Here is a 144,179-nt window from a genome sequence, read left to right as displayed (position 1 = left end):
ATATTCTCACTGATAAATGGATAGACATACAAACAACATGAAAAGGCAAGGAACCAAAACATTCCATACAAGTCAACATACCTCATTAACATAATCAAATATCACAATAGAAGAAATTTCAGAGAAGGAATTTATAAAGTTTATAGTTGAACTGATCTGCAAGGTAAAAGATGGTGTAAGAAGTGAAATCAGAAAACCCAGGTGTGGTGGTGCATACCTGTAATCCCAGCAGCTTGGGAGGCTAAGGCAGGAAGATTGTGAGTTCAAAGCCAGCCTCAGCAACATGCCAAGGCCATAAGTAACTCAGTGAGATCCAGTCTCTAAATAAAATAAAAAGAAAAAGAAAAGCCAGTGATATGGCTCAGTGGTTAAGTACCTCTGGGTTTAATTCCTGGTGAAAAATAAGGAGAAGAAAAGGAGAAATCAGAGAGAAATTCCAAGTAGTGAAAGATCACTTCAATAAGGCAATAGAAATCCTGAAGAAGGAGAATCCATCGGAAAATCTCTAAATGAAGGAATCAATAAACTGAATTAAAAACTCAATGCAAAGCTTCACCATCAGAATAAACCACTAGGAAGACAGAGTTTCAGGCAACAAAGACAAAGTAGGTAATCTGTCAAATAAAGTTTACCATGGAGAAAAGATGTTAAGAGAACACAAACAGAATTTTTAAGAAATATGGCATAACATGAAAAGACAAAATTTAAGATTTATCAGGATAGATGAAGGCTCAAGGATAAAAACCAAAGCAATGTACAATCTTTTCAATAAAATAGTATCAGAAAATTTCCCAAACCTTAAGAATAAAATGAAAAAAAAATTCAAATACAGGAGGCTTACAAGGCTCCAAATACACGAAACTGAAACAGACCTACACCAAGGTACATCATTATGAAAACATCCAAAATACAGAATAAGGATAAAGTTTTAAAGGCTGATAGAGAGAAATGAAAGATTATATTCAGAGGGAAACCAATCCATATCTCAGCTGACTTTTCAACCTACACCCTGAAAGCTAGGAGGTTTTGGAATAATATATACCAAGCCCTGAAAGAAAATGGATGCCAACCAGGAATACCATACCAGCAAAATAAAGCTTCAGATTTGATGATGAAATAAAAATCTTCCATGATAGACAGAAGTTAAAAGAATTCACAACTAGAAAGCTTGCACTACAAAGCATGTTCAATAAAATATTTCATAAAGAATAAATAAAATTGAAAACCAGCAAAGGGACGAACTATACTAGAATAGTCAATCAAGGGAGAAAATAATTCAAATTAAAAATCAGAAACAAATCAAATTGACAGGAATTAAAAATTATTTCTTAATAGTAACTTTGAATGTAAATGGCCTAAACTCATCAATCAAAGACAAACAAAAAACAAAAAACCAAGACCCAACATTAAGCTGTCTCCAAAAGACTCATCCCATGGACAAACATATCCACAGACTGAAGGTAAAATATGGAAAAAACATATCATTCACATGGATCTCCTAAACAAGCAGGATTTTTAATCCCCATATCAGATAAAATGGACTTAAAGCCAAAGTTAATCAGAAGAGACCAAGAAGGCCATTTCATACTGCTTAAGGGAATTATGCAACAAGAAATAACGATCATAAATGATTATGCCCCTAACAATGGAGCATCTATATACATCACAGAAACCCTTCTCAATTATAAGAATCAAATAGACAACAACTCAATAATATTGACATTAACATGCCTCTCTCATCATTGGATAGATCGTCCAAACAAAGACCTTTACAGTTGAAAGACCTTTACAATGAAAACTACAGAACACTAAAGAAAAATATTGAAGAAGATCTTATAAGATGGGAAGATCTCCAGTGTTCTTGGATAAGCAGAGTTAATATTATCAAAATGGCCACACTAACAAAAGTGCCATGCAGATTTAATTGAATTCCTATTAAAATTCTAATGACGGTCTTCACAGAAATAGAAAAAGCAACCATGAAATTCATTTGGAAAAAATAGAGGCCCAGAATAGCCAGGGCAATTCTTAGTGAGAAAAGTGAAGCAATACCAAACCTTAAATTATACTACAGAGCTACAGTAACAAAAATGGCATGGTATTAGTACCAAAACAGACAGGAAGAACAACAGTACAGAAGACACAGAGTAAACCCACATAAATGCAGTTACCTAACACTAGACCAAGGTGTCATAAACAAACATTGGAGAAAAGATAGCCTCTTCAAGAAATTGTGCTGGGAAAACTAGAAATCCATATGTAACAGAATGAAATTTAACCCTTATCTCTCACTCTGCACAAAACTCAACTCAAACTGGATCTAAGGCGTAGGCCTTAGGCCAGAAACTCTACAACTATTAGAAGAAAAGGTAGGCCCAACACTCCATCATTTTGGCTGTGAACCAACTTCCTCAATAAGACTCCTAAAATGCAAGAAGTAAAATCAAGAATCAATAAATGGGAGGAGATCCAACATGGCGGCCCGCGAGGAAGCAGCGATTCCAATGTCTCCACTTTAATGGGATAAGAAAGACCCATTGGAATAGATGCAGCCTACCTACGGAGGAACTTCTAGCAAAATTCCCTTAGGAGGAGAGCTGCCGTGAACTGGTAGGTTTATTCGAAGTGACAGTTTGTCCCAGACAAGTGGATCTTGGCCGGCCACGCGGGCACAGCCATCAGCCGCTCCTATAAGCGGCTCTCCAAGGAGGCCGCCCCATCCGCCAGGTTCTTAACCATGCGGCCGCAGCTACCCGGCTCTACAGGCAGCCCCGCAGCGGGTGCAGTAGTCATGTCCTGCAGCCAGCAGCCGCTTTTGCAAGTGGCCAGCACCCGGAGCGGCTTGGCCCGCCCCGCCGGAAACGGCAGTCAGCCTCCGCCATCCGGGCTCTCACGGGAGGCCCAGGTCTCGCTCTGTGAGTGGCCGCCCCACCCGCCCGGTTCTTAACCACGCGGCCACAGCTACCTGGCTCTACAGGCGGTCCCGCAGCGGGTGCAGAAGTCCAGTTCTTCAGCCAGCAGCCGCTTTTGCAAGCGGCCGGCACCCGGAGCAGCTTGGCTAGCCCAGCCCGAACTGGCAGACGGCCCCGCCAACCGGGCTCTCACGGGAGGCCCGTGAGCTGCCGCCACACCCACCCTGCGAGCGGCTGCCACACCTGCCTGGCTATGAACCAAGGGGCCACAACTGCCCGGCTCAACAGGTGGCCCCCCCCCTGGAGGGTGCAGAGGTCCAATCCCGCGGCCACCAGCCGCTTCTGTAAGCGGCGGCGGCCCGTAGCGGAGTGGCAGCCCAAACCGGCAGACGCCTCCGCCATCCTGGCTCTCCCGGGAGGTCCTGCTCTCGCTGTGTGAACAGCCACACCACCTGCCCGGATCTTAGCCACGCAGACGCAGCTGCCCTGCTCTTCAGGCGGCCCCCGGCGGCCCGACTCAGCTAGAAGGGTCCCCGAAATCTCAGGGTGGGCAGACCTGCGAACGACTGGCAGAGCAGGCCTAGCGGCCCGCCTGCGCACTACACAGATCACCCCAATTAGAGGAGGAGCACAGGCACTACCGGCCCTGCAAGGGACATTTTTCAACTATACAAGAGCAATATAAATAATTAGGGGAAAATTTCAAAAACACAACAGTTTCACCAAGCAGAAAGAAACACGAGCAGTATGAAAAGACAAGGAAAGAAAGGACCACAAGCAATGCAGGTCAACTCAACTTTAGAAGAGGTAATAGCTGCAACAGAGGGAATGTCAGAGAGAGAGTTCAGGATATACATGCTACAGATGATCTGGTGTCTCAAGGAAGACATGCGACAGCAAAATCAGACAATGAAAGATCACATTGACAAGGAACTACATAAACAAATCCAGGAAGTAAAAGATCAATTTCACAGGGAGATAGAGGTAATAAAAATCAAACAAATAGAAATCCTAGAAATGCAGGAAGCAATAAACCAACTTAAAAACTCAATTGAGAATACTACCAGCAGAGTAGATCACTTAGAAGATAGAACATCAGACAATGAAGACAAAGTATTTCAACTTGAAAAGAACATAGACAGCTCAGCAAGACTGCTAAGAAACCATGAGCAGAACATCCAGGAATTATGGGATAACATCAAAAGACCAAACTTAAGAGTCATTGGGATACAGGAAGGCACAGAGCTCCAAACTAAAGGAATAAACAATCTATTCAGTGAAATAATACGAGAAAACTTCCCAGACTTGAAGAATGAGACAGAACCCCAAATCCTAGAAGCCTACAGGACGCCGAATGTGCAAAATCATAAGAGATCCACACCTAGACACATTATAATGAAGACGTCCAACATACATTATAAGGAGAGAATTTTAAAAGCTACAAGAGAAAGGAAGCAGATTACATTTAGGGGTAAACCAATCAGGATAACAGCTGATCTCTCAACACAGACTCTGAAAGCTAGAAGATCCTGGAATAACATATTTCAAACACTGAAAGAAAATGGGTTCCAACCAAGAATCGTGTATCCGGCGAAATTAAGCTTCAGGATGGAAGATGAAATTAAAACCTTCCACGATAAACAAAAGTTAAAAGAATTCGCAGCTAGAAAACCATCTCTTCAAAAAATCCTTGGCAAAACATTACAGGAAGAGGAAATGGAAAATAACATGGAAAACCAACAGTGGGAAGTAGGACAGTAAAGGGGGGAAAGTAGTCAAAGAGGAAAACAAATCAGGTTTAGTAACATTAATAAACAAATATGGCTGGAAGAACAAACCATATCTCAATAATAACCCTAAATGTTAATGGCTTAAACTCACCAATTAAGAGACACAGGCTAGTAGAATGGATCACAAAACAAGACCCAACAATATACTGCCTACAGGAGACGCATCTGATAGAAAAAGATATACATAGACTGAAAGTGAAAGGTTGGGAAAAATCGTACCATTCATATGGACTGCGGAAACAAGCAGGAGTGTCCATACTCATATTTAATAAAATAGATTTCAAGCCAAAGTTAATCAAAAGGGATAAATAAGGACACGTCATACTGCTCAAGGGAACCATACACCAACAAGACATAACAATCATAAATATATATGCCCCAAATAATGGTGCAGCTATGTTCATCAAGCAAACTCTTCTCAAGTTCAAGAGTCTAATAGACCACCATACAATAATCATGGGAGACTTCAACACACCTCTCTCACCACTGGACAGATCTTCCAAACAAAAGTTAAATAAGGAAACTATAGAACTCAACAACACAATAACCTAGACTTAATTGACGTATATAGACTATTCCACCCAACATCAAGTAGTTACACTATTTTCTCAGCAGCACATGCAACCTTCTCAAAAATAGACCATATATTATGTCACAGGGCAACTCTTAGACAATATAAAGGAGTAGAGATAATACCATGCATCTTATCTGATCATAATGGAATGAAACTGAAAATCAATGATAAAAGAAGGAAGGAAAAATCAAGCATCACTTGGAGAATGAACAATAGGTTACTGAATGATCAATGGGTTTTAGAAGACATCAAGGAGGAAATTAAAAACTTCTTAGAGTTAAATGAAAACATAGACACAACATATCGGAATCTATGGGACACATTGAAAGCAGTTCTAAGAGGAAAATTCATTGCTTGGAGTTCATTCCTCAAAAAAAGAAAAAACCAACAAATAAATGATCTCATACTTCATCTCAAAATCCTAGAAAAAGAAGAGCAAAACAACAGCAAAAGAAGTAGAAGGCAAGAAATAATTAAAATCAGAGCTGAAATTAATGAAATCGAAACAAAAGGAACAATTGAAAAAATTGACAAAACTAAAAGTTGGTTCTTTGAAAAAATAAATAAAATCGACAGACCCTTAGCCATGCTAACGAAGAGAAGAAGAGAGAGAACCCAAATTACTAGCATACGGGATGAAAAAGGTAATATCACAACAGACACTTCAGAAATACAGAAGATAATCAGAAATTATTTTGAATCCTTATACTCCAATAAAATAGAAGATAGTGAAGGCATCGATAAATTTCTTAAGTCTTATGATCTGCCCAGATTGAGTCAGGAGGATATAGACAACCTAAACAGACCAATAACAATAGAGGAAATAGAAGAAACCATCAAAAGACTACCAACTAAGAAAAGCCCAGGACCGGATGGGTATACAGCAGAGTTTTACAAAACCTTTAAAGAGGAACTAACACCAATACTTTTCAAACTATTTCAGGAAATAGAAAAAGAGGGAGAACTTCCAAATTCATTCTATGAGGCCAATATCACCCTGATCCCTAAACCAGACAAAGACACTTCAAAGAAAGAAAACTACAGACCAATATCTCTAATGAACCTAGATGCAAAAATCCTCAATAAAATCCTGGCGAATCGGATTCAAAAACATATCAAAAAAATCATACACCATGATCAAGTAGGATTCATCCCTGGGATGCAAGTCTGGTTCAATATACGGAAATCAATAAATGTTATTCACCACATCAATAGACTTAAAAATAGGAACCATATGATCATCTTGATAGATGCAGAAAAAGCATTCGACAAAGTACAGCATCCCTTTATATTCAAAACTCTAGAAAAATTAGGGATAACAGGATCATACCTCAACATTGTAAAAGCAATCTATGATAAGCCACAGGCCAGCATCATTCTGAATGGAGAAAAATTGAAGGCATTCCCTCTAAGATCTGGTACAAGACAGGGATGCCCTCTCTCACCACTTCTGTTCAACATAGTCCTCAAAACACTGGCCAGAGCAATTAGACAGACGAAAGAAATTAAAGGCATAAAAATAGGAAAAGAAGAACTTAAATTATCACTATTTGCAGATGATATGATTCTATACCTAGCAGACCCAAAAGGGTCTACAAAGAAGCTATTAGAGCTAATAAATGAATTCAGCAAAGTGGCAGGATATAAGATCAACACGCATAAATCAAAGGCATTCCTGTATATCAGCGACAAATCCTCTGAAACGGAAATGAGGACAACTACTCCATTCACAATATCCCCCCAAAAAATAAAATACTTGGGAATCAACCTAACAAAAGAGGTGAAAGATTTATACAATGAAAATTACAGAACCCTAAAGAAAGACATAGAAGAAGACCTTAGAAGATGGAAAAATATACCCTGCTCATTGATAGGCAGAACTAACATCATCAAAATGGCGATATTACCAAAAGTCCTATATAAGTTCAATGCAATGCCAATCAAAATCCCAACAGCATATCTTGTAGAAATAGATAAAAGAATCATGAAATTCATATGGAATAATAAAAGACCCAGAATAGCAAAAACAATACTAAGCAGGAAGTGTGAATCAGGCGGTATAGCGATACCAGACTTCAAACTATACTACAAAGCAATAGTAACAAAAACAGCATGGTACTGGTACCAAAATAGGCGGGTGGACCAATGGTACAGAATAGAGGACACAGAAACCAATCCACAAAACTACAATTATCTTATATTTGATAAAGGGGCTAAAAGCATGCAATGGAGGAAGGATAGCATCTTCAACAAATGGTGCTGGGAAAACTGGAAATCCATTTGCATCAAAATGAAACTGAATCCCTTTCTCTCCCCATGCACAAAAGTTAACTCAAAATGGATCAAGGAGCTTGACATCAAATCAGAGACACGGTGTCTGATAGAAGAAAAAGTTGGCTATGATCTACATACCGTGGGGTCGGGCTCCAAATTCCTCAATAGGACACCCATAGCGCAAGAGTTAACAACTAGAATCAACAAATGGGACTTACTCAAACTAAAAAGTTTTTTCTCAGCAAAAGAAACAATAAGAGAGGTAAATAGGGAGCCTACATCCTGGGAACAAACAAAAACTCCTCACACTTCAGATAGAGCCCTAATATCCAGAGTATACAAAGAACTCAAAAAATTAGACAAAAAGACAACAAATAACCCAATCAACAAATGGGCCAAGGACCTGAACAGACACTTCTCAGAGGAGGACATACAATCAATCAATAAGTACATGAAAAAATGCTCACCATCTCTAGCAGTCAGAGAATTGCAAATCAAAACCACCCTAAGATACCATCTCACTCCAGTAAGATTGGCAGCCATTATGAAGTCCAATAACAACAAGTGCTGGAGAGGATGTGGGGAAAAGGGTACACTTGTTCATTGCTGGTGGGACTGCAAATTGGTGTAGCCAATGTGGAAAGCAGTATGGAGATTTCTCGGAAAGCTGGGAATGGAACCACCATTTGACCCAGCTATTCCCCTTCTTGGTCTATTCCCTAAAGACCTAATAAGAGCATGCTACAGGGACACTGCTACATCGATGTTCATAGCAGCACAATTCACAATTGCAAGATTGTGGAACCAACCTAGATGCTCTTCAATAGACGAATGGATAAAAAAAATGTGGCATTTATACACAATGGAGTATTACTCTGCATTAAGAAATGACAAAATCATAGAATTTGGAGGGAAATGGATGGCATTAGAGCAGATTATGCTAAGTGAAGCTAGCCAATCCTTAAAAAACAAATGCCAAATGACTTCTTTGATATAAGGGGAGTAACTAAGGACAGAGTAGGGAGCAGGAGAAGAAGATTAACATTAATAGGGATGAGAGGTGGGAGGGAAAGGGAGAGAGAAGGGAAATTGCATGGAAAGGGAAGGTGATCCTCAGGGTTATACAAAATTACATATAAGAGGAAGTGAGGGGTAAGGGAAGAATAATACAAGTGGAAGAAATGTTTTACAGTAGAGGGGGTTGAGAGAGAAGAGGGGAGGGGTGGGGAGGGGAGGGGGGATAGTAGAGGTTAGGATAGAGAGCAGAATTCATCAGACACTAGAATGGCAATATGTGAATCAATGGAAATGTAACTGATGTGATTCAGCAATCTGTATACGGGGTAAAAATGGGAGTTCATAACCCTTTTGAATCAAACTGTGAAATATGATATATCAAGTTAGATGTAATGTTTTGAACGACCAACAATAAAAAAAATAAATTAAAAAAAAAGAATCAATAAATGGGATAGTATCAAACTAAAACGCTTCTTCACAGCAAAGGAAATAATCAAGAGAACAAACAGAGTGCTTACAGAATGGGAGAAAATCTGTGCCATCCGTACCTCAGATAGAACATTAATCTCCAGGATATAAAGAACTCAAAAAACTTAATGCAAAATAATAACCCAATCAATAAATGGGAAGAGGTACTAAACAGGCACTTCATAAAAGAACGACAAATGCTCAACAAATATATGAAAAAATATTCATCATATCTAGCAATTAGAGAAATGCAAATTAAACCGCACTGAGATTCCATCTCACTCCAGTCAGAATGGCAATGATTAAGAAATCAAGCAACAATAAATTTTGGTGAGTGTTTGGGGAAAAAAGTACACTCATACATTGCTGGTTGGACTGCAAATTGGTATAACCACTTTGGAAAGCAGTATGGAAATTCCTCAGAAAACTTGGAATGGAACCACCATTTGACCTGGTTTTCCCATTCCTTGGTATATACTCAAAACACTTAAAATCAGCATACTTCAGTGATGTAGCCATGTCAATGTTTATAACAGCTCAATTCACAATAACTAAACTATGGAACCAACCTAGAAATACTTCAAAGATGAATGGATAAAGAAAATGTGATATAAATATACAATGGAATATTACTCAGACATAAAAAAGGATGACTTTATGATTTTTCCAGTAAATGGATGGATCTGGAGAGTGTCATGCTATGTGAAATAAGCCAGTCCCCAAAAAACAAAGGTCAAATGGTTTCTCTGATATGTGGATACTAACATTCACTAAGGGGCAGGGTGGGAAGAATAGAAGTTCAGTGGATTAGACAAAGGGGAATCAAGAGAAGGAGGGGGAACAGGAATAGGAGTTACGGTAGAATGAATCTGACATAACTTTTCTATGTACGTAATATGAATACATCACAGTGAATCGTCACTTCATGTACAACCACAAGACTGGATCCTAATTGGAGCAAAATGTACTCCATGTTTGTATAAGAATACTCTACTGTGATGTATAACTAAAATGAACAAATTGTAAAAAAGAGTAATGGTTACTCACTAACACATTACTTATACAATCAGATATTTTACTTAACTCAATATGAATTTCTTTTAAGACTAATTTGATTAATTATTTTTCTAAAATTATGGGTTTCAAAATAACACAAAAAAGAGAAATAAACTCTAAACAGAGAAATTATTTTAAATAAAATAATTTTTAAAGGCTTCTTTTCAACAAAAGGCCTCAGTCCTGAACAACTCCACAGGGAATTCATAGCATTTCTTAATTTTTTAACCCCCCATATCTCATAGCAAAACAAAACATAAAAGAACAGAACAGGCTGATCTCATTTATCAATGTGGATATAAAAAATTCTAAATAAAAAAAAGAAACCGATGCACAATTTCTTAACATGATTGTGCTGAATGGGAAAAAAAAAAACTAGAAGCATCTTTTTAAAATTAGCAAAACAATGAATCTATCAGTTCTCACTACTATTATTTATAATTCTTTCAGGAAAACTAGCTGAAACAAATCAAAGTAAAACATAAAAAGGAAGTAAAAATTTCAACAGAAAAAGGAAAAATAATTACTTACAGATGAAATCTTACAAAAGCCAAGAGAAACAACTGAAAATAACAAACAATAAATGACTTCAGTAAAATGTCTGGGTACAAAATCAATCTATGAGATTAATGGCTTCAATATACAAATAAAATGTAAAATTGGGAAAAATATGTCATTTATAGAGGAGATTTTGAAAAAATAACCAGGAACAAACTTAGGAAAAGTACAAAACCTGTATGCAAATTTCATACTTAAGGTTACTACATTCTACCTGTGTGGAGTAACATTTAAATGTTTCTGAAAAACTCAAAAAGACTAGAGTAAATGGAAAACAATTCTGGTTCTTCGATGCCAACGCTTCATGAATTAATTTATAAACTTAAAGTGACTCTAATAAATTAAAAACAAGCACTACAGTGGAGAAAGGATAGTCTTTTCAATAAACAGACCTGGGAAAGCTATAAATCTTACCTTATACTTTGTACCATGTGCAAAAATAAATTCTAGATGGATTGCAAAATGTAAATGTGAAAGAGAAAACTGCAAAGTTCTTAAATGAAAAACATAGGTGAGCAATTCATAAGCAGGCAAAATTTTCTGAAATGTCCACAGACTATGCTCTCCAAAAAGTAAAACCATTAAAATTCTGATAAAAGGCAAACTATAGAATGCAAGACATTTATTTGTAACAGATATATACACATAGATTCAGCTGCATTCAAAAAAGTGTTTAGATGCAGAATAGATAAAACAACTACTATCAGTAAGAAAAAAAAGAAGACAAACTACTGGAGGACAGGTAAAATATTTAAGCAAGCAGTTCACAATAGTTATTTCCATGACCAGTAAACATGAAACCATGTTCAGCTTCACCAGCCATCACACACATGCAGATTTAAACAATATTGCATTATCACCAGTTTAAAGTCTGGACATGAGTCGTTCCCTAAAAAAGCTCCTGTGTTCACATAGGAATATTGGCAGGTGAAATGACTGGATTATGAGAGCTCCAACCTAATCAGTCTATCCTAGTTCCAATGCACTGACTGGGTGGTAACCCAGGAAGGTGGGGCACGACTGGAGGAGGTTGGTCTCTGGGACCTGGAATTGTGCATCTTCCCTGCAGCGCTCCTCTCTCTCTCTCTGCTTCCTAACTGTCATGAGCTGTCTCCAAGAGACTCACCCCTGTCTCCAAGAGACTCACCCCTGTCCTTCCACCATGATATTCTGCCTCAGCTAGGGCCTGGAGCAAAGGAGTCAGCCAATCCGAGACCTCTGAAACCTGAGCCAAAATAAACTTTTCCTCCTGTAAGTTGTTCTTCTGGGGTAAATTGGTGATAGCAACAAAAAGTTAACACGCCACACTTCTGCCACCATAGCTAAAATCCCTCCAAAACAGAAAATAGACAATACAAATGTCAGGTGAGAGTGTGGAGTAAATGAAACTCATCTGATGCTAGTGGGAATGCATGCCGGCAAAACAACTCTGGCAGCATCTACTAATCTGGCCACATGTGCACACTCTCTGACTCAGCAACTCTCCTTCCAGATAAACATCCCAAAAGATAACACATATCCCCCAAAGGCCATGTTCAGGGATACTCATGGGCACCCTATTCAGAAGAGCCAAAAACCAGTAACAACCCAATGTCCATCCATAAAAGAATGGATATAGAAAGGATGGGATATTCATACAAAATACTGTGATTCGACAATGAGAGTAAACAACCTACAGGTATCCACAACAGCATAAATGAAATTTATGAATTTTTTTGAGCCAAAAAATAAAAAAACCAAATGCAAGAAAGTATATCATATATAACACTGATCTCTGAAAGAAGTCACAGCTAATCTGGTGCTAGAGCAGGATAACAGTCAATCACACTTCTGAGGAGATGAGAACCACAAGGGGCTTTCCATGGAGCAGGTGACTTTCTGTTTCTTGATCTGGGTGAGGATTTCGTGGTATGTTCACTTTCTGAAAATTCATCAAGTGGTATAGTATCGATACATGTATGCCTCTGTATGTAACTATATTTCAAAAACAAATTTTACTAAAGCAAAATAAGATAAACATTTGATAGAAAAACTAACAGTAAGAATTTACTGGTAGCTAATGAAATTTGAAGAACAATTCCAAGAACCAGTCTTTTTATGAAATCATATTTAGTAGGTAGAATAGTTTAAAATGGTCACTGTTTCTCCATCAAGATCAAATATCTGCCTATGTCTACCCTGCTCTATTTTCCTAGGAGATTGAAAATCTCTGCATTTATCATCAGACAAGACAAGGATTGGGTTTAACAATGCAGGCACCAGCCAGAGCATGGCAGGAAGGAGGAGGAGTAAGAGGTCAGGTATATATTCCCAAGGCTCATACTCCTGCTGTGCGGAGGCTGTGATTTTTACAAGTAGTTGCATTCATCTGTGGAGCTGTGTCCAGCTTCTTTCCTGGCTACAGGCTCCCTGGATTATGGCAACATGAGTCCCTCTCCTATCTCTTCAGAGCTACTAGTATCAAAGTCTTCCCACTGTTATTACTGCCTGGGTGCTTCATGCATGGCCCCCCATTCCCTAATTTTGCTCAGTCCTGTGTGTACTACATTAAGTCCTCTTCAAATAACTCTTTGACATTACTATTTACCACACTGAAGTCTGACTAATACCAGCTATCAATATGAATAGAATTGGAGTTCTCATGAGTAGAGAGAATATTAGAACAGATTCAAAAACTTATAGAAATTTAGGATGTTATAGTGTGGCATGTGCATCAGGGAAGTTACAAAATGCTATTTCAGTTTTTCCATATTTAAGATATTATTCTAAGAAAAATCTCCAAGATACCCCCATCCCTGCTGTAAAATTATACCAATTTCAAAAATTACTAAAGACCAGTATGATGTTTCCTGAAATCAGGTGGCGACCAGGGCTTGAATCCAGGCCGTGGCTGTGTTAAATAATTACATTGTAGTCTCAATAAGATGGCTGGATCTTCGCAACAAATACAGAAGTCAAATCTGAAATATTATCTATTTTCTGTTTGGAACTATACAGTTAATATTTTTTACCCTTTTAGTGAGATTGTCAAGCAGCTTGAGGAAACCACTGTTGAGAACCTTAGAGTGAATAATGATCAAACTCTTAGTCCCAAAGCAAGCCCTCTCTTAAGAAGGTCCAAGAACCCACGTCATCGAAGACTTTTCTCCTTGGCAACTTGATGATGAGAAAAGTCAGTCTTCTCCTTTTCCTCAGGAAGAGACCAAAGGGGAGAGGAGACACATCCTCACACTGATCCTATGTTGTATTGTCATCAACCAAAAGTGGCCTCAGCAGATAATTCTGATCCTGTCACCTAATCACTGTCAGAAAGTATGGCTTAATAACACCTACTCCAAAACTCTAATAATCATTTTGGCAGACCTCCAAAACTTAATTAGCTTATACTTAACAACTCTGTATCATAGGTCAATTCATTTAGTTACCTAGGTGTATCTTTTATAACCAGTCTATCTTGGAGATGTACTAGGAAATGACTTAGACTCATATCAGGCATTCTGTTGTTGCCTTGATATTTTTATGCTACCATGAACAATTGGGAATGCCTGCTTTGACTATTCTTTTTCAATATAAAATTATTATGACCATGTTATATAAATTTTATACCAAACTTGACTCTCTGACATAGAATTTGGGGAACTTGAGTGCCCTTATATTAATTTATTGGAATAAACCTGACAGAAAAAAAATGCATTAGAATCACATGGCTTGTCAAATATGCTACCCAATTTAGATAGGAATTAGAGGTGAAGAACAGTCCTGACCTGAATTGACTTTCTTATTTCCAGGTTTTTGCCAGAGAAGATATTGTCAAATTATTGGATTTTCAATATTTTAGAATTGTTTCATAGGAGATGAAACTAAAAGGATTTCAGACCAAAATTGTGTATCAAGTAACCTGCTTCCTATTGCCCTTAGAACAGCATCAACCTGGTTACTGTATCTACTTCCAGCCTCAGCTTAGCATCTCTTTATTTCATTCACTAGGCTCCAGCCATATCAACTTCTTCACTACTTCTCCAACACACCCCAGTTCTTTCCTCCCCTGAGATCTTATGATATTGCTGTTCTCCACATCTGTAAACCTTACTTCTGAGTCTTGTATTGACATCTCCTTGGTGTCATTTAAATGTGCCTGCAATGCCATCTTTCCAAGAGGCTGCTCCCTCCCCACCGTGGATCCTGCTGCACTGTCTCCTCTTCAAACCAAGGTCAGATATCTATTCATCACCTATTTTCAAAACAGTCTGTCATCTAGGACACATTACCCATCTTGTCCCCAAGTCTGTCTCCAGTATGAAAGAATCCAGCACATAGCAAGTCCTCAATATACATTTTATATATTTCTTAATTGAATAAATAAGTGATGCTGGATTATCAGAGTAGTGAACTATTCTGAAGGATAAGCATCTATTAGATCTAGCTTTTATATTGTATAAACAATTTGGGAGATTGAATACATTTTATCCAACCTTAATCCTAAAAAGGATTTATATGAGATATTTATCTCAAGGATTACACACAAGACCAACTAGCAACTTTTGTGCTTCATCTGGGATCATATGTGTCTTACAACCAATCTTATTTTTGTTTTGGGCTGCCAAGAAACTCAGGGCCAAATCTGAGACCCATCTCCAAAATCCAGACAGAAATTCATGGTGCACATTTGGAGTCCAGAATTCCCCCTTTGAATCATTGCATAGAATTTATATATCCATCTCTTATTTGTGTGTGTGTGTGTGTGTGTGTGTGTGTGTATATATATATATATATATATATATATATCTTTTGTGGTTTGTACTGGGAATTGGACCCAGGACTGTTTTATCACTGAGCTACATCCCAGCCCTCTTTATTTTTATTTTTAATCAGGGTCTCATTAAGTTTCTGGAGGACTCACTAAGTTGCAGAGGCTGGCATCAGACTTTTGGTCCTCCTGCTTTAGCTGCTCAGGCCCCGGGGATTATAGGTGTGCACCATCAAATCCCCCTTTTTATTTGTTCTATTTTTATCATGTTGTGCTGTATGCTTTTCTGTAAATCATCTCAAATCCTATGTGAATTGACCTAAATTGCAAAATTTAACAACTGCATAAAATATACATGTTTGTTTATTACTTACAGGCAGTATTCTGAGGCAGCTCAGGATCTCTTTTCTGTGAATCTTTCAAGTGTTTATCCCCACTCAAGACTAAGGCAACACTTAAAGTCCTTTGGCTACCATTCAGTATTGATAAAAATACTATCATATGGTATGTTCTATTTATTTCATAACATAGATACTGTAAGACTTTTGGCCCTTATGTATTTATATATGTTCTCCACAGCACTCAGAATATATCTGCCATATTATAGATCCTCAATAGACTTTTATTAAATTAATTGATAAACAAATAGCTAAATTCACATGGCTCAATAAAAGGGTGAAACTGTGCTTAAAATGTCTAGATAAAATAAAAAATAGTTCAATCCTTCTAATATTCTGGAGATTCACCTATTAAATGAACTGGAAATTAGGGATTTCTTTCTTTCTTTTTATTTTTTGTACTGTAAGGGGAAATTTTTTGTTTTTCATTTTTTTGCAAGAACAAAGAAAGCATTGATGATGTTCAATTACATAAATATTAGGAGACAGTCTATGCCATGCTTTCAGGATGCAGAATTTCACTAGGCACAGATTCGTCAACTATGTGAGGCTTTTGTATTGATTCTAAAGTGCTTTTTGGATGAACTTTGAAAGCCATTTGCTGAGTGTGGGATTCTGTAGGCTTGAGGTTGTCAATAAATGTGTTTTGCTGCAATTAATAACTATATGCTCTTGCACCTGTGGAGAAGATGAAGTGTCTTTCTAATTTCATGTTCAGCAATAAACATGAGCAACTGTCTGCATGATTCCTCTTTTGATTCCAGCTGCCAACAGCTTGGAATGCTTTGAGTCCGGCTACCTCTTCATTCCCTCATTAGCTGGTGTCCCCATTTATTTTTCTGCCTAAATGGGTACAGAAGTCATTTTGTTTAGCTCATTCGGATCTGTTGAGAAAGATACCAGCAAATCAACACCTGTCACTTTTCAGTAAATCCTAAGAGGAAATGGGCTTTGTAGCAGATTTGCCTTGGCAGGGAACAAAATGCTCAAGGATTGCAATAAATGACTTGATTCTATGAAACTGCCATCTCTTACTTTAAAGTGGGGGAATAAGCATCAGTCTATTATGGATGTAATTAATCCAAATCACTTATAAGACAATAAAATTTAATTATGGGTTCCTAGAATATAAGAACCTACCAATTATTGTTAATAGGCTTTTCCTTGATTGTGGCTACTGAGTCAAAATTGTTGAAGGCTATTTCTCCAACAGTTAATTTTTAAAAATAAAATCACTCTATTTTTAGTTTAGTAGCTCTGGGTTAGCATTGCCTTATAGTGAACCAAATACTTCACTAACCTCAGTTTAGCTACTGTATTTTGGAAAATACATAAAGATCTAAATATATGGATGTTTTTTATATAATTGGCATTTAGATACCTTCTATCTCTATTATCTGTGAAGAGAAGTATTTCCCTCTTATCTCTGAGCACCTGAATATCCGTTTCTACATTGATTTTTATATATCTCTGTGTTTGAAAGTGCAAACGTCGCAAAATATTTCAAAGTTCATTCTGATTTTATCAGATCTGACAGTAGGTCAGTTTTTTTCAATCGCTTGAATGTGTGTTAACAAGAATATTATGGAAGTAAAGACCCTTGTGTCTACAAAGGGTTAAGTTGTGGTCAGAAATGAGTAGTTGATTTTTTTAAAGTACCTTTAAGATTTAAAGTACCTTTAAGATTTAATATTTATTGAGTTTTTGCTATGTGACAGGTACTTTTCTATAGCAGTCTACATGCATTATCTTGTTTATCTGTAACACAATTCTATAAACTAGCTGTTACTTCCCCCAACCTTATCACTGACAAAACTGAAGCAGAAAGGTTTTTGATAGCTTGACAAAAGTTATATGGCAAGTCATTGTTAGAGACCAACTTTAAACTCAAGAACTTGGATTTTAACTATTATATTGCAGTCTTCTCCCTTGACACTAGAGTGAAAGAAAGTGTTCACAGCATACAGGCACTCATTTCTTGAAGGCATGTCATGTTCTCATTGTTGCAAAGAGCTCTGTGATTGATACCAAAAATTCCTATCTGTGCATGCTGTGTATGGATGCCTCTTTAGAAGAATATGTCCAAAGTGATTTTTAGAGCCATGAGTATAGTCTGTTACCTAGATCTAGGTATGCAACTATATCAGAAATGCCCACCTATCTTCTAAACCTCATCCAAATAGATATTTCTAGTAATGATTCTGCTTTGCCTTTGAGTCAGTCAAAATTACTATCATCATAGTCCTTGACCCATGTTGACTTTAAAATATCACCTACCCTCTGATAGCAAAATATTACATTGTACTCTGGAGAAGCTAATGTATCTTCAAATGAAGAAAATGCTGTTCTTACACTGCTGATGAGATTTACACTGTGAATGGTGTTTACAGCAAAGATGGTGAGTATGTAAGGACAACTTCAGGCTCTTGGATCAATTCTTATTTACAAATGGTCCATTTGGAGTTACCCGTGTGTGATTAATTGAATATGGCTATTAATTCTCTGCAACTCCCCCAATTGAGAGATAGAGTCCTCTTTCCTTGGATCTTAACTGTCTTTTGTGATTAATGCAGAGGAGGATGCCATTTCTGGGAGTTCTTAGACCACAGCATAAAAAGATTTCCACTCCCACCTGTGTCCCTTGACATGATCACTTGAAAAGAACCCAATTGCCATGTCTCAGCCTTGAGGCAGACATATTAGAAAGATGAAGGGAAGACACACTGGTTATCATGGTAATCACTATGGCTGGGCCCAGGCTTCCACCCACTCTTTCCCTGATGGTACAATACATTGCAGTGAAGAACCTTGGATTCTCCAGACCAGCCAAACTACCAGCTTAGTACTACAAAATGACCTCAGCCAGTGCCACAAGAGAAGAAGAATCAAACTGACAATTCTGGTCCAAATTTCTAATCTACATAATTATGAGATAGAATGAAATGGTTATTTTAGGCTAATAACTACTGTGGTACTTTGTTATGCAACAGTGGTAACCACAACAGAGTATGGTTTATGGCTTTGTCTCAAGGAAATCAAACCTGACATTGTGATCCTATCATCATCCAAACACAAAGACAAAAGGCCCATGGAGGTCACTTCATATTTATAGCCAGATTTCACTTCCATGTTTGGATCTGCCTAAATAACTCTGGGCCTCTGACTCCTTAACTGGACCCTCAGAATACATCTCCAGCATATTCAGGAATGAGCCCGCGGAAGCTGGCCACTCTCTGGTTTCTCTCTCTATCCTTGAGTCCAGCAAAAGGCCTTCAGATTCCTCTAAGGTCCAGCAAAGGCCTTCAGATTCTGAGTGTCACTTATATTTTCATGAACATCTTCACAAGGACCCAAAACCAGGTCCCATAAGTCAATGTGCAGAGCAGCCGCCTCTTCCTTCGGTTTGTGCGTCTCTCCCACATTCCTCCTTCTGTGTGGCCTCAGGCAGTCACTGCCCCTCTGTGAGCCTCCACCTCCCATCTCAATACTGTAAGCATTGAGAACACATAACTAAAATATCAGCATAGCAGCTTAGTATAAATAGAGTAAGTGCTAAACACATATTCACCTTTATTTTTTGTTATTATCATTTAACCTAAAGCAATAAACTCATACCAATAAGCACCTGTGTGACTAACATTACAACACCCTATCACACATTCCCATTCCAATCCACATTCCCTTTGAGTTCATTCAGGACCACATCTGCCACAACCAAAGCCTTCTAATAAAAGTAACCACAATGCCCAGAAAACCACAGCATATCCTGGACATGGTATAATGGCCATCATGCTCAGAGACTCTTACCAAACTCACTGTGATCCAATTGTGCCAATGAAATTACTCTTTACAACATTATGATTTTGTTCCATAATATATTACATTTGATGGACATATCAAAGTTAGTTTTATTTTATAGAATATTGGAACATTTCATTTTATTCTAAGTAGTATAATACTAAGAAAGCTCTTATATATTCAATGAAGAGTCATAATAATTCATAGTTTTATATCCCTAGGATGCTTTTTTATATAATTGATCCCTAAACATGTCATTATTCCATCAATTTTACTTTTATATTGATAGGAAGTCAATGATAACTATTAGGACTTCCTTTGTTACAGTTCATTTATTTATAGTATCTAATAGATACTTAATAAGACACAAACATACTGATAAACAATCTCCAGTCTTTAAACCTAAACATACAGTTGTCTACTAGATATCTTCATTTGAATATCAATAATAATAATAATAATAATAATAATAATAATAATGGCTAGCACTACTTTTTACACAGCACTGTTCCAAGTTCATGATTCATATTTTCTCTGTCTAAACATCACAATGTCCTTATGGGTAGGAGTTTTTCTTCTCACTGTAGAGGAAACTGAGATAGTGGAAATTTAAATAACCTGCTCAAGATTATACAACTACCAAGTGTCAGAGCCTATATTCAAATCCAAGAAAACTAGCTTTAATATCTGGCATTTAATATCTGTGTACCATTTCCATTCTGCCTATAATGAACACTGAAATGCACAGGCCCAAACATGACGTCATTTTTGTTCTACTCTAACTTCTGGCTCTCCAGGGCCAAAAAAAAAAAAAAAACAATGTGACCCCTCACCTATTTTTTTCTAGTCTATAATGTGAAACTTGGAATTTTAATACCCACTTTCATTCATCCAAGTATATCATAGCAGTTCTTCCCCTGAAAACATCATTCCTCAAATTGGATTTCTCGTCTCTCTCTCTCTCTCTCTCTCTCTCTCTCTCTCTCTCTCTCATTGGAATAGCCTCCTAGTTTCTGTGACTCCAATTCTGGTACATACAATCTATTTTGCAGTCAAAGTGAGTTCTCCCAAAATGGAAACACACCTTCTGACTTAAAACACTTCAACAGCTTCTTATACATTTAGTGAAGTGTCCTAGCTCCTTAATGTGACCTACAAGACCCTTATGATTTAGTCCTGTTTCCCTGGCCTCACCATCAACCATGTATGCTCAACACTCCCATTATGCTCAGTTTCCTAAAACTAAAAAGAGAGGAGAGAAATATAATCCTTCTGATCAAACACTTCTCACCACAATGATATTTTAGTATCAAAGTGTGTGGGCTCAATCATTTTGAACAGCAACTATAATTTAAGTTCTGCAAACACAACAGTCAATAAGACAAACATGTCTCTGCCTTTCATGAACTTGTATAAATACTAGGGACTTATGATTTGCTCTCAGCAATAGGTGTCAATTTGAAGAAAAGGGAAGCTACGATGATTTGGAATAGTGACCACCTTAATAGAGCAAAGAAAACTGTCATTGATTAAAACCAACTCATCACATTGGTATTAATATTATGAAGACAGTAACTAGAATCTTTGTGTATTTCTGAGAATATCAGTTTGAAAACAGCTTTCCAGAGCCAGCATAGTAAAACCCAATAGGGTAAGCCAGGGACCATTCCAGGAGGAAACAGTTCACAATGTACCACATGTTTGCATTCTCAAATTGCTGGGGCCCCCCAGATCCACAGATTTCAACAGAACTAGACATTAGACTTAGGGAGGCACATCTGAAATGAACGGGACTTTGCGCAAGACATAAGGCACGTAATGATTGATATAGCACAAGATGATTGTTTGCTCTGGAGGCCTCCCCAGTGTTGAGAAAGTCAAGTCAGTGTTGTTTATCTCATTTTGATCCAATGAATAAAATTTAAGCCTAATTTACATCAAATACTTACAACCTATGCTTTCAAAAATCTCTACAAATTCCCACTCACATTTTAACTGGAAAACACCATTTCCCCTGCAGCTCCCTGTATATTTTAATGAGGAGTAGAAAAGGAAGTGAACCAAACATTGTACTTTATGTCCCCATAATAGGAAGCTATTTTTTTTAAAAAAGGAATCCATATACCAATACTCTTGAATAAAAAGATTAATATTACAATCCAATTAAATTATTCCATATTGATTTCACTTACAGTATTCTATCAGGAAATGTTTAAAGAGCTATGGAAAGCGCTTAGGATACTTCTGTTACATTAAAGATCCCCAAATCCTGCCATATTTCAACCTTCCAGGGGCTCCATAGGCAGGTAGAAGAAAGATTGCTAAACAAATTACTGAACTCCCTTAACTTTCAGACAGGAAAACATAGTTATCTGGGCACTAGATACTAGAATATATCCTTGATTAACAAAATAAAAATTTCAAGTTACTCCTCTCCTTTGATGACATGTTTCAAACTTGTCCTTTATTCCTTTTCTGCATTTCGAGAATATGTTGTCTCAAGGTTTTCATTATGGCTGCCCAAGGGCACTGAGCTTTGTGTGGGAAATTGTCTACAGAGGACACAAACATCTTTGACTGTTTCCTGAGATGGTTCCTGTTGCTGCTTTGATGAACAAAAGCTCCTCCCTGTGGTTTGTGTTTCTTCTAGGAAATACCTTAAAGAAATAATTTGGTAGGCTGGTAGTTTCAGGAAAAATGGACCTTTACTGATGCTGGGGAAAGCCCTTTTTTGTGAGCAATTAATAATTTCCTTTATGGATTAAGTCCTTTATAAAATAAAAGTTGCTAAGACTCAAAAATCATCTGTAAGCAACAAAAAGCATGCACAACTGGTACTAATTTGGGCTTGCAGAGAATTTCTTTTCCATTGCTGCGTTGATCTCAACAGCTGTAGGTACTTAAATTCTCTTTCAGGAGCCCTTGCACCCTACATTATGCACAAGAGAAGAAGTAGAGACAATTATTACTAATCTTTCACAGAGCCCGGGGAGCCACTCAGAGGGAGCACAGACGACCTTCTCCTGCCACATTCCCTCCATACTCACCAGCCTCAATAGCGTCTTACAAAATAGCACAGTAATAGTCATAGGAAAAAATAGAATTTTTATACATAAGAACAAAGGGGAAAGAAATGGTAAGAGAAAGAAGGGAGAGAAATAAAGTTGAGCTAGTCCTTTTCAAGTTAAGTGTGTCTCAAATGATATGTAATGAAAGGTCTTTGTGGGTTTGATTGGGTGTGTGTGAGCATTTATGGCACCTGTGCCCGCAGGGGGCCGCACCAGCAGCCAAATGGTAAGGCTGGTGTGTAATTACAGAGCACTTAACTGCATTCAGACATGGTTTGTTTCTCTGATAATTTCCACTTTCATTGTTCAAGAGGCTGTGGACACTGTAGAAGCTGAGGTTCAAGTACCTGCAGCTGTTGAGATAAGTGAATGGTGTAGCCCTTTCAAAAGTTTCCAACAGGAATGCTGCTGGCGAGGAAAGTTTGACAGAAGTACACTTAAACTATTCTACTTACCTTTCCAAAGTCACGAAATCCTCAATCTGTAAATGGATTGTTCTTCATTCCTCCTCTTCTTTCAGAACTGGCAGAGCTCCTGCTCCCTACCCAACCGCACCCAATCTTCCTTGCATGCTATTAAATGCTCCGTATGGGAAAAGCTTCTTGGATTTACTACTGGGCTTTACAGACACAGTGGCTGTGTTGTCTGCGCTGGTGATATATTACAGATTCAGACATTTAAAAACACGTGTTAACCTGTTTATAGGAAAGAATAAATGTGTTCCAAAAAGGGTGCCTCACCAGAACTGAGCACAAGTATGTTTCTTTCTACTTTCTTGCATTCATTTTTCACCTCAAACCAAAGTTCTTGAATGCTCTATTACTTTTATTGAAGTCTTTTTAAAGTTTGAAGCATTAGAAGACAGAAAGAAAACAAAAACAATAATTAACATAATTCTATTTTCACCATCATGAAAGGGATCTATCTGGTCTTTGGTTTCCCAAAGATTCTTGATTACACCCTCAAGACAGTGTTCATATAGAAACCAACCAGGTTGCTGATTAATTATTATTAGCTTCTGATGTTACTGAATTTGGCAAATATTCTGTTCAAATTAATATAAAAGGTAAGAAACTTTATTAAATCCCCACAATACAAAAATTAAATATCACTTCAAATATTTGGAAGTTATTTCAAACTGAGTTGCATTTCTAAATTTGTCCCTACCAGCCTGTTTACTTTTGGTCAAAATGCAATCTTTATCTTTCTCTGTGAGTGTGAATATGGTGTGTGAGTATGAATTTGTGTGTGTGTGTGTGTGTGTGTGTATGTGTGTAAAAGAGTTGAGAGAGAGATTCATAATTATGACAGTGCTATGGTTTGGATATTATTTAAGTGTGTCTCCCCAATGGAGCATGTGTTGGAGACTCGGTGTCCAGAATGGTAGGAAAATGGTGTGGGCCTTTAAGGGGTGGGTCTTAGTGGGAGGTCCTTGGGTTAGTGGGGCCCTTCCCTTCGAAAGGAGTAAGGTATTTCTTGTGTGACTCTGGTTGGTTCTCTTGAGTGTGAGTTGTTATATAAGCCTAATCCTGACCCTTGGGTCTCTCTGGCTTCCTATTTGATTATGTGATCTCTTGCTCACATAAGCATTCCAACTGATGCACAGAGGCCCCCAACAGAGTCTAACTGATTCTAACATCATGTCCTTGAACCCAGAACTGTGAGCTAAGAAAATCTCTTTTTTTTTATAAAGTTAGCCTGCCTTTGGTATTTTGTTAGAATAACAAAACCTGTACTAGAGAAAGAAAAAGAGACACAATAAAGCAAATAAGGTAAAGTATATAAAAACTAAACAAAAAAAATTAAATACTTTAGTTCCAAAACTTTTGAGTCCAAAATGTTTTTCCAAAATAAAAAGATTTAAAACTTTGATGTTGTTTAAATATGCACAGCTCTAGAGTCCAGCCTTTCTCTGCACGTGTATCTTGAGTTCCACTCACATCAGATTACTTGTAATTCCCTTAAATGAATGTCCTCACCCTGTAGTTTTCAACACAGTGCAACACATGAGCTCATCTCCCCAAAATGCTTTTGTCTGATATCATCAGGCAAGATTTCTTTTTTTGCTATGAGAAATGGTTTCTTTTTATTTTTATCTGATCAAAGTATAAGTTACCCAAAAAAGGCTGTATTTTGTGTGATATTAAGCATGTTACTTAACTTCTGTATGCTGAAGTTTCCTTGTTCATAATATAGAGATAACAGCACCTACTCATAGGGATATTTTGAGGATCAAGTTCTTATACTATACTTAGAACTGCCTGAGAAATAGCAGGTGCCACATGTTAATTATTACGGTGGTGGTGGTGGTGTTATTGGTGACAAGTAGTATACTAAGAGAAAAGTATTAGAAAAATTGGAGTAGGAGGGACATGGCTATCCTACATAAAGCACATCAGAAACTCGTTAAGAATCTTCAGGCAAATGTATGAATAACCAGGAATTACACTTTTACAGTTACAAGGAAGAAGCCATTAATTTCTCATCCACAGTGGTAACAAGAAAGAAATGGAGAAAACAAGTTTGAAAAATGTCATATAGATCTATGCAAAATGGTCAACAATTGGCTTTGGGATGAGAGACAATGAATAAAATCTATATGGCATCACTATCTTAGGACTGTCACAAAGTCACATAGCCTGGTAAGTCCAGGATACAGCATCACTGTGCCCATTGGCACTGTCTCCATCAGTCAATGTGTGTCAGCCTCTGATTGGGTTCAGTCACTCTTTTCTGTGTTACACAAAACTTCTTATAGAAGTTTATTATACATTGGTGACAATATTTAGTCAGTGTATGGGCGTAGCTACACATTTTAAAGGATCCAGATCAAAGGTGGTGTATAACAACATGCCTACATTATAAATTTTATATTGACACCAGAGGGATAAGAACCAGATATGGTGGCACATGTCTGTAATCCCGGCTACTCAGAGGCTGAAGCAGGAGGATTATAGGTTCAAGGGCAGCCTGGGCAACTTGTTGAGACCCAGCCTCAAAAACGAAACAAACGAACAAAAATTTAAAGGACTGGGCATGGAGTTGAGTGCTTTGTCTAGGATGGGTGAAGTCCTGGGTTCAATCCCCAGTATTGCATTAAAAAGAGAGAGAGATAAGGGGAAAAAAAAAGATGAAAAACTAATAACAAAAGCTCCTCTATTTTCAACACTAATTTGCTCATATCCTCTATGAGTTTGTATAGAAAAAAAATAAGCAATGTGATCCTGGCCCTAAGCTCTGTGTTATCATTGAAATGAATTGATTTGTATATATCGGTGTAATTAAATGAATAAATACAAGACTATACTGGCAATGTCTCTTAAGAGTATTTTATTTAAAAGTTCACAATTAGAGCACTTGTAATAACACAAAACATTTAAAAATGACAAAGGCTGCCCAGAAGAAGGACTTTTCTAGTATGTAAAAGGAATGGTGTCCCTGTGTTTAAAGTGTGTGGAATTCATAGTGCATGTGGGACTCAGTAGATCGACAGAATCCATTATCTGAACGAGTAAGCAAGAATTCCAAGTCATTCCAAAATCGGAGGAGAGGGTGAATGACACAAATCTACAGATTTCATTTTACCTACGTAAAACTCCAAAGTAAAACAAACAAACAAGTACTTAACTATCTCAGTGTTCTCTACCATCAGTGAACGTACTCCAAAGACCAAAACAACAAACCAGTATCCTGAAAAGAAATCCTTAACCTAAAGGCCTCTGTCACATTTCTTGAGTTCAGTCACATGAGAACGGAAAATGGTATTTGTGGATTAGCCAGATAGGTGAGAATTATTATCAAAAAGAAGCAATACACAACATCATGATGAAGTGGCTCATAAATTAAACCTACATTTTATGTTACCAAATTTTTATAGTATTCTGTGTCCTGAGTGTGGCAGATACTATTTAAAAACAATGCCAAGGGTATGTTTAAAGTACTGAGAGTTCAGAAAATAGAACGGCAACTTTTTTCTGCCATGATTGTCATTAATCAGCACCATAAAATGTTAACTGCAAATAAACACATAGGTGAGCCTAGCCCACCCCAAACAGGTGTTATTAAATGGATGAAAATCTCACGAAGAATGAGTTACTTAAAAAGGACTCTAATCAAGTTTTGACAATTAAATTGTGAAAGATATGAAATATTAAGGCATAACAGGGTAAACTGAAATAAAGTTTGGTATCAATATTCATCTCTGGAAAACAAAGTTGGGAATCAGTTCATTTTGATAAAACAGGGCTCAGGTTGATTGAAGAATGGGACTGGGCTTCTGCATCCCTATGCTGCTTTCCCAGCACTGTACTGCCTGTAGTGGAAAAGACTCTTGGAGTCCACATTGCGAGATTTCTGCACAGCTTCAGCAAAAAGTTTGGTCACCTGCAAATAAATGATAAGAATCTTAGCAACCCACGTGCAATGAAAGTGAATGTTCAATGAATAAGAAGTGAAAAGTCACAACTGTGTGCTCTCAATTTCTAAAGGGATATGGGATGAAAGGAATAAAAAATTTTATTTCATGGAGATTTTTCCCTATTTCTCAGATGTCACTATGAATAAGCTTATTTCTCCCCCCACCCCCAGGGATTGATATTGATTTAGTATGTGTGCGCACACACACACACACACGTTATGTATATGGTGGGCAGGAGGTTAATGAGTCTCAAGTCTGTGAGTCTACCTATGATAAATTTGGTGGGTCATGTCTAAGTAAAACTGAATGGACCTTATGCAACCATTTTCTGTGGATTGGACAAGCACTTGTACCTTCAATTATTTAACTTTTGCTTACATGTGGTCACTTTCATTGAGAAACAGTGGAATAAAATTTCAACCTTTATTCCATACCCCACTGTCACTTTTTATTCAAAGGGTACTTGTATAAGGAATGAAGTAATGAAAGAGCCATGGTTATTCAAGAATTTTAATGCTCTCAATTGCTTGATCACCAACTGTCCCATTAAAGCCATGACCTACCATGTTACTACCATTATCTTAGACTCTATTAAAAATTCCAATCTATTCTGAACATTGCAAGGAGAAGGAAAGAGATGTGCATATACTGATTAACATTCTTAGTGTGGGACCAAAAATAAAACCTATGTGTAGCCTATACCCAAAGGAGAGAACATACCTGAAAATTAGTGAGGAGAGCTATTCCACTGTCAACAGCTGTCCTCCGAATCACATAATTATCATGGACAAACTTAGTGTTGTTGTTGGGGAGGTTAATCACTAGGTCAATGCTGCCATCTTTAATCAGTCTGGAAGAATAAACAAAATAAATTAAAACTTGCACTGTATATTGTATAATTTGTTTTTAAAATACTAACATAAATGATTCTCTTGGTCATTTAAGTCAATGTCATACTGAATTGACTGCCTCCTGCCTTCCTCTATTCCTAAGTAAATTTTCAAACTCATTTGGGGATTATAACTCTTTTATTGTGTTCTTAAAAAAGTTCAATTGAAATTTTAATTAATGGGATGTAAAATATGTTTCTATTTAAAAATGCTATCTGACCATAGTAAGAATTGATAATTTGATACATATTTACTTTGTTTGTTTTTTTTATACAAAGTGGTGATATCTGTATCAATGAAAACCTTCCTATCCCACAATCCAAACTCATATTCCATCTACTTCACTGCCTGCTTCCCAGGGCCTCTCAGCAGATGGTGTAAAAACACAGCTAACCTGATTTTTAATTAAACTATTTCACATTTTGTTTCTGGGCTGCTATAGACAATACTAGACAGTTAAATACCAAAAGCATAAAGTAGTACTGATTATTGTATTACAAAGCTCTAAAGAGAGGAATTACATTATCTTGGGAAGCCTATGACGGTCTGTACATGATGCCATTTTTTATTAATTTGATAATAATTTATAGGTTGGCTTTCTAAAAGCTTGGACAAATAGTAGCATGTATAAGATTTGGTATAATGTAGCCAGTGGGTAGGTTGTAACATCCTGAAATGGTTTGCCATGCACTTAGACCACATAGTTTAGTATTGACATGCTGGTATTCCTGAAGGCTCACACAATGTTCTGAAATAATGTCTTACAAAACCTAATGGTGATGTGGTCTAAGGCATGATAACAATGTGATCAGGCAATGAGCACTTTAGAAATCTGATGGATGACCTTACCACAATGCTCACTAAAGTATTTTTCATGAAGCAAGGGCTCAATAAATTGACCCATTGATGCACAACATCAGTGAAATGTAGATGATTAACCTTACACTTAATATACATGAGTTTGACATGAAATAAAGTACTGCAAGACATTCATTCTTGCTTTCATTTTTCTGTCAATAAAATGATCCTACCAAGAAGTATTTGAAAGATGTTTCATAATACCATGCACACAATAGACAAAGTGTGTTCTATAGTATTTGAAAATTTCATAAGTGAAATTTTACTAGCATCCACAAATATATTCATTTTTATATTGGTTGATTAAAAGGATTTTTCAAAGGCTTATAATTGTAAAATAACACATTCATATTATACTCATTCCCACAATTAATCCTCTATGTCACCAACTCAGAAAATAGTTCAGTTCTTACTTTCTGATGGAAGACAGGCTGGGATTCTGTCCTTCCTGAGATGGCCATGCCACTGGGGTGGCAGGGACATTGTTGGCATTGAGCCAGTCTGATGTGGCTTCTGTGGCAAAGAGCTGCATTCAAAATGATAAATCAGTTACTGTGTCATAATCAAAGTTTTTGTAGATCAAGGAACCCTACTAGGATATATGTATCATTTAAAACATAAAGAAGAAATTGATAAGCAGGAGAAGTAATATGGCACCAATAGTAGAGACTAGGACTCAAAATCTAGAGGCATGGGCACTTTAAATACTTTTAAAATATTTGTAGTAAAAAAAAAAGAAGAACCTCAGCTGTAACTGTTTTGTAGAAGAGAAAAATATAGAATTATTCATGGCTTAGGACTTATTTTTATCAGGTCAACAAAGCCCCATGGTCACAGACCCACCCTGAGCCATGAGAATAATTTTGCTTTACTGAACCAGGCTTTGTGTACAGGTATTCACTGCAAAGAAGTTTTGCCTGTAACTGTAACAGCTGGAAACTATGACCTCAGATGGAAACAGGAAAATAAAAAAGAAAACTTTGTGGAAATGCATTGGAACTTTGTTCCAATTAGGCTTCAGCTAAACTTGCTAAGATTTTAGCTGACAACTTCTATTGAGTTTGTGGTAATTTTGTTAAAAACTAGTCTTTCTAATCTTTTCCTTCTATTGAAGTTTGGAAACTACCAAGTGAGTTAAACCTTTCAGGTTTTAAGTGATTTATTTCCCTCTTTCTACCGTATTTAGTTTTGTGGGCAGATATCAACGCAAACCAAAAATACTGAAAAGAATAATAATATAGCATACCTTGAAGCCTTCATTGTGTAACTGCTCAGCCACACCAAGGAATCTTGGACGGAATGATTGCTGAAATGGAATTTAATAAGATTCACTCTCTAGATGAATATGCTCTTTATTTAAATATATTCAATATGGCGGTCCCTCACACTGTCAGAAAAGACAAAACCACATGTTGCTGGGTACTTTATATTAAAGATGACAGTTTTTTTTTCCCTATACTGAGTATAAGTTCTTAGTAGTTTTCCAACAGATAAAATTTCAACCACACTGATTTGTTCTATACTATTACAAAGTCTCCCTATTGAATCTACTTAGTCTTTGACTATAGGTTTAGATCCCCCAATTCTACATGGATCCTTTCCCATGTCAGGGGCATGTAAAAGACACCTGGGTTAGGATATGAACACCAAGTCTTCCTCTTGAGTTGTTCTGCCTGTCCATCCTGCTCTAATTGCTAAGTTCTAATTCCATGCTGCCTTCAACAACTCAGCCACTGTCCTGGTAGCTCAAGTACAGGTCCTGGAAATAGCTCAATCTTTTGGAACTCAATTTTGCATTTACTCTGAGGCAATAAAATTTTGTGATTAAAGAATGAGCTCTATACCACACATACAGAGAGAGAGAAAAAAAATAGAGCTCTGGAGTCTCTAAGCTGCATATCAAATTTTAGCTTTACCATTCACAAGTAACATGTGCTTAGAGAAGTTAATATCTTTGAGCACTCATTTCTAAAACAGTGATGACAATAATATTTCTACTTCTTGTGGACTTACAACTTACTAACAATTTAAGCCCAAGTTTTCAATTCTGCTTATATTATAAGAAAACCAACACAGGTATATTAAAATAGGTTGGAGTCATAATCTAGAGCTTATATATCCTTTATATTTTTTCATATATATGACACATATTTTTTAAATGCTCTAATAATTCACCTTTTTACTTTTCTCAAAAGAACATACCTCTAAAAATATAACAATTATGCAAAGTTACCACAAGTGGTATATTTGTTGCTCAATTTAAGTTTTTGTAAGTGCCTCAAATCTGGGACAATTGGACAAAATGTGCTAAACTGCACGACCTTGAGCAACTTCACCTCTCTATATTCTCCTCATCTTTTAAATGGAAATAGCAGCAGTACCTTGTCACAGGGTTAGTGTTATTTTCAATAAAGTAATTGTAAATGGTACATAAGTGCTAATACTACAACTTAGCACAGTGACAGGCCCAATAATATTTCTCAATAAATATTTATTATTATTATTATTATTATTATTATTATTATTATTATTATTATTGAAATCATTGTTTTTTTCCAGTTTCTTATATGTTAGATTTCTTCATCTACCTCCGCATTTCCAAGCCTGGGATCTTAAAGCAGCTGTTATACTAGTAACAGTTACACTGTTATCCAAACAAGTTTCCTATCACATATACACATTTTACTTCTACACAGGTTTCCCTAATGTTCCAACTCACCGTTCAAATACTTACTAGTAGTCCATTGTCCTTTCCTTCCCAGGATCTGAGATAGTTTCCAGGTCCTACCTTCCCTGGACTTCTGCCCATTACCATCAGGACATTCCCACTTCTAAATATACCACCCGTGTTTAAGAGCTAATCTTTTCAAGATAGTAGTCAGGATGAAAGGAAACAAAGCTAAGTGACATATCTAAAGACCAGTCCTTGATCTTGGCTTCATTAACATGGATGTCTGAGCACCTGTCCTATATTATTGAAAGTCATATTTAAAAACTTATCTTTATTTTTTATTTTATTTTTTAAGAGAGAGAGAGAGAGGAGAGATTTTTTTTTTTTTTTTTTTTTTGTAGATGGACACAACACAATGCCTTTATTTTTATGTGGTGCTGAGAATTGAACCCCGGTCCCATGCACTAGGCCAGCGTTCTACCGCTGAGCCACAATCCCAGCCCAAATATCCATTCTTTAAATGGGACCATTTTGCTGGTTTCCCTTGAAAAAGGTTTTAAACAGATGATGTAACTTGGTTACCTCAGTAAATGTCTTAAACCTATTTAGAAATCATACTATAAATGGTTGAAAATCATGAACATAATCTTATTTCAGAGAAACTAGGAATTGCAATAAAACCTATCAAGATTCTTATACAATATTGATAATGTTCAGTGGATAAAACCTTCTTGTATTTATATGCAGAGGTTCTCTGAGAGTAGATTTAAATCCTAGGGAAAGACTCCAAAGATTATATTCAAATACAAATTTTTTTCAGATTCTGATGCTCTCAATCCCAGAACTGAAGTTTTATGAAAGGAAACTATTGGCAAATAGAAAAGATAAATGCAACAGGACGGATCTCAGCTAAGGTAGGCTAAGGGGTTATTTATGACAGTCTTCTAGAATATGAATTGAAACTATGCCCAGGACAATCATTTTCCATATACAGTTGGGACCAAGCAGGAATAAATGAGCTTGGATACAGAATCTCATGGCTAAACATTTAAAAGAGTAGAATAAAATTAGACAAGTAAAATTAGAGAATAACTCTTAGTGACATTAGGACTGTTTAATGAGTTATATGGCAGACTCATAAAAAAAAGTCAGGCAGAAGAACAGAACAATCATATGCTAAAGTATGATCCTTCTGGTAAAGGAAGGAACTGAACTAGATGACATATTTAGTTTTGTTCATGGTCTAATGTCTCTTGATTTACAGGAAATATACATTAAATATTCAAAATGAACCTCTGAGTTTTGTTAAACTCCTAATATGAAAACTTATATTGTGACCTCTGGCTAAACACAGAACAGATGGAACTTTGCCCAAAATCAGATTAGGAGATAAAACATAAAAGTGTTCAGCAAACTTATTGAATAAATGATACATTAATAATGAACTTAACTATTAATCTCTTAGACTTTCTTAACAAAAAGGCACTGAAAATATAGTGATAATAATAGTAAATAATGACTTTATTTATTTATTTGAAATACTAGGAATTAACTCAGGGATACTCTACAATTAAACTACATTTCCAATCTTTTTTTTTAAGACAGGGTCCATCTTTTTCTTCGATTAGGTGCAGGGTCTCTGGTCTAATTCATATGTCCTTGATCCAATTTGAGTTTTGTGCATGATGAGAGATAGGGGCTTAATTTCATTTTGTTGCATAGGGATTTTCAGTTTTCCCAGCACCATTTGTTGAAGAGACTATCTTTTCTCCAATATATGTTTTTGGCAACTTTGTCTAGGATGAGATAACTGTATATATGTGGGTTTCTCTCTGTATCCTCTATTCTATACCATTGGTCTATAAGACTTCTTTAACAAGACTCATATAGGGCAAGAAATATAATCAAGAATCAATAAATGGGATGCATTCAGACTAAAAATCTCCTTCTCAGCAAAAGAAACAATCAGTGAGGTGAAGAGAGAGCCTACAGAATATCACACACATTAGATAGATCAATAATCTCTAGGATATATAAAGAACTCAAAAAACTTAATACCAACAAACCAAATAACCCAATCAATGGCAGCTCAAGAATGCAAACAACAAGGAGTTAGGGTTATGGCTCAGCGGTGGAGTACTAGCCAAGCACGTGTGAGGCACTGGGTTCAATCCTAGGCACCACGTAAAAATAAATAAATAAAATAAAGGAATTGTGTCCAACTATAAAAACTAAAAAATATTTTTAAAAAGAATACAAATAATAAATGTTGGTGAGGATGTGGGGAAAAGGGCACAATCATACATTGCTGGTGGGACTGCAAATTGGTACAGTCAATATAGAAAGCAGTATGGAGATTCCCTGGAAAACTGGAATGGAACCACCATTTAACCCAGATATCCCACTCCTTGGTTTATACCCAAAGGACTTATAAACAGCATACTACAGGGACATAGCCACATCAATGTTTATAGCAGCACAATCACAATAGCTAAATGTGAAACCAACCTAGATGCCCTTCAGTAGATGAAGTAAAGAAACTGTGGTATATATACACAATGGAATATTACTTAGCATTAAAAGTGAATAAAATCATGGCATTTGCAGGTAAATGGATGGAGTTGGAGAATATGATGCTAAGTGACATAAACCAATCCCCCAAAACCAAAGGCTGAACTTTTCACTGATATGTGAATGCTGATCCATAATGGGGGTGGGGGTGGAACATGGGAGGAATGGAGGAACTTTAGATAGGGCAAAGGAGAGGGAGGGGAAGGGTGGGAAAGATTGTGGAATGAGATGGACATCATTACCCTAAGTACACGTATGAAGACACTAATGGTGTGACTCTAATTTGTGTACAATCAGAGACATGAAAAATTGTGCTCTGTATGTGTAGCATGAATTGAAATGCATTCTACTATCATGTATAACAAATTAGAATAAATAAATTTAAAATTGAAAAAATAAAGACTGAGTCCATCTTAAGACAGAGTCTCACTAAATTGCTAAGGCCAGCCTTAAATTTTCTATTCTTCTACCTCAGCCTTTATAGTTACTCACATTCTAGGTGTGTGCCACTATGGGCAGAAAATAACTTTTAACTGTTTCTAGAAGGCTATTTCACCAGTAAAGTGGTTCTCAAAGCAGACTTTGAGAACAGCAGCAAGCATTACCTGGGAACTTATTAAAAATATGAAAATTTAGGCTCCACCCAGATTTATTGAACCAGGAACTCAAGGAGTATATCCCAACAATCTGTAGTTTCACAAACCTTCCAGGCAAGTCTGGTGCACATTAACGTTTAGAAGTGGAAAAGAAGGGAGGCTGAGTGGACAATCCTTCACTCATTTTGCAATTTAAGGTCAAGATGCATTAACCTCAGCCAAAGTCACAATGAAAAATGTTGAGGGAGGAGTACTAGAATGCAATTTTTTTCTTTGTCATTTTAAAGTAAAATAAGTCAGCAAGGCCTCTAAGATCTGCAGACACCAGGCAGAACCTCATTATGGAGCTGTTTCAGTGCTGTCCCCCAAGTGGAAAAGATAAATATCCAACATGACAGTATTGGCAGTTCCCAGCCAGGGAACCACTCTGCCTTCTGGTCTGGGGTGTTGGCTTCCATAGACACATTATAAACTTCTATCAAACATGTATTGAACACTTGTGACACATAAAACAGCCTCTCTACAAAAAGAAATTACAGCTGTCAGCTTGCATCTGAGTAGCCTCAGATTTAAAAGCTGATTGAAAATACCTGTGTAAGAAACCATTTGTTACTAAAGGTGAAAAGTACAAGCTGATTTATTTTCTTGGAAATGTTTATAAGGAGGAATCCCTTTAAAAGTGAAACACATATATATATTTCCTCCAATGATCATTTTTTCCATTAACCCAACTGCTAGCTGAAGAAAAGAAAGCCAAGTTAATACTAAGTAATGCCTACAGATTCTCCAGGGACATCAGGACTGACAACTCTATGGTTGTTCCTAATGATGCTGTATTGAAGATAAAAGGTTATTCATGTCACTTGGAGTTGTCCTTTCAAATAAAATGCTTGCTTTGTGTTTCTGAGCAATGCTGAAGCGCAGATGTCAGGTTGTGCTTGCCATTTCACAAGCATCAGTGAATAGCCCAATCAGAGGGGGGAAAAGCGAGTGCTCTTGATCTACTCCAGAGTGAATCATTTATTGTTAAAGGGTGTTCCAGAAAACCTCAAAACAAGGCAGATTGCCTACTCATAGAAACTAAAAATAAGTTCTGATGAGATGAACAGTGGCTGGAACTACTGCAGGAAAATCAAGCATGATTTTGTTGCCACATAAACCTATATTAAGCCTTTCTTACTTTTGAAATGCCTTGGAATATGGCAAGTCTTGGTAGAGACTTGAAACAGTTAAGTTGGCCAGGATCCCTTGTCAATATGTGAATCCTGACTTTTTCTCTAAATCCTCCTTAGGCAAGATTGATATGATGATACTACGAATATTTCATACTTCCCAGGCAATTTGGCCCATGGGATTTAACTTTGGAAGGGCAGAAAGAAACAAAGAGTTTGTAAAGGAGTAGGGTAGAAAAGAGGTGAGAATTTAATATTTAGGACTGCCTCAGATAATGTGTGTGTGCACACACATGCGCACACGTACGCGCACACACACACTCACACACAAGCACACCCAATCTACTTATTAAATATTGAGAAGCGGTTTTTGAAACCTGCTAGTAATAAATGCCTATTTAAAACATGTAACAAGTTTAAACACTAAGAAAAAATGTTTCCTGGCTCAGAGATACTTTTTCCTCTGCTTCATGTTTATCTGTTCCTACAACTATCTCTTGAAACCTGCAGTAAAATTAATAGGTCAAGGTACCTTCACTAAATCCTTCTACCCATACCAGGAATTTGTCGGGGGTAGGGGAGAGGAAGACAAAGGAAGCCCTTTACATCAAATGGGATATTGATCATCTTCCCCATTAATAATGAAGAAATAAATTATCAAATTAACTGCAGCAAAGTTGGGTACCAATGTTCTTCTGTAAGTGAAGTTCACAGAGCTTCATATTAAATGAATGATCCCCTTAAGAAATCAAAATGTAATCATGAACTTGTTCTCTCAGAACTTTATTACCTAACTCATCTTCAACCATATACTTTCCAATATATTTACTAGGCCCAAGCTCCATTTACATTTTAGCAGTAGTATTTTATGATCTTTTCAGTTTTGACTTTATATGTTTGAAAAAAGTTTATATATATTCTCTAACCAAGTAAGATCATGGTCAGTAAAGTGTTTTCTAAAAAGAACAGTGTATCCTGAAATATGAAACTTGGATAACTTTATCTGTATCTGCTATGAAAATTGGATAAAAAGAAAAGATTTGATTCCTTTCTAGCTAAGAAGATTTCTGATGGGTTTTATGGCTATTAACTCTCTGGTTAGAATATTCTGTCATGTTTTTCAGTTTAAATTGTCTGATTAAGCACTTTTTAAAATCACTATGAATGAAAACCCCCGATTTAGCAATAAAGAGACTACACATTAACTGTTGGAATGGAAAGTTTTCCTTGCCTATCATATAAAATAAGTTAAAAAATGATTCTTGTCTACCTCTCGAGATTTACAGTCCAGTCCTGTCAAATTTTTCCACAGTTGTAAATATTTCATTAAATATAATTTTAAGAAATATTTTCTTAAAACTTTGTTTTTGACTTTATACTTAAGAACATATTTTTAAATTCCTAACATTTTGTATTTATACACAGAGAGAAGGTCCTTTACCACAATTCATGTACATGCTAGAATACTGATATTCTTTAAAACTGATATCCTTTAAAAAGAATGCTTTCAAAGGTAGAATTCCAATGGACAGAATCGTACTGCTTTAAGAAAACAATTTTTCCCCTTAAAATAAAAAACTCCCTTTTTTCCTACAAAGCAAAATTTTGTTCACTGATGCCAAAATCACACAAATACTTCATAGGGATCAAATTAATTTTGGCTTCACATTTCCCTGCAGCGCTGGAACCAAACAAGGCACAATTTTATACATCACTGCCTTCTTAAAGTGGTATTTTAAAATGTTAGCACTATTATGATTAGTCTGAAGATCAGGGCTAAGGGCATGGTCTCCTTTGAATGCCCCCAGGTCTCACATTAAACTTTAAGCCATCACTGGAAGTTGGGCAAATATTCTCATACTTGAGACTTAATAATACTTAATATGCGTTTATAACGTGATGAGTCGCTCAGATGATGTGATTTGTCTCTAAACTGCCATTAAGCTTCACAATTGCAAGTCATCTTGTTAGCCTCTGCTCTAACTATTCACCATCATCCTTCTGGCACCTTTATTTTATTTTATTTTATTTAGTTCCTTCTGGCACCTTTATGAAGCAAAATCTCAAGTTACTCTTTGCAGAAACTTCTCCAAAACCACTACTTGTCCAGTCTCCAGAGTCTCATTTACTAATATTAAGAAACCCTAATGAGACGGCATTTATAATAATCACCTACTGACTTAAGAATACCTGTTACTGTTCTAATTATATTTTTATTGATTTTTTAATGTAACCACACAGGGTTTGTACTTATTAAAAGCATAGTGGGGATGTTATATAAGGCCATCCATCATTTTTATAGGACCTAAGAATTACTAATCTCAAAAAAAAATGACCATTGAGAAGCATATAGTTTTTTTTTTCCAGGAAATTTGTAAACATAATGATTTGTGCACTTTTCCAATAAACATTCCAAGGGATAATAGATGTTTTCTGTGTGCTATTTTATCCTAAGATTTACATTTGACTTGAAAAAATAAACTGATAACGCCCTTTTCATTGTACATGATATTTATAATAATTTCTCCCTGATTTGACCTTGAAAACTTATCAAATACTAATATTTTAAGAACTTCCACAATATACTATGGAGTATTTCTTAAATTACTGCCCTGCAAGAATGTTCAATCTGGGAAGTTAGACTGAGAACATTTCTCAAATATTTTTCCTTTCTTCAAACTTGAATCTTTGTCATTTAGCAGACATTGAAATATGAAGGACTGGGCATATGCAGGACTGAATGAGAAAGGAAAGAAGGAGGGAGGAGAGGAAGGAAATGGAAGGAGAAAGGAAGAATATTCAAGAAAGAACAAACATGACTTCAATTTGAGAAATGTTGGGTTTGAAACATCCAAAGAGGTAGACAGATTGTTGGAAACATGAGATGATGGAAGAGAAAGATTTAAAGGTGTTACTTACAGCTAGAGAATAGATACTATAGACACAGAGGAGATGGCAAGGGAGATGGTCAAAAGAGGAGAGAATGGAGTGCACTCTATTGAAAGCCTATGTTGAAGGGCTAAGAAGGAGGAGCCATGAGCAAGATATACAAAAAAGGCCATACCAAGGAGTAAGAGAGATTGCTGTTGTTTTAAGGTACCTGAGTGCCTTTTAGAACAAATCCTCCTTCACTACAGACATTTCCTTTCTTTTTATCTTATTATTTTATTTTTGAATTGGCTACTGTAACAGGAAAAGACAAAAATCAGAGAACAAATAGAATAACAAATGTCCATTTTTTCTATAAGTTGGTATTTTCTTTAGTGGAATGTGAAACAAGTCTCCTCTCTTCTGTGCCACAATTAATGTCCCAGGCACTCTGTGCTACCCCGGGAATGTGCACACCCTTACCTGGATTCCAATCAGGATGCCTTTCTGAGGTATCTTAAACCCTGTGGAAAGCATTGCCTTCAGGAAGGCTGTATGAATACCTTCACCAAAGCAAGCCACCTGTTTAGGAACAAAGGAAAAAATAAAACAGAGAGAAAATAAAGGTCAACTGCACTTACCAAAACAAAGCAAAACAAAACAAAATAAAATACAAATGGAAAGCAATTTACTCATAGACTTCTTTCTTAGATTTTATCAATGTTGCCCAAAGACCAGGCAATCTGAATCCAGGGATTAAAAGGCTGGCCAAGGCAGATGTATCTTATGTTTTTAATTAAGCATAATGAATGAATAAGCAATTCTTTCTGTATTCAACAACACTCAGTGGAACAACATACTGGATTCTACTGTGAGTTATTTGGATACAAATCATAGCTTCTGGTCCATAATGTGGTGAGTTACCAAATGTTAATATGACTTAATGTTTAAATAACAGTATATGTCATATATACTACCCAGCAGCACATGAATTCACAGGTCAGTAGTAGAAATGACTAACTGCTGATCAATTGGTTAGGAGTCATTTCATACAGCTTATAGAAAAACCTCCTGGGAAATTCAATAGCAGCATGAAAATCTCAGAGGAGCTTGTTCGTTTTTTTTTATCATTTTCATAGAATGAAACAAAATATCCTGCAACTAGTCCTGAATGCCACAGCCATAGGTTTAAAAAAGGATTCCAAACTAACATGTATTAGGACATACAGAGGTTTCATGGAGGGTAACTGTGCTACAATCTAGCTACAAGTCAAATAGCCACCATAACTAGAGGACAAGCGGTATATTTCAACATGATGGGAGTCATTTCTGCCATGCACATCATCATTTGGCACAGGTACAGAACCACCATTATAGTAAATAACACCAATGTCTGAATTCATTCTTTAAGCAAATGACTCCCTTACTGGGCAAGGATAGTGCTCATAACTATAACCTTCACTGACCACAAGTGCATGCTGCTTTTCACTCCACAGTGACTATTTTAATCAGTCCTGTACTGACCAATTATCTTAAATAATATCACCCTAAGTTAACAGATCAGAAATTTTACTGTAATGAATTGTGGAATCAGTCATAAAGTACAGGTAAAATGACACAGAAGTGGTTTCAGCAATTTTCTGTGAAACCATACAAAGTAGTGAATATTCCAGTAAAGATTGAGACTTGCATCCTCAGTTTACCACCAAGAAAATAAAATGTCCTTTCATTCATCCAGGAGCTGGAGTCTTACATGAACCTGGAACAAGCCATTTAAACACCGAAAAAATCTCTCTGAAGCATAATCGAGATTTCAAAGCTAAAATTATTATTCTGATTTCAATTATAAAACAGACCTTGAAACATGACACTTGATGGCACTTGGAAATATGACTTATTTCTAATAACAGAGGAATTTTCTCCTTTTTATACTTAAATTTTTTTTTTAAAGTACAACCAAGAGCAGAGCTCAATTTCTTGTTCAATATTTCAACAATTCCAAAAATGTATGTAGGGAAGCGGCAAGGACATTAGCACTGAAACCAAATTTGTCACACTGGAGAAAATGCATGAAGGAATATAGACCTCTCCCAGGCTGACCCTGGACCAGCTGAAAACAGCCCCATTACTACTGACCATGGGATCGAGATGAACCTGAAGTCTCCTTTACCTGACCAAAAATAGAATGTAGTACCTTGTCTAAAGTTAGATTTTCTCCCCTATTAAATTAAAAGAGGTAGCAAAGGAGCCAAAAGTCCCCTCTTCTAAGAATCCATGTAAAAACAGGATAGTCATTTATTCCTCATTGCCTGCCTTCTTGTCTCACTTGGCTTCTTCTCACAGATCTTGCTTGTAACCAGGCAACCATATAAAATATCACGTATTTGTTGTAATTAAATATTCTCCTCTTTCAGGCTTTCCTTAATACCAAGAGAAACAATGACGCCTCACAGTCTGATGTTGCCACTCCGATGTGCACTGATGAGGATCTGAAGGTTGTATCTAGTATGTCTGTCAAGGGCTAGGTGACTCATAAAATGTCCTGACACTGACATGTAGAGAACTTTCCAGAATCTGACAGCTCGCTATGAGAAAACACATCTCACATTCTCAAAGAAACCTTCTATTGACACAGTCCCAACACAAGTGAAGAGGGACATCCAGTGGCCAGTCCCATTATAGTTTATAGAAAATCCCCAAGTGGTTCAAGTTGCTTTAAAAGTGGTCCATAGATTTTGCATGTATTTGCAGATTTTCACACTATGTAGGTCTATGATCTCTTTAATGCTGTCATTCTACATGCTGTCTGTAAAAATACTATGATCTGATTTCATGATAATAAAGCAGGGGATGAAGTGCTGTTACAGAGAAAACTGAGAACCTTAAAATAAAAGGAAACACACAGGGTGCGTTTACTGAGAATGCAGTAAACATCTAGAGAAATATTTGAAATTTTTGTAATGTGGAAATAAATGTGCAATGTGGAAATGAATCAAGACTACATATATTATTTTCCCACGTTGAAATACAACTGAGAATTTTGACTGTTACAAAAGAAGTGATTTCTCTTTAATGCAAAATTCTTCAGTACTTTGAGACTCTGAAAGTAGAAGTTTGTGTTTCTCTCACTACTCAGTATCTTCTTTACTATATCCACATCATAAAACCATAGATTTCAAAGTAGATTTGATGAAAGTACTCATGGATCATTAACTAGTTACCTCTCCAGTGGAAGCCATCTCACATCTCAGAATGGGGTCAGCATCCCTCAACCGGGGCCAGGAAAACATTGGCGCCTGTCAGACAAAACAAGGAGGAAAAATATGTGAGGGAAAGTTACAAAAAGATAAGAGAGGCTAAATACATTTAGTGGATCATCTCTCATAGAATTCATTTAGGCTATGGAAGACATAAAAAGAAATATCTTTGGTCCAAGAATCTGACTTGAAAAATAGCTTTAAAATTCTGTTCCAAGAATTTGCTGAGCTCTTGGCCAAAAACTAGGGTTAAATAATCACAAATTATTTCTGTAAATAGGTCCCCTGTGACCAGTCCAGACCAGTGCTTCTAATCTGGACTACACATATTCTTATTGGAGTGATTTCAAACAACGTCTACTGGGCATTGGTTTCCCCAAACACAGAGTTCAAACACATTTTCTTTTCCTTGATAGGCTTTTGGAACATTCTTCTTCTTTTTCTGATTATTTGAACTTGTAACAAGCCACCTTGCCAGCATTGGCTGTCTGTAAGCTGACTTCTGAGACATTAAACTGTTGTTGACACCTCTTAAAAGCTTTGAAAACATTCTACTTGGGAACACTTTTTCCCAGAACTTTCATATGAACTGGAACATAGGAGTGGTTCCTTTTCTTTTATTTTACCAGTGAAATTCACTAAGAACCAAGTTTTTGTATCTTGCATATATGTCCAATTATCTGATCTAGACTATTTCGTCACTTATTCTGTTACCCTTCTAAGTTATCATGGGAATTCTACCTTGGGCTCATTTCAATGGGTCATCTAAATCAAATTAGTATATATTCCTGCACTCCAGCTTTCCTATTCTTCCTTCTGTTGATGTCCATCAACCCACTAGGGCTATTGACTATGTAAAAAAAATTCAAAATTCATATACAATGACAACTAGGAAAAAAGCAAGCTGGAAAATATGGTGCATATTGAAAAATGTTTACCCATAAAAATTATTTTTAGCTGGAAATTATGCATGCATATTCATATATACACATGATATTTATAAGAAAAATAAGTGATATATTTCTATATCTATAAGTAAACATAAATTTTAAAATTTATATACACTGAAATATATTTTAGAGTGCCTACTACCTGTTTGTCTCAAACAAAACCACATCTTACACACACACACACACACACACACACACATACAAATAAAAGCTTTACCAATTAATGTTTGTGTCATAGTCTCTAGGAACAAAATGCCACCTTTCTCCCCACATGAAGTAACATTCCATCTTAATGCACTATAAAATCCAAAGTATCCTAAGTTGTCAACTTAAGCAAGTTTAATAAATACTCTGATTCATAGCTTCAACTTGAAGTTCCCACTATAAAAATCAGAGGTCAGTTTCTTAGAAAGAGAAACTTTTTGAAGACATCCAAAATACGTCAAGAGCACCTAAATAAAGGAGTATAAATTAATTTTATTGTATGCTTCACTTAAGAAATGATGTGGGTGCTAATTCATAATAAGGTGGGGGGAGCACTAGGGAAGAATGTTACCTTTGATTAGGTAGAAGGAAGTTATGGGAGGGAAAGGGAGGGGATGTGGGGATAGGAAAGATAGCAGAATGAAACAGACATTATTACTGTATGTATATATATAACTACATGACCAATGATTCTGCAACATGTACACTCAGAAAAATGAGAAATTATTCCATTTATTCCATTTATGTATGATATATCAAAGTGAATAAATGCATTCTAGTGTTGTGTAATTAATTAAAACAAATTTAAAAATTTTAATAAGAAATTAAAATATACTTATATATTTATATAATATTTATAAATGTTTATGTATCACACTAGTCCTCATGCCTGTCCTTCAAAGAAGTTCAAGACCACAGTTATAAATATTCCATGCATGAACATACTGAGTCAGTTAGAGAAGTACCATGACTTTATTATTAAGGTACTATTAAAATATAATTTTAATCCATTAGTCTCATAGCATCTCTATAAACAGCAAATTCTATCTCAGTCTTTCAAAAGGAAAATTTATGCCACTGAAGAAAATAAAAACTAAGAAAGGTGACCAAGTTGGTAAGCATTTAACCATCTCCTCAGGGTAACCACTTTTATAGAAGTCATGCTTGCATCAAGATTTGACACAATTTAAAAGTGGCACAATTCTACCTTTATCCCAACAAATTATGTCTAGGATTTCTACTTATCAGCTAAACTGGTACCATCATGTGTCAGCTGCATAAACATAGTTTACAATTTACTTGCTAGTTAATTTTGACTTTAGGAATTCTAGATGTTGGGGGAATTCTGTAAAGGTACAATAGTTACATGGAATTTTCTACAGTACAATTGCATCTCATTATTGAAAGGAAGTATAAATCCCCAGTCCGTCACTTTAGTTAGAAGGTTCATAAAGTCACTAGACTTTTTATGTCAAACTTCCTTTTACTTCACTGGAACTCATAAAATGACTACTGGATTTTTAAAAACGTTACCTTGATTGCAACATAGTCAGCAGGAATTATGGGATGCTCCAGCGTTGGAAGATGCTGCTCATCAATGTTCTCTCCAATCATTACCTTTGTGGCCACATCAATGAAGTCCACCCCAAGGGTCTTGGAAACAAAGGGGAAAGATCGAGAAGCTCTCAGGTTGCACTCAATCACCTGAAGAGAAAGGAAAATTCAACAGGAAAGAGATGATGAGAGCCAAAAATAGAGTATTAATATTTTCCTTGCCACTTGATTTCCAACTGTTATTAACTAGAGCCCAACACTTGTTTAGCTGATCCTGTCCCTTTTCTCCCCATTGCTTGGATTTTTTCTAACTGGTTTCCTCTTTGTTGACATCTTTGGATTTTTCCTTTGGACTCTGACTTTTCATCCCATTTCCCCAATTGAATCCCACACACTGCTGGTAAATTCATTTTAATGCAGAGCTCAGATAATGCCAAGCCTCTACTGAAAGGCCTTTGTAAAAATTTGCTGGCATCAAAGACTAATCCATGAGGACCTTCTATCCTCTTGCCTCAATACACCTCTCTGTTTTATCTTATGCCACCTTCCTGGCCCCAAACCCACTTCAAAGTTTACTTCCCATTTTTTACCTAGAAAAATACCCCACTAAGCTGAACTACTTACTATCTCATAAAATATACTATCTTCTCACCTTTGTAGATGATCTATGTATAATATCCTCTCTAACTTCTTTAATTGTCAGAATCCCAACTATTCTGTAAGGTCCAGCTCATAAGACAAAACCTTCCTGGAAGACTTTTATGATCTATGCCAAACCAGGCAAATGATATTCAGGCTCACGCACATGTGTGTAAATACACTATCAATTATAATCTCTCTGTTCTTTAACCCCAAAACTATTTTTATTTGTATAAGCCCCCCACCACAACAACAAGCAGCTACTATACTCTTATATTTATTTACAAATTTCTTTTTTTCACAGTCCTAAGTTACAAAGTTTTGGAGAACAAAGATTATACCTTAAACACTTTTTGTAGCCATTATGTAATGGCATAACTTGTTTAATTGGTTAAATAAATAAGTTACTTAGGAATAACCTGGTTAATTTAAATTTTGTCTTACATGTTTACTTTTTATAAATGGATTCCAAAATAGCTTTCTTCTCTGATTAAGGAGAAAGCAGAACTTTAATGAATACATTTATGAATTAATAAATGTATTACTTTAAGATAGCACTGTGTATTACTGTAGATGGTAGATTATACAGTGATCTTCTTTCCAATGGATCAGAGTGCTTCACAAAGCTGTGACTGACATATCAATGTCACCAAGAGCCTGTGGCTTCAAACAAAATCAGCATTGTAAGCTGTGCAATGTCACTCTCAGACACAAGTAGCTGCAGGGGTCTTGGTGGCTCTCTGGCTGGTGCTCAGAGTCTACCAGAGGGACACAAACCAAACTGATCAGGCTCTATGGAAGTACCCTCTCATGGACGTTGGTATTTCTTACCAAAACATCATTTCCTTTGACAAGAAACTGGACATTGAATGGGCCAGAGATGGCAAAAGCCTTTGCAATCTTTCGGGTAGCATCCTTCACCTAAAACAAAAGACCAATGACATGGTGATGAAGAGCATAGCTTAGATTAAAAACCAACAAACAAAAATGTGTAATACCTTAAATTTATATTGCTTAAATTTCTCATTATGGAGATTTATATCTATATTGATGATGATGATGGTAGTGGTAGTGATGGTGATGAGGATGATAGGGAACATTATTTGGCTTCTATTAACAAAATAATATGTACTATATAATCATAACAGGCAAGCAGTGGAAAAAGACAAATAGTATCACAGGATTATCTGCCTGTCAAAAGCCCTTATCTCCTACAATTATATACCCTGATCTTACATACAGGGTTAAATGAAATCCTTTCTGTCTACTTGCTTCAGCACCAGAAACTGCAGTCCAAACTCTATATCAATCTAATGACCTACCTGCTGAGAGGTGCAGGCCCTCAAATTACATGGTACTGCAAAGAGACCAGGGAGATTTCCTTTATGTTGCTTTTCTGTTGCCCTAAACTCTATAAAGGTAGATATTATGGTCAGAAGGAAATGGTGTTTGCCTGCAGGGAGGCCCTGCATGTCTGCATGTCACATATAGGAATTTCTGAACCCAACCAGAGCCAGAAGGTCCCTATGCTAAGAGGGGGCACTAATTTCAAGAAGCAAGAGCACCTTGCTCATTACCATTACAGGAGTAGGTCAGCAACTTAATTGGGTATGAAAGGAAGTGGAGTCTGTGGCACAGCGACCTCTGAGAGATTTGGAAAAATCTAAGTTTTTTAAGTCATTTATCCTGACATGAGACAGTGAACCATATTAGAATTTCAGGGACTTTTTTCCTTTTATACTGCTGCTATTAAAACTTTTCCTGCTACAACCACATTCTAGAACAAAGTAAAGCCTTCAGGTTACAGCCCAATATACAACAGGCCTATGTGGATTTTGATGGCAGGATTGTTGGAAAAGCCAAGCCTGAATGAATGTACCTGAAGATGTATTGAGAGGCCCCCTAGGTGAACACCAGCCATGCATACTGAGTGCTGAGGCAGAGTTTATTTTCTTGGGAAGTTCTTTAAAGAAGTGGCTCTCAAAGATGGGTCAAAAGAGACATATCGGGAATTGCTGATTGGAGATGAGGGTAATGGTGAAAAATGAAAGCATAGGTTCCAGAAGTTTCCCAAGTCAGACTGCTGAACACCTGCTTTACCACTCCTATCAGCATCACTTCATATGCTGCTAATCTGTAAGTGGCTCTCAACCACTAAAGTCACCTGCGGCAGCCACTCTCTCAATGTGGTCCCCAGACCAGCAACAACAGCATCACTGGGGCATCTGGTGAAATTGCCAATTTAAGGGTCTCACTCAAAACTACATGATTACAAATTTCAGGGCAGAGTCCAGCAATCTGTATTTTATCAAGCTCCCTAGGTAGTCTGAATGCACACTATGGGCAGTGAAAGAAATTATCTTTAAAGTATTCAGCTAAGGACAAGGAAGTTCCCCTCATTATTAAATTCAACCTGAAGCATGTCTGCTACCTAATTTTTTTTAAACTGAGCTTTTTTATTTTTCTTCATCTTTTGCTATTGCCCTTCTCTTTCATTTATAAATGATGACCTTTTCAATGGCTCCTTGGCTGATGGTTTGTGTGGGCAGCATCAGAGTTGCATCTCCCGAGTGGACACCTGCATCTTCAACATGTTCAGAGATGGCATGGGAGATAACCTGGCCAAAAGAAGATTTTAGAAAGTGCTGTCAGACACCTGCTCCAAGGAAGCTGCTCCCTTACCCACCCCTTTGATCCTAACAGATGCCTCCTCGCCTGGAGCATTGAACAGTTCCCTTGCTAAGTTTTTGATGAAAACAGGAGAATGAGGTGCGCACACACACTGTCCAAGGCCCCTGCTCAGTGACAGTTGCCTACAGAGGCAGCTGAGAGTGCCTGAGAGCTGCCTTCCTCTTACACTGATTAACATGGATATAAATAAACATAAAATAAAAACCTAAACCAACCCATCCTGACTTTTGAGAACAGGACAAGAAGCTACGGCATTGGAAAGGCACAGGGGATACCTTTTTCTTTTAGAACTAGCAAAGAAAAGAAGATAGGAGAGGTGAATAATCCAGCTAGAGGAATGGCATAACTTAGGTGGACTAGAGAGCATTTTAGATCTGATCAAGACATATTTAAATTGAAGTCTGAGAGAGAAGGAATGCAAGAGGAAAATATTCTTGTTTTCTTTTAGAAATACAGAAATGAAAGCAATGCAAGAATAAATAACCAAGTTCATCTAAGCAATAAGTGACTGAGTTAGGATTTTGAACCCTATCTGTCATATTCTAAAGTCCATGGCCTCAATCACTTTCCTGGACGTTAATAATATGTGTGGGGGGGTGGGGGGGGGAGTAATGAAGCTGAAAGTGAGGTAGAATAATAGGGTGACTGTAAAAGACTCACATAAATTATATGGAAGATTTGCTTATCAGATTTATAAATGACTTAAATCAGAGTGATATGGAGTCTACATCTTTCTGTTGTCGCTTGTGAGCATTGTGACCTGGGCAAGGTGCCTTATCTACTTAGCTTTGGTTTCTGACAAGAAATAACAATCGTTTTTGTCTCACATAATATTTTTAAAGATAAAACAAATACATATACAATATGTGGCTTGATACTTGACACAGAGGAAGAGTTCATGTTGTGTGTGAGTGTGTGTGTGTGTGTGTGTGTGCACGCGTGTGCGTGCATACACATGATTGTATGGAAAATGGGAGGCAATCATCCCACTTGGGAATAATCATAATGTACCTGAACTTCTATGCTCCATTTTGAGTATGCTAGTTTAAAAACTGTGTGAATAACCTGGAGTATATATAAAACAGAGGGTACAAGAGATACAATAGTCAGCAGCTGAGAGAAGCTAGGTGCTGAATATCCTAGCATCCTGGAGCCAAATCGGATCACCAGAGCAGTACCAGCATAATAACTGAATAAATGCAAATGTCTCTAGGACAGTCTTACAGCCTCCACTTTCACAGATGTACAATCATATTCCTCTTGTTTACATCTGAACCTTCAAATATTTAAAATGTTGAAAGAGAAGAGACTAAATTTATGCTCTGAAATTGAGGAAATCAGGAATGACAGAGAGTTCCAGTAATAAATAAATAAAAAATAAACTTCCACAATATACTCTTGTAGTATTTCAGCATTTTTTGTGTTATATCACCTAAGAGTTTAAAAAAAAAAATCAGATGACTGCCTTCTGAAGACATTGTAATATATATCTCCTGTCCTTAGGGAAGGGAAGCTGGAATAAATTATCTCTAATAGTGCTTCGAATCAAGATTCCATGCTTCTGTGGTAAACAGACATTAGATGTTTAAAAAGAAAAATAAGAAAACTTCTAATCGGGACAAAAAAAAAGAGAGAGAGAAACAAAACATTTGACATCTTCAGTAGTGTTTTGAAATATTTGCAAATCAGAGGATGAAGGCTTTTTATTTTTCCTTGATGACATGGACCTCTGAAACATAGCTTCCTATATTTCAAGATAAATCACAAATGCCTTATTAACACAACTGGCAAGCTTAAGTGAAACATCCTTCATATTTTCATTTCTCCCTGAAGCATGTGTTGCTCTATTAGGGATACCAGATGTGATATAATAAAGTAATTTTATACTATTATCCTTTCCACCTTCCTCTGTTTTGTTTTGCCTTTATTAATTCAATAAAAAGGGAGGAGGGTGGGAAACCAAAAGAAAACCAGGGATTCAATTAGAAACTTCAGAAAGAAAAGTATTGGATGTTTTTATAATATTCATTGAGACATAAAAGGAAAACTGCAGACAAAAGAAAATGAGAGAGGAAATCTATTCAAAAAGAATGATGAGAAGAGGATGATAATTAATTTTGAGTATCATCAAAGAAAAATTCTAACAGTATGAAACAGGAAATACGATACCCATGACACATCAACTGGTTGTCAGTGAATTTCATTTTTTTTTTTTGACTGAGCAACTTCTCCACTGTTGTCAGCTCTGTTTTGTAGAAATTGTGAATTCTTATCTGTGAATGTTTCAAGACTGCTAAGGAAGAAAAAAATTGATGGGAAGGAAAGGGATAGGGGAGATGAGGATACAGCACTCACCCTTCCGTCTTTGCCAACAGCATCCATTTCTACTTCCCGGGCCCCCTCAACAAATTTTGTCAGCACTACTGGGTGTTCCTGTCAACACAGAAAACACAGAAGAAAAGAACCTTAGCTGAAATTATGTTCATCATTGTCAAGTAAAATCCTGTAGTTTGAGTAAGTATGAAGAAACCTTGCAGAAAACATAAGGCTGCAAACACCACATAAACTCATTAGCCAGTCTGTTTTGTAAGAACAAGGTCATTCTCTGCTTACGATGAGACCAAGGGTCTTTCTGCAAACTGAACATGAGTTTCAAAATCTCAAATACTGACTTCTAGGCCAGTTAGAGGAAGCTAAGAAGGATACAAAATGTGGCTTCCTTCTCTATTACCAGAATCATGAAAATGTTTCTACTTTATCTATAATTATATATAACTATTGCTTCCAGTTCTTTGTCTCTTCCTACCCTCATTTTTTTCAACCACTACAACTTTCTAAAAGTTCCTTACATGAGAACTGTGAACAAACTAAGAAGGAGAGTAACATTTACTTTTGTTTTTATTGAGCCAAAGATGAAATCCTTTGCCTGATGTTGATGTGCCTTATCCAGCTTTCAACATTGCCAAAGGTAAAACCAAACATATTCTTCACTAATTTTGGCACATGCTTCCTTTCCTGGCTGTTTCACATTGCCCACTCATTTCCTCCCACACTCATTTCCTCCAGGACAGTGTTGACCATCATTTGCTTTTTCCAGACTAAATGAAGATATTGCCTGATAATCTCCCAAGTTTAGATGCCTCCTACTTCCTCAGTAGGACTCCTAAAGCTCAGGAAATAACATCAAAAACTAATATATGAAATGGCATCAAATTAAAAAGCTTCTGCACAGCAAAGGAAACACAAGCATGAGAGGAAAGCCTACAGAATGGGAGAAAATCAGCGCCAGCCTCTCTGTGTCCCATTCTCCAGCAGCCTGGACCACATGTTGTGTTCTTACTAGACTCTGAATCTACCGGTCTCCAAGTCCGTCTTTCTCTTGTGTCTTCTACCTTTTCTCCTCAGCTTCAGTTTTTCATATCCCAACTTGCTCCTCGGGCCCTGGCTTAGATGTTTGCTCTTTCCTGCAGCCTGCTCTGAACATCTTGTTTTCCTCTTGAACACAAATCCCTTCTGGCCACCATCATGGAACACATCATCTTGTGTGTGCACTAAATTTAACATATCCTGTCTCCTTGAACACTTTAAACAGAAATGAATTTTGTGAAGAAGACATAATAAACAATGTTTCATGCCATCAATAAGCTTCTTCCTTCTTAAAATGTATTGTTCAGTGAGGTAAATTTTAATACTGCCTTCTTTTCTGAAGATTATTGGACAGACAAGTGTTTATTAGCAAAGAGAGAGATTTTTTTTTCCCATGTTTTTTCCCTCTTTTTAAAACCCTGGATGTTTACTATAGAGGGCCTAATTGAGTTTCGTTGAGACAAATGGGGAGTTTTTTTGTTTTTTTATTTTCTATGCCATACGATAACATTAACTCCAAAAGAGAGAGAGAAAGAGACACACAGAGAGAAAAAGCAGAGGGAAGATGGTTTTTCAGCTGTTTCATCAGTCAGATCCTCTAGCTAAGCCTGAGATGGAGATCCATGTTCAAGTGATTTACTGAAGGAGTTCGAAATCAAGGTAGGGAAGCAGGAAAAGCTAGCAAGTTTGTGGTCTCAGTGAACATGAGACTCAGCCTTACTCCACAGGAAGCTCTGCAGCATGAATTACACCACAGGGTTAAATCCCCTCCCGAATCCAAGTGTGTCATTGTCTAGGGTTTTGATGGTGGACATGAGGTGAGGCATCTTGCCTTCTGGTTGATGAGGCTCCCACTTGAGAATAGTTTTCCAGTGAAGAGTGTAACTGGGAAGTATGGTCAGCTGTCACAGCAGTCAGGGGACAAGAGCTCCCACAGATAAAGGGATTAGTGGGAGCAGGCAATGACATCCACCATCCTGGACAACTGAATAGATTTTTGAAAGAGCCCTATGTTGAGAAATAAAATCTCCTAATAAATTTTAATCTAATAATACACATTGTTGCTAGGCACAATGGCAAACACCTGTAATCCCAGCAGCTTGGGAGGCTGAGACAGAAAGACTGTGAGTTCAAAGCCAGCCTCAGCAAAAGCAAGGCTTTAAGCAACTCAGTGAGATCCTGTCTCTAAATAAAATACAAAATAGAAGTGGGGATGTGGCTCAGTGGTCCAGTATGAATAATAATAATAATAACAATAATAATAATAATAATAATAATGCACATTGTTGGTCTTTTTAAAATACTTTCTTCCTTTGGTATCTAGAAACTACATTTTCATGTTTCTTTCTCAGGATCTGTCAGGGTTCTTGATTTTCCACTAAAATGTTGGCTTTCCTCTTAGCTATTCCCGTTTCTACAGTCCCTTCTTTAGTAATTGTTTCCATCCCCAAAGCTTCAATTGAAATGATAAGCTATTTATTTTAAAACCTATATTCATATCTCCATCACTAGCTGTGATCTTGATCATCAATTCTAAATATATATAACCCTCTGCTTTTAAATCATCTCCACTTAGATTCCTCACAGGCAGCGCACATTCAAAAGGTCAAAAATTAAATACATGATTTCCTCCTCTAAAACTTTTTTTTTCTCCAGTGTTCCCTATCTCAGTAAGTGACACTACTGTCCATCACTTGTCCAAGATAGAAATTCAGGAGTCATCCTTTATCCTCATTTACCCTCAACCTCCATCCACTCACTAATTTCCTTCAATGCACATCCTCAATATTTCTCTCTCTACCTTTACTGCCATTCTTCTGAGCTAAGTCATTGTCATGTCTACCCTGAGCTACAGCAACAGCCAACTAAACTCTTTGCATGAATTTGGTTTTGCTATATAATTCACTTTCTCTGCACTACAGCAGACTAATCAATATAATCACCACGTATTTGGCGTCCTGACCATGTAACGAATGCTTTATCAGTTTTGAGAAATTCTATACTCTTTCTCATCTTCAGATCTTTACACATGCTGTTTCTTTCTTCCCAGTCACATGTACAATATAAAACTTGCACCCAATTAACTCTTAACCAACAATCAAACATAATTTTAAAATTCCTTTCCCAGGATCTGGACAGCAAGACTTTTACACTCTGCTTCTGAATCCTGTATTTTATCCATTACAATGCTCATTGATTACCATATTTAATTATAATTACTTGAAATTTTGATGTTCCTAGCAAAGGGAGCAGAGACCATATCTTTCAACGAGTATATCCCCTGATAATGGGAACAGCACCAACAAATAGCTTCTATTATATATTAAATGAATACATAAATAGAAATAATGACTGATAGGGGCTGGTTTTACTCTACACATATTGAATTGAGGAACTCAGATTCTGCTGTGGTTTGATGGGGACACTTGAATCAGAAACTCTTCAATCAGGATATCTGTATTATAAGACTTTTGGTTCTGTGTGAGTTCTAACAATAAAACTGAGAAAAAATATTTTTAAATAATCTAATAAGTAGAAGTCCTATGAGATCCAATGTTTCAGGCAGAAAAGAGGGGAGCCCTGCTGATCACATACATGAAATCAAATGGGTATAGTTACTGGTCTCTCAAAAGGGGAGAGCTGCAGGACCCCTGGCAGGGATTAACATAGAAGGAACAGTTTGTGTCTCACTCCAGACAGCATTGACAAAACGTGGGCATTAAAGAGATTCCCTTCACAGTTATTTTTCACACCAATGTGAATTCTAAACCCACATGGTTCTCCTTCTTTATACTCTTAGCCTCTTCTCATTCTTCATCCTTACCCACCCTCTTCATGACCTAAACATCCATGGGGAGCAACTATCACAGAGAAGAGGAATCTGGCTTCCTGTGTGCAGGAACAATCCATGCCCTTTATTCCTCTTTGAAATGACTCTGATTTCACTTTTCAGCTCCCTCCAAATTCCACTTGCCTAACATGAAACTCTTCTGAGTTGTTCTTTTTTTTTTTTTTTTAACCCCGAGTAGCTTTTGAAAGCTTTTAAAAGGAAAACATTACTTTCATCCTTCACAGTACAAGGTCTGCAGATCAATAACCCCACTGGGTAAATCTTAAATGGATCATGCCAAGGTAACACCAAGGGAGAAAGCAAAAACTGTGGGCAGTGAAGGAAGGTGGTGGAATCACAACAAAATTATAAACATTCTTATTAACCCACAAATAAAATGTGCCAAAATGAAAAAAAAAAATTAAATAGGGGAGTGAGGGAACTTACTGTTAGTGTTGCATGGTTGACTTAGACAAAGTCCCCAGGTATGAGAATGAAAAATCAGAAATCGTTTTATTGGTTAGTGATGAGCTTGTTGAGTAAGTCTTGAGGCTAGGAATCCCAGGAATGACTTTATCTGGGTCTAATTCATGAGAACAGGGTGTTTTCCAGCATCCAGCAAGGATGCTTACTTTTATAGATTCCTGAATTCTAAAACTAAGTCTGTTTTGAGGGAAATCATCCCATCAACATTGTGTGAAAAGATAAACAGCATGCAAAATAAGATGGCCATTAAAGGAAAGGACAAAGTCACTAGGAGGAAATTGGACACTACCTGAGAGACTCTAGTGGCCTCCTCCAGGAATCTTTTCATCTCATCTTCCGAGAATACCACATTCATGGCAGATCCACTGGGAAAAGAGGGAGTGAAAAGCAGTTAAGTTTTTTTGCCACTTTGGAAATAAGGCGTGCTAGACTTGATCAAAACAGCTCCAGACAATCTTCTGGTTCCAGTCTGGACTAAATAAGGCGACTGTCTAAATTAAGACTTTACTACATTGAATTATTAAGCAAAAGTGAAAAGTCACCAGAGTTGAGAATGGGTCCAAAGGGAACCCTGATGGCTCTAAAGGTTGCATTTCCCCAAGGTTCGCTGTATCTGACTTATTAATGTTTGGCTGGTTCCAGGTCATTATTAAACCTTAGAAGGATTCAGCCTAGAGCCTAATTTCACTAATCCTGTTTCTTCAGTCAGATGATCCTAACTCACTAGCAAGCTGTCAAAGCAAACCACTCTACTCTCTCTATCACTAAAGAATCAATTTTTAGTAACATTTTCAAATATAATATACAGTACCTAGTAGAAACATATTCATCTGTGTCCTTCTTTTTAAATACTAAATACTTAAGAAATAATGTTATCTGAGATCAATTTACACTGGACTTTTGACATTTTCAAAATGGGATGGGAGGAAAGAAGGAGCAATAAGGGGCACTAAAGAATAAGGTGGATAAATCATTTCCCACTTCCTTTTTTTTAAAAAAGTGGTATTCATTTACCTTTTCCACCCTGTTATAAATTTTTGCATAAAAAGCTTTAATTGCTTCATCTGCTTAAGACAGGAAGGCTAAGCAAATAATGCTGATAATCCAGAGTATATAAAACTGGAACAAAGGTATAGATTGCAAAATGGGAAAGGAAATGCAATTGTCAACGCTGGTTAATTTTTTTCATTTTTCCCAATCCTTTCTTAAATGCATGTTGTTTAAATTAATTCCCTCAAAGAACTAGTATTCTTAGACTCTGGTTTACACAAAATGACATTTCAATAAAAAGGAAAGTTTTCCACCTCATTTGAAATTTTTCATTATTTTAAAGGATCCCATCTCAAATTCCATTTGCACTTTCAAATTGTGCACAGCAAATTGTGTTTCTCTTATTATCCTCTGTTCAGTGAAGTGGCTCCTTACATGTGGTAACATCTGAAGAGAGGAAGTGATAATTCACAACTTCTCCTTTGATGATAGAATTTAGTTTCAAAGTTTAATATGAAAGATCCTAACTGCCCATGTTCCTCGCTATTCTAATTCATCTATTTTAAAAAAATCTGATCTCAAAAACTCAAAATTGCTAAACAAAACAATATCAAGAAGGTGCTGAAATAGTCAAAGAGAAGCTGTCATTTCTGGGTATCAGAAAATAGAAGCTTGCAAGAGACCTTCTAATTTTTGTTTGAATTGTCCTGTTTTCTTATTTGACACTCCCCTCCCCTCACTCAGTTTGGCGAGGAGATGCCTGAAGCTATGCTTCTAGGTATAGGACTGAGGTCTCTCCCTGAAGGAAAATTGGTAAACTGAAGGAACACATGTTGGTCCTCAAGCTGGCTGTGATGGTTTCGAGATTGTGGATGGATTCACAAATTACAACACATCAAAGTCTAGTGCTATCAGCATACAGCATGCATTTCTGTATCTCCCAATGTTTAAATCTGTTTCTGAAAACAATACATTACCTCAATACATAGGAAGGTCTCAACAAGCAGGGGTAGCCCACAGATTTTGCAAATTCCAGTGCTTCATTCTAATTAATAGGAACAACAACAAAAATGTGTGAGTAGCTAAAATATGCAATCAAAATGCAGACTTGTATCTTAGATCAAGGGATAACCTAACTCTTTTTATTCTTTCTCTCAAAAGACTCCATTAAAATGTAAATTGAGCATTGAAATACATAAAATTCCTAGTTTCTAATTCTAAATATCAAATCTAGTTCAAAAATAGTTTGAACTTCTTTTCATTGTCTGAATCTTAATGAGAATACTGCTATCTATTTATAATCAGCATTTAGAGTGCAATCATGGAAATACAGCAACTTTACAGTAAATTCACTACGCATAATGTGCATCCTGTCTGCCCTCTCCTTAGTATCTTCAGTAGTTAACATTCAGGTTACAACTCTCCACAAAAGAACCTTAAAAGGAGACACTTGCTTCTCTCCTTACCAAAGTATTAACAGCTTTCCATGGTGCCTGGGCCACATTCAGTTCATCCAAGACGGCTGAGAAGATGGAGCGATCCTCAGCCCTGTCGATCTGCAGAGGGCTTGTGCCCATGATCTTCACACCATTCTTGTACAGAGGGACTGCAAGGTTGTTTGGAATCTGGCCTCCAACAGATATGATGCAGCCACTACATGCCTGGAAAAGACATTCACATCATCAGCTGCGGCAGTAGCTTCATCATGAATGGACAGCTGTGCTCATCATAGTGCCACCATTTCCTTACTGACAATCTTCAACCTGAATTTTATGTTTCCATCCCTCTTATGAAGGGATGATATTAAATTATGTCATAAAGAGATAAATGAACTTAGTTTTTACTTTTCAGGCTATCACATCCTAAAATCTATGCAAGATTTCCACAAAGTTCACATGGTATATATCACTGGCAACATTTGCACCTGTGACGTCTGGAAAAGAAAAACAAGTTGATGAATTTGCACTCTATACTACAATTATTTTCTGGACTACTCACATAATTTCCTAAATGGATATCAATTTCTTCTTCCAACGTGCCTCTCCTGCAACCCCTTCATCCAACCCTTTACATTCAAATTAAACCCTCTACAAAACTGCTTTGCCAAGTTAGTCCTATACGCAGAGTTCTCCAGAAGTTCCCATTGCCTAGAGAATAAAGTACAAATTCATTACCTCAGGGCATTTAAACCTTCCACTCTTGGCTATCACCACCCTTCTCAGCCCCAGAGACTCCACTACTCATTCCCCCCAAGAACGTATATTCCCACTAGCAAACTCTCTGTTCCACCAAAACTTCTTTGACTGTTACTCCTTTCTTCTCTCTTATAGTTATCTAGCCTCTAACCACCTCGTGTTCCACCTCCATCTCCTCTCCTTTCCTGCCACCTTAGCATCTATCCCCACTACCCAGTAGCTGCTTTTAGTTCCTATTTCCTTCCTACTTGCTTCATAACCAGTGCCTGAATCATTGCCCTTCATTCAGATGTTAGATTAGTTTAAATTTTCCTTACTTAAAACCAAATCTCCTATTACCAGTCTAAAGTTAAGGATTAAAAGATTGAAGATTAAAAAATATTAGCCCACCAAATCTCAAAGTCTCTTAAGATTGATGTTGGAATAATAAACATGAGCCAGTGTGTGATGGTGGGGATTGGATTTGCAGATACAAGACTCTTCCCATCTTGGTTCCTTCTGTTTACTACCATGTTCAACCTAAGGTTCAGTCCTTGTATATAAAATTAGGGTTAGAATACCTTCAGACTTCTTGTGTATAAAATTGGAATCAGATACCTTCCTGCTTCACAAGACTGCTATGTGGATGAAATAGGATAATAAACATTAAAAATACTTTGTACACTTTACATTTATGAATAAATAAAATATAATTATTAATATTTAAACTATCTGACAGTCCATGGATCTTGGCATAATTTATGTTTGCCATAATGACCTGCTAATAAATATTAGTAGAATTACTGAAGGGATAGATATGTGCCAAATACATCTTATCATTATTTGAAATTGATCTGAAACACTCTTTTAAGGGATAAAGCTGATTTCTCTCTGATGAGAGCAATTACAGTACTGCCTAAACAAACACCCTGCAAGTGAATGCTTTAAGGCATTGTAAACAGTACTGAAAATAATAATACAACGTTCTGCATATTTATAAGTGTACTTAAGATACTTTTATCATCATTTTAAAATATGTTCAATATACATTCTTGCAAAATATTTAAATAGAATTATTCTCTTTACTATAATAATCTTTTTTTCTTATTATCATCCTTGGTTTATTAGCAGTGTTGTTAAGATTTTGAGGCATGAAAACAAATTCTTCAAGTTTTTTATGTGAGACATTTCAAATAACTTTTAAAAAATAAGAAAAAAGTAGCAAAAACTGTAGTTACTTGGTCTAAATGGGAGCTTAAAGTTGAATGAAAAGGCCTTCATTAATAAATACATGGATTTTTTTTTCAAAGTGGCATTATTACACTGATTTATATTTTCTAAACATCAACTTTCAAAATAAGAATAGGCTAATAGCTGATACTTTTTGTATTCTGGTCAGTATGTTTTGACCTTCATGATGACCTTCTAAGATGACTTTTATTATCCTCATTTACATCCAAAAAAAAAAACTGAGACTCAATCAGTTGAAATGATTCATTCATATCTCTTCCCCAGCAGTAGAGAGAGGGTGTGTGAATTCAATTCTGTAGACTGAACAACAGGTATGCTCAAGTAAATGACCAAATATTCCAATCTTAGGCTAACTCTACTTGGCTGGCTATTTTCAGAAATGTTTAATATTAGAGGATAAGAGAAAAGCTATTGCTAAAGCATTGTTTTAGAAAAGTGATACAAAGAAAATCTTCCAGTGCACAACCAAATCCTCATAGTTGACCTCCAGATATATAGAACATCATTGGGACAATAAATCATGTCCACAGAAATGTTATAGAGTAACAGTGTGAAGATGTAGTGCAGGTTTTGCCCACACAGCAAAAGGAGTTCAGTATGAAAACATGCTTATTAGATGAAGTCAAGGTAGGGCCGTTTCATAGATCTAATCTTAAATTGTCCCTAACTCTAAGAACAGGGCTTGTATGGACATTAGGACAAGAACCTGGTATCCCACACAGGTAAATCATCATCATTTTGATAACTTGTGTCTAAATAGTTGTAAATAATTTACTAAAATAAAATATTCTAAAATTTAGATATTATTCCACAAACTTCTAAAATATTTAGATTTAAAATGATACATAAGGCTCCCAAAACTCTTATCTAAATTTGTTCTGTGTTTTTTATTTGTTTGTTTGTTTTCTGTGGGGGTTTGTTTGGTTGGGTGTCGATGGTGGTCCTTGGGATTAAACCCAGAGCATCAAGCATGCTAGGCAAATGCTGTACCACTGAGCTACATCCTCCATCTGTGTATTTTTTTGTTCATCTTTGATTTCTGTTCTATTAAATCTGATACCACCAAGAAAAGTAACAGAAGAGTATTTCTGAAACAATATTCAAGCTGAAATCACACCAGAAATTTATTTTAAGCACTAAAGAATTAAAAGAAAATATCTTAAATTTATTTGACATCATTTTAATTGCTCCTAGCCACTAATCACTTTGGTCAGTCCTAATTAGATGCAGTATTTTAGGCACGATGCAATATGAGAAAATTTATCTTACTAACAGAAATAGCATTTGCCTCATTAAAAATGGCCCTGATTTTTAAAATTTCATGGATGATCTCCAATTTACAAAATTCCATTATTTATACATTTGCCAATGAGGAAGGATTGTGGTTCATATTTTAGTAATTTTAATTTTCTCTTCTTCTTTTGTTTTTCCTTTTACAGTGCTGGGGATTAAAATCAGGGGTTCATGCATGTTAGGCAAGCACTCTGCCACTGAGATACATCTCAATCATTTATATTTTAGTAACATGTTGTTTTACATTGTAGGCAGAACTTTAGGCTTATATTTAACTACAATTAAACCAAAAGCTACAAATGAATCCCAATTCTATTTAGAGTCATACATTCCCTAATGAGTTTTGCCTACCACTAATTAATATCTGCAATTACTTAATTCAGTTAACTCCTGTGCCATTGTCTATAGGTATATATAGAGAGAGAAAATATGGCAAAGAAACCGTTAAACAGGGTACATGTTTATCGTCAAGCAAAGCAAGCATTATACAAGCAAGAAAAAAATTATTTAAACTAGACTCTAAACAAACAGGGACATCAAAAGGTGTCAGATATATTATCTGATGAGGTTTTCTTTGTTGTTACTGTTTGTTGGTTAGATGGGGTCTTGCTATGTTGCCCAGTGCCCAAGCTGGTCTTAAATTGGACTCAAGCAATCCTCCTGCCTCAGCCTCCCAAGTAGTTGAGACTACACACGCACCACCGTACCTGGTTCAAATCTATCTTTTAATGAACAATTGCAAAAGAGACTGAGAAACAAGGCTTGGATATAGACCAATATTATGGTTGTTGGTAAACACAACTTTTTAACTCATGAGTGTTCAAAGGAATAAAGGGGGGAAATATGAATTTAGGATCAGATCTAAATGGTTCCTTTTTTGTGGTCTATAAAGATTATTGAATAATTTATCCCTAGCAAATAGATCTACTAAAAGAAAAGCACCATGTAGCAACTTTATAAACAATGTAACAATTTCAAGCTATTGACCTCAACATACTCTGAGAACACCTTTATCCTTTGTAAGAAATATCCTAACCTAAACTGTAAACCAGGCAAAACTCATCTTGCAAAGCATCACAGATGGTTTACACCAACTTCTTGCTTCCTTGACTCTACTCCACATACCAAACAAGCAAACAAACAAAAAATCAAATTTAAATCTCTTCTCAGAAACCAGAACCTATAAACATAATCACAAGGAATAAATGACTGTACTTAAGGGGTCACTCTATAAAGCAAATGAATGATTCTATGGTCAAAGTGAGTGGCAGTAAGTGGAATTGTAACATTTTACATGAAAAACTAAGAATAAACAGGAGGATACCTCAGCACCTTCTTGCTCTACCTGCGATGAAAGCCTCTTCCACAACAGCCTGCTTCACCTCTGTGGCATGTTATTACTGACTTTCCCTTAATGCCTTATCCATAGTTTTTTCCTTGATACCATGCAAATGGCCTTGGTCCAAAACTAGACTGAGACTCAGACCAGGAGACCCATTGTACCCATGGAGCTATATGCATCCTCGAGAAAGTAGATTGCCCAAGTGACTTAGATGTGTGCTTCTTCCTTGATCAGAGACAGTGGAGCAGCACTACAGAGCCTTTGATGAGGAAGTCCACACCTGCCTCATAAAAGGAATCGCACACACATATTACATGTGTGTATGATAAGGTGTGTACTGTGTGATTTATAACATTTCCTATGAGATAGTCTGAAGAATACATTAGTGGGATAATGTTCTTCCATTCCAACATAACATTGTAAATTACCTCGTAATATATAGGAATATTACTTTAAATGCCAATTAGCTTCAAAGAAAGGGCAGTTTATTTCTTTCTATAGCACTGACTTTGGTTATTCTAGAAGAATCTCATTAATAGTTATATGTAACTGTATCCAAAAGCAATTGTAGAACTTTTTCATCTTTTCTTAGATGATTTCACAAGGAAATCACAAATCTGTTCCTATTGCCTGTGATGCTTTTTCATATTTTTGAAACAAATATTTGGTTTTTCACATATTTATATCATGAAACCCAGTTTTATTGTTAATATCTTAAAGATAGGGGCTTGATTTTATAGCTGTTCATCTTGCTGAACCAGGTCTACATAAGGTACTCAAGACATGTTTGCAGACTGTATTTGTTTTGATGCCCACATATGTTTCTGAAATGAATATTAAGGAGCAACAAGAAAAACATTATCAGAAAGGGGACTAAAAACAGCCTATATTCTGCATAAAGGAAAGTTGGGCCTAAACACAATTATGATTGTATATGTATCATAATTTGGTTTCTCCTTATAATAATAAAATCATCACATTGCTATACCATGTAGTTTACACTTTACAATATGACTTCTATCATAAACTCAATGTTATCTGCACAGTGCCTGAAAGTAGCATGTTTCACATGCATAGGATGCATTAATAAAAAGAGAGAGGGAAAGAAAGAAAGACAGACAGACAGAGACAGAGAACAGAGAATTCAAATTGCACAAGTCAATTAGTTTTCAAATCAAAACTAGAATTTAAGCATTGTGACTCAATTTAGTACTTTTTTTTTCTCTAAATGACCATATTTTATACATAAGGATGATTATCTGTGGTAAGGAATTAACAATAATAACTCAAGACATGACTATTGAACATCATTTTGGAATTTTCCAGTTGCTATTTTTTTTTTAATTGTATGACAACTATTTGTTCTACAGACGCAGAGTAACCTGCAATCATGTGAATCCACAGTGAAAACACACTCAATAAGATTGGCATGGAAATGGAAAAGCAACTCTAAGAAAAGGCCTTAAAGGAAGCAAAATCATTCAGAATGGACTCATTGATCTTAAACTGAAGACTAACAACTTTATCTGATGGAACAGGCATTAACTGGTCCTTGGTAAACAACTTATGTCTCTCCTCCGGGAACTGTTCCTCATCAAAACGCATCCCATGAACTAGAAAGAAACTGTTTATAGTGTGTCTAGATGACCAATTAAAACATTCTGCAAAATATTTATGAAAGGCCACCTTGATAGCTAATATGTGGCTGGTACATGTTACCAAGTAAAGTTTTCAATACAGCCAGAATGCTTAGAAAGAAAGAGAATTTTACATGAAAATAATCACTTAATGCCAAGGCCTCAAGAATATAAGGCTGGACTGATTTTCTTTTAGAGTTTCACTACAAAATTAGGCAACAGAAGACACTGGCAGAAATTTCTCCTAGGGGAAATACAATATAAATCTAGAGACATGAATACAGATATACATAAAATGCATTATATATATATATATATATATATATATATATATATATATATATATATATAAACTTTTTTTTACCTCCTGATGGTAGATGTCTAGGATTCTCTCCAAAGACAACTCTTCAAAGTACAGTTTGTCACACTCATCGAAGTCAGTGCTCACAGTCTCTGGATTGCAATTCACCACCACTGTCTTCTTGCCAAGCTGACGCAGTGTTCGGATACTGGAGACAGCACACCAATCAAATTCCACGCTGCTGCCTGCAGAGGCAACAAGATGGGCAAAAGGGGTGAGAGAAGCATGAAGTTGCAGCACAAAGAGAAGCAGAAAAATAAATCACCAGTCAGTCCAAGCTAAGGTAGCCAATGCCTTTCAATTTTTCAAACTGCAAAATATAAATTTCAGACCTATGAGGTACACTATATTCGCAGTAGGAAAACCAAGCACTAATTAAACAATCATGAAAATTTTGGCTTGTTTTATATCCAGAATTCTACAATTGATGATCTCCATATTTGAGGAGCTCGATGTTAATAGGAGATAGTTTCAATGGTAAAAATAACCCTCATGTTCTGAAAAGAAATGTAAAATGAACACAATCGCCTCAATACACAAAAAGAGTTAAGCCAATGATCAGAATACTTGTACGTTTGCTTCAGTTTTTCCACTTAATCCACTATTTGAGGGCTAAACCAAATAATCCCTGAGTATCTTGCTGATCTGACATATCTTGATTGATTAGAAAGTCCTGTCCTTTCTGAGCATATCCTTTTAAGCCTGGCAAGGCCACCCCATGCAGAGTGAGTGACCTTCTGTGAAGCAATCTGAAATATAATAATGGTCTAACAGCCTCAAATATCACCTCTGCTGGGATGCCATAGAACTGAAAGTCCTGGTACTTGTCCTAATTCTTTGTATTAATACATTGTCTCCTAAAAAGTCTTGTCAAACTACAGTGTTCCAATACAGTAATACATTAATTCTCACTATAGAGCAAGTATGTACTTGATTATCAGCTTAGCTAGTCTTGCTAGACACTAAGGTTAATGCATAATTGTTGGATAAATTAGGTTAAATTTTAAAACAAAAAAAAAAGGTCCAGAGAGGTGAAAAGTTTAGGCCATTTACCTATAAGATAACTGCTATGGGTAGAATGAATCAAAATTCAGATTTGTGTGTCAGAAAGTTAATTCCTAATGCAACAGTGTTGGGAAAGTGAAACCTTTTGAGATGTGTTTAGGTGGAGACCTCATGAATAGATTAATGCTATTATAAAAGGCCTCAAGAGAGAGTTTGTCCTTCATGTTCTTTTTGCTTTTGCCATTGAGGAAAGCATTTTTTTCCAAAGGACACAGGTATTTAGGATGTGATCATGGAAGCAGAGATCTAATTCTCACCAAATAACTGAAGGGGCTGATTCCTTGATCTTGAACTTTCTACCCTCCAGAATTGTGAGAAATAAATTTCTGTTCTTTATAAATTACTCAGTCTCGGGTATTTTGTTGTAGCAGCAGAAATGGAACTAAGACAATAATAGAGTGAGTAAAAAAAAAAAAAAAACAGTTTTGGCCTATGTCAGATTTGGCCAAAGATTGGTAAACTAGAATACCCTGAAGAATTAATTAATTATAAAAACTCAAACTGTACTTAAAGAAATAGTAAGACTACATGTATTTAAATTGTGTATTTTATCATTTCCATATCAGAATGCCTTTCAGGGACTAAATATGAAATGCAGTTGTTGGTTAACATCCTGCCCACATAATATACACCTTGTGTAATAGATTTGGAGTGGTTATTAAACATCTAATTGACTAGAGAGGAAATGTCACCATCTCTGGTGAGTTTGTTTTAATTGGATTTTATAAATCTCCACCTGCCAACGAGACAAACTGTGCATTTGATGTATGCATCAAACGTTAACTCAGAGACTGTATAAGTAATGTAATTTCTAGCTGATGTATAATTCTTTGAGGAAAATGTAGATCTTTATGAAAAACTGTTAGAAGAGAAATAGCCAAGTTTAATTCACTCCCCAAATCCAAAGCGGATGTCAATTCAGTTGAAGAGAATGAAAATGATTCAGTAACATGGTAAAATGAAAGGAGATGGAATTTCTAGTTTAAAATCTGTGTTTGAATTCCACTTCTACCACTAAGTAGCTATATAAGTTTGGGTTTTACTTCTCTGAACCTCAATTTCCTAATTTTCAAAATATTTACCCTAACAGCATTTACTGTACACAGTTCTTAGAACAATGGAATTAACATTAATGAGCACTATATAAGCTGTGAAGTTGTATATACATATGTCATCACTTTACCAATGTGATATGGACCACAGCCCAGCACCATCATTCCATGTTCATCAAAATTGATATCATGCTCCTGAGGATAGAAAACAACAGAAAATATAGAAGTTATTATGTTATTCTTCCATTTAATTCAACTATTTGTCCTGTCTTTTAAATGTGTCTTTCTCATTCTTTATTTTGTTCACATGAATCCTCTATTAGTCTCTGGGAACCCAAAGTATGGTGTTCTCCAAGTTACTTTTTCATCAAAAAAAAAAAAAATAGTTGTAGCTAAATATTTGTAAGTGTAAGTCATGAGAACCCAGCATAATGATATGCTTGTGTGACCATTGTCTTTATCATATTTTCACTGTCTTGATTTCATTATCATAAGAGAGTTCTTAACAGACTCTATATCATTGCATATACCTCTGTGAGGCCCTTTTTATTGCCAAGATAAGTAAATAATCAAAGAAGGAAAAAACTATGTATTCCCAATAGTAGACCAGCTACTAAAATTAGAGCTCTCTGCATATGGCAGTTAGGCAGTTCCTACCTGACCATTGTAGGTAACATACAGGTAGTTTGTTACTGATGGGTATTCTGCAGCCAGTGTATCAATCTGAAAGAGAAAAGTAATTTATTAGTTGATTGATTAACATGAATTTTACTCCCTATCTCCATTATAACCTTTTTCACAACTGTGGTTTTATTTTTTTGTATGCTCCATTCATATTTACTTAATGCCTAATGTTGTCAAATATAAAGGCAGGAAAAGCTATGTATAATGTAATTGCTTTCTAATTCTGAATTAAGAGAGAGAGAAAAAAATGATGTGATCTAGTTATCACTTGAGCAATTAACAGTCATATACACCCAGGGGATTGCTGGGTCACTATAGTAGTTCCCATGAGCACAACAAAATGATCATGTAGTTCACTGGTTACCAGGAAGATTTAACCTGTCAGCTATTTAACTGTCTATGAAATCTAAAATCAGAGAAAATGGTCTATATGTAAGGATGCATTTGGTTGCAAATTAATGTGTAGGATTTATATTACCAATGGCACCAAGACATGGACTGACACAAATACTATAAAGCACACACGAGGGATGAGAGACAAGGATCTCATTGAACATATTTGGAAAAAGTAAATCAATTCCACTCTCAAGGACTCAGCTTAGTGAGCAAGAATTTGAGGCCAACAGGGCAAGCTGGCATAAAGCAGGTGAGAAGGAAGAAAGATAACAATTGCTGAGTGGAAAATATTTAGTATCAAGCTTGAGACCTAAGAGTATACATGTGCCCCCTGAGCACACAGAGAAAAGTCAATGATTTTAAAGGGCAAAAACTCGCTGGTGGTACTTTTTAAGTGAACAAATTCCTTCCATTAAAAGCCAAAAAGGCACAGCTATGACTGTTCATGTATGACTGTCATGAATACTAGAGGAACTCATTACACCCAGCCCTATCATGATGCATACTGAATGAACCATAGCAACGGGGGCACCTGAAGTATCATCTTGTAAAATATTTTTGAGCCCAGCCTGGGCAACTTATCAAGACCTTACCTCCAAATTAAATTTCAAAAGAGCTGGGGTGTAGATTGATGGGAGACTCTTGCCTTGCATGTGCAAGACCCTGGGTTCAACCCCCAGTACCACCAAAAAAAAAAAAAAGGTGCCAAAGAAAATAACTATCTTTTCAAAAGGGTCAGCCAGAATGCTAAGGTATTTCAAATCCTAATATTACACTAAGAATTTTTCTTATGACATATATATTTGAACATAGGTCAAAAAGCAAAGGAAATGTCGCTTCTTTTTTATAAATTTATTTAGGTTATAAAAATTAGGTATTCATTCTTTTCTTTACATCTCACTGTTTTCCCTTTTAAGCATAAAATAAAAGTTGAATAAAATTGATGACATCATGAGCATCAATTGGACAAGTAGGATCATTTTTCAAACCCTTCTTTCTTATTGACAATGACTTTTTGAGTGGTGCCTACATTTCACCATGGAAATCCTGGGAAAAAAGAAACTCCCTTACCTGTTTAACCCAAGGGTGGATATTTTTCTTTAATCTCAGCTCCCTTGTCTGAGCCTCAGTCAGTCCTAGACATTTTGAAATCTGCTTGTCCGAGAAGCCAATCTCCTTTGCCTTTCTCAGGGTTTCTTCTGTAATGGATTCACTGGGGTTGAATGTGAACGATTCAAGGTTAGACCAAACACACACACAAAAAAAAACAGTAAACGGTTTAATTCCAAAAGCAACAAAGACTCCTTATTTTCTACCTTCAAACATAGTTCACTCATCTTGTGTTTAAAAAATATACAAATTACCCACTAAGTCGCTCAGTCTCTGTATTCTTCTGCATTGGCAATGATGACCTCTCTGTGCTCTCCTACTTTCATAGCCTATGTGCCCTCTTTTCTGCTTATTTCCTTAAAAAAATAGGTCCTGCATCTAATTTTCATATGAATTTTCTTGTTCAGTAATAGAGACCTCTCTGTCTAAATCCAGAGCCCTTTCTCAATTTTCATTTTCCTCTACCTGTCACCATAGAAGCCTTTTGAAGCTTCGTTCCTTAAAGAGACACCTTCTCTGGCTTCTGTTAAGTTGCTTCCAGCCTACTTTATTGCTCACAACTATTTGCTGTTTGGGGTTTTGGGGTTTTTGTTTCTTGCTTTTCTGATTTTCCCCAAGCTTCTACCCTCTGTAATCTACTTCTCTTTCCCTATACAGTCAGCCACTGTCGTGGCTTGAGTTCAGAGCTGGGTGATGACTCTCAAATCTGTGGCCTCTTCTCCAGTGACTGACTTGTGCTCTAGGTCATCATACATGTGAACTTGAGGAATCATCTTTACCCATGTCCCCGTCTTGCTTCAGACTGAACTGCCTCTCTATAAACTGCCTCTACTTACTAATATCACACACCTTTCTATTTGAGAAAGTAGTTTGTGGCTTTATAATTATTTTCCTTTCAAGCTAGATTGTCTTCTTGTTTTTCTTATGTTCATTTATATCATGTAGAGTTTGAGTTGCTTTTCTTGGGCCGTAAAGCCTTTGACATACCTTTTATCCACCCAACTTCTTCCCAACCCTCAGCTACTCCACAAAGGTCAAATAAAACCAGGTCTCATCCACAGAGTTTCTCAGCTTCCTCTCACCCAATGAGCTCCTTGAGCTTTTCCTGCCTTTTTTGCTTGGAGCTATGAACACAGTCAGAACTATATGGTTTGGCATATCAGCATTACCTAGTATTTATATTATTTCTTAACATTTATTGATCAATCAAATATTCCCTACTAGATTAAAATTCCAAGAGGGCAAAGTATATATTTGATTCATTTTCCAGGTTATTCCCCAAGTCTGGCACATTATCTAGCCCACAGACAACAATCAATAAATATTTACTAAATGAACAAAAGAAATTAAAACTATTTTTTCATTTTACAGAAAAAAACATAGATGTAAATTTGAAATCAACTTGTAGGCAGATTTCAAAATATGCAGAAAAATAATTTGTAAGGTGCTAAGCTACAGAAGAATAAAATACTACTCTAAAACATCTGTAGTCAAATACCTGTGGTTCAACAATTTCAAGCAATAGTCAATACAATAAAATGTAATTATAATAATTCAATAGTTGATACAATGAAACTAAAATATAATAGTTTGTTATCAGAAGACCTAACTTATACTAAACGAAACATTTTTGTGGAATCTATTAATAGAATATTACTGAACTAAGTCTCTTGCATACTTCTCATTCCAAACTTTCATCTTCTTTATTTAATTAATTCATATTCTGAGTTTGGAGGGCAATCAAGCTGCTGTATGTAATGGCTATTTCCTGCCTTTCTTGCATCAGTATTAGTTTGGATTTTTGCAGCTCCAGCTCTTCCTACTCAATTTGCTTGTTCTATTACATAATTCCCTTCTGTCTCAAATCAATGCATTATTTCTCCAAATGCATTTAATTTGTTCTTTTTATTCCTACTTTGAGTGTTCACCTTCTCAAGTTTTTGATAAGTGTTCCCTGAGAGAAACACATTTTTCTGTCAAATTCTTGAATACAACCTGATATTATAATTATTTGATTATAACATGTACCATACCCTGGGCTATAAGCTCTAAAACTATTGCTGTCCAATAAGGTAGCCACTAGCCTCAAAAGTTAATCAAGTAAATCTTTTTAAAAACTAAAAATTTAAGTTTACATTCACACTTAGTCACACTACAAATGATTAATAGTCACACGTAGCCAAGAGCTGCTGTATTGGTGTGGCTTACAGAAGATTTTATCATAGAAATTTCTACTGGACAATGCTGCATGAGAAGATACACAACCATATTTGGAACAATGACCTGATCAACTGTGAGTCAAAGCAATTTATGGAGGGATAACCTATGTGGTATAATGTAAAGCCAAAGAAAAGAGATAGCAGTGTGAGTGGTCATACTTGAGAAATACTGTGGCAGTAGAGGAATGCGAACAGAGCCATAAAGAAAGTTCAGCTTTGTATAGATGACAGAGTTGATGAATGCACTATAGGCAAGGGCAACTGTATGCACAAGAATCTGAGGGCATCAATGGACATGGCAGGTATAGGAAATACACCAAGGATTGTAGCTGGAAAAGTGCCTGGGAACGGGATGGTGAGAGTGGAATCTCATTCACTGTCACTCTTTCATTAGCGCTTTAATGTTCAGTGACCATCAGGCCTGTGCTACCTGTGTGGATGATGGGGAGATAAAATATTGAATTCTTACATGGTTAGAGTATATTAGGAGACAGACAGATAGCTATTGATGTGTCTACACTGTGAGAGGGCCGTGAGAGAAACGTAGACAAGATGAGGCTCTGGCTAATCTTCCCATAGGTAAGTTTAAAAATGCTTTATCCAAGAAGTGATTTCTGAGTTTCCAAGGGACTCTGAAGCACCCAAGTTTATGATTACCTTTAGTTTTACCAAAAAATAAAAATAAAAAGGAAGAAAACAACATACAGGAAAGACTTGTTTTTGCTATCTGTTTTAGAAATGTATGTCTCTAATTTCCTTGCCAAGAAGACAATCCTAAACCCATTGCTCATTTGTTTATGTGCAAGTATGCATTTACTCTCAAACTGGAAGTACACAACAACAAGTAGACTATTTTTCAATTAGAACTTTGGATGAGGTTCTTTTGAAAAAAAAAAAACCCTAATTTTGAGTTTTCAAATCTCAAATCATATTAATGTTTACATGCACCGGAAAAGGCTACTTATTTTCTCTGTGTTCTATTAATCTTAAAAACAAAGGAATAAAGTTTGGTTTAGATGGAGAAACAGTACACATGTAACACAGAACATTCTTACCCACAGATATTTTTTCTACTGCTTGCTGAAAAATGTTCCCATTGTGCTGGATAGCAATGAAGAAGAGCAAAGAATAAGTAGATCTTTAATATGACACTGCAAAAACCATCTTTGGCAAAACCCATATCATGTTACTGAAGAGACAACCATTTAACTTAAATGACACACTTCTGATGTAACTATGGACCAGCAGCACCATAAATACAAGTTCTAGTCCAAGGACAAGAGAAGTTACATAGTTTTCTTTAGCTTTTGTGGGATCATGTTTTTCTGTTTGTTATTGTGGGGTTTTATTTTTACTTTTTTTTTTGGTCTGGTTTTGTTTTGTTTTGGTCATTAATGATTTATTTTAACTTCTTCTTATATGAAATACCAAGCAGTTCTTTAAAGGTTGTTACGTGGCTTAAATGGACATTGTAATGATACTAAATAAACATAAAGGGAAAGATTAAATCCTTCATATTTCTATTAAGGACACAATAAACAGTCTTTTCAATTACTTGAACATACATAATTCCTCATTCCTTTTTACAAAAAGAATTCAATAGATTATATATATATATATATATATATATATATATATATATATATATATATAAATCTCTAACAGTCTTCCTCCTCTATCCACAAAATAAAACTTTGACTCCTGTCAGTAAAGAAATGAAAGAAAAGGAGAACAAAGGTAGGGAGGACAGGAGAAAGGAAAGAAAGGTTGATGGACTGTATTGGCCTTCTACATTAAAAAGTGAATTAATTTTGTGCTAAGCTCTGGTGCAAAAAAGAAAATAGCCTTCTGTCACTAAGACTCACTCAGTTATTACTTCTCCCCTGAGAATCCCCTACCCCAGAGAGCTTTCATTAGTTAAAGGGGTTGACTGAGAAGAGTGATAATAACACAAAGTAATGATCATGGTACTTTAGAACAAGGGTGAAGTTATTTCTGCCTGCCCCCTCAAGCACACCAAGTGAGAACCAGAAACAGATACATAAAGTTAGACCTTCACAGTGCATATTTTAAGCTCAATAACTGATTCTTAGAACATTTTCCTGATGAGCCAAAAACTACTTTAACCTTGCCCAGATTTCAAATAGCTAGATCAATAGTAAATATCATATTTTTCAGTGTCTTGAAAATCAGAATGCATTAAATCAAAATGGTATATTACCACATTCATGTTCATCTACCTTGACATGGATGCAAACATTGAAAAAGTACATTCTTACAAAATTCAAAGTGGTATATTTTTTGTAGCATTCCCCTCGTGATCTCTTTGGTTATTAATTTCTACTCTTTAGATGTATTTGTGAAATAACATAAAGCATTCTGGAACCCTCCTTACTGGGAAACTGACATTAATCCTGACCTATCATAGCAATTGCAAAGACAAGTAAGCTCCTTTCCCAAATTGAGTGCTATGTAATTCTGCAGGGTACACCTAACTCTAAAAGAGGAACACATAGACTCCCTCTGTATTTCCCTAATTTGTTTTCTCTTCTGTGTAACACAAGGATGGCTGAAATATCATTATACACAGAAGAAAATGGACTTTATTCCTTACATTCTAATACAAAATTTTATTTTGTGTCCCATTATAATAAAATAAGAGAAGAGACAGTTTGAAGACACCATTCATTAGCTTTGGGCCAGTGATTTAGATAAGGTTAAACCTCCTTAGAGTCAAATTCAAGATGAATAATCTTAAGTGAACATAAAGTTCACTTAACAACGTAGAGATTCAATACCTCCACATCTGCCCATATTCTCCATTTTGTCTGATAAAAAGAACTTCCAACATAGTAAGTTTCTTGTTTTTGTTTTTCAATCAAGCTAAGGAGAACCTTATTTTAGGGAACAAGACTATAACACTTTTATTTTTCTAAAGGAAAATGAATACCTCAATTTGGAACAAACTCAAAACAGAATAATTACTAAAAGAAATATAAATGCCAGATTTATAATTCAAAACTGCTTTTTGAAGCATCAATAGGGAATGCACCATTTATATTATATTGTAAATCAAGGGAGCATTATACCAAACTAGTGATCAAATAAATGGAGCATATTGCATTAAAGCACACAGTTTTAAAATACGTATAATAAATTATCCTTCTGTTATGTAATAAATATTTATATGTCTTATTATTTCATTTAGTTTTACTCTTTTAAACATATGCACATTAAATCCATACTTCAGAACTATATCCTCTAAAATATGCTATATACACTTTTCTTTCCCTACCAGCTTTCCTTGCTTTCAGAGTTCAAGGGCAAATTCTTCAAAGGTTAGACATTCATCACTGTATAATAAAACCGAAACAATGAAACAGAGATACACCAAATGGTTATGATGTTGGTCTTTCCATAATCTTTAGTTCTTCTCTAGTTAGCAGCACAAAATGACAGTGTGAAATTTTTAGAGGGGGTAGAAATGTCTTAAAACCAGGCAATCAGACTTTTACACACTCTGCCTGTAATCTTTTAACTTTAGACAGCATGGCTCAGCTTCTTGCGTGTTCTCTGGTTTATAAACAATACAAGCCTTTCTTCTCTCTCTCTCTCTCTCTCTCTCTCTCTCTCTCTCTCTCTCTCTCTCTCTCTCTGACTTCCAATGTAGATTTTGTTGTTGTTGTTTAAAATTCCACCCTGTCACCTCTGAAACTTCCTCCACTCACACTTATTCTTCAATAATAAATGATAAAAGGAAATGGAATAAATTCCCCTTAATGAGGAAATTTTCACCTGGCACAGAGGAGCTGGGGAAATCTATTAGCCGACTGGAGGAACGCCTGCAGCATTGCAATTACCAGGGGAACCAGCGCACTTCACACAGTCCTCTCTTCCACTTGACTGGCTTTTATCTGATCCACCAACTCACAAGTAATACTAAACAAATTTCCCTCCAGATTGCACAAGCTCTAATGTGAAAATGAGCACTCCACTTGGCCTACAATTATGAGGTGGGCTTGCAATTTATTATCTTCTTTTTCAAAAAAAATCTCCCAAAAGGCAGAACCTGAAAATTCACTAGGTCTGATGCTCAGTAATGACACCTTCTTTAATAAGAAAAGAGGCCTGAGTGAGATGTATGTTCTCTGCCTCACATAGCCCTTACCTCCCTCTCCCTTAAACATTGCATGGCTTCGATGATTATATGTGGCATTTCACAGGTTTCAGACCATGCTACAATCACAGTAATTCCATCAGTTCAGCAGCTATTTGTCTACTCATCCTTTCTTGCAAAGAGATAAGGTATAACCCACTTTCTAGTAGAAATGCAAAAGACATTAGTCAAAAAAATAAGTAATGTTTAGAAAAGCAAATGATAAAAATCTGCACAACTGGGTAAATACTACTTATTTCTCTTAATTTTCAAGAGCATCATAGCTTGGTTCTGGGTAGCAATGAGATCTTTGAAGGAATTAAAGGCCTTGATTTTTTAGTCTACATTTTTACTATTGCATTATAATTATGCATAATAGTAGTATTCATTGTTACATATTTATACATGTGCATGATATAACAATGTAATTTTTTCAAAACCATTCCCCAGTATTTCCCCTTTTTCTCCATGCCTCCTTCTCCCTGGTTCATTTCCTCTGCTCCATTCGAAAGGCCTTATCATTTTATCTCATATACAGGATAAACAATACCTACACCCATGTTCAGGTAAAAGTATGGTAACATGAAAATTATGTACTAGGATCTGAGTCCATTTAGCATCATCAAACAATGCTATAATAATATAAGAATCAGTTTTCAAGAAATGGCATACCTAAAACCATATTTAACCTTCAAGGCTATTAACGACAGTAACAAAATCAAAATGAAAAACAAACCTTATGAAAAGTTCATGTGTGATTTTGCTTTATGCATTTTCATTTGCCTGTAGTCAACTTCAGTTTAAAAATATTGAATGGAAAATTTCAGAAATAAACAGCTTACAAGCTGTCGATATTTTTAAATAAGTAATTTTCAATTTCCTGAATCCTATAGTCATATTTTTTTTTCCTGTGGTGCTAGGGATTGAACCCAGGGCCTTGCACATGCGAGGCAATTGCTCTAACACTGAACTACATCCCCAATTCCGTGTTTATCGTTTTATAAACCATTAATAACCCTAGTAGTCCAAAAATATTGTGACATTATTTTCAATCTGGCAAAGCCATTTATATGCTATTGAATATAATATTATAATTATGTTCTATGAACAAAAAAATACTAATAATGAGGCAAATAACATAGCACAAGTTATTTGCAATTTTGAAGCTTAATAAATCACATTTTATTTATCCATGATTCTTAATTGAAAAGTGCAAGGACTCTTTCTCTGTTCAAGATTTAAGATGGAAACCACCTAACCCAAAGAATAAATTCTGTCTGTTAGTATATAATAGAGTTTTGTCACATTAAAAAAAAAAGTATGCTTCACCCCTTTATGTGTGATTTTGCTTTATGCATTTTCATTTGCCTGTAGTCAACTTTAGTTTAAAAATATTGAATGGAAAATTTCAGAAATAAACAGTTTACAGATTAAAAAAAAAGTATGCTTCTAACCAAATAAGTCTTACCTAATTAGACTGAACTAAAAGGCAAAGTCTAGATATGAAATGTTGTTTGTTATTCTTGATTAATATGTTTATTCACAATTCTAAATCCATCCAATGCATACTTTTCCAAAAATAAAGAGAATGTATTCAGTAAATAAAACCCTGGGATTTTCATGAATATAGATCCAGAATTTAAATCTCAAGATAAAAAGGCACACTTTATAAAGCCTCAGCAGAAAATTGAGACTGAGCATTTTCATGTGTTACATAAATTTATTTTAAAAAGTCCTATATTTTAAAGCCTCCCTACGGTCTTTGTTTAAATCAAGTCATAGCTCCACAGAGTACTTTTCCAAACATCACATTTGTTGTCCCAAGCCATGGATGTATAATATCTGATACATAACTTTCTTTGACTTCTAGAAAGTGGACAAATCCTAGAGTCTGGCTCCAACTCAACTGAGAAAAGAACTTGTCAATTAGGTGAAAGAATAAACACATAAAGTGCTTAGTACAAAAGTCAGCAGGTAATGTGTGCTTCCAGACTGCAGATGCCTAAGGATAAAGACCTAGAGGAAGGAAAAGAGGCAGAGGAGGACAAGAACAGGAGCTCAGCAGAACAAAACTGGCAAGTCACCTAAATTTAGCCCTGCACCTCTGTTCTTTCTCCTCCCTCTCCTGTGTAGCACTCCTGTACCCACACCTCAAGGCAGGGAGTGCCCCCATACTTGTCATTCCTTGCAGATCAGAACTGATCTTTTGGAAAGAATGTGCTCTCAAGCATTTTCTCCACCCTCAGGAGACATGGCTGCCTCCTCTGCTCCTGGAGATGAAATCCCACACTCCATCTCCAAGGTCAGACCCGGGGACTTGCCCCACTACAGGCATCCCAGGTATTAATTAACACGTTAAAAAAAAAATCTGGGATCAGTGACTGCTTGTCTAACTTCTCTAGTTCTTGCTCTGGCAGCCTGTTTTGCCTGAATTTAATTTCCATTCTTTGCTCAGTTGTTTTACTCAGAGCCACATAAACACAGAGGGCAGGGCAGATACACTTTATTCAAAAGAAAAATATGTGTCCATATACATGAATATATATACATGATTTATTATAAATCAAGCAAAATTTTAAGAGGATATCCTATCTGAGGTCTCCATAGCCTCGAAAATTCTGTTTACATTTTCTAAAGGTGACCTGCTTCCTTCCTGCCAGGCTCCCTGTATTTCCCCACTAGAGTTCTGGAAAGGGCACATTCCTCACAATGCTTCTTCTCTAAGTGGGGTCAACAATTCAGGCAGGGAAACATGCAGCTCACAACTTGACAGCTAAGGAGCAACTGATCTCCAACTGTCTGATTTAAAAGTCATATCTCTAAAAAGAAGCTTTTGAAAAGGGTTAGTGACTAGAAGTGAAGGCAGAAGCCCTGAGCAAAATTCCCTGCCTTCCTCTGCCTGGCGTGACATAAGTACGAGACACCTGCCTCAGTGTGACTCAGTTCACCATCCATAAAGATAGAGTGGTATTTTTCACCTGTATTATAATAGAAATGTGCTCTAAAGTCATCAGAAAATGCAAATATTTGTACTATAAATACTCTGGTTTCCCCTAGCCCTTTTTTTGGTTCATCAATTCATATTCTTCAATACAATTGAAAATATTTATGAATATTTCTCACAAAAACTTTTCAGAAAATGCAAAAACTTGAAAACACGGGTACTTTTTTCGGAAAAAGCATACAAAATGCGGGCTTGTTCTCAATAGGCAATAAAGATTTTATAATGCACCTTTGAATAATTTAATGCTTACATGTATATAATCCCTATTTGATAAAACAATTAGCTAAATCCTCTTCAATTAGGAAAAAACTTATTCAGAATATTCCTAGCTAAGAGAATATTATCAGAATATTCCTCTTAAAATGTATAACCACTCACAAAATTAAAACAAAGGAATGCTGATTTATAATATCTTTCAACACAGAGTTAGTTTATACCTTGAACTACATACTTTCCAATCAACAATTCTGTTCATCCCTTTGAGAAACTAGGAATATTTATGAACACTTTGCATTTTTATGAACATTATGCATTTCTTCCTTTGCAATTCCCCCACCTTTGCTATGACTGAGAAATCATGATTTTCACTTTCTTAACAATATTTCTTTCTCTCTTAAAATGGTACATTGCCATATAAATATTGTTGTTACTTTACAATAATTCCCAAGAAGATATATGGTAAATAGAGAAATAGAAAATATGTCTGTTTCAGAATTAACATTGTACCTTAGAATTATGAATTTCATTCTGGACTCAATACAAATTAACAAAATTTCTGATGAGGAAAGACCTAAAAACTAGACCTAAGTAAAAGTATATTAAGACATTATGCTATTTGGGATTTGCCCTAATGGAATTTGCAATTTAATTAAGGGATGATACTTCTAACTATGTAATAATTATAGAACAGTGCAAAGAAATTTTGTGGCTTCAACTCTTAGAAACAATGGCAAATAGGTAGATAACATGTAGTTTCATGGCGGTACTTAAATGCCTTAACTATTTTGTAGTAAGAGTCTTACTTTTATAAAACATATCATAAAGAAAAATATAAGAACAATTTGTCATTTCTTAAATAGGATTCATACAGTTACCTACTTCCACATATTTGGTAGTTTGAATCTCCTTTTCCACTCATACCTTCCTATAATCAAATTTGAATTTGATAGACTCATCTAATTCTCTTCTCTAAGCCATACAATACTGTTCTTCCTATTTTATTTATTTTATAGGAAATTCTCTCTTTCCTTTGCTCCCATGACAGGATAACATATTGAAGAAAAGAATGCTTCCCTTGGACTCAGAAAGTCCTAAAACCAAATCCTGGCTCCAACATGTACTACCTGTGAAACACTGGAAAGTTTACTTAACATCATAAGCCATCATTTCTGCCATGAAATATGGGGTAGGGACACACAAATTCCTAGAAACTTTTATGTTGAGATTAATACTTGATACATGTGCAAAAGCCAGTCTTCTTTTTAACCTTGGTTCACCTTTCATTTCTTTGTGTCTCTGTTTCTTACATGTCCATTAATGCATCCTGTCTATGCATAGCTATTAGTATAAGAGTTTAAACCCATTGAAGGCAAATTAATGACCAAGAATTATTTGTGAACAAAGGGTATATACCCGATACAATGCCTTGTACACAATGAGTACCCAACAAATATTAATAATTGACTAGCTAAATATCATATGGTCATGTAGCTCCTAATAAAGAGAAATACCATCATGTAAATGAATCACTCATCATGTTAAGATTAGAGATAATTTAATAATTACTGTCTATTAATAGATACATACACATTATAAACATGTAATTATCTTAAGGCAACTGAAGATTTTTGTAGCTGTCAAACATAAGAATTAATATATAGAAAATTAAAAATACACATTTTGTGAATAATCTAGATATCACACTGAAAATCTCTTAAGTAAAACATTAATCTTGTCTGTATCAGAATCATACTCTTTCACACTATCAACAATTCAAAATTACTTGTCAAAACTATAAAAAACATTTTAAAAATAAATAAAGTATCTCAGAATACTAAATATTTGATTAGATATAACAAAATAAAATTTTATGTTATATCTAATTTAATAAATCATTAGTTTAAAAAATTAACGAAATCTTATCAAATCATTATATCACCTTAAATATCCTATCATATGGAACATAAAACGAAATTAAAAATAAAACATGTTTTGACATTAATTCACAGAGGCATAAAATTTCACATAGTAATACTCCTCTTTTGCGGAGGGAAAAAATAACATGTTTGTGTAAGCCTGAATTTTTAGTTTTCTTTAAGAGCTTTAATAAGTAGATTACAGTATAAGTACAACCAGAGGATGGTAATATATAGTAACTGGTGGGACTGTTTTCCTTTAATGTAAAATACTTTACATGCAGTACATTATATATTCAGCTATTTGTATGTAAGCCCAGCAAAATAAGAAGGGAGTTGTTTGGGGTTGTTTTATCTTGTTTTGTTTTTGCTTTTTAATAAAGTGAAAATGAGACTTAAAAATACAGTGTGAGTTGGTAGTGAAACTAACAGACATAAGACCATTTCTGCACATCAAACCAAGAAGACTCCACTAAAGTGTCACAGGATCTCCATTCCCATTTCTATATCCAAAAAGACAAATGGTATCATAAGCATGACATACTAAAGAGTCATAAAAGTTATCATATGTGACTGTTATAATTGTATATACACACATATTTTTCTAATTTACTTTCATACTTAATAAGGCTAAAGTTGTTAACTTTTTCTATAAGAAATTACAAATAACCACCAGAAAGTAAAGGGCTGACCACTCTCTTTCTTACATCTAACAACTCTTAGGTGACAATTTTCTCCTGGAAACTTCAATCAAATATAAGCACAAAACGTTCTTGTCTGATTTTGCCATGCTTCGTGAGCAAGTTAAATAAAAAGTCAATAGAACTACCGTGTGTAGGAGAGGACGTTCAAAGGGAGTGTTCCAGCTAAGGTGACACCTGCATTATTACATCTGCCAGAAGTTTGTGGCTGCAGGGAAATGGCCAACTTTACTGAGCTCAATTTAGCACTTGAATGCCCAAGTGGAACTCGCCAGGCTTGCCCTAGATTGTTTTCCTAAGCAATAGGCATGCCTATGATTTTCAGCACTCACCAATGGGCATAGTTTATCACACTGAACACAGTGATGTTCAGATGAAAATCAGATCCTTCAAAACCACACTTTATTCTTTCTTACTACATTAACTATAGCAGTAACTGCCAGTGAAGGGGGAAGAAAATATTATCAAAATTTAACAAAAATAAAACCCATGAAATCTATAGAATATTGGATAAAAGAAATTTCTGCATAATTTATACCCAAACCCATTAATTATGTCAATAATTAATAGAGAAATCCAAACCTTAGCTTCCAAACTTATGTGCTATAAACTTCATTTCATTGGTTCTGTGCCCTAGTTTTGAACATCTAAAATGGGTGAAAACAGATTCTTTTTAAACAGTCATCTACAAAAATACCAATATAAATAGCAGCATTGTGAATAAAAAACAGAGAGCAAAATGGACCGTTCCAGGAAAATTGCCCAAATTAAATGGAATGCAAAAGAAGAAACAATCATCACAAATGGCAGAAAATCTTCCATTTGGTAATTTAACATCAGAGGCTGGCTGTCTTTAAGCTAATCACTGGAAGGATTCAAAACTTAATGCAGCTTAGTTTTAGCTAGTAAAAGAGAAAAATTCTACAAGTTAGGCAGGTATAATAACATCCTTGAGCTGAATGTATCAGTCAGAAATAGCTAAAGAACCCAAAAACCAAAATAAAATAATTAATTTTAGAATAGCAGGCAAAGGATTTAACAGATGTTCAAAGCTAGCAATTAGTACTCTCACAATTTTTTCTTGCCTCTGTGTGTGTGTTGTGTATGTGTGTGTGTGTGTTTAACAGAATGGTTATCTTTCAATCTAAACTTTCTACTCCAAATTGATATTATAAATAAAAATGGAGTGTAAGTTTCTGAAGTCCTATTATAGACCACACCCTTCCTTCCTTATAGCACTAGCAATCCAACTGAGAAATCTTACACTTGTGCTTTTCTATTTATTATGAATATAGTTAAAATATTTATTCTGTGTGCTGGGTCCAAAGTGATAGGACTATCAGCCTTTTATTGACTGCTGTTACTATACTGGAAGTGCCTTTTATGTGTCATCTGGTTTCTTCCGGATGTTATCAAATTTGCCTTTCCTTACCAATACCATATATTTTGTGTCTGTATACATATATAGGCACAGTTACATACTTAACATATCAAATATTAGAGGTTAAATATCAAATGTTCCAGGTTCTTGAGTCCTACTCAGATTTGATCTCAATTTTGTCATTTATTAGTATGTGATACAGAAGAAGCTGCTGAATTTATCAGTCATATTAAGAAATTGCAAACTTAACGCTGTGGAAATATTGAACAAAATAGTGTGGTTGACACAGTACCTGATAGATAGTCCAAAAATTCAGTAATTATTATCTTACATTTAGAAGATATTCAGAATTACTGAATTGAATCAAAACTCAAGTTTCTATATTAACAGAGTTCTAAATCCATCCTGTTGTTACTACAGAGAATAAGCTATATCAGGAGAACCTAGTTAATGAAGACATTTGAAACATGTATTTGATAAGTGATACCTGTACTTCCGTTCTCCAAACTGGGGTTTTTTGCAAGACTAAGATTAAGTCTGTGTGGTAGTGGAGAAAAGGACTATAGGAAATATTTTTATAATTGTTAATATCTCAAAATTAGCATAGTTTTCTTTAAGTGAGTATTTTTGGAAATGTTATACAGGAGAAGCATAAGGTATAGAAGTCAGGGCTGGAAGGATGAGTGAGTACAGGAAAGACACACAGACTTGAGTTTGGACAGTTAAGCAGTGAAGACCAATGGATAGAGCTCATGTACATGTTGCAGTTTCACTAAAAATTCTGATAATCTTTCTCAAACTCCTTGCTGGATGATCTGTTAATGTGAAGTTAATACATCTTCAGTAAACATTAATCATCTAAATTCCAGTGTATATGCATGAAAAATTGGAATCCTGCATGACACAATTCACACCAAGTTGAGTAAAGAGAAACTTCCGAACCTTAAAGAAGTCAACTGTAAATGTTATCATCCTGGTTGATTAATGCCACTATACTAGCTTATAAATTTGGGGGACTACCTAGAATGGTCAACTTGTCTAGCTTGCCTTTGGGCAACAATAAACAATTTAAGAGGAAAATTAAAAAGTCAATGAACTCAAGTGGGAAAGAGAATTTTTTTTTCCTGAAGCTGTCTGAATAATGATTATCCCCTAAATTTTAAAAATGGATATTGCTCTGAAGGTCTTATAAGGGCTGCCATTGCTCAGCTCCTGGACTGGAGACTACAAACTGAATTCTGGTGTGGGTTCAGAACCAGGATACTAAGTTAATTATAATATTGCCTACCTATCTTGACCAATCACTCTGAAGAAGATTGGGGTTTCATTATATGTTTATCTCCATCCTTCCAGGAAATGAATCTTTTACTATAATTTCCACTTTTTTTACAAGCATAGAAATTAGTCATTTCCATAATGCCTACCTTGCAATAATCATTGTTTTATTTGTCCTATATCTGTCTATGGACATTCACATATATTCTAAATATGAGACTATATTCATTTGGCAGTCAAATTCTAGACTTCATTTCAGATGATTATATGTAAATACAAGTCACAGATTGACCATCAGTGCAAGTGATATTCTCATCCTCTCCTGAAGAATGTTTATTGGATTTTAGAAGAACTTGACATGACTAACAATTGCAGAGTGAGAATTTTGGTTCATTAGCATAACAGAGTGCTATTAATCTTTTGATAATAGTCTTTGTATCACTAGTTTTCGTTGCTTCCTTATAAAAATAGGTCTGGCATTAAAACTAGTGGCAATACTTCATAAAGAAATGATACATTTCAAAATAAATAAGTAAATGCAAATTATGACTGGTAAAATGAGTCCTCAAATGCATATATTTGAAGTCATGAAATAATCTTCATAATATAAGTGGTATTTTCATTTTCAGGAGAAAAAAGGCAAAGTCTCAGGCACTCATCATGTGCCAGGACTGCTTTACTATTATAACATTTAAGATTTACAACAAAACTATGAAGTAGACATTATCAGAAAGGAAGTGAAGCAAGAGGAAGGAGGTAATGCGTCCGTGACTCCACAGCAGGCAGGGACCTGCACAATGATCTATCTGGCTCCATTTCCCCTTCCCCTTATGGGTACAAGGAAGGAACTGAACCAATGTCTAGCATTCTATGCTCATCCTCTAACTTTCTTCTCTTCTCCCAGTGAGATCCCCATTGCCTATTTCCCCAGGGATCCATGTGAAAAGTGCAAAAGGACATGGGCACCTTAATACAAGAGTGCCCAACTTTGTTTTCCTTTCAACTTCAGACCCCTATGTGCCACGGTAGGATTGAGACAGCTAGCCTCAGTGGCCATCCATTCTTTCCATTTACCTAACACTTCTAAATAGCAGTCATTATCATAATGCTATGTATGCACCAGTAACTCTCCAAAAAAAGAAAAAAAAATGAAGTCAAGTATCTGTTAGATAATGAATTCAGATATTTACTAATGCCATGGATCATCTATTGACTTTCACTCCAAGTTATTGTCAGCTTTTGTTACATAATAGCATTTTAGCCTCCCTGAATCAAAACAAACTTACACAGCATGTAAATAATTTTTATAATCTTTTACATTATTAAAAGCTCCATATATAAAGTGTTTTAAATGTAGATCATTTTGAAGATACAAGAGAAAGGGCCTTTTTTACAAATAAATTTATGTCAGCAAATGGAAACCAAAAACATCAAATTATCAGCTAATAAATGCAACAGAATGTGGAAGTCAGAAAGATATTATAAGTGATCTATGACAGTGAACTATTCTAATCCTCCAAGGACCTTTTTTACTATCAATATATGCTTATTTGTGCTTAGTTAGTATCTCAACCTGCCTTCTAGATGTAACAAAAACTATTTAATTAAAACATTAAATTTGTCCAAAAATAAGAATATACATCAAGTGGAAATTAAATCACGATAACATCTGCTCTTTTCCACCCCAAGTCTCTTGCACTGTTACATCTGGCACTCTGTAAGTTTCTAGCACCCTCATGTGGTTTAATTGGAGTGATTTCATAGGCATTTGAAATCAGGTTCCTTAAATTGAACAGTAGAACAGGCTATAATTCAACATGGAAGTTCTGCTGGCAGCATAAACCAGAAAAGGAAAACTTAAGTCAGCAAAACTCTAAGATGAATGTATAGGCTCAATTCCTAACTTATTTGCTATATACTGCTCATTTTATGTGATCTCTAGAAAGGATGATTTACAGGCAACTATAGCTAGTTTCATCTCTGTCAGATAGGAATCCCCAATGTTCAAAATCAAGCATTTGACATGGGAAATTGTGGAATAAAGAAATACCTAATTTTGCTTAAAAGTAAAAGCAGGTGTTTTTATTTCTCAGATAGTGTACATCTCAATGAAGCCAATACAGCAACCCAACTATTTTTGTAGTTGCTAAATAGATGAGTCACCCAGGCTATCAGAACTTCCACTGTCCTCAACAACATTGTAACTAATTAAACTTTCTACATTTTCATAAATCATTTGAGAAAAATTCAAATGCAAAAAAAAAAATTCCTTCTCTAAACATATCCCTAAGCTGGTTCTTTTCAAAAAGAGATTATCTTAGAGACCTCTTAGAGGGGAGAAACTAAAGAAGACCATACTGTCTGTTCTTAATTTGGAAATGAATGCCCCTCTTATCAAAGATATATGTTTGAAACATATCCAAGATGTCATAAGCTTGAGATGCCCCAGCAAGCAGTCTTCCCATGAAAAAATTTAAAGTAGATTTTAAAGTACTGACATTATTAGAATATTCTCAACATGAAATAAAATTTTAAAATAATTGGTTATGAAGGAGATAAAAATGTAAATGAGGAAGAGGTAAGGAGTCTATCAACAGAAACTTGCATGTGGCTTATTTGTATGCTGAACTAGACATTCCACAGTTAAAAACATCAGTAGGATACGAGATGAAGGCATTTTCTCATCAATATATAGCAAATGCATAAGTTGATATCAAAAAGTAAAAGTAGGGGCTGGGTTTGATATCAAAAAGTAAAAGTAGCTCAGTGTTAGCTCACTTGTCTAGCATGTGTGAGGCACTGGTTCAATTCTCAGCACCACATATGAATAAATGAATAAAATAAAGGTTCATCAACAACTAAAAAACTACTTTAAAAAAGAAAATGTAGCCTTCATATCTTGAAAGAATTTATAAAAAGTAGGACTAATATTCATTTAATTGCTGATTAATAAAATTTAAATCTGCATAAGGTTTGGTAATTAAATAACACATTCAGTACTCACTTTGGCAGCATATATACTAAAATTGGAATGATACAGAGAAGATTAGCATGGCCCCTGCACAAGGATGGCACACAAATTCATGAAATATTCTATATTAATAAATAAATAAATAACACAATCATACATGTAACTGATTTTTGTAAATTTAAAGGACCTAATAAAATCATCACATATGTGCTAACAAGAGTGGAGGTAGAAAATGACTAAAAATATTAACATAAATCTTTCAAAAAATAATATCTGAAAATTTCCTACTTATCTTCTGGCTATGGCTATTATTTTCCAATGTCAGTACTACTTATCTCATTGAAGCAGAATTTTGGCCAAATGCGTAAGAGTAAGAAGACTATTCAGAAACTGTATAGAAGCCCTGTGGAGGGAATCAGAGCAAGACTGGCTTACCTGTTGAGCCCTTTCAGTGTCTTTTGCATGTTTAAAATGTCACGCATCTTGAACAAAAACCACTTATCAATGGATGTGAGCTTCTCTATCTCATCAAGGGACATGTTGTCTTCCAAGGCCTGCCAGAAGGAGAAGAGACACTTTTTTTGGCAAACATTTATAAATGTCTTATTTGGTTGGAAATAGAGAGCAAACCATTCCTGTCTGTGTTGTTTAGAGAGCCGGAGGCTAACCACCTAGATATGAAGCATGAAACTGACCTCATTGACATTCCTTCCAATAAACCTAAAGATGCTGCCAACTACATCTATGGAGAGCAGACAGAGCAGATGCCTGCCTTGAGCTGTTACAGTGGTGTGTGCTAAGGGCAGTCACCCTAACAAATTCTGGCTCCATATCCTCTTAATTTCGAATGGGTTACCAATTATGTATGTTCCAAGTTTGGTACAACTCTTTGGAATTAATAGAATCTCTTGAAACTATAGTTAAATCAAATTGGTAAGAAAATCTGGAATTGATATAATGATTGTTTTGCTTGTGTTTATGATAGTTATATTTCAGCAAATTGCATATTTTTAAGCCCTTGTTCTAGATTCACACAAATATGCAAGAATCAGTGAGAATCCATGGGTTGCATCTGACTTGACATTATTTCTCTAGAACATTGCTTTGCAGAAGACTTCTAACATAAAATTATTCTGAATCAGTTACTATGACTTTTGTGCTAAGACAAGCATTTTACAAAATCCTAACACTTTTTTTAGAACAATGTAGTAATAACTTAGGTTCTATAGGCAGCACAACCTTTTTCTCAAGTTCTCTTTAGCAATTTCTCAAATGAAAACTTACAACTGTGTAATTAAGCAGAGTAGAAAATGCATCTGAAAGAAGAGATAAACTCTTAAAACCAAAACTTTTATATGCAAAAGCTGTCTATTGTTATTTTGTGCATGTAAAGATATACATGTGCCTATGTATACACACCAAATATACCCAATGAAAAATAATAACCTTGTAATACTTCAAAATCACTTATTTTAGAATCATATTCTATATTTTTAAACCTCACTAGGAACTATATGTAACTACTACATATAGTAATGCTGCTATTATATTCAACCAAGGACGTTTAGTTTCCTTAGACCTACTTATTTCTAGTATCAGAGACCATGATTCTAAGTGGTGAAATATATCATGACTCACAATTCTATTGACCAGAGTAAGATGACATCTAAGGGGAACACTCAAAGTCATGTTCATTTCCTAAGTTCATTTATGTCACTTTTACTTAACTTTTCCTGAAACTATAGTCAGAGTTCCCAGGACTACAATCTGTCCTATTTTCCAAGTGATTGAATGAATGATCAACACCATTATCAGGAGGATAGAGCCTTAAGATCCTTATGCTTTTTGACAGATCATGAGATTGTCATCCAATCCTGAACACTGCAGGAGGACCTGGAATCCTGTTCTCACAGTCATTTTACTGTGAGAAAGAACACCTTCCAGTCACATCCACAGTTTCCAACAGAAAGTAAAATCCCATCAGTCTTGGGACTTCACACACAGCAGTTTTGCCATGTTATGCTGCTGCAATGAAGTTCATATTGACCCCAGACACGTTTGAGGTTGCTTTACTGTTCTAAAAGTAAAAAAAAAAAAAAAAAAAAAAAAAAAAAATGATGCCCTGAATTCTCCCAAAATCAAAAGAGGTGATGATCCAGTCATCCTGAAATAAGACTCTGCAAAAATCAGACCTCAGAGCAAGTTGCCCTTTTCTAAAATCATGAAAGCAAGCGAAGATTTACACACTTCCTTCATTCTTTTTCCCCCTTCAGCTCTCCACAAACCTCACACTCTTTGTCAAAATCACCAAGTTCCTGGTTGCTGTGGAAATGAACAGTAATGATGACCTCTCACAAACAGAAACCAGTTCCTTCTCCTGGCACTCTGGCAGACAATAATTTATATCTTAGACACTGCAGTTCTTGCTTGTACATAGGGTACTCTGTACAGGATCGAAACTCCACACATTTGCCCTGAATTCTCATCCTTTATAAGTCTGTTAGAAAAGAATGAGAGATTTGCTTGAGTTTTACAGCCTGGCTGGGAACTTGGAAATGCTTCCCTTTTTCATCTGCCTCAACGTGGCAGAAACATGATTGCTAAACTTAAAGGAAAAATCCATTTACTATCCTTTGCCTGAGTTAAAAAAAAAATACACACACACACACACACACACACACACACACACACACTCATGCATACACCCTCACACACAAGAATGTCACAGATTTATTTTTATATAAAAGATGAAAATAGGAACAATAAATGAAGGTGAAATGGCTTTTTAGAATAATCTCTTCTACCAGCACCCCAGAAAAATGCTAATTTTGAACCCCTAACACTGAAAAGTGTTCATCAAAAGATAATAGTATCTCTCAGAATTTCAATAGTACTTAAATATTCTGTGTGTAAAAACCATAAGATCGAGGAGAACACATATTAAATGCAATGAAGGAAGCAACCCTTCCTCTTCTTCCCTTCCCCTCCAGGACTCTCAACATATGGATATACTCATGAAGTGAGTTCAAAAATCATAAGCAGCACTTTTCTGTTGCTACAAAGGCAAATTATTATAAAGTCGGATTTCCTCTTTAAAGGTAAAATTCATATTTTCATCAACTAATCCCACATGCACACACACACATAAAATGGTCAGCAGAGCTTTGGAGACGGAGTATGGTTTGATACTGTTGAAGGATTAATGCCTGTGCTTCTTTAAATGTCAAAAAGCCATTCAGGGATTTCTGACCAGACAGATTCCAGCTGCCCAAGTCACCTTTTATAAAATCAGATGAGCTGAAACTCCAAAACTCTAAGCACAGTAAATATGAAAGGAGATTAATCTGGCATTTAATTTGCATAAAAAGGAACTAGAGGATGGAAGTGAGAAATGTGGGGCTCTTTTGTTCTAAAAGTAACACCAATAAAATAATTACATGGAAAAGTCTATAATAATGGAGATTTTTTCATAGTCAGTTGTTGTAGTTGTTGTTTAACACAGAAAAAAAGCAAATAATTAGGATTATTCTAGGGTCTCAGGTAGCAAATACTCAATGATAGCCTTGTATACATCTTCCTTTGTAAAATACAGTTTTACACATTTTCAAGGAATAAGTAATGAAGGTGATAGGAAAGGACAAGTCAATTTTGTCAAATCTACTAAAGAGCATAGCTACTATATATACTAAAAGGAAGGGACATTTTATCTATGTGATAATCCTTTAAAACTGCAATGTGCCCTTAAGTCCAAGCTTAAAGTCAAATTAACAAAGCATTATTTTTCATTAATTACAGAGTATTTGATGAAATCCATGTAGGACTCCAGTCTTCCTCAGAAGTCTCTATTGAAGACAAGTAAAATTTTTCCCCAAATCCATGAATTCCTGACCATATTCTAAAATAAAATAGCGCTGGACCCCTCCTAACATATCACCTTGGCGATGGCATAGATGCGAGTGCTGGTTGGTTCTGCCAGCTCTCGTTTGAGATCCAGGTTCGATGGCCACTCTTTGTTCATTGGAAGACGGGAAGTGAAGCCATCTACTGATGGGTGGCACATTCGTAAAGCCTTCTGGAAACTCTCCTCAAAGGTGCGACCAATAGCCATGACCTGTAATGCACATATGAGATATCATAATGAAGAAAAGAACAACTATTTTTTAATTTGTTACAGATCTGGGTGCAGAATATTTTTCCCAAGAGGCTTAAGAATGAAAAATAAGTGAGAACACTGCTCAAATTTGGAGGCAATTTTTTTAATTCCTCTTCCCCTTTCTCCACGGTTTAGGTGTAATAAGTCTTTAACATTAGGTCAGTCTTCTGTTAGAGAATTCAGCTGTGTTCATCTGTACCTGCTTTGAACCAACAGACCTTAAAATAAAGAATAAGTGGCCAGAGTATACAGACCCTTCCTCAATAAGTTCTTGCTTTTATGACAATGTCCTTTCTGATAGAAAGCAAATAAAGAGAAAACAGACATATTAAAGCAAAAACAGAACTATTTTTAAATGAGCGTTAGCATCCATGATGGGTTGGCTTTCTTAAAAGTATTAATATTAACAGAACCTTGAGAATCATAACAAATACTGATAGATTATGATTTTAAATATAGATGGAGCCTAAATTCTCCATGACAAATTCAATGTGTCTTTCCACAATCTTTACAACTAATAGTACACTAATCAATTAGGAAAAACATGTGGTGATTAAGTTTGAACAAGTTACAAGTTACATCTTGCAACCTACCCATTGAATAAACACTGTTTTTGATACTTTCCATGGAATAACAGATTGCTATGCATTTCTGGACTTCAATTTAAAATAATAAAAGTCATAATGCTGCCTTCAGTAAATTTCCATGAGTCCTCAAATAGATTTGAATTCCCATTAATGTCAGCTTATGAATCATCAAATCAATTGTGTGACAAGATACATACTCAAAATACACTAAAGTAAAACAGATAAACTTTTCACACTGTTTCAAAATTTAATTAGAAATAAGGGAAGATTCATGATAGCATGGATTAAAAAAAAAGTGTTGGTTCAATTCAGATATCAAATTAGCAACTCATAATGATACCTTTAAAAATTAGACAATATATTTATACTCTGTATAGCCCAGGCATGGAAGCATAAAACCAAGAAAATATTTTTAAGGTATTTAATAAAATTTGAAGTATTATCCAGTTAAAATTTAGCCCTAAATAAACTAGTCCTACAAATAATTCTCTCTATATATTTACTATTCATATTCTAATTTGTACAAAATGGTGTGTGTACTTCATTCAACAAGAAAGCATACTTATATAATAAAGACATGTATAACTTTAACCTATTGCTCAAATTTTGTGCTTTTTAATACTTTATATTATTGAAATTTATTTTTATTAAGTAAAAATTTCACCATTTTTCAGTAAAATAATTATCATGGCCTTCCTTGACATTGTTCTCCTACGTTCTCACAGCACCTATATGTACATACTATTTTTACTTTTATGACAGATTAATTCATATCATATTTGTTTCTGTTTATAAATTCTGAGCTTTCCAACTGCAGATAATGCATCACAATTATCTATAGTTTATTCACTGTTGTATCCTGTCAGTGTCTTGCTTGTGGTAAGAATTCGGGAAATGTTTGCTAACTGGAATTGAACTAAATGTGAGGTGTTAAATATTCACTGGCAACAAAACTTCCTCAGATAATAAGTCCCAAATGAAAACATTACAAAATTCACTCAAATTCTTTGGCCTGCAAATTTTACTGTGAACATTTATGAAAAAGAACATTTCCCATGAAGTGTAAACTAAATAACAGTTGTTTGTTTGACTGAAACACCACCAATGCAGTGTTTTCATAAAATTGGAATTCTAATTCTATTGGGCTTTGAGAAGCATGATAGGAAAAATAAGATTTAAAATTAATGTGGAGGTATAAAAACCACCACTTGGTGTTTTACAACTAGTAAGATATTTTAATTTAAAAGATCAAGTTGTTTCTTATCTTTCATTATTTCAAAATCTTCCATTAATACCTTGAAAATTAAGGAAACCAAAATAGCAATAATTCTGTTTTTATATATGAATATCATAGACCCATAAAACGCCTTTTTTTCCCTTTCCCTAAATTGGTGATAGCTGTAAACTTTATTTCTTGTGATTAGTGGCATGTATTTCTGAATGGCTTTTCTGAGTTGAGGCTACACTTTGTGTTATGTAACAATGAATTTCTATATGGAAGTATATATCATAAATAATCATTGTTTCACACTCAAACCAGCTTAGATACCTAGACATGGATTGTATTTCCACATTGCACAACAGATGAGATAGACATAAAGTAAGACAGACAGAAAGATAAAAATTTAAGCATATGGTTATTCAAAAACTCTCCTCCTATATAACATTTATAAATATAATTTAATGATGATATTAAAGATGGATTACATTTGGGGGCTTTACTATAACTCTACCTTAAAAGACATCGCTAAACACTTTACACATACTAATCCCAAACCTTAAAAGAACCCTACACCTTAGGTATTGTCATCTCCATTTCATGGATATGATCCTGAGCCTGAGAGTCTCTAGCTACTAAGTGACAGCTTCAAGAGCTCCACCCAGTAGATTTGGTTTTAAGGTTCCTGCTTTATCCACTATGCCAAACCTCCTCCATGCAAAAGAGAGAAGGCCTTAGTTGGGGGAGGCAAGGGAGTAAATCTCAGAAGCAAGCATCTGAATTCCTTTCCTTCCTTTCGCACAGAAGAGCACTGCATCTTTGATGACAGAATAATCACACACTAACTTCAATTTCTAGTAGTCTAACACAGAACATTACGAAAATTTTTCTAAAGATACTAAAAGGTTAGAACTTTTCCATGTAATGAAAGGAACCTTAATATTTCACTATGCTCCTTTCCATTTAGAATGTTTGATCTGGAAGGTCCTTGAGACATCATTTGGTCCAACCCTCTGCTTTATAGATGTGTAAAGTTGAGGTCCAAGGAGATAAAAATACCAATTCATAAGACTGGACTAAAGTCAAATTCTTAACCTCAGCTCAGAGATCTTATCAGTGCTCTTTGTTGTCTTATATGTCATTTAACTTTCTTGATTTGGTTATAAAACATATTGTAACTCTGTTTTATTTATATGAACATGCATGTGTATGTATTATATATCCAAAGGCATGGCATTCCCCTTAATCCAGCAAAATGACCATGTAACAAATGTTTCATACTAAGATCAAAGAGAGAGATGCTCAACACTAAAGACAGAACAAAATTACTGTGTGTTCTCCAATCAAAAACCCAATCTCCAGACAACCTTGGGACTTTCAATGGTGTTAAGGATTTAACAAAATCACTGAGAACAAATACAAAATAGAGAAGAACACCAAGAACTCACCTCTCCTACACTTTTCATAGAGCTACCAATTCGGCTAGATGTTCCATGGAAACGGTCAAGATCCCAGCGAGGAATCTTGGTAACCATGTAATCCAGACTGGGTTCAAAGCAGGCTGAAGTCTTCCCTGATACGACATTCTTGATTTCTGGAAGTGGGATTCCTAGGGCAATCTTTGCTGCAATGAATGCCAATGGATAGCTAAAAAGAGAGAGAGAAATTCTTTGAGGTTTTTTTCTTTTCTTTTTCTTTTGGGCCATAAGTATTGAAAACAGCCCAAAATATTAATTGATCTTTCTTTAAAATTCTGGTATTATTCCACTTTAGTGCATAAGGCTCTCCTGATACTGTGCTCTGCATAAATATTTAATAACCATTATTTAAAATAATGTAAGTCATGATAAAGTACAGAGGCGCTGCAGAATCCACTTTCTATGCCTTGCAGGCACTACTACAACTCCCAGCCTTCACCTCTTCAACCCTAAATCAATAGCTTCCTTGATAAATAAGGTTTGACTTCCACTTGTGTTTAACCTCCACTCAGATGAGAATCTTCAAATGTTATTTTGAAAACAGTATCATACTTATCTGTAGGTAGGAAGACAGTATAGTTAGCTGGTACTAATAAGAACTCTAATGGTAAGGAAAATGGAGGAATTGCAAGTTTGGATCCTAGCTCTGCCTCTGGGAACACAACTATCTTCATCTGTAATGTCAGTTTTTGGTTATTTTTATTTGAGAATATAATTCATGAACTATAGAATTTAATATGAGTTCTTTATTACAAACAACCCATCTAACAGATGAGACAAGTATTGTGCCCAAAGTCAAATAGTCAATGGAAGGACCCAATGGGAACACAGGTCTTGTGACTCCTTGACTTGTATACTTGGCTTGTATAACACCATGTAGCACTGTGTAGCTACATGAAAATTTATAGAAGTAAATATTTTTGTTCATTTAAGTTCTATATAATTAAAATGCCAGATGTTAAAGATATTAATAGAAACAAAAGGTTTTAATTAGCTTCACCTCCCAATTATGCTTGTTAGCAGTTGTTAAACAGAAGCAAATTTATTTTTTGGTTGCAACATTTACCTGTGGAAAAATCCTACATTGTCAAGTCTCGAGAAGATTTTTTTAATTCATTCATTTATCATTAAATAATAGATAGCATTGTAAGCTCATGTTCAACATTGCTAAAATCAAAACAATATGTATCAAAGGCTTGAGTTGAGCAAACTATAATTTTTATATTTTTTTAATACTTGCTATAGGGCTATATACCTAAAGAATCCAGTTGGACGCTAAAATTAAGGATCAGTGTGCACTTTGCAACAACATCTGCAAAGTGCAATTAAGAAGCAGATTTTTCACAGCCTGTTTTGACCACCCAGATTTGATTAGTTTATGATTAGCCAGCAAACAAAGCCAGCTAGCAATACCGTTTGCTTCAATCTGGCAGCAAGCTCATTAATAACCATGTCTTTAGGGTTCCATAAATGACTTGGAGCTAGCACACAGAAAGGAGGGATATTTATAAATGCAGCACCATCTTCCACTAGGAGTCCATTTTTCCATTTCCAAAGAATCTGCAAGAGGCATGGTCAATCATTCTGATCTTACCCAGTGGCCTTTGAGGCCAGGGCAGAGCTCCGGGACAGTCTGGCATTCACTTCGATGATGCAGTATTCCATTGAGGTAGGATGAAGGGCAAACTGAATGTTGCATTCACCCACAATGCCCAAGTGGCGAACAACATTGATTGAAGTACGCCTCAGCATCTGAAACTCTGCATTGGAGAGTGTCTGGGCAGGGGCCACAACAACAGAATCACCTGTAAACCCAAGCAGCACGCATTATCTGGTGTTATATTTTAATAGCCAACTTCAGAGACTTAGCAAGCCACTTAAATGATGAAAGACACAGAACAACCCTGGGATATGTTGGGAAAATAATTATTGTGTGTTTGTGTTTGTGTGTGTGTGTGTGTGTGTGTGTGTGTTAGAGAGAGAGAGATCAGGTATTCCTTCTGATTCTTGTTTTGTCCATATTATTCTGACATATTCCTCTATTTTTTTCTTGTGATACTGGGGATCAAACCCAGGGCTTTGCACATGTTAGGCAAGTGCTATACTCTGAGCTAAACCCCAGCACTCTGATACATTACTTATAGAGACCCTACTAACCTTGCCCAAGCTCATCTAGCTATTAAAGCTTTAATCATCTACTTATTGGATTGACGTTAGCTTTTTCAACTTACCTTCTCTTCATTCATCTCAAACTGTCAAGTTCTTCTTTCTATAGAATATTATCTCTCTTTTCTCCAGCCTGGCTCATCCATCTGTCTTTTGTATGTCATCCCTTTTCATTCTCAGTGCTCTCCAATCATAGCCCTTGTGTCTTCCATCTCACCGTCCTTGGTCTCTATTCCTTCTGCCCACAAATATGCTCAGAGGTCCTCTGCTTCAGCAAGCCCATCTCCCAATATCAACCAGACACACAGACTTGTCTCATTCTTTATATGACCAAAGTTCTTGAAAGTTTGCCAATTCTCCTTATCCCTCATTATGATATAATTCCTTACCATATGGCTCTCAAAACTAACTTTGCATTGAAATTGCCTTCTTGGACATCTAAAAACCCAAATTAAATCTTCATTATTGACCTCGTACATCATTTGACACTGCCAAAAAACAAAGCTCTTTTATAAAACTAAGTTCTTACCTTGGCTTATTAGATAAAATTCTACACTCATTTCTTCCTAACTCTTCATTTCTCTCCTTTGTTTTCAATACTCATCCTTTTTCTCCTCCCTATAAATCTAAGTGTTTCCCACAGTTCAAAGTTGACTCTATCTCTCCTCTTTCTGTAACTATGCCCTTGAATACTGTGTCTCCAACTTACTTCCTTTGTACCAAATGACTTCCAATGACCTTATACCAACTTTTTTCTTTCTGTGCTCTTGAGTTCCATTTCACATTCTCAACTCCCCTCTCAAAAATTCCACCCACATCTCAAATTTAGCATTTCTAAAATCTAAGTCATCATCTTTGCCCTCTTGTCTAACTAGTTTAGCTTGCTAAGAAAGCTATTTTTGTTACTTGAGTCTATTTTCTCAATCACTTGGTGACTAACACCTCAATCTGGTTTAAACCTTCTCAACCTCTCTCTTTACCTGTCAACACTAAACTGTATAGATTTTACCTCAGTTCGTTGCTTATATTTGGTTCTGTTCACAAATGAAGTCAGGATAGTATTTTCTGCCCTACTTCAGAGGGATTTTATGAAGGTCAAATTAAATGTGACAATATTTGCAATACCATAAGATATTGTACATGTGTTAAATGTCATCATTAGTCTGTCAGCTAGGTATAGTAATTTAAAGAAAAGAAAAGAACTTCATGAAGACTGCTAGGGTCATCAAAGTCAGGAGCTAAAAGCATTACTATAATTCTTGAAGATTCTCTGCCTACCTGTATGAACGCCCATGGCATCAACATTTTCCATGTTACAGACAGTAACACAATTGTCATCAGCATCTCGGACCACTTCATACTCTATTTCTTTCCAACCCGTCACTGACCTTTCCACCAGAATCTGGTTGGTCATAGCAAATGCCTGGAAATTGGCGACACAAGTACCAAAGAGTAAGGAAAGGCATCGGCTTAACATGGATTTTTAGCAAAATGCTCTGACCTAAATCCTGGTCAGGCCTGAAGTCTCAAACACAGTCTCCATATTCCACCACACTCCAGACGGCATAGTGTGTCAGAAAATCAGTGAGACCAGGAATAGCATCCTGCAGTGAATGTGCTTGATTTACATTATTGAGGCTTGCCATTCAAAGTGCTGATATGACATTAAATCAAACTAATTTAGGAAAAAGAGAAAATAATTGAGCAATCAGGCAGAGGGAAATGAAATTATTTCAGCAGCTAAGCTTCTGTGAAACCAGAAAATGTGATAAGTACAAATAAATGTGGAAAAATAAGTCTAAAGACTCTGGCTTTCTCTAAAATAGCTGAGGATGCTTTGTACAGTGACACACACAATAAAAGTTAGTTGATGTTGATGAGGGGGAGAAAGGAGATGATGATGGTTGTAGACAGTTAGGCAAGATGGCATAGGAAACTTGGGAATTAGAAGAATCATATGCAGCTATTATTATGGCTAATCACTGCTTAAGTGCTTAAATACTTGGAGTCCTATATCATGCATGCCTGATTAGACAGAAATGAATTAGTATAATTATCACTTCATATTTACTGAGTACCCACAGTTGGTAGAATACTGAACCCAAAATATGCAAGAGGCAATCTCTGACCTTAGGACATATAGTGACTGATAATATAAGAGAGAAATGTCCCTTTTTCTGCTAATATATATGATTTAGAAAGGCATGAAAGGGAAGGTACTTTGAATTTTTTTTCAAAATTATTAGTAGGTTGTATAAAAACATAATAACTCAATTTAAAATTTTCCATAGTGTATATCAAACCTATTCTTTTTTTTAACAACAGTCATTGCTACAGGATGTAGCTCATGCTACTGAAAATGTGAGGTTTGTCCTCAAAGCTGCCCATGATGAGGTTCTGAAAGTGGTCAGGCCACTCTATAGCCATTGTTAACAATTATTAATGATTAATTTGCCATTTGGGTTGCCTTTAAAAAGAAGAAGTATAGAAAACAAAGGGTATGAATTTAGGAAAGCTTTCTGCATTCTAATGAAGTAGAATGGATATTTGGATACAAAGAAAATTGAGATGATTTTCACCTGTTTTCTCTGTTTGTTTTCTTTAAGTCTCAGATTTTATACAAAATGTTAACTTAGGGACCTAAATGTGTTAATGAAGATCCTAGTTGTACTAAGTATAGCCTCAAAAATATAAGGAGGTGACTTAGGATGTAAAGCTATGATTAATTAATTTCACGGGAAAAGTCAGGTTTTCAACAAGGAAGCTCATTCAACAAGCTAGTGATTATTTTAGCAGAATGAAAATCATTGAAAAGTATCTCATTCCAAAATTGTTTTATCTTCTGCATAAAAATTTTTGGAACTTAGAATGGTTTTTCATAAGAGAAAAAAATATTTTGATAGAGAATAAGTACGTATTGCCACTATTGACAGTAATGATGAGATTGCTAATATTAAGAACATTTGGAACATCTGATAGGCTATAGAAAATTAATTTTTATATATCCATATAAATATTTTTGCTTTAAATATACGATTCCAAACAAGAACTATTTATATGATTGTTTTCCTTTTTTTTTTTTTTTTTTTTTGTATCAGTGATTGAACTCAGGCACCTTACCACATCCCCAGCCCTTTTTATCTTTTGTTTCGAGACAGAGTCTTTCTCAGTTGCTGAGAACCTCGAAAAGATGCTAAGGCTAGCATCAAACTTTCCATCCTCCTGTTTCAGCCTCCTGAGCCACTAGGATTATAGGTATGCACCACCACACCCAGCTTTTTTGTTGTGGTGGTGGTAATTTTGGTAACATTAGAAAAACTAAATCCAAGTTGCAGATTTATAAGCCTGTCATAGTGTCATTTAAATATATTTAATTTTATTTATCTGTACTCAACATATACCATCAATAATTCAAGGGTCTCATTTTGCTTTAATACCAAAAGTAAGTAATGATTAAGCTAAAAATTGTTCTAGAGCTATTCTCTAAGCACTTCCTAAAATAGTCCTCAAGATAATCCTGCCAGACTCGCCTCCACACTGTCATGTAAGTCACACAAGCTTCTCGGCTGCCATGTGTTCATTCATTCAAAGTAATTATTGAGCTCCCAGAATTGCCAGACACTGTCCTGTGGAAATAGAATATGGGCAGAATTCTGGAGCAATGTTTTGTGTGTTAATTTCTGGATTTCTTTTGTTGTGGTTTGTTTGTTGAGCATATCTTAGGTTTCTCAAGATATTTTCTTTAATACTCAAAAAGTATTTGTCAGTATATTGAAGTGATTTTGAGAGAAAATAAATTATAAATGATTAAGTCTCAATTTTGATTTTGATTTTATGTGTGTATAGTAATCTGCTCATTTATTAAATTGAGAGATTTACAGTATATAGAGTTTAGTCATCTGAATTTTAGATAAACTGTGCAAAGTACTTTGCTTCACTTACTGGATATGTGAATTCACGTCACATTATTTTAAAAAATCATGGTAAAATGAAGCATTATATTTTGATTTTTTTTCTTAACCACTAAAAATATTTTAGTATTACAAATGCTAATGAGTTGGATTAAGATATAGTTGGATTAATTTCCAATCACTGAAGACTGTAAACAATAAAATAAAGACAGATCTTCAGGCAGAGTGACCATTGGTTTACCTAGAGCTTTAGGGACTCTCAATGTGTCCTGGCATAAATATATGCACTTCTGTTCCCTCTCAGAGTGTGGTCTTTTCAACCACACTTTTAGAGAATATGATAGTGATTTAGAAATTTTTTTAAAAAGGTCATTTCTCATCTGCATAACTTTCTCCAGTGGAAAGGGACTATCAATAACCCGTTCATTTTTTTGTTTTTGTTTTGTTTTGTTTTGTTTGGATTTTTTTCTTTTTCTTCTTTTGGTTAGTAAGAATGCCATCTATGAAAATACCTACCTTTGTACTAAGGTCCAGTAAGGTCTCCCTATTGGGACAGATGCCTGAGCCTAAGCCACCCAGTGCATAAGCAGAACGAATCATCACGGGGTATCCAATGGTGTCTGCTGCCTTCAGCGCATCCTCAATCTATAAACAAGAAAAAGAACACCAAACTTGAAAAGATACCATACTCTCATGAAAAAAAAGAAGAAACACATCAAGAGCCTGGCAATTTAGGTGAATCAATTGATCTGGTGTGCATGAGTATGGAAAGGTTCCATTATTCCCTCATCTCCTTCTGAAAATATATGTTGCAATGCAAATGTTAAGTAAATTTATAGAATTCCAGGAGACTTCATATGTGTATGTGTGCATGTGTGCGAGCGCATATTCCATTCTAAAATGTTTATTCCATTCAAAAAAAATATTTTAAATCCAATCCTATTTTAAGGGCATTTGCACATAAATGATGTATTACTGATGTCAGGAAGAAGGGAAAATCACTTCAGTATTGCCAGTTTGTATGGTTGTTAGTTTCAGTTGAGGAGATTGAGATGCCTTGGCACTCAACCAATGATAAACCACTTCATCTCTAGCCTTGTGTTTCTCTTTACACACACACACACACACACACACACACACACATATATATGTAAAATCTTCACTTTTTCTGATAAATCATATTTTTTTCTCTAAAAATAAAACCATGGCCAAATAATCATCATTTATTTGAAACTGGGAAGACATATTGAATTACTGAAATCTTAAATTTTGTGTTTAAATGAAACAAGGTTTTCTACTGCTGAAGCTAAGTTGGTATTACTCCACAATAAGCCATTAAGAACACTGTATAGAAAGAGATTTTTCATTTTTCAAGTTCAGTCTGAGAGTAGTCCCAGAAGCTTGGATTTTTTTTAACTTACAGAATACAACATATGGTGGTTATATTTTTCTGTCATGGAATATTATTACACTACCAATGGGAATGTAATTACACCTTTCCCATATGCCTGTTTCTCATCCTGGGGAAGCAAGGACATAATTATATCTGGCAATGGAAGAATAAATGTATGGCAATAGCTTCCCAAAGTGTTCAGAAGAGCTTTCCTGGGATTATTCCTGATTGACAGTACTTGGTAGCATTCTTTCCTGAAATACACATACCCAACTTTAGTTTTCCCAGTTTTGCCTGCCTTATCCCTTAGAATTTGCCTTTTTCTACATTGGAAAGTTACATTTAAAACTTCCTCTAGCACCTCCACTTCATGTAACATGTGTCCAAAATCAAAAATAAAGTTTAGGACAAAAAACGGATGAACAGCTAGTTAATTATTTCCTGGTAACTGGTAAAACCCTATTGATAGGCATAGCATACAATAAAAAAATGAGTAATAGAAAAATCAAAACCATCCTCTTTAAATATCTAAGATACAAATTTCTCAGTCATCAATCTTACTGACTAGAGGCATTTCATTCTAAAACTTTTATTCCATTCAAAAAAAATACTTTAAATCCAATCCCATTTTCAGGGCATTTGCAATAAATGATGTATGACTGATGTCAGGAAGAAAGGAAAATCACTTCAGTATTGCCAGTTTGTATGGTTCTTAGTTTCAGTTGAGGAGATTGAGATGCCTTGGCACTCAACCACTGATAAACCACTTCATCTCTGGCCTTGTGTTTCTCTTTACATAAAATAAAATATTTATTCCTATCCCTAATATTTCAACATTGAATACTTCCAGTAATATACAATGTCTCTGAGGTACTAATACATTTCTGGAAGAAAATACATGCAAGTATAAGAACTTTAACTGTTATTACTACACATGACAAATCATTCTCCCTATAACCCAAAATAAATAATGCCTGTTTCCCCAGAAAGAAAGATTCCTTACTGATTCCACTGCAAAACTTGGAGCAATTTTCTCATTAATCTCATTTAGCTTGTCTGAGAATAGCTGTCTGTCTTCTGTGGCCATAATGGATTCAACCGAAGTTCCAAGGACTTTCACTCCATATTCCTTGAGCACACCTCTCTTGAAGAGTTCCACTCCTACAGGAGAACCAATTATTATTAGTTTCTATAATCTCATACTCCGTGTCTCCTTTAACTGATACCTGAACACAATATTCTGAAAAAGAAATCTTAAAATTAATTCCAAAATCTTAAAATTAAACCCAAGCAGTCACTGCAGTCCACAATATAATGCACTTAGAGAAAAAGTTTGAAATAAAATTTCTGATGCTGCTATTGCTTATGCCACTACCACCTTCATATTAATTTTAGTGTCCTTATTAACATAAATTATAGAAGCACACTAAGCCTTAAGACTTCAATATATTCCCATTCCTTCAAAGGTATATTTAGATAATGAGATTCTGTTACTTAAATAATCTCACAAACATGGGTTTCTATCTAGGTTGAAAATATCATCAAAACTGTTTTTATTTCTTTTACTTTGCCATCTAATTTTGGATAAGTCTTTTATGTTTGACATACAAATATATTTCCAATTGTTCACCCCAACGTCATTAGAGATCTTCATTCATGATCTAGCTGCAAAGATTTGAAGCACCCTAAAGAGACTAAGTAGTAAACTCAGCTGATGCCTGAAGAATGATAGGAGCTGATCTATCTCACCGTGAACATATATGTAAAAGTCAGATGTTTCAGGAGAAGAAGAGCACTTATTCCATGTTAAAACTCATTGTTCATTCATAATACTTCTTACAGCTTCATGATAACAGAGAAAAAACACATCCTAAGATGGAGAGAAGAAACCCAGGAAACCTATGAAAGCTAAAGTTTTCTGTATTGCTCAGCTGGTTTGTGAAACAAATGAATAGTACTCATCATATCACATTTCCAGGTGGCTGTTTCCTAACTGCTTTGTCACACATTAAGAGGAAAGGTTTTCAGAGTACACAGAGCACAATTGTTACATGAGTTCAAACAAAATATGTCACAAGTAGGTATCAGGGTCAAAACTCTGCAGCTGATCTTAAAAGAACTCACCGCAGTTCAGAGCCGTCTGGCCACCCATGCCTAGAATTAACCCATCTGGACGTTCTGCCTTGATGACCTCTGTGACGAACTGAGGGGTGATGGGGAGAAAGTAGACAGTATCTGCTTGCTTCAAGCCCACCTCATTGGTCTGCACCGATGCGATGTTGGGGTTCATCAGGACAGTTTTGACATTTTCTTCCTAAAACAAAACCATCAAGTATTTGAATATATGGTCCAAAGACAATGCTACCCTCAAATGAAGGGTTATGGGGGAAAGAAGATTTGGGGTTATTTTGTGGGCTTGTTGTGGCAATCAGTAACAGTACAAGTGAATAGAAATCAAAGAATGACAACATTAGGTCAAAGGAATGGAGAAATTGCCTCAAAACAAATAAAACTATTAAAAAAAAAAGGTTCTTCTCAAGGATTACCACAAGTTAGAGGTCTACAAATACTATTGAGCTTTATGGCTCAACTGACCTTAAAAGAATAAAATAGTTCAAAAATTTTAAAATGAGTAAATAGAACTGGAGGCAACAATGAAGCTGCTTCTCCTTCTATTATATGTCTGAAAACAATGTTGAGTATACTTTTTAAATGTAGGATAATGTGTTCTCCTCTTATTAGAAGCACTAGGAGCCATTTGCTGGTTCCCATTGTTTTCTAGATTTTTTTCACCTGCTGTAGTACTTTAACAAAGCACACTATACAGCTGTTCATACATATTATATAAAATGAAAATAACTATAGGGCAAAAAACATAAAAACAAAAATCCATGTTTATGTTCATGAATACATATGTGTGCACACCCTCATGGTATGCATGAAGAAAGTATCTATAGCCCTATCCATTTCTTACACATGGAGGCCTTCAAAACAATTTTTCATTTAGGCTACTAAGAATGATATATTTATAAAGCTGGATGAGGGCAACAGTTAGCAAATTATTATGAAATATGGCCAGATGGTTCTTATTATTTCATGAGTTAGCATGTCAATTTTAGATTCTTCTAAAACGTTAACAAAATATTCAGAAGTATTGAAATCATCCTTGAAAGCCCTACATACATTAAGGGAAGGATCTGAATAAATATTAAGTATATTTTCTGCAACTTTAAATTCAAATAGTCCCTTGATGCATGTAATATACTTTTGATTAATTTATTTGATTTTTATACAAAGACCATGGGAGATATTTCTGCTTTTTAGATGAAGAAATTAAGATTCAATGAGGTTAAATGGCTCACCAAAGGTCATGGCTGGAAAGTGGCAATATTAGGACTCTAATCCAACATTATGACTCAAGTCCTATGCCTTGTCTCAATATGAGTCACCCTTTAGGATTTTAAGAAATTGTTCAGAATGAGAGCATTTTTAGTAACAAAATGTTAGCATGATACATATAGATAAGCAAATACGTCTTGAATGTGGGTTGGAATTTAAATAATTGAATCTGAACTGAGAAAACATCATCAACAGGAGTTACAAAAAGTCTCTCTACTAAAGAAAAGTTCCATACACCGAAGTATATTTAATTATTTTTCTGAATGTGCTTAAAATAATGAATATGATTATTTTCATAAAATTATAAAAAAAATCTCATGCATACATAAGTGTTCATTCATTTCAAAACAAATAATTTAAAAAATATTTTATTAATTTTATATCACTTTTTCTAATATTTTTCTAATTTGGGTTATAATACATGTGCCATATAAGTGTTCTTAATGTTTTTAGTTTATAAATTTATCTCTAATAGCCTCCTAAATGGTCATAACATGACAACTAAGAATTCCTATTCTTCAGCTACAGATAGATATAAAATACATAAAAACCCAAACTATAACCTATTAAATTTTTATAAAACTCCTAAATAGCATAAAAATTGTAAACCATTTACAAGTCTTCTAAAGCTTGAACACACTCAGATTGTATTACAATCAATCTAAACCAGTGGACATTCTCTGATTATCTATCTAATAAGAAATTAAATTATAATTCAATGAAGCAAGGCATCTTTTTAAAAATATGAACAAAAAAATATGTGCCTGTGCATATATATCCATGCATGCGTGGAGAAGAGTATAAAGAAATGAAAACAAATGGGAAGAAGAATAAGGTATTTGGGGCTATGTTCTACCTCTCTTCCACAGACATCTATCAGAGGAAACTCAATGACTATAGAATAATAAGAAAAGAAAACAAGAAAAACTTTAGCCAACTGCTTTTCCATGCCTCCTGTCCTCTGTGGCTGACATCTCTGTGCTGTTTTCCACTGGCGGGTCCCTGGTGAACACCTCTACACTGCAAAGCCTGAGGCAAAGTCACGGAGAGCTCACATTGCCTGATTAGCACAAGATGCAGACCAAGTGGGGAAATAACACCAAAAAGGGGCCAAGTTTGCTCTCCAATAGAAATTCCTCAGATATATAATACAATTTCTCTAAAGAGGTATTTTACTACAATCAAGTTTAAAAATATTTCAAGAAAGTGAAGAAGTAAGGACATATGCTTCCCAACTTTGGTATCAAATGCTCTTTTTCACTTGAAAATGCAGTCATACCAACCAGTTTTCCAAGTCACTGATGAGGAAATTGGGTCCCCTGGTGACATGTAAAACTTTCTAATACTTGAACAAAATACATTGTTGTCCTTACTCTCCCAAATAGAGATTCCCTTGTCTACCATAAAGGTGCCTGAAGCATCTTGCAGAGCATTTGAAGTATAATAAAGCACCAAGGATGCCCATATTCCCTCTTTCACATGAAAGACAAATGTATTTGCAACATTCACTGACTCAAAAGAAATAAGCAGCTTCTATAAATGTAGTTTTGTATGCTTTCACTATGAGTAAGCAATAAAATAATTTTGGAAATCAATCTAACCTCCTTAATTGACAGGTATGCACATTTGAAAAAGTTAAAAATTTTGTTCATGAACAAATGTCTTTTAATATAGACATGTAAGTAAGTATAGTTAAGGAAAATAATTATAGCCACTTTGAAAAGAGGTAGTGTCATAAATCTAAATTGTAAAATACTAATTAGACTCATTAAAGAGAGCATATTAATTCTAGCAGAGCTCATGTTCTCTCACCTTCATGGCTTTTACAGCTTGAGATCCTGAATAATCAAATTCACCCGCCTGGCCAATGGACAGACCTCCAGACCCTAGGATAAGGACTTTGGAAACCTATAAACAACAGGATAAGGACATTAGTTTTATTGCTAACTTATGAAAATAAGGCATTTTCAAGAGTGAAAAAAACAAGCCATATTTTCTACTTTTATGTAATGGTTTTAAATATGATGCTTCAAAAAAATATATTAAACATGAGGGAAAAGTTTAACAATTTAAACATCTCTCATTTCAATGCACTTCCCAAAGTTCATAAATATTTTTTTCACTTAAGTAAAAAATATTTGGGGGCTGGGGATATAGCTCAGTTGGTAGAGTGCTTGCCTATGCGCGCATGCACAATGCCCTGGGTTCAATTCCCAGGACCACCAAAAAAAAAAAAAAAATTGGAAGAGATTTTGTGAACACATATACATATCTAAAATATCTATACAAATATATTAATATACATAAATACACATCTATGTATACATGCATATATCATATTTTTTAAAATACAAGTATATCCTTCTAAATTTTATATAATAATGATGTGGAGGAGATGTATAGTTTAACTACAAAGAAAATTGTCATATTAATATATATATTCAAATAAATAATTCTTATGCCTTACTAATCTTAATCCAGTTGCTATTTAGAAGTAAAATTATATTATTCAGTTTATGATACTGAACAATAATTTAATAGTTGAAAAAAAAAAGAGTTGTGTTAACTATAACCTGTAGTCTGACCTGTATCTCAGGTTTTACATAGTTCTATAATGGTTTGGGTAAAGAAAATATATCAAAATACAAACTAAATTAACACTATTCATTATTAAATTATGTTATTCAAAATGTTATAACATTTGAAGAAGTAAACAGAAGTAAATTTTAATAGATATATTTTAAATCTAAACATGAAAAGTTCCAATGAATATCATCAAGAGCAAACCAAATAATTATTTGTGAAATTCTAAGTAAATACAATGTTACCAGTCATCTTTCATAAATACTAGTGTCATTTATACCATTTGCTTTAAAAAATCACATGATAGAGAAAATCCAACATGCATAAACCAAAAGAAGCCCACTCATACAGACCTCAATTCGAGATGCAACTAGTGCTGGCTTTGGTAGAACTGATGTAATGGTGGTTCCTTTTCCCTTCTTTATCAGTGAGAAAAAGGAATCAAATAGGTACTAAAAAGAAATATAACCAACTGGTTAGAAACTTCAAAACATATATACTTGCCAGTAAAATACAGGATGCTCTATTAAAGTTGAAATTCATATAAGCAATAAATAATTTTCCTATGTAATATTTGGGGTTTTGTTATTGCTTTTGTTTTTTTGCCAATAACCAAATATCTACTGCCATAAAAATTACATAAAATAAACACTTCTAACTGTTGCCTTCAAATCCTATGAAAATAAAGTTTTCAACAGACCATAAAGATTTCAGATAATGCCTTCTGAGAATATCAAGTTTTCAGCCTCTTAGCTGTAATTTATTTTCTTCTTCTAAATTAAATCCTAACTAGACCAAAAAAATTGAAGTTATATCACTATGTACCCTAAAATAAAAAGCTGAGAATTTTCTAAGTTTCTGTCAGCTCTAAAATAATCTCTAAAAATTAATCTTAAACTTTACCAATGAGTTTAATTCTCATTGTTTTAGTAGTGTTATGATTTGGGGTGTGAGGTGTCCCCTAATTAATGCACGAATATTCCAAGGTGAGACGGTTAGATTATGAGAGCCATATTCTAACAGTTCATCCTAGTTTAAAAGGACTACTGGGGGAACAACTGTATTCAGGTAAGGAGTGACTGAGAAAGAACTGGGGGCATGTGCTAAGAGGGTACATCTTTCCTATGGCCCCTCTCCTCTGCTTCCTGGCTGTTATAAATGGAGCAGTGCTCTTTCACCACACCCCGGAACCACTACCATCATGACGTGCTGCCTGACCTTGAGCCCAGAGCAATGGAACTGACACCTCTGAAACCATGAGTCCCAAATAAAGTTTCCCTCCTCTAAGTTGTTCTTGTCAGGTATTTAGGTCCCAGCAAAGCTGACTAACACTAATAGATACAACGAATTTCAACAAAAATATTCTTTTTACAATTATTTGGCAGGACCAAAAAAAGGATTAAATCATAGTACATTTGATTGCCTATCATAATTGCAATGTTTCTAATCTGAAGTACTAACATAAGCTAACAATTTAAATTTCAAATTTAAAAAACTGCTTGTCATGTGTTACATGATATATGTAGCTGAATATTATTTATGAGCTTCATTATGAGTAGGTTAATCTCATACTGATTTTGACTATTAAGAACCAATATTCCCCCATAATATTAAAACAAGAATAAAATATAAATATCTGAAAGGGAAATTCAGGGATGATAGAGAGGACTTTATAGAGGGGAAATTGTTATTCTGCTCCTCATTTTACCTGGATGTCTTTTCTGAGGGTTTCTGCTGACAAAGAATTATCATCCTACTCACTACTGGAGGCCCCTGGGTGTGAGAGAGAAGAGTCACCTGACACTTCCCAGATTTCCTTCAGTGTCATTGTGAGTTCTTTTTTGTAAAGATGTGCTTGAACATTGAACCAAGAGCTCACATAAAAAAGTAAAAATATTTAGCTTGGAAGCAAAGCTCCTGCAAGCATTCCTTATGGTTCTTTTCCTAAGCCATCTGATCACATGAATGTGCATGAAGCCCTCTCTCGCCCTCCTCCCTGTCTGCCTTCTTTCTCCTGCTGCTGTTTATTCTCCCTTAGTGGCTACACAACCAGTTGCCATAGGGATTTTTTTGAAGTCACAGATGGGGGATTAAAATTTCATTTCAGTTATGAGAAGGAGTGAGCAAGAGGGAATTCATTTGCATAGTACAACAATTGTAAATTTCAGAACTAAATATATTAGAATGATAATGGGTTTAAATAAAAATAGCATCATAGTGTTGCTGCAGGTTTCTTAAGGGCTTTCCCACTTTAAATTTTAGAAAAGATTAAAATTGACTCCATGATATTCATGGAGAAATTTTAATACAAAATGTGTGTTACCAAAGCACCCTTCTTGAGAATGTCTGGCACCAAAATTATCTACGGTAATTATTTTAGTTTCTTGAATTTTCACATAAACACACCTCTGATTTATTTTAAGTATATTAATAGGCCCCATCTTTCTGACATACCTCAGTGTCTGTTGGCCCTGGGCTGACCTCTGGGTGGAACTGCACAGCAAAGAATGGTTTGCTCTCATGCATAATCCCCTAAAGGAATAAGAAACAGGAAAAAAAATTCCTTCTGTAACAACAAATGTCAAGAGTGGCAATGTATTATTCAATAGACAATAAAGTTCAAATTAAAAACTGAACCGAGTGCTTAATAACATTCTGATAAATACCAACACCATTAAATAACCTGATTGGAGATTTTTAAGGACTGACATACCAAACCATTTCCATAAGAATAGAAAATGGGCCAAGGAAGACTCAACCAACTATGATTCCATAATTAAAAAAAAAAAAAAACCTATAAATTTGATCCACAGCTTTTGGGGCCCCTCTGGGCTCTGTTCAAAATATACCCAAATTCTCATATTATCAGCAGCTTCTAAATTGTTTCTCCAAGGGTCTTCTCAAGGCTACTGCAGTGCTACAGAAGTGCCCAAGACTAGCCTGGACTGGTCCCAAACAGATTTGGACCAACTGCCCATAAACTATGAGTGTGTAAGATGCTGTTGAGTAAGAATACATGTACTGGATCTTGAGAGTCAACTGATGAGAAAGTAAAAGAGAAATAACTTTCAAAAAGGAGACGGTTCTGGGAATAGTCTAGAAGAGTTCTTTTGCACACCAAAAATAGGAAAATAGGGAAAAGGAGCGTGCACCACAGGATTAACACCTGAATTTCACATCACCCACTGAACAGGCTTATTGAGAGCACTTACCTCATTTGTTTGATCATTGACATTCACAAAAAGTGGCTTCCAGCCAGCCGGGAGGGCGTTGTCCAGAGCGTAGCCATGATTCTGAGCAGTGATGAAAGCCTGCCTGTTTGTGACATTCAAAACAGGCTGATTCTGCCCTCTGGAGAGAAAAGGAGAGAAGGAATAGGGACACGGAAAATAAAAGAGAATGCAAATGCATTAGTTAAAAAGAAAAAGAAAAACCTTTTACAATTCAAAAGTTTCAATTGCTTAGTGAAAATCACTTTGTGAGAAAAGTCACAGATTGTTAATCCCAATAATTTTAGCGACAAAAATCAATTCGGTAAGCTTTGTTGTGTGTTAAATATCAGGTCTATTAAACTTCTATAATCGGTTTTAGAAAAGCTCTCATAACCAAAAGAGTTGCTCACTACCTGAACAGAAACAGAAAAATAGAAGCAACTGATTTTAAGTAATTTTAAAGCCCAAGGAGAGTTCTTGAGAGATACTGAGATAGGTGACTGATCAGACCTGAATCATTTTGAATTATACTTTCTGTGGAGGGTGGGCTGTTGGGGAGCACCTGGCATTGAATAAATTAGCATCATTTGAGGCAAAAAGTGAAACCAAGACATTCTGAAGATTTCTCAGTTATTAAGTCATACTAGCTTCATAAAGTATGATCAGTGATTTGAAATCAAGCTTAAAATCAGAACAATTTCCCTCGGAATACCATTTGATTGAATATTACAACCTCAATCTATGCCAAGAGAAGGAAAATGACTTTAAACTACAGCAAAGTTATCGTTAGAGAAGGCTATCTTTCAGAAATGCAATAGAAATGGTACCATGTAGTCTGGTGACTGTGAACTGTGGAATAGGATGGTTGTCTATTGATTCTAAAGAAAAGGCAGGTGAGTTCTCTAAGTTTTTTATGTTTAGTTACAGTTAGTATTTCAGAACTGATTTGGCCAAAAACAAAATAAGACAGCCTTACCTGTTGGCCATAGACATCTTGTAGGATTTGGCCCCAGCAGCCAGTCCTGTTATTAAATTTCCTGTACTGATGCCAAACACTGGCTCCTTGCGATCGCTTTCCAAAATCTAAACCAGGAAGAACTTTTATTAGCACAATAGTAGCACAGGTTCCAAAAGAATGCTGTCACTGAAAGAATAAAAATGAAGCACCCTTTTTTTTTCCTCTCTTAACAAGGAAATAGTAACTAAATTAAAAAGATAGAATATAAAGAAGGACACGATTGACAAATTGGTAGCATTAGAATTCAATAAGACATACTTGACATTCAGACCCAACTAAATCTAATTTAATATTTCCTTAGCAACTTGAAGGTCTTATAGGTCCCATGGTCATTGTAAGGAACATGAGTTGTCATTTTACAATCATAAGGAATAATACATGTGAAGATTGGATTCCAGCTCTTTCAACTGCAGGACAAAAGCCCAAGGTTATTCTCCCTGAAGAAAAGCTGTGTTTCCTCTGGTATTCTCTCCTCATGGTTTGCCTGTATAATGTCTACATTGATATTGCCTGAGAGGTCCCAAATACAAGTATTAAAACATAACTGAATAAGTTCAAATTAGAAGACCCTCGCCTCACACACTAATATTAACCACCGCCCAAGTTCACTGCACCTTTTTGACGTTCTGAATTAGTGGCTGTGCAAGAGCTGGGTTCCCAGGTCCTCCAGCAATCAAAAGTCCATCATACTCCATCTTGGTGAAATCATGATTCCAGGGAACTAAATGCACTTCAGCTCCTCGCTGGAAAAGAAACATAAGAGTGATGAATTTAATTACATTTCCGTTGCCAAACTCTAATCTTGCTGGATCTTCTTTTGACTAGCCACTCCTTAAAGGGAAGGAAAACGTGGTATATAATTTAAACAAATACGGCTGAACAGAAAGTTCTTTGTGTGACTCAGTGTGTTTTATGTGGAATAAATGGAAGCAATGGTCAATACAAAAAGGGAGAAAACACTTTTGAGGTTTTGACTCTGAAAAGATAGATAATGCACTTTCCTGTTCTTCATTTCAGGGTATGAAGGCTCCATGATTGGACTCCCAGGAGCACAGGTATCTTTACCAGCTAGAATTGCAAACAAAGGTAAAACCATTTTTGTCAGAATTTTAGTTGCTCCATCTCTCTTACCTTTTTCATTTATGCCTTTTTTGTATGACTTTTTTTTTTTTTTAAGATAGGGTCGTGCTAAGTTACCTTGGGCCTCAAACTTGTAATCCTCCCTCCCGAGTTGCTGGGATTACACACTTGCACCTCTGTACTAGGCCTGGGTGACAAAGCTTTAATCAACTTACTTTCTTAGGGTTTTCTCATGTTATCTATGATATTTATATTCTGAGGGGAAAAGTAGAACTTTTTGTTGTAATAATATATAGAAAGATACATTTAAGGGTTTCCCTAAGCATTTCCTGAGAGAAGAATTTGAGAGAAATAAGCTTATTTGGAAGGATTTAAAAATAAATATCAATAGAATAGAGAGTAACTAACCCATGGGACACCCCAATTAGGTATACATTATCACCATGGACAATTGAAACTCAAGCTCTTTGGGGAACTCTGAGAGCCAGTGTGGAGTTCATCCATGGGGCAAAGGAGCCATATACTGACTCTCTGCTCATAGATTGTGGGATGCTCCAGGGAAATTTCTTATGCAGAAATTTCTTGACTGCCAGAAACCTTGAACCAACCAAAGAGATGTAAGAAGCTAGCAATTAGAAAATAGGTGACATGAATTAAAACGGGAAAATGAGAGTGAAATATGGATAGGCCACTCACAGCATCTGCTACTGAGAAATCCATGCAAATTTTGTTAATGAAACTAACAACAACCTGAAATCATGATTTGGATATTTCTGATATTCTCTAACTTCATAGGTGCACTGAAGATCTCCATATTCATGCTAATTTGGTATATGAGTGTGTGCATGTGTGTGAGAGATAAAGACAGAGAGACTATGCTTCTTAGAGAGGCATGGAAAGACATAGAGAGATTGGGAAAGGAGAGGTGATCAGGAGAAATATCAAAAAATATAATATTTAAGGAACATTTTTACAAAGATTAAATTCTTCTTAAGGATTTTCAAAGTTTAATTTTAATTGGTTACATAAGAGTTAATATAAAGCACTTTGAAAGTTTGTACTATATCAGAGCATAATTCCTGCAAATATATGGTGCGTAATAAATGTAGGCCAATAGAGGAGATATCAGACTAAATTTAGCTTTCTAGTCATCTCTAAACTTCAATGAACATGAATGTGGCATGTGTCAGAATGTCAGTCAATAAATGATAAAAAAAAAAGAGTCATCATTCTTTTTTGAATTTTAGTGGCCCTGGAGAGTTTTTATTTTTTTAACATAGCAGTCTATATCTTTAATTTGAACAGGGATAAATGTGCTATTTTATAGATCAAAGGCAACAAGAAGAGTGTTGATCCCTGACATTCTGAGAAAATACTCAAGCTTTCTCTGAAACACAGGAAATCAGCTGAACACTGACAACCAACATTACCTACCCTCACCCTGGAGGTGGGATACATTACTTACCTTCACTAGCAGGCGGATGACATTGTTTTTGATCCCACAGTCTACAGCTACCACTTTTGTGGGGTTTCCTTTGCCATACACCTTGACATCCTGCCATTGTAAAAACCAGAATGTAAGAGGAAATCCCCAGCTATGAGCATTAGTCAAACGCAACTGAAGTCGCTGTGCACTGAGATTATAACGGATTGCTAACTACTAGAGAGTGACTAGAAGGTAATCAGTTTGTAAGAAAGGCACAGCAAGTGCTATAGACTGTATCTTTTTATGAGAAAATAAAGTACTCTGCTATTTTATGTAACCTGTTGATTAGAGTAATAATAAAACTCCCTGAGAAATCAACGCTTCCATAGTTAAAACCATCTTTCCCTTGCTTTGCCCCATTAGCAATGGAATTTTCAAATATCATTGTCTGATTCAGCACTAAACAGATGAGGTGATAGATAAATCATGTTTTAAATACCACTTGATCCTAACTTGCAATAAAGATCAGATGGAGTAGAGCTGAATCACTATTCATTGGGCTTGTACAGTGAAGCCAGATGGATAAAATCTGTATGAGAGCCACAGGAATTACTAAACTCACGTAGACCACTGGTCCTTTTAGGTTGCTGCAGAATCATTTGCATTTAAATGGTAGATTTCATAAAAGGATCCCAGAGCATATCATAATCATTACCTATGTCTTAAACACTGCTTGGAGGCAGATCGATTTTCAGAGGCATTTATCCAAGAAACAGTTCTCCAAACTCATAAAAGGGAAAAGAAAAGAAATGGAGAGAGGGAAGCCTGGAGGACTGAGTGGCCACACTGGTTCCAGCTTTGAGAGTTAGCCAGCACATTCTGAATTTAGGATGAGTCCAGAGTTTGCCAAAGGTTTTACACGAAAGGTACAATCTGAATATTTGAAAGAGCATTTCACTTTAGCTGAAATGTCTCTCTTTCCGCAAAGTTTATATGGAATGTGAAATCATAATCCTTAGACTGTACTTGAGGAGAAAATATAAGAAAAGTTTGTCATTATATTTTTTCTCTTGCTAATTACTCTGGAGAAAAATATATATATACTCTAGTCCTTCCATGATCTTGGGAATTACATCTGAAGTCATCCATGCTACAGGTAATCTCTCTCATAAGATAATTTGAAAAAGTACAGATTTATTCTTAACCTTAGCTTTCTGCTATAAAATAAAGAAATATTACCATCTAGTTGTAGCTGTACCAAATTGCAATTACAAGACAATGAATTAAGTTATCAACACTTCCAAGGCTCATATAATCAAACAAAACTCAGAAAACACATGTAATCTGAATCAAATGGATATTTTATCATAGCTATAATGAAATTATTTAATTTCACTGGCATTAAGAAACAGGAACAACTTTCTCCACTACAATCTTTCCCTTGATTAAATATAAACATGCAGATATGCTCATTTTTTGTTGATCTCTACATAAACTTGCTAACATTAGCATGAGGATGATATCAGAACCCCCCTCATATACCAAAATCTGCAGACATTCAAGTCCCTCACATAAATATATAGTATTTTCATACAGGCTACACACATCATCCATTATACTTAAAATCATTTCTAAATTACTTAAATATGCTATTGGACTATATTATAGGTAATAATGGCAAGAAAAATAGCCTGTATGTTTTCAGTACAGACACAATTTTTTCTTAGCATTTTCAATCCAATTCATTGGGCTTGTACAGTGAAGCCAGATGGATAAAATCTGTATGAGAGCCACAGGAATTACTAAACTCACGTAGACCACTGGTCCTTTTAGGTTGCTGCAGAATCATTTGCATTTAAATGGTAGATTTCATAAAAGGATCCCAGAGCATATCATAATCATTACCTATGTCTTAAACACTGCTTGGAGGCAGATCGATTTTCAGAGGCATTTATCCAAGAAACAGTTCTCCAAACTCATAAAAGGGAAAAGAAAAGAAATGGAGAGAGGGAAGCCTGGAGGACTGAGTGGCCACACTGGTTCCAGCTTTGAGAGTTAGCCAGCACATTCTGAATTTAGGATGAGTCCAGAGTTTGCCAAAGGTTTTACACGAAAGGTACAATCTGAATATTTGAAAGAGCATTTCACTTTAGCTGAAATGTCTCTCTTTCCGCAAAGTTTATATGGAATGTGAAATCATAATCCTTAGACTGTACTTGAGGAGAAAATATAAGAAAAGTTTGTCATTATATTTTTTCTCTTGCTAATTACTCTGGAGAAAAATATATATATACTCTAGTCCTTCCATGATCTTGGGAATTACATCTGAAGTCATCCATGCTACAGGTAATCTCTCTCATAAGATAATTTGAAAAAGTACAGATTTATTCTTAACCTTAGCTTTCTGCTATAAAATAAAGAAATATTACCATCTAGTTGTAGCTGTACCAAATTGCAATTACAAGACAATGAATTAAGTTATCAACACTTCCAAGGCTCATATAATCAAACAAAACTCAGAAAACACATGTAATCTGAATCAAATGGATATTTTATCATAGCTATAATGAAATTATTTAATTTCACTGGCATTAAGAAACAGGAACAACTTTCTCCACTACAATCTTTCCCTTGATTAAATATAAACATGCAGATATGCTCATTTTTTGTTGATCTCTACATAAACTTGCTAACATTAGCATGAGGATGATATCAGAACCCCCCTCATATACCAAAATCTGCAGACATTCAAGTCCCTCACATAAATATATAGTATTTTCATACAGGCTACACACATCATCCATTATACTTAAAATCATTTCTAAATTACTTAAATATGCTATTGGACTATATTATAGGTAATAATGGCAAGAAAAATAGCCTGTATGTTTTCAGTACAGACACAATTTTTTCTTAGCATTTTCAATCCACGGTTGGTTAAATCTACAGATTGAGTTTGCAGATATAAAGGGGGACAACTATGTACACTTTCCACATATACTGACAGAAGTTATGTAAGACATCAAAACACTTGAATATGTGAATTTGCCTGACACATCCCTCTGGGAGAGATAGATCTATCATGTAGTACTTTCCAAACTTGTTTGACCACAGAATTTTTTTAAGGCAAACTTTTCTAGGCCTGTGTTCCTCACATTTGGAAAATGCCACACTAACCTAATTACTTGTTCCCTTGTCCATTTATGCTTTGCTCCAACATTATGCTGAATGAATTCCCCCATGGTTTCCAGTAATGCGAGTCAGCCAGTGATATGAGACCCTCCAGATCTGGCCCCACTGCATTCCCACTCATCTTTGGCAAACTTGTGAACTGACATGCACAAACCCTTTGGTTCAGCCATATCAAACTACACTATCTGTTCAAACATGCCCAATGCTTCATCTCTCTCTGCCTCTCAGGGCCCATTTTTTTCTGCCCTAAACACAGTTCTCTTGGTTCTCCATCTACCTATGTCCATCAGCTCTCTGTATCTCCTAGAAAGCCTGACATCTCTGCAGAGTCCTCTCTGATGCACCTGCACACTTTCAGTGCTGCTCCACACATGCCCTTGTGGTATCTTGTGCACAACCCAAGGACCATATTTACAACTGGATCTATGTGTCATGATTTGGTTGTTCCCTTTTCCCACCAGACTCTTATGTTCCCCAGAGACAGAGACAGTAGGTAGCTCCTGGGATTCACTGATACCTGCATCTGTAGATACTCAACCAAAAACAAAAGACAACTTTCTAAAATGTGTTTCTATACATACACTAAGCATATTTCAGTTTGGGATGGCACAGTCATCATTATGAGCATTATTTTTTTAACTCAGCTATAATCCAATAAATCTTCAATGTGAAGAAATATTTCCCTTGTACAAAATGACCCCAGACTCTGATTATTGTGTCTGATTTCTATAAAGTCCTCCAGGATCTCTGACAGATTACTAGCTCTGATTCCCTATCATTGCTATGACTATCTTTGGTAATTCACCTTTATTTGATGCTGTTAAAGGCTTAACCTGAGAAACAAGAAAAGGGGGAGAAGGAAGTTAAAATAACTGTTATCAGTCTCTAAATCACGGCATGAATGTTTCTATGAATCCTGTAGGTAAAACTTATTCATTTAAAATGCACTGATTTTGTAATATTTTGTATTTTAGCTACTGAGGTACCTCTTAAACCCTCAACTCTTGCACTTCCGGAAGATGACTTCTGCCTCAATGAAGATTTTGATACTACAGAAGAATGTAGGTCTAAAGTGAATGAACCAAAATTATAAAATACAAAGGGAAAATCTCTCACCTTGGTTGAAACCTCAGCAATCAAATTCTGCTTATTTGGATCCACAAAATCCACGGGCTGACCTTCAAATTCAATTTTCCCAAGCATGGTACCCTATCAAATTAAAAACATTAGACAGTTAAAAGGAAGCAATCAGGAAGGTGCTGACAGGATAAACTCACAGGGACTTTGAACATCTGCTCCAAGATTTAGATGTCTTTATAACTACTTGTAGCCATCATCAGAAGATCTTCATCTTCTCAAATGGGAAAATGAAGCAATCGGCACAAATATTTTGAGAAATACTCTGGGAAATTCAATTAGTTCTTTTAGGGCTCAGATCATTTCCCAGATTGAGCAGAGTCAAAGGGAATCAGAATTTGGATGTTCAGATTCCAGGCTGATATAGATTGAAATATTTAGTGTGCCTGAACTCCTTAGTTCATATGACTTAGAGACATTTTATAGGAAGGGACAAAATGATCTATTGAAAAGAAAATAAGTCATCTGAAAACTACAGAAGATTTAAAAGAATTGCTATATATTTTGATAACCAAACATAGTGAAATGCAACATAAATCATAGACTTCTAGAAGTTGCAATAAAATTATTCACTACTTTTTCATGTCCAGGTGTCTCTAAGAGCCTGAACTTTAAAGAGTATTTAATTCTCTTTTTAAGTTTTCACTAATCAGCTTTGCTGATTAAACATAGCTCCATTTCCCTCTTTTTATCAGCTGTATCTTCAGACTTATTTATTTGTTAGAAAGTCTACTTGGAACCACTTAGGAAAATAGCATTCTATATTTAGTTATAATGCTTTTTCCTTAAAAAAGAAATAGATCCTTTCTTTCCCTTTTAAAATTATTCCTTGGAGAAGTCATTTGGTTAGTAAGGATAGAAAATGGTAGCTCACTATGCAGGCATGATGGTTATTTTAGTGCTCTATTTAAAACCAGCCTTGACATCTGGGAAAACGAACCAAACACCATCTTTCATCTCCATACTGGATTGCTAAAGGTCATGGTGATTAGTACTTACTTTGGGAAACCAAGTTCCATAATCCCTTGATTATGTCTATGAAACCCTAATTTTGAAATTTTATTTTCTCCTTTCTCTTAAAGGATGTTGATGAAATATGATCTTACTTTCCAACCTGAGATTAATATATATATATATATTTTAATTGTGATCCATTGTTACTCATAAACAGGCAATACTACTATTTGACCTGTGCTAGTCTTTTCAGTCAAAATTTAGGAAAACAAACTGCCTGTGGTGAAATAAAAGTTTGTCTTAACCTCACACATCACACAAGAGACACAAAGTGATCTTCTAAAGAGTTTTACCCAATCAATAGGGCTAACTATATTCTATTCAACCTGCCAATTCTGCAGCCTGAATTGAATTCCCCAATTTTATTCCCTTTTCATCCTAGAAGCATCATCATTGTTTACTGCTCCCACACATTATTAGGCTAAGAAAACATGAGAATTTACCTAGAATATATAATTTCACTGGTGTCTATTCCCAGGAAAAACATGGTGGAGGTAATAAAATCAGAACTAAAATAGAATGACTGCATAAACTCTCACTGTCTTCCTTCTGATCATGGAAATGTAGCCATGTTCTTATTTTAAAACCTGTTTTTTCTTTCTGCTTGTGGATAGCCTCTGTCAATATGCAGTTGAATTTTAGTATGTGCAACAGATTGGTTCCAAGACCCAGTGGATTCTGTGTGTGATCTATGAACATCCTCCCATATACTTTAAATCATTTTTAAATTATGTATAATAACTAGTGCTATGCAAGTAGATGTTATATTGAATTACTTAGGAAAAACTTGAAAAAAAATATGTTCAGGTTCAGTACAAACATTTTTCCCAATTGGCTGAATCCATAGATGCATAACCCATGGATACAGAAGACCAACTAGCCATATATTCTTACAAAGGATCCACAAAAATTTTCTTGAAGAATCTGTTTCACACATTTACTCTTAAATTGTGTTCTTTTTAAATAACATTCAATAAGAAAATTTTGGTTGCATTTAGGGAATCTAGTCAACATTAATGAGGGAATATTTTTCTCTGGTTTGGAATATGAAGGATTCATGTAGGATCAATCTCTTACAGCAAGAAGAAGCAAGCAGATGGCAATGAGACCTTCTCAGATCTTGGTGTCACTGAAATCAGACAAAAAAGCAAAAGCCAACCTTTCCTTTTACCACTTGATCAACAATATAGTCTCAAGAAAGGCTACATAATTAAGGTAATCCATGCAGGGTTTCTTTGGCATACCCATGAAATATTACTCACTAATTTCACAGATAGTTCTTCAAAGGGAACTAAATAAAGATCAGCACCAATGCCACATACTTTCTGATTTGTATTCTCCAGTGTGTAGGTACTAAGTTTAGGCAAAATTATCATGGCCTTAGTTCCATTCTCCACTTGCTTTACCAAAGTCCTTTCACGACGTGAGCTGAATTACAAATGCCTTGTCTTTAGTGTAAACAACACATAGTGGTAACCCCATAAACTCCTGCCAGGTGAGTTAATCCCAAATCCAACCAGTTACAAAAATGCCAATTAATTTTCAGCCTTGAAAATTACATTTAAAATAGGAAAGCAAAATAACAGAGACTCAAATAGTAGAAGCTGGCCAGATTTGTTCCTTTCCACATTAATAGGTCTCTCAGACACTGGGAGGAAAGTATGTGAAGAAACATAGATTTGGCTAAAGATGATGATCCTACCTTATCCCGAATTATTTTAGTCAGCATTCTTGTATCCACTCCATAAATTGCAGGAACCTATAAAAAAAATCATAGTGACAGTGAAATTGGAGGAAATTAGATTCAGCATATTGTTTTCAAGTTACAAACTTAGCCTCATCTATCTTCCTGAGCAGTAAATATTTTTCCCACTCCTTCTTTTCTTTGACCCAGGGTGACTGTGTTGTCAGAATACGGTAAATTGCTGCTCCATTTGGGCATGGGACTCTTACTTTCCGGGCCCTTCCTCAGAGTAAGAAATGAGAAATTCTGAACATCAATCTTCTGCTACAGTTTTGTTACTTTTAACCTAGGATGTTTTATATGTGTATACATACACACACACACACACACACACACTTATATATATATGTATATGTAAGTATATATATATATATCTCATACAATATTTTCATCATATATATGCATGTATATATACTCACATATACTTATTTATTTTTTTTAAATTGGATATATTTGAGTACACATAAATAAAGTTAAATATACATATATATTTTGTATGTACAAATATATTAAAAAATATGTATTTTAAGATAACAGAATCAGTGAACTTCATAGGCAATAATATGCAAATCTTTGATTTGAGCCAAACATTCCTGGCTCACAGTAAGTTCTCAATACATTTTTCTGAAGGACTCTGTTGAGTAGCCATGCTGCACTAACATATGCCCTATTCAGGCAATGCTTCCATTGGTTTTAGTTTCTTTGGCTAGGTTGGATAGAGACAGATGTAATATATATAATGAAAAAGCAATGGATTGGGAATTATGACCTGTGCAGATTGTGTAATCATCCCATACAATACTTTCATCATCTTTAATCCTTATAAGCATAAATAGATTCCCACTGAATATCTTTCCATAAATTCCAATTTGTTTTCTTCTACCAATTATCCAAGAGATGCTTAAACAAAATGCTTGTCCTCCTCTGATAATAGAAGGGGTGAACTGATTATTATCTTAGAACCTTGTCTACTTTATGTATCTGTGATCATAGAAGATTAAAAGCACATTTTTTAAAAACTAACAAACCGTGGGTTAGATTTATGCTAAAAATATTAGTTCTGATATAGAGATGTTATAAAAATCAGTTGTGCTGAATAACACAAAGAAAACACTAAAAGAAAATATCCAAAATTACCATTATAGAAATTAGCTGTCTAAAAAATGAAGATAAATTCAGCAAAGAGTTGAGAAGAAAACATCAGTGGCCCACAATATCATACAGATGTCTTCTCCCTTTTAAAAAGGAATAAGATCTCAGAGATTGAGATTTTTAGTTTGTCAGAAAGAGGCAGCATTTAGCACCAGTATTTAGACACTTATTGGAGAGGCAGAGTTTTCTTGGAATAATACTCTATCAATGACAGGCCCAGCAGCAGTTCAACAAAAAACAGGAATTATAACACCAGAGGTGAAGCTAAATATAGTTAAGTCCTCTAATGAATGTGAAGTGAAGTACTTCCAACTTCAAACAAAGTAAATCCTCCTATTCGATTAGAAATTAATATTTAAGGTATGGAAAGTATAATGTAACGTTTTATTATATTTTTCCTATGTTACTCAAATGAGATTATATCCAGTTATATGTCATATTGTTAAAAACCCAAAGATACTTGATGAGAATCTTAGTTTATACACACAAGAATTAAAGGTGATAAAAGTATTGTATGAAATCATTACATGACCTGCACAGCCAGTTAATCCATAGAGCTGATATGAGAACCCATGAAGCAAATTCGTGACTAGATCCTAGATAAAAGGGTGGGAAGAACTTAGATTGGTCAACAGTATAGAAAATTCAAAAAATTTTCCCATCCCTTTCCCTAGTGAGAAATGCTACCAGGCATTCATGGGCGCCACCTAGTGGATAAACTGAAAAAAGCGGTCCTCGGCCAGGAGGAGGAAGAGTCCAGTTTAACCTGTTTGTAGTAAAGAAAAGGAATCACTCTCTGAAATTAAACGATCCCAGACTTTACAAACTCCCTCATATATTTGGCCGCTTCAGATCTGCATACACCTTCCCAACTTTCCTTATATTCACTAGAAACCTAGAGGTGATTCTGGGCACCCCAGCAGCTTTCTCACCTTTTCTTCATGTAGCCATTGCCCTAGACTCTTGGTAGCCAGCCAGTGATTGTACTCATTACTATAATTCAGCACCAGCAAACCAGCAACCTAGAAAGACAGAAATCCTTTTAAAATGGTGACTACAGAACTTTATTCAACTCTTGTGATTCTTCTTGAGGATCACTTTTCATGTTTAAAGAAAAGCTTTACTCTCTCCACCAAATGAGACTTAAAATGTTATAGATATAGAGCAAAAAGGGTTCTCTACACTTTGATTTTTAAATATATAATTGTTTCCTTAATTATCATGCAGGAGAGAAGATTTACTTTGCTTGCCAAATCCAGAAACTCAGCTAGTACACTGTATTCTTTTCCTGTTAGACTCATCAATAATCTAATTCATTTTTACCTGTTTAATGCACATGAAAAATAAAATAATTTTCTTAATCTACATTTAAAGGAGACTGTGACATTTGGGGAAATTGTGATAAATGAGCTAAACTAAATGATAAATCCAAATCATTCCAAAATAGAGTGGTGAAAAAGTGGTAAATTTGGAAAGTAAATTTTTGAATTGTTTATATAATCCATATTCCTAAGATATTACCCCAAATTCCTTCACTAGAAGTTACTAATGCACTTACTTTTAAACTGTCATATATTATTCATCCCTCAAAGGAATAAAATTAGATGAAAAATAAAATAGGTAATAGAGCACTGATTATCAGAGTCCTTTTAAAAGACAATTCTTCATCAATTCATATAGCATAGTTGTTATTTGGACTTTTAACAACATTTTCTCAGATTAAGCTGGTTTTCCAAGGCATTAAAATCTAAAGTGGCCTGAAAAATAAAACTCAAAATAATGTCATTAAAGATTATTCTCATTTATTTAGGAATAAGGTTGAGTACATGAATTTATTTTGTGTAATGTTGACGGAGAAACTTTGCCCATCCTAGATTCTTCAAAATGTCACTACACTGCTTCACATTGAGACTGTTTAAGTAGTCATCAGTGATACTACCTTGATTCCATCAGACTCCAAATATTTGCTAAGTCCCAGTTCATCCCGTGCAGTAGTATCTGGGACTCCACCATTTCCAATAATAGGGTTGGCCATTGTTAGAATCTGTCCCTTGTAGGCAGGGTCCGTTAGGGCTTCAGGGTACCTGGGTAAACATGCAAAAACATTATCAACAACAACAAAAATGTGTATATCTACCAAAATTACAATTTACGTACATACTCTGAATTAGTTAATCTTTAAAAATTTAAGAATGGGAGATTAAAATTCTATAGCCTGTCTCAAGAATTTAGCAAACCTGGGGAAATTTTGTGATAATATCAAATTAGTATATGGTACAATTAATATGAAAAGAAAATCTGTTAAGTACTACCACATATTCTCATATAATTTTATTCCATAAAGTTTTTAAAGTGTTTGAATTCTTGTTAAAAATCATTTATAACATTTTGATTTTAAAACTATCACTGCCCTGTTTAAAGTTTGCAAATAATCTGAAGATTTCCATAGCCTACCAGACATCAGTAAGTCCAAATTGATATTTACTGTTGAGGACTGCCAGTTTCACCAAGATATGAACTGCCAAAAATTGAAAAAAATATATGGATATCTTTTGGGATAGCAAAGACTGTCCCAATCATGTTAGTGAAATTTGCAGGAGTGTGCGTGTTTATTAAAACTCAGTAAACATTAAAAATGAGTTAATAGGTGCTGGGGATATAGCTCAATTGGTAGAGTGCTTGCCTCACATGCACAAGGCCCTGGGTTTGATTCCCAGTACCACGCCAAAAAAGAAAAATAAAGTTAATTTACATGAAAGAAGAACTCAATAACATTGAATTTTTAAAGTATTTTAGTTTTAGAAAGAAATATACAAAGATAGCAGTTTTATCAACTTAGGAAAAATATTCAATCTCACAAAACCTGACCTAAAGCATTCCTGACCTCTGAATTAAAATATTCCATGTAACTATTTTAAAGTACTGATTTAGAACTAGGGATGCAGGAAGCTTATATTTTAAAGTTGGGGGCTAAGAATATACAGATATATTCCTGATATGTTATCTATAAGAAGCATCATGAATAAGAAACATCCTTCCCTTCAACAACAATATTGCAATTGAGTTTCTTCTCTACCCTGTTACATTTTCTCTTTCTGAAGACTGAGTTAAGACAAATCTTTCTTGTGGATTTCTACTGAAAGTGAATTTACGTGCTGAGGGGCACAGAATCGACAACCTTGAAACTAATAAAATTCCGCTCAGGCAGTAGTCAACATAAATTCTTCGATCCCATTCAGACTAACTCCTACCAGAGCTAACTTTGTCAACAGAACCCTCTGTCTTTCAGCTCCGTGATCCCTAGGGTGACTCAAATGTTGTGGTATTAGCCACCATCTGCTAATTTTTTGAATGCCTCTCACCTGTCAGGAACTGATACTTTTTAACCAAGGCTTACACACAATATAAATGTGTTTCTTGAAGATGAAAAACAAAATAAGCCCTTTAATTATCAACCACATTACTGAGTGGGCCATGTCAAGAATGAAAGCTGCATTTCTCAAAGGAAAATAGGATCCGTGGACTAATCTGATAAATGAATGCATTTTTCTACATCACAAAAAAATGTTTAATTAATTTGACTTTTACTTCCCTTTCTGTCTTTCTATAAAAGAACTAACTGACCATTCCCTTTAAATATACACTTACAGTATTCTCTAGTAAATGAATAAATATGGCTTGTTCCAGAGAACTGCAGTGTTGGAAGCAAATTAATCCATCAGGTCCTGTTTGACTTTTGTGATGTGACAAGATTTATTACCCGTAATCTATCACCGAGAAGAAAACTCTAGTGCCCTCCATCATTCTGATCTATATTAAACAGTTGTTTGTTGGCAGGTATATTAACACAGCTAGTAATTAGTGCTGTCGAAAAGCTTAAATAATTGCCTGGTGAAGCAAAACTTTGCAAACAGGTTTCATACACTGTAATTTAATGTTCTCACCAGTGGAAGTATTTTTAAAAAACCATCTAATATTCTTCATTTCACACAGAGAGGCAAGAGTTTTTTAAAAAATGTACATTAATAACATGATGGCTGTTGGGTCAATCAATATCTTCAGTTAACCAAATGCCCCCATGTCTTTATGAGGCTAACTTGAACTTCCCTTAAAAAAATTAATCAAATGTTTCATAGAAGGTCATTTGGTTGAATTTTCTAATGGAAACCTTTTGAAATAGTGTAGTAATTTTTTTTAAGACTCATAATGTTTAAATCCCTGGCTATAAATTACCATCTAATTCAGCCCCTTACTATTTAAATAGGGAAAACAGAATTCAGAATAATTAAGCAATGTTCTCACTATCACATAATCAGTTATCATTAGAACTGAGACAAGAACTTCAAGAACTTCAGCTTCCTAGATAAGCATTTTTGACTAGATAAGCCTAGCCACATGATTTCTGTAGCCAATCTTATCTTCATTGCTATATATCACTTAACAGTTCTTACTTCGTAAGAACTGTTAATTATTTAAAATATTAGAGCTGTGCACCCACTCTATCACTGATTATTTTAAAGCAATTAGTGTATGTGTCAGTTTGTCTTTCTTATTAAAGTGCAAAATGATAAAAATACCCAAGAACTGCCGTATTTCCTTTTACACATGCAAGGTTGAGTTTTCACTAATGGAATGGCACTGGAGTGTGCTATTCCCTGGTCCAGTATTCACCTTCATCAGATCCATACCTTCCCTTCCAGAAGCATATGGTAATTTCACATAACCCATGTCCTCACAACATGTTCTTAGAATTAATTTTCTTCTCTGCCCCCTACCCCTCTCCCAGGTGCCACCAGAGTGTGCATGTGCTCTTACATTTAGAGTAGAAGAGGTATGTGTCTCCCTTCCTTTCAGGGATGGCTACAGTAGGCTATGGGCAAGACACTGTGCGACTACAGGGCAATCTATAGCCTGTTGGTGCAGGGATTTCAATTTACCACTAGGAGGAAGATTGTCCAGTTATTTCTCTACATAGTGGAAGGATAAAGCCTTGAAATGAAGCATCACTCACCCTCCCAGGCCAGTATTAAAAACCACTTCACCAGCAACCGAGGATGGATGGCCAAAGGAGTAACCTTTCATCTTAGTTCCATCTTCCAGGACAATATGTGCTGTCTGTGCCTGAAGAAACAGTGGCATGAATCTTAGCACAATGTTAAATACAAAACACACACACACAAAAAAAAAAAAAAAAAAAACAAAGAAAAAATCCAAAGAAAAATACACAAGCATATTAAATAAATGCACAGTATATTTAATGAAACGATGTTGCCCAGATTTGAAATTTCGCTTCTGTTACTTGTCACTTTTTCTCTTGTCACTGGCAGGTGTTTTGTGTTGCTTGAAAGAGAAACTGAAGCATGTCGATATCTTGCCTATTCTAAGTCCACTTGTAGAGTTGTTGACACGCCAGAAATATTTCAATTTAGCTAGAATGTCATGGCCTATCTTTTCCTCCTTAATATTCCCTAGCTTTGCTCAAGGATAGCTGTAAGGGAAGCCTATGCGTTTGCAAAAACATTGTGAACTGTAGCATACAACTCCTCCTTGCTCTGAGGTTTAGAGCTAGAAGGAATCTTCAAGATTATCTATCACTGTGTTCCATGGAGCTCTTGTGTTTGATGGAGTTGTCCCAAGGGCTGCCCTCTCCACACCAGCTTTATGGTCATGAAGAAGCTGAAGCTTTATCACTCTATTAATACTGATACAAAAGCAAGCACTGTGTAACACTCTAAAAGCATAATGTATTTTGCTTTTTATTAGAGTTAATTATATCCATGTCTGGTTCCCTCTTAAGACTACAGGCATTCTGAATTTGATTAGTTTGCCATATTAATCTTTGAACCAGCTTCTATAAAATTCTTGGCTAAGAAAAAGGAACAATTAGAGAAGCTTATCTAAGAAGCAGACATCATCCACTCCTCATAAATACTCTAAATTCTATTGTTGAAACAATTCAAATCTAACCCTCAATTTCCATAAAATTCAGGGGAGAGAAAAATGTGTTAACACATATCTTAAGAGGCAAAATCTAGACTCTGTAAGAAATGCTATAGGACAAATTAATTGGAACATGGATTTTTAAAAACAAACTATAAAAAAAATCTTTGTAATAATTGAAGAAATTTTAATAATCAATTGCTGTTTGACTACATTGGTATAATCAGTTTTTAAAAAGATTGCAGTAGCAACATGGTTATATTTTTAACAGTCCTTATATTTTTAAAAGATAAATACTGGAATGTTAAAGGATAAATTAATATGATGTCTGAGATTTGCTTTAGATAATCAGGACTTAGGAAATAAATAGGAATATGATGAAACCAGTTTGGCCTTGAGTTAAACTGTTGAATTAAGGCTTATCATTGGGTTATTCTTTCTGTAAGGTAAGTCATTAGAGAACTAGACATACTAATTCTCTATTTCCTGTCCCCTACAGTTTTAGGATTAGTGTCATAGTGACTAATCATTTAGTTTATACTCCCAACACACACACACACACACACACACACACACACACACACACACACATACACACACAAACTTTGGCAGGGACAGGTACTCAAAAATGATTTCTAGATTAGTATGGAAATTATTGTATTTACATCAAAAACTACTGTAGCATTTTCTACTAAAATTGAAAAAATATGTTTAATATGTTCTTCTCAACAGGTAATTTTATTATTTTTCTTATCAGAGGTATGACATGCAGGTTTCAGGTTTACATTTCAGAGAAAACATTAAAAAGCTTTGTATTAAGCACTATAGATATTTATGTGTGAGAGTGTGTCTGTCCATGGGAAAGATCAAATATTTTTGCCCTTTTTTTTGGCTTATCAAATTATCTTTGAAGTAAAGTTTTATATATAGCCTTGGAACCAATGTATGAGATTGAAAGTTTGACACTATCTTTAATTTAGTTATGGTTTGACTTCACAGTCACTACTTGGAATTACTTAGCATAAAGAAAACCACATGATTAAATTAAAAATGAATGACAACATGACATTTTGGGCAGTGATCAGCTTAACACAAAAATCTGAATTCTGCTTCTGTACCCAGAAAGTCAACTTTGCATGTATTCTACATTTTTTGTCAATTACTTTTGTCTAGTTTTAATTAAAGAGAGAGGATAATTATTTAGGAACTAAAAGTGATAATGTCCAGTGTATCTCCAAAGATTACTATAAGCCCTTCTATAGAGATGGATCTCAACAGGGATGTGTTTATTGAAAAAAAACTCCCCCAAGTGACTCTGACACGATTCACTAGATGGAACCCTCTGGTTGTAATGAAAATGCACTGTCAAAAAAGTTTTCTATTGGAAATACTATTTTATGTTCTTAAGGAAGTCATGTGTAACCAACATGCTTTCACAAAATAGAAGTAAGGAAGGATACTTTTTTTTTACATAATATGTAACTCTGATAGAACCTAAGATTTCTTAGTTCACAAAACTGGGGTATAAACTGCAGATTTCAATTATTTTCTACATACTAATTTATTTGCCCTACTCTGAGCCTGACTGCTTAAAATATCACATATAATTTTTTTTTCCTCTATCCTCTTCTCATGCAAGAACATCAAACTGACATCTGGGCTAGACACTATTCAAATATTTTAAAGAAAGTAAAAATTAACATAAACAAATCCAACTCTTGTTAGCCTGTTCCTACAATTCTGTTTGGTATTTTTTCTTCTTCTCTCCAAGGAACTAGTTTTCTACTTTGCTTTTCTTTCTCTAAAGATATATTTGAGGAGACATTTACTACTGCCTGAAATAGTTCCTGAGATTGTGTTCAATATGTCTTTTGCTCCTTTAATTATATTTTTTGTTCTTTTTGGCAGTTTTTATAGATCTTCCAATTCTCTTTCCCACTACGCATTATATTGTTACAAGGCTTCTGTTTATTGCCTACAGTACCCTTTATATTCTTCTTAACTACACTGGCCTCCAATGAGTTTAAAATGATGAGTGCCAATTGACTTATCTATGAATTGATGGAGGACCTCTGAACAAAGAGCTATTATTTGGAATCCCCTCTTCTAGCTAACAGTTCCCCAAATGCTATTTCATTCCAATGCATCCAAAAGAAATCACCTTGTTACCATCATAAGATATTTTAGTAGCCTCAGTCCTAGCAGACAGAGGTGCATAACCTACAAATTGGATAGTAATATTAAGTTCTAATTTAAGTGCCTACTGCCAGAGCACTTTGCCACTTTGAAAGCTGAAAAGTGCAAAGAAAACCTTAATGAAGGGAAATATGCACTGGAATATCAGGAAATGTAACCAAAGGATTATGTGAGTTCTACAAGATAAAGAGCATTATCATAACATGATCCCTATGTATATAATAAACATGTAATGCCAGTAAGATGTTTTAGACATTCAAGCCACAAACATCAGTGAGCTCCATTCATGTGCTAAGGACTTCATTCAGTTCTAGAGACACATGGATGAATGTCCCCAGTCTCCCCATTTAGTTACAGCTAGACAAGTGCATGTATTGTGAAATAGAGGAAGTCTCAAGAAGACTATTGCTTAAGTATCACTGAAATACCTGGAAGTACACAGATAGATAAGTTAGTATCCTTTCCTTTGGGGGATTTTTCTCTTTTTCGACATATGTCATTTATTTATTTTTTTCTACAATTTTCATTGGCATCTATATAATGGTGGAATTTCTTACTACATATTCATACATGCACAGAATATAACAATATAATTTAGCCAATATAATTTGGTCACTCCCCTGAACTTCCCCTCCTTCCTCACCTCCTCACATTCCTCTGTTCTACTGATCTCCCTTTGATTTTTCATGAGATCTGGGGGGGAGGGGGTCTTTAATAAATAATTTTCTTTTTCCACCTATGCTTCAAGTAATAAAAAGTTAAAACTTCAATAAATGCTTGTCAAATTTTGAATTTAAAGTCCAAAATTTAAAGATTTCCTCAATTCTGTGATCAAATGTTGTTTTCTTGGCAAGGTCCACCTTGATTGCTCTATTTAAAATTACAATATGCCATGGGGGAAAATTTTCTAAAAAATTAAATGTAAAAAATAAAATAAAATTATAATATGCTGCCCTAGTCCCCTGTCCCCTTGGTCTGCCCTTTCTTCATTGCTCTTGTTGCTTTCTACCACAACATGCGGTGCCTTACTTATTATCTGTCTTATCCCACCAGAAAGGAAACTTCATGTGGGCAGTGCATTGGGTTTGTTTTGTTCACCTATGAGCCTTCAGCTTACATCAGTTCCCAGAACAAGTAATTAAGCCTCGTTCACACTTCGGTGAAATTACTTTAGAAAGAAAGCCTACTAATTGTTTGGCAGAGTATTGCTAAATGACTAAATAATGAGTTTGGTCAAAAAGGGAAAGTTCCTATAGAGAAAAAATTTATTTAAATAATACTCCAATTAAAAATAGTTCTAGCTCAGCACATAGTGTCTGATATTTAATAATACAGACTATAACAACTAATAAATAGCCACCCACTTGCTTCTAGAATGAACTCTAATTAACAGGAAATTGTGCCATCACCCAAGAGAAAACTCTTGTCATCATTTACTGCTGCCTCCTAATTGCTTTGCTTGCCTCTAGTTTCCCCTGCTCTACCCATCCCAGCCAGTGCACTTAAGGGTTTCTCAAACTTTTATTGTTCTCAAACTCTCTGTTAGCATGTAAGGTCCCTTCATTGGTCCATTCTCTTTAATACCTTAGAATCTTACTCCCTGTGTCCGTTCTTTGTGCCTTCAGTATTTCCTGGTGTCCTGTTTATACTCTGCTTATCCTTGCTAGTGCCCAGCTTACACCCTCAAAGATCACTCAAGTCACAACTAATTGCTGATTATTTTATGCTCCTGCCCCGATCAGGAGCAGTTTGTATGTTAGCTTCTATGTTAATCGCTTAAGGTATTCTTTCCCCCACTAAGTCGTGACTTCTCAAACAAAAAGCCCAAATCCAAATTCAACATTGTGAATAGTGGCTTGTGGTTTACACAATACTGTGGTTACCACACACTCTGTGAATATATAGAAAAACGGGGCACCGTGGGATGTTGGGATATTAGCATGCCAACACTACGGTGCTTCAAAGTAATTCTGTGACGCCTACTGACTTACGGTTATTTTTACTAGCTTTCACCTTTTTCTCTTGAAAGCAAAGATGGATATCCCATATACCTATAGTTTGTGCTAAAGGATAAAAGGAGAATCAGTTGAAGCTGAGCAGCAACTACTAACTGCAAGTACTTTTAGGCATTCCATACTAACCAAGTATCACATAAGTAATGTCTTCAGAAGATTCTAGATGATTCCAACATCATTTTTTCATTATTAATACTAATAATTGACTATTTTATTTAGAAATCAAATCCTCCATCATTAGCAAAAGAAATAAAATTGGATTCCGTATACATACCCCGAATATTCTCTTTTCTCTTTTTACTTTTAACCTAAAATGCTTGACAAATTTTACTACATGTCTACAGTAGTCTACATGTCACTGGTTGTAGACTCAAACTTGCAATTTTACATGTTTATACTAAATTTCCAAATATTTTGTAATAATTGGCCCATTTTCCTCCCTCCCCAACAAAACTGAGGCTGTTGTTTTTATCATTATTGTTGTTGAGATTTATATGTTGTGCTGGTACATCCAATAAATATTTGTATAATTATACACTCAATAAATATTTGTATAATTCATTTTTAAAATAATAATAATATAATGTTCAAATACTTCAAATTTTCTTTAGCAAGAGTCCTCATATAAAGGCACCTCCCTCTTTTAAAAAAAATTGAGTAATACATTTGAATAAAGTAAATCATTACATTTCTTAAATGAGTCTTGTAGAAGTCAATTAACCAGTCCCTGTCCTATTTAGACCCTTTGTCATAACTTTAATGAAAAGCTGTTAAGATATAAACTGGTTTACATGTATAGTTATCTATGTTGACTAAAATCCATATGCTTTTGCACAGAAAATTAAGTTTTTAGATTTGAACAAATTTCCTCTATTCTGGGAAAGGTATGTTATTCCAAATAGAATCAAGATGCTATCTATGTTGGAAAAATAGGAAAGCACATGACATCAACAAGAATTCTGGACTAATCTCCTCCCTAAAACATCCTCCCTAGCTAATAGTTAACAGAAATATACAAGGAACTGCCTCTAAAACAATTAAGGGATTTTCTCATCTAATCCTCACAAAAAAACAATGAAGTAGGTAACATTAAGACCTCCATTTTACACTTGAGCTAACTGAGCCTTAGGGAAACAGAGATCATTCCACTAGTAACTGAAGGAGCAGCAATTCCTGCAGCCAGTCGGTCTAACATATTACCCCTTTTTCCTTTTCTAAGCTTATTTCTATTTCTGCTTTCCAATTTTTTTTAAGTGGAGACAAAAGGCAATTCAATCATGAATTCTAATTTATTTATAAGAACTTTAATTCAAAATTGCCATGGATAAGCCACAAGACCCAGGTCAACTAAGAATTACCTATCTATAAATCTGTTAGCTGTCATAGTGAAATGTCAAATCATTAATTATATTTTATAATCTGAAAAGAGCCCAACAGGTTTGGAGAATTATTCACAATGACTCCAGGCCCTGAGTAATCAAGCACACAAGACTTTTAGGACCAAAGATGCTGAGGCAGGTAAGGAGATGCTCCCTCAGATTCTCCCTTCAGGAAAGACTTGCTGCCTGCTGTCCTGAACCAACGTTTAAATTGTATCTGCAAATAATATTATTATCTCCACCTCTTTAGAATTATGTTTGTCCTCTCTTACCCATATAAATATACCTACAAAACATACTAACAAGCTACAAACAAAAAAAGTTAGGCCAAGGATTATAGCAAATATGACTATCAAGGAAAATGCAGTAAAGCCAGTTTACATTCTAGTTTGTTTCTTTTAGCTTGTATGTATTGTAATCTGGGAGTCAGTGGGATTATAAAATGTGTACTCAAAAATTGGGGTTCCTTGTTACTTTGTTTGAATTTAAAGATTAAAGATTGAAATTAAAGTCTCTATAACCTAGTAATATTAAATGTTACTTTAATCTGCAAAACTTTAGGAGAAATATCCATATGGTTATAGATTTTTCCACTCACAATATTTAGATGGATTAAAACCTAATTTTCCTATGTGTATGTAATTACTCCATTTCTAATCTCCTGCTTTATAACTTTTATTTAATATGCTGTTTCTAAATTAAGCTGAGTTACAGAAATATCCATATAATCACCATTCTTATATTACTTTTAAAATGAACATTCTAAACTGAGTTTAATATTGTTTACTAATGTCTGTAAAACCTGAGGAATCTTTCACAAATTGTAAGAAATTTTTTATGAAAATATACTTTTGCAGATAAGTAGATATTATAACAAACTCTCAATGGTTATTTTTTGGTTTGTCTGCTGAGGCATGTTGTTTCACCAAATAATGAACTATTTTATTTTTAATGATATTATGCAATGTGATACTGACATTTTTCCCAAATATCTTGAGGGTTTTTAATTTTTTTTCAAAATTAAAATTTATTTTAAAATTACGTTTTGGGGTCTATTTTCATTTTCTGGTAAGATAATTGATTAGCTTTATGGGGCCACAAACAAATGACCAGAATTTTGTACTTTAATACTCTCAATTTGAAAGCATGTTTTGAAAGGGTAAATATTGCAAAAACTTTTTTCAGCATAAAAACAATTCAACAGCTACTAATGGGAGTCACAAAACTAAATTCCACCTTTAAAAGGCTTTGAAAATGTGTTCCTTGTGTTATTCTCAACTGATTTGGAGGACTTAGTTTTTGGAAACAAAGTTATAATCTAAATATAATGTATAATTAACCTATAAAAGTTTTTTAATTAGCCTCATGATTATTATTGTTGAATTTTTTCTTTGTATTTACTATTATGTTATTAAAACTCATCTAATTGTTGTTTATTTATTGTTCCACATCCCAGTATCAATCTGGACTAACTTTGAGAATGTTGAACCTTTAAAGGAGTTTTTGTTTGTTTGTTTACTTGGATTCTTTATTTTGAGACACTGGAAACAAGTCAAAATAAGATTTTCCTTGCAGGCTAAAATGATATTAGGCTTTTGTGCACATGGAGCTTAGAGAACTAGATGAGGAAAAAAATGGAAACTAAAGCAGTATGCTCTGTTATAAACACATGGGAATATTTTGGTTGAAGTGGAAGAAGTATGTCAACAATAAACAACATTGTCCTAAAATGTTCTATTTATGTAATCTCTAACAGTCATATAAAAAAGTAGTCTTTACTTATTCTTTATTTAAACAACCTGTTCTCAAAATTCAGCAAAAGAAATGAAAAATGGGATTTATCTTGTACTGAGATGAAATTCAGTATGTAAATAGACTCTTGAGTAGACAAATAAACCCCAGAAGGAGAAACAATTCAGAACACTCTAAAGCCAGGTTAACCTACAACTATGGCTTCAGGTTCCTGAGCATAGTAACAAGAGATCAGATTTAAAAGATCCATCTGATATTTGGGGCCTAATTAAAGTCCTGACCAGATTTTCTAATGTTTATTTCACTCTACCTACAAAAGCAGATCTCCCCATCCTTGTGCTGACAGTGGCACTTACATATCTGCAAAATGGGAAGAACAGCAGCATTTCTTCCCCTGCGTACCAGAATTCACCAGCAAAATGTTCTGGATATAAAGCCATAAGCTAACTCAGCAATAAACTCCATAAAAGATTTTAATATAAAACATTATAGAGATAATAATCCCCTTAAGCTAATAGTGGAAATGGAAATGATTTACTCTGGAAATCAGACCATACTGCTGTTGAGTCATTTATCTATGTTAAATTATTTGCATATCAGAAAAAGTAAAGGCCCCATGTGTTTATTTTCATTTCCACCAAGGCCTCAAGCTACATTACATATTTGATTTCTGGCCTATCTGATGTTTCTTAGCTATTGGTTTGCCTCAGTCCTCAGTCTCTTAAAAAATAAATCTGAAGTAGGCTTTGGAAAGAAGGAAGCCTAAAGCCAGAATTTATTTCAGATAATTATTGTATAGATAATGTGGTAAAAAATTAAAATCATGAAGTGCCTTTTTTGGTCAATTAAATCTTATTTTATATTCCTGACATTATACTATCAAAACATGGATATTTTGAAATTCAGAATGTAACAATTTGTTACATCTTTAAAATGTTTAATGAGACTTCTCTGTAGCTAGAAATGCCTAACATCAGGATTTCTAAGCACTGTAACTGCCATAATTGATTAACCTCACAACACCCAAAGTCATCTTCCTTTGGTTAAACATAAGCCAATATGGGGGCAGGGGCGGGGTGGAATCACAAGGTTAATTTACTTGAATAGTTCTACGCTCTGGACATTTGTAAACTAAATGCACAGATCAATGAGTAATTTTATTTTAGTTATATTTTGCCTCATAAATAAATATAGTATTTATAAAATTTGCTTTGCAAAATTTTTCATGAAGTTTTAGGTCTTTATACAAGCACTTAGTGAGTGCATGCTATGTGGTAAATTGGTCTGAATCTGAGAGGGATCTCCTTAAATATTGTAAGTTAATTCTTACTTTATGGTAATAAATTATATGATCTTATATTTAGCTCTACATCATAGAAGAAACTTATTTAGTAAAATTCTATAATGAGGCAGCAACATCATTGATTCATTTATGAGAACTTTACATTAGCCAACCATCCTACAAAATTTAGAAAATCTATGTGTGACATTTAACAAGTTGTAAAAAAGAAAAAGAAGAGTGTAGCCTTGAAAATATTTCCATGAGTTGAATTCATTTAGAGCACATGGGGAAAAAATCAAGTGTAAATTAACGATCTAATACCTAGTTCCGAAATAAATCTGAACTAGACTGGGAAGTCTATTCAAGTTTGACCCTGGAGCCTTCTTCAGAGCTCAGCCACTGTAAAGACCCTGAAAAATATGAGTCATGTCATAGATGGTCAGTCTTGGATAGCAAACTCCTGCTGAAGCATGGAAGTGAGCTCTGGCATGACCATCACTTAAGAGCTAATGAAAACTCTACTGCACCCCTCACCTTTGGAACAAGTCAGAAATATGGAGAAAGTCTAATGGAGATCTAAGGGCACAGTAATGCTCTGCATATTCATAGCAGTAAGACCTAATCTCACCCCTAGATCATTGGAAAGTCTGCCCATACATAAGCAAATCAGGACTCCAGAGGGACCAGGGAAACAGGTCTCAACTAGGCTAGACCTTAGGCAGTTCCCATAGGGTATCCTTAGCTTTAGACCCAGGCTAGAATTAGGTAGGGCAAGGCTAGTGATGCCTAGGGCACAAGACTGCAAGAGACACACCCTGACTCAACCAGAGAAAGCTTCCTTAAACTTTGCACCATAGGTGTCTGGCTCACTTCTCTCTAATGTATGCAATTTGTTCTATAACTTTTTCAAAGGTTTTTATGTCAAAAAGCTCAACATATCAAGGCATGTTGATGGCAAACAAATGAATCAATATGTTAAAAAGGGAAAGATAAAACATGGAGAACATACACAAAAATATTTAAGAGGCCACTATCCAACTAGAAAATTAATGCACACTAAAAGTAAGTAAAGTTGTCCATCATACAGACTAATGATGCAATTGCTCATTTAGGACTGGAACATAATTTATCACTGACAACTTCAGATTGCCACAGATAAAATCCAGCCCTAAAATGTGTCCATATGTAATAAAGTCTAATAAAATCCTTAGTCTTAAAAGTATGTGATAACTTTTCTCCTTCACCTACCCCTACCTCTAATATGTACAAAGATACTCCAATATTATAATGAATGCTATTTCCTATGAATGACTATTAAAATGACTACAATGTAACTAATCGTAATTGTAGGAGTTTTGTAGTTGCCAATTTCTAATCAAATGACAATAGACCTCCAATTTAAGCTAAATAGACACTTCTATGTTGGAATCAGAATATAAAATCTTACAAAATGAAAGTCTCTCAAAGGGAATAATAACTCTTGGGGCTCATTCACATCAAAGTATCAGAGAGGACAGTTGGACCATTAGGTTCCTGGCTTAATTGTAACACAGGTCATCGTTTCTAAAAATGAGTGGATTAACATTAAAGCCAGTACTTACTGAATCCTTTTCTATTCATAGGGAATGTAACCTTTTCCATTTAATACTTTTGATTTCCAAATTCATTTGCAAGTAAAAATAAAACTACTTAATCTTGGTGACTTTCCAAGACTTGTGAACTCAGAATTTCTAAGAAATCAGAGACTGTAATCTTATTGTCAACTTATTTTACCTATTATTCTTCATATAAACTTCCATGATAGAGGAGTCTTTCATGGTTATTTACTAAATAATGAATGAATGAATGAATGAATGACTATGAATGAATGAAATAAGATATTCTGGTGTATGTCCCACCTTTTGGAAGTGAATATTCTATACTGAAGTTTTCTTTCTTTCTTTTTAGATTATTTGCTTTATGGTCCTTGAGTTTGATCCATTATAAGAAATATCTTCTTAGAAATATTTTTAATATTGAAGCAAAGGTGAAAGAATCATTGTTATATGTGAGAATTCTCACCAGATATCTTATCATTATAATAATTTGTGGTACATAAAAAACAGGAGGACACTGTTCCAACCTTCTGCTAGGTCTTTCTGCTAAAATGGTTAGAACAGAAAAATTTTAAAGTATCCCCTTTTTGTTTTAAGGGGTTTTTTATAGGTCTTAAGCATTAATCATGTAATGATGACCACACAATTCTTTGAGTAAATCAAAAATTGTTTCCACACTACAGATGACAAAATTTAGGTTCCGAGAATACACGAATGACCAAGGTCAGAGCACCAGGAAATATGTAGCAGAGGTTAGAATCCAGATCTTTTTATTCCTCATCCACAGTATTTTCACAACCTTGTTACAACTGGCTGAATGTAAAAATAAATGCTGAACATTTTCAACACTAGTAGAAAAAGATTATAGTCTCTAAAACTTCATATTTTATGGTTGTTGCTCACTTTTACTTTGGATAACAAGTTCCTTTAAAATATAGAACACCTTTAAACTCTTTCCTCTTCCCTGTAAGTGAAATATGACTGCATCTGTTGGACAGGCACGTTCTATAAATATTAGCCACAAGCAAATAGGCTAGAAAGCACCACAAAAAATACCCGTGCGTCAGTGCTGTCGTCAAATCCATCCTTTCCCTCTGTAGCCAAAGGAAGAGGAAGAGTGACCTCCAAGGACACTGAAAAAGCAACCCCACATACAGGGCAACTCTGACAGATCTGACCACAGGGTGTCTTTCACAATCCATTTACTAACTGTAACTAGCTACCAGGCTACTAACCTTTAGAAACTCTTCTCACTACTCTCCACTGACCATTGTGCAACTACATCCTAACAATTTTAACTATCATTCAGATACAATGCCCATAAATTTGAACATATCCTTCTTAAAGAGTTGAGTTTTTCAAGGGGAAGAACTGGGGGTAAAGTAGGTGGAGGATTATTTCAAAATAAGCAAAAATAACTCAGGTCCTCTTGGACTGCCTGTGGAATTTTAATTCACTATCATGAAGTTCAAGAACTTCTATTTTTCATGGCTGGCACTTTTCCAAAACTCCGGCCAGTAATGACTGAGTGTGAGTAATAGCTTTTACACCATGAAATGATGGCTTATTCCACCAACAAAGTTGTCCTTCTTAGCGTGCACTAAGGCAAACCCTTAAAACAGATCTGCAAGCTAGAAGAACTGTTTTCCCAGTGGTCCATCCACATAATTAGATCATTCTGCTGTGCTTGGGGTTGGAGTGGTTGTTGTATAGAACATTTATGGTGATCTTCAGGAATGGCTTCTAAACTCGGCTACATCTACTATTTTAAGTGGTCACTTCTCTTCCTTTCTTCCTTCCTTTCTTTCTTTCTTTAATGTTTTATTAGTTGTCAATGGACTTTATTTATTTATTTATTTATATGCAGTGCTGAGAATTAAACCCAGTGCCTCACACATACTAGGCAAGTGTACTGCCACTAAGCCACAACCCCAGCCCCTGGTCATTTCATTTCTGTTTCTTATGTCTGACAGAGACACACCTGTCCTTACCTACCTGCTTCTGTGACAAGAAAAATATATTCTATGTGACCTGGCTTTGAATTCTTAAAAGATAACCTATAACCATAAGAGATAATATTTTCATTACTATTTATTGAGTTGACAGGTAAGCACCCCTAAGATATTACTAGTACTCAGCTAAAGCCATATATTCACCATCATAGTTTTTATATAGTTACTTTATCTTAGAAGATAGTTTAGGATATTCTCCTTTCTGGCTCTCCAGTTATAATTCAAGAAAATGGGTTTCCTTGGTTTAAAATGGTAGTTTCTTATCCTCCTGTTAGAATTTTCTCAACGAGGAAGGCTGAAGTTGTTAAGATACCACTAATGCTACCTTACCCATCCTCTCTGCGGAAGGGGATCTAGTCTCCCTCCCCTACCCACTTCTCTCTCCCTCATTCTCTAGCCTACCATCTCTTCCTTTGCTGTGTCCCCCTGTCCCCCTGTCCCTCTCTCCCTCTCTCTTCTTCCCCTTTATTGGCATTCCTTTCCCACATATATCCCTGGACAAAACCTATGACATTGCTTGGCCCTGCAGTTGTCTAAGTAAAACACACTGGGTCCTAATTTGAGAAACCTAAGCAGTAGAAGCTGTGGAAGCACCTGGAAAGTTTTTAGTCAACCTAGTGAACACATAAAATATAAGCAGAACACTCAAAACTATTCTAACCAATCTTGACAACAATATATATGTGAATTTTTTTCTCCTACTTCACATTTTACAGCTCTTAAAAGAAACAGTACATTTAAAGCTACTGTAATTACTTCAACTTTATATTATGTAAAGATGATTTTCTTTGGCAAGGTGCCAATGGAGTAATTTCAGACTCCTCTGGCAACAAATGTCTTCATAAAATTATAGGAAAGGGAAGAGGTCCCTACAGAATTCCTAATCCTGTGGTGAGGAGGGGGCAATGCAATGTTCCTTTCCTAGATTTAGCCCTCAGTCATAGATACACTTGCAGAATATGAATTATCAGCTGCTGTTTGCCTTAGCATCTTTATGTACAAAGTGAAAACAATAAATCTGACCTTCTATAAGAAGGGCTATGAGGAAAAAGAGAATGCTAAAGGCATATCTACATGATGACCTGAAAATACCCAAATTATATAGATATTTTACTTCTAAATTTAAAAAAATATATATATTTCAAAAGGGAAAACTTCCCAATGAGCCATTACAGAATAGGGGCTTAACCCACTATGTACTGTGCATGGCTCACACACATAAAAAATGACTCCATTTTTTTTTTTTAGACCCAAACCCAGCAATGAAATCTAGGTACAGACAGAACTATAAAAGCTTTTTTAAATAATTGTTTTTTTTAACTCTATGTGCATATATGATTACATGACCACTGTAATTCTACATCAGAAGAATGAGAAGTTCTACTCCATCTATCTATGATGTGTCAAAATGCATTCTACTATCATGTAAAACTAGAATGAATTTTTTAAAAAAGAGTATCAAAATTTTAAAATATTTATTTATTTTCTAGCAGTCCACTTACATTTTACACTTTCCAGGAATTGAGACCATTTTTTATTTGGGGTAACAATTATTGTAATATTACTCAGAGAAGATAAAAATGAGCATTTGCTAAATCAATAGATTCCACAGTAAAACAAATAGAAAAAAAAATAGCACTTTGGAACAAGTTCAAATCTGTAGTCACCTTGTGAGAAGCACCTCTGCTTTGGTCCTAAACTGTGCCCCAGACAATGATATCAGAAACAAGGAATGTGGAATTACCTTGACAGAAAGGAGCCTGATACCAGGTCTGGAAAACTTCCATTGTTGCTGGGCAGTCACACTGGTAAAGCCAAAGCCATTCTTCAGGGTCCTCACCACTTTGCAAGCTGTCAAAATCCTCGTCATTTTGAAGCTGAATTGTGACTAAAATTCAATGAAATCACGTATATTTATGAGATTTTAGTTATAAGATTTTCTTAATTGAAATGAAAAAAAGCTGGGGGGATGGTGCAGACAGGGCTCAAGGCTGACTGCACAGCGATATCCGAGTTTCCATTCATTCTGCCATTAAATGTCTTTAGCCACAGCTCCTCCTTCTCCTAACTCCTCCTCCCAGGTGATGTCCAGAGATGTTCCATGGACATGTAATACAAATTGCAACACATCAAATACTACCTTCTCCTGCTGAAATAATGCTAGAGATGTAGAAAGCCAATCATCCATCAAAGGAATTGCTTATGCAGCTGAATAGAATGACCTAGGCACAGTGGACAAACCTTAGGAATATCACTTACGCTAAAGAGCAGCAACTCTCCAGTGATGCTAAAGATCAAAGGCTTTTACTTGTGTTACATGTGGTGCATAATTTACCTCAAAATAAACTTTGGAGTCCCCCCCCCCAAAAAAAAAAAACACTTGAGTCCTCACCATTTTCTGCATGGAAAAAGGTAATGAGAACCATAAATGGTGAAAAAAATTATCAGAATAAACTTTTCTCCACAAAGTAAACCCATCTTCATTGTTTTGTAGGTTAGTAGAGTGGAATATTATATTCTTACTATTGGTTTCTTCTGGGTTCCAAGTTTCAAAGCTATCATGTGGGACCATGTCTTAAAGGATGCAAATGCTTCAAGAAGATGGAATGGGAAAAGAGACCAGAAGGAATAGCATGAGCAATAGCATGGAGGCATGGAATCATGGTCCTTTAAAAACTAAGCCTGGTGAAACCTAGATCCTGGGTACAGGATAGGAAAATGAGTGAGCACCATGTCACAGATGACTCTGGGCTCCATGCCCATAAATAGTGTTCCTGGTAGTCCAGGAAGTGATGTGAACAAGAAGTAAAGGTGAAATCTCTATTAAAGAAATATCATAGAAAATTAATTAGAATAGGCTGAAACTGGCAAAAGAAAAACCCCCAACTTAGAGAACTGAGAACAGAACGAGTGCTGTTGGTTTAGTCTATTTTAGCTTATTCTTCAATCTCATCTCTGGTCTTTTAAAAGTTATATACACATAAATATCTATATCTGTATGTGTAGTGGGGGGAGGCCAAGATTGTCTTTCTTAACTAGAAAAATTACATGCAGTCCTATAGAAAGTGTTTAAAAACAAATAAAATAAATCAAAATGTGTTATGGTTCCATTCCCCAAAGCCACCCATGCAGTGGACATTGAAGTATATTTCCTCTCTTTTCCCTTAAGTTTTAACTAACTATGAAAGTTAAAGTGCTGAGGAATCCAGAGCTTGACCATGAGAAAGACTTAATGCAAGCCACAGCTGTTGACAAAAGTATGATGAACTGAGTATGGTTTTCCAGAGAGATTTTAACAACTGTGGGGTCAAAATCCTGCAACTCTTAAACCCAGAGAGAAATATAGGTGTCAGAGTTGTAGTGAGCTTTCATTTTTATCAGTAAAAGTTTCATTTCATGTTTCCAGTCACCAGAATAATGGGAAAAGGAACAGAAGATTTGGAAAATTTGGAAAATTCTGGATTAGAGAAGGAAAATCTGTTTATTGTGATTCTACTATTGTCATGGAGATTTGAAAGCCTCATAAAGTAGTGGGTAGTTTCAGGATCATGTGTTTAGACAGACTGAAATCTACAACCCAACTGCAAAATAAATCTCACCTGAGTGAGGGAGCTTACCTTAGGATAAATCAAAGGGGCAGGGCTCTAAAAGTTGATTGATAGAGAATATTAAAATTAATATTTAAAATTTAGAAATATTATGCTTTAATACAAGATGCTTTTCAAAGCATTTTAAAGAGTGCCTTTCAGTTTGGAATGATTTTGTTTCTCTGATCACACATCCACAATCCTCTCCTCCCATAACTACACACACACACACAGCCACACAGGGGGGCCCAGGGAATCCACATAACAAAATGCCTTCTTTGTGAGTCAGGTAATTAAGGATCTCCTAAACATAAACCACTCACTCAGAAATGCAAATTATTTTGTATGGATTTAGTCCTATTTTCTATTGATACATTGACCTTATTGTCACTCTTTCCAGCTCTGGGCTATTTTCCTCTGTACAATCCCATGTAGGAAATTAAAAACTAAGCACTTCGCAAATTTGATGGAGTGAGAAACATCCTAGTACCTTTTTATTCAATGCTGACTAAGTATTTTATTTCTTCCATAAATTGGAAATGTCTTGATGTGTATGTATGCGTGTGGAAAATGCCTCTCTCTCCCCACCTCTCTATTTCTCTCTCTCCCTCCTTCTCCTCCTCCCCCTCCTTTTCTTTCTCTCTAACTATTGTGACTATTTCAATAAAGGTTTTAAAAGAACTTGTAAATGACATACCTACTTTTTCAATGTAATACTACCTCATATATCTATATGTCTAACTATGTCATTCAAGCTGCATGCACATGTGTTTGTGTGTGTGTGTGTAGAGAGAGAGAGAGAATTTTTTAACTAATACAATTACTTATGATTTCTTCAAAGGAATAGAATCATTCAGTATTTCAAATCCCTCAGAGCACTTAATATTTTAAATTTTACA

General features: G+C 35.3%; 1 protein-coding gene and 1 non-coding gene across 2 annotated transcripts; one reads left to right on the top strand and one right to left on the bottom strand.

The window, feature by feature from the left end:
- Positions 1 to 25,975: 25,975 nt before the first annotated feature.
- Cps1 (carbamoyl-phosphate synthase 1) lies at positions 25,976 to 141,685 on the bottom strand. Its single transcript, XM_026403348.2, has 38 exons — positions 141,438 to 141,685; positions 126,534 to 126,643; positions 123,462 to 123,606; positions 122,455 to 122,544; positions 120,329 to 120,385; positions 117,592 to 117,684; positions 113,323 to 113,412; positions 111,392 to 111,520; positions 110,736 to 110,842; positions 109,760 to 109,898; positions 109,002 to 109,079; positions 106,901 to 106,999; positions 105,777 to 105,872; positions 102,690 to 102,879; positions 101,569 to 101,726; positions 99,689 to 99,817; positions 96,540 to 96,684; positions 94,690 to 94,900; positions 93,066 to 93,264; positions 89,593 to 89,769; positions 86,094 to 86,212; positions 67,778 to 67,919; positions 66,284 to 66,349; positions 65,758 to 65,821; positions 63,513 to 63,694; positions 56,918 to 57,112; positions 56,429 to 56,496; positions 54,751 to 54,826; positions 50,135 to 50,212; positions 47,599 to 47,706; positions 45,920 to 46,009; positions 44,429 to 44,599; positions 41,925 to 41,999; positions 39,187 to 39,285; positions 30,072 to 30,131; positions 29,239 to 29,351; positions 27,798 to 27,927; positions 25,976 to 27,043 (listed from the first exon to the last, which is right to left on the bottom strand). Exons 1-38 carry the CDS (start codon positions 141,561 to 141,563, stop codon positions 26,945 to 26,947), a joined length of 4,503 nt encoding a protein of 1,500 aa, XP_026259133.1. The 5' UTR covers positions 141,564 to 141,685; the 3' UTR covers positions 25,976 to 26,944.
- LOC113193047 (U6 spliceosomal RNA) lies at positions 85,684 to 85,790 on the top strand. The gene has a single exon (XR_003302094.1). It is a non-coding gene; the product is annotated as a U6 spliceosomal RNA (small nuclear RNA).
- Positions 141,686 to 144,179: the final 2,494 nt, after the last annotated feature.

This window comes from Urocitellus parryii, chromosome 1 (genome assembly GCF_045843805.1).
Source record: "Urocitellus parryii isolate mUroPar1 chromosome 1, mUroPar1.hap1, whole genome shotgun sequence".
NCBI lineage: Eukaryota > Metazoa > Chordata > Mammalia > Rodentia > Sciuridae > Urocitellus > Urocitellus parryii.
Note: the sequence above shows the minus strand (reverse complement) of the source record. Positions and strands in the feature narration are given on the sequence as shown.

Excerpts from the sequence above, each read along its gene's own strand:
- Cps1 (XM_026403348.2), bottom strand. The coding sequence starts at position 141,563 with ATGACGAGGATTTTGACAGCTTGCAAAGTGGTGAGGACCCTGAAGAAT. Across the intron at positions 101,727-102,689 it reads CCAGACGGCTCTGAACTGCG|GAGTGGAACTCTTCAAGAGA; the intron begins GTGAGTTCTTTT and ends GTTCTCCTGTAG. Across the intron at positions 86,213-89,592 it reads GCATCTATGCCATCGCCAAG|GCCTTGGAAGACAACATGTC; the intron begins GTGATATGTTAG and ends TCCTTCTGGCAG.